Here is a 144,179-nt window from a genome sequence, read left to right as displayed (position 1 = left end):
AAAGATTTCTGGTTCATATTCAAAACAAAAACAGACGTCAGCGTACATCAATTAAAACTATAAGCTTATGTGTAGCTTCCTTCAATGTACGTACACATCTTTTTACATTCTTGGCATACAATGAGTTCCTTCAGCATCTGATCCTGTATCGCACAAAAGTAAAGGATCTAGGTTTGAAAGCTCCACAATGGGAGAAGTCATCATGTCTGAGAGTCGCTTCAATCTGACGCCATTCATGCAGAAAATGTTCGCATTTAAGGTTAATTCCATTCTCAAATTTCAAAAAAAATACCAATTTCTCCATGGCCCAGTGTGCAATTGATTCAGTACCTCCTGACTTCAGTTCATATTCCGTCAGCTTCTATTTTTTTTCTTCCTCAGTACGTTGATCCACTTGTTACAGATTTTCTGATATCACTTCACCTCAAATACCAGGGGCTCAAAAAGACTTTTCTCAGCTTCCAATTCCTTCACACTGGATATCAAAGGTTACTCTCTAATGGTGGTATGGGAGCACCATCACCAGGTGGGCTACGAGACACACTTGATCAAGGGACATCCAGGCATGAGCTTTGAATACCAGGGTCCTTCATATGGGGACATGGGGAGAAAGCGGGAATGGGGGACTACTTTTGGATGATCAGCCATGATCATATTGAATGGCGGTGCTGCCTCAAGGGGCCGAATGTTCCTATGTTTCAGCTGATGAACATTGAGGGGCCAAATCCAGTGGGGACACCCCTCAAACAAGGGAATGGATATCACTCCAGGGAGCCACATGAGTAGCAAGTGCGTTTTGTTTTGTTTAATGATAGGTGTGAACGCTACTGAGTATGAATGCTGTAGACACTGAGGATGTCCCCTCAGCAAATAAAGTACCTCCAACCAGCATTTACAACCTGCAAGACCTAAATTCTGGGGCAGGCTGAGAGCTGGAAAAGAGCATTAACAACACGGGCATCCCAGGCATCATCAACCATCACCAATTAGAGACTCTGATCATCCACATTTGACCTTCAATTGCATTACCATCACTGAGTCTTCTCTGATCAATGCCATGAGGAGGCACCAGAAATGTAGCAGCTCAAAAACCCCATGGTGAGCACCCTGCAGCTCAACACTTGATACCCCAAAGTTTTATCACCATCTACAAGCCTTAAGCCAGTGCGTCTCCATCAGGTCTTGAATGTGTTCAAAACAGAGTCGCCTCTTAATTGACATCCACTACAGCTACCCAAACCTTCATTCCCTTCAGCACTAGAGCACCATGGATGCAATAGGGACCATCTATAAAAATGCATTGCATATACTCACCTTCGACTCTCGAGTACTTCCAAACGCATAGCCCGACCATCAAGATGGACACAGGCAGAAGGCAGAGAGAAACGCCACTCTCTGTAGGATCATTAAAACGTTCTTCCCCAAAACACCTGTAGAAGCTGATACATTAAATATATTTACGATCAAGATGGACAATGGAGTTTTATACTGCAGGGGAATCAAAGATTATGAGGAACAAGAAGAGAATAAGGGCATACTGTAGGTTTAGATCAGATCAGCATGATCTTATTGTCAAGTGGAGCGGTCCCAAGGGGCATTAAGACCAACTCCTGCTCCTGCTCCTGTTTCTCTTGCTAGGCAAATGGAAAATGAGGAAGACAGAGAGGGTGTGATTGCAGCTACTGCTTCTCTCATGGATACATGTCCTGAATGATCCATTGGCAGCAGTGTGGCATCTTTGCACATTGCCTCACCTGAACCCTTTTAAATTGACAATGGCATTGCTATTGGTATTGGTTTATTATTGTCATGTGCATCGAGATACAGTGAGAAACTTTGTTTTGTGTGCTGCCCGGGCAAATTGTCCTGTACAAGAGTACCATACACAAGTACGACAAAGATAAAATAAACAGAGTACAGAATATTGTGTTAAAGCTAGAGGGAAATTGCAGATTATTAAAAGTCAATGGTTACTAATGAGGTAAATTGAGGAATATATTTTGTCTTGTTCAATAGACTGACGACAGCGGGGAAGAAGCCATTCTTGAATCTGCTGTTGCGTGTTTTTAAGCTTTTATATGAAAGGAACGAGTGGGGTGTAATTGGTCCTTGATTATGTTGGCGGATTTCATGAGACATGGTGAAATGTAGTTGGAGTCAATGGTGGGGCGTCTGGCCTGTACGATGCACTGGGCTGCATCTACAACTCACTGCAATTTTTTTGCGGACTTAAGCAGAGCACTTGCCAAACCAAGTTGTGATACTTCCCAATAGGATGCGTTCTATGGCACAACAGCAGAAATTGGTAAAAGTCATTGGAGAAATGCCAAGGTTCTTTAGTCTTCTGAGGAAGCAGAGGTGTTGTTGTGCTTTCTTGGCAATAGCACCAATATGGTTGGACCAGGAGAAATTGTTGGTGATATTTATACCAGGGAACCTGAAGTCAATGACTACCTCCGTCACTTTGTTATCATTGCAGGAAAAAATGTTGGCTTGACACCATGCTCCTAAGCTCCTTATCTCCTGTACTCCATCTCATCATAGTTTGATATACGGGCCACTATATTAGTTTAATCTACAAAATTATAAATGGAGTAAGAATGGAGTTTTGCCCACATGGCCATGATGTTATCCATGGTTCATAGTTGTGGAACATTAATATAGTCTTCTTTCGCATGCATTCCATAACACACTCACCAATGGTCTGTAATGGCAGTGGTATACTTATTTAAGTTAGCCGCAGAGTCTTTGTATATGGACCAGTCATCAAAGCAGTTATGAAGGAGCTCAACTGTTTGGTCTGACCAGCACCGTTCGGCTTACTGTATGGGACCCTCGGTCTTCAGTTTCTTCTTGAAGGCAAGGATTAGAAGCACAACCAGGTGGTCAGTATTTACCATTCGGGAGATGGAGTGCTAAGCATGAACTCTACCCTGCTGCTTAAATAGTCATATGCAAAAAACAACTTGCAATAAACTGATTCAAAGTGGCCAGATAGATCAAATGTCGAACCAATGAATGGATTAAAGAAATGTGCAGCACCAGATTTAAGTAGTCATTCCAATTGTTGCATGGTAATAATCTACATTCCTTTAACAAAACCTAATGCATGTACGCTGATGACATTTTAAGGGTGTGTGCATGCTTTATGCTAAATGCATTTCAAAAAATTGCCTTATCTACTTAAGGGTTATAACAAATATTCCGGTCTGCTTTGTGTTGTTAAGGAGGATTTCTGGATGATTAAAGCAAAAGGCATGTGTCCATGTTCCATTCCACAGAAGGCCAGAAGGTTCATTATAACCATATAAAGGCTTCAGTTGTGAAAGTCCTCAATTGATTTCTACTCTCTAGAACTTCTAATATAAATATCTGAAATTCTTAATTGAAAGTGATTGTGGAAAAATATAGTGCATATTTTTCATTGTTGTTGCTCAAATTAATATCTATAAAATCCACCATTATGACGTGGGTTATAATTACTATTTTGAATAAGATCTTCACATACTACCTCCAGTAACATGAGTATAGTTGTACTAAAAGTTCAAGTAAGTTGTTTTACCACAATGTTTTTTCATTGCACAAGTAATTCACATTGTATTTTGATTATCCATAGAATGTCTATTCTGAGCCTAAGTGATAAGGGGGAGGTGATATTTTGTGGGAGTGAATTTGGATTAGTGCAAAGACTTAAAGAGTCTGAATGGCTTTTTATCATTTATAATATGCTTTGGCTGATATGTAGTTCCATTACAGTTAAAGGAACTAAATGTAAGGCCAAGCACTTAATGGGTGACTGTTGAGAAGCCCCTTGTTTTGCAACACCACTTATGTTTATTTTTACACTCGAGCTGATATAACATATTTTGACTGCTCTTTATGTATTTGTGAATGCATTTTGGTAGATGGAATAATAGCTGTGTTAAATTAAGACACAGAGCAATATTAAATAGAGCTCTTAAGGATAGCGGATAGAGCTAGATAGAGCTCTTAAGGATAGCGGAGTCAGGGGGTATGGGGAGAAGGCAGGAACGGGGTACTGATTGAGAATGATCAGCCATGATCACATTGAATGGCGGTGCTGGCTCGAAGGGCCGAATGGCCTCCTCCTGCACCTATTGTCTATTGTCTATTAAGCGAGCATACCAACAGATGTAGCCAATGCATTTAACAATTGCTGCTCAATCTCTAAAAAGCTGGTTCTGATATGTTAATTTTTTATCCTTCAGTAACACTTCAGTTGCAATATATCAAAACGAAATCCATATTAATTTCCTCGTTACTTGTTGTAATTCATTAGTAAGTCTGCGGAACTTGTTGCTGCCAACTACCCTTGATGATAACGCCGTAAACGGAAGGCAGCGTCGCTTCCACTTTCTCTGTCATTCTACTTAAGCCAATGGTGGGAAAACACTTTTGACACAAAGCAGGCGGCATGCTGCACAGGCCGTCAAAAAGTTGTATTGACTAACTGATAACTTGAGAGTAAGGTTAAGACTATAATTAAATCCTGATTTAGTTGGGGCCTTTTTTGTTCACTACCCAAAGCTTTGAAGACGGGTTGACTTGACACTTGCCCAGTCAATAAACTGGTTTACAAACACTGTGCACTGTGCGGATGCAGAAACAATTTGTGGTCTTGAAGGCAGTAGTCTGTTGAAAGTTCTTGCTATGTTTGCAGAGAATTGGCAGCGATGTAGTGGAAGTAATTAGAGACTGACCCCCAGAGCCCAGATTCCAACTACGTTGCGCTTCCCATTAGTCCAATGTAGTCGTCAACTGTTTACAGAATCTTCATTAACTAAGCGGGTTGCGAGATAAGGGAAACTCAAGCGCGGTATCAATGGCCAAGATAAGACAGTCCATCTGAGCGATGATGTTGGTGGGAAGAGAGCAGAGCATAACGCGTAAGGCAGGCAGAACCGATGTGTTGAAGAGGTCCCCGCTCGCCTCCATTCCCCTTCAGTTCACGGCCAGATATTAACACAGGAACCGTGAGGAGCAGAAGCGATGACTTGTGCTACCTGTCTCGCAGTCACGTTCCTACTTCAAGTAGCGACGTGCAAGCCGCTGAGCGGCTGGGACCCGGCAACCCATGGGGATGGGCTGGAGCATTACGAGGATGAATTCTTCCCAGAGGACGACTCTGGCTTTGGTTTCGACGTGTTCTTGGAAAGCTTGAAGGACGAGTTCTTCCCGAGTGTCAACGTGTCCGAGATCCCGCTGGAAGAGGAACCCCCGCAGTTTATGATCGACCTGTACAACAAGTTCGCCAGCGACAGTTCTTCCATGCCTTCCTCCAACATTATCAGGAGCTTCAGAAACGAAGGTAAATAGGTCTCATGTCCATGTCTCCGACAGGCATCTTGTGTCCATCTTCGGTTTACACCAGCATCTACAGTTCCTTTCTACACATCTTGCGTCTGGTTCTTCGTTCTTCGCTTTTACTGTTACAATTACAGTTCAGTTTATTGTCACGTGTACCGAGGTACAGTGAAAAAGCTTTTGTTGCCTGCTATCCACTCAGCAGAAAAACAATGCATGATTACAATCGAACCATCCACAGTGTACATAGACATGGTAAAGGAACAACGTTTGTTGCAAGGTGACGCCAGTAAAGTTTTATAGAAACACACAAACATAGAAAATAGGTGCAGGAGGACGCCATTTGGCCCTTCGAGCCAGCACGCCATCCATTGTGATCATGGCTCATCATCCACAATCAGTAACCTGTGCCTGCCTTCTCCCCATATCCCTTGATTCCACTACCCCCTAGAGCTCTATCTAACTCTCTTTTAAATTCATCCAGTGAATTGGCCTCCAATGCCTTCTGTGGCAGAGAAATCCACAAATTCACAACTCTCTGGGTGAAAAAGTTTCTTCTCACCTCAGTTTTAAATGGCCTCCCCTTTATCCTTAGACTGGCCCCTGGTCAAGTCCGATCAAGGATAGTCTGAGAGTCACCGATGAGGTGGATGGTGGTTCAGCATAGCTCTCGGGTTGTGGTGGGATGATTCCTTTGCCTGATAACAGCTGGGAAGAAACCCTAACAGATTTTGGTCGATTCTATCTCTGAAATGTGCACCCAAATGTTTAAATGTCATGGTTCCATCGGGAGAGACGCTAAGGCGAACCAGCAAGTTGAAGGAACAAAGGGGATTGGTTGAATTAACTATTTTGCTTGTAAACTCTTCATAACAAGAGGAGTTGAGTATAGGAGCAAAGAGGTCTTTCTACAGTTGTACAGGGCCCTAGTGAGACCGCACCTGGAGTACTGTGTGCAGTTTTGGTCTCCAAATTTGAGGAAGGATATTCTTGCTATTGAGGGCGTGCAACGTAGGTTTACTAGGTTAATTCCCGGAATGGTGGGACTATCATATGTTGAAAGACTGGAGCGACTAGGCTTGTATACACTGGAATTTAGAAGGATGAGAGGAGATCTTATCGAAACGTATAAGATTATGAAGGGGTTGGACACGTTAGAGGCAGGAAACATGTTCCCAATGTTGGGGGAGTCCAGAACAAGGGGCCACAGTTTAAGAATAAGGGGTAGGCCATTTAGAACTGAGATGAGGAAAAACTTTTTCAGTCAGAGAGTTGTGAATCTGTGGAATTCTCTGCCTCAGAAGGCAGTGGAGGCCAATTCTCTGAATGCATTCAAGAGAGAGCTAGATAGAGCTCTTAAGGATAGCGGAGTCAGGGGGTATGGGGAGAAGGCAGGAACGGGGTACTGATTGAGAATGATCAGCCATGATCACATTGAATGGCGGTGCTGGCTCGAAGGGCCGAATGGCCTCCTCCTGCACCTATTGTCTATTGTCTATTGTCTAAACTTTGTTCAAAATCTGCATTCACCTGCGCCAACCCCTTACTCCCGAGAATATCTGAACAAACACTGCATGTGGGTGGAAAGACTTTGAATGTATCTGATGTTGATGGGTGCGGTGTGACTTTTAATTGAGGGGGGGGGCGGTTTTGAGATACAACAATATATCTAACAGTTGCTAGACACAATATTCTGGAGTAACTCAGGGAGACAGGCAGCATCTCTGGAGAAAAGGAATAGGTGGCGTTTCGTGTCCAGTGTCTTCTTAAGACTGATAGTCAGGGGAGAGGGAAACGAGAGATACAGAAGGCACTAAATGAATGAGAGACGTGCAAAAAACAACGATGGTCAAGGAAAGGTAGAGCCCACAGTGGTCTATTGTTGGCTGTGGGTTAGGTGACAATGAATTACGCAGACAGTGAAACTCAACAGGACGACAGTGAAACTAGTGCGACGACTAGAGTGGGGGAGGGAAGGAGAGAGAGGGGTTGAATTTAGAGAAACCAATATTCATGCCGCTGAGTTGTAACTAACAGTTGCTCTCTCTGTCTGTCAAACCCAGATACAACAACGGGGCTCCCGGTGGGAGAACACGGGGCGAGGAGACACATTCTAGTCTTCAACATGACCATCCCTCGGCATGAAGCGATCGTGGCGGCCGAGTTGAGACTCTACGCCTTCGTTGACAGGGACAGGGGGGTGTTCGGAGGGGTGAACAGGATAGTCCGCATTCATGACTTGGAGGAGCCGGGAGAGAACTCGCGGGAGCTTTCCATGTCTCTACTGGTCTCCAAGCAGATTGTTGGCGAGGACAGCGGTTGGGAAACCTTTGATGTGACCGACGCCGTCAGACGGTGGGTGAAATCCAACCGGACGACCCACAGGCTTGAAGTTGACATGGAAAGTGCCGAGGAGGGCGAGCCCGGCTGGGAGAGCAGGGAGGTGCCGTTACTGGTGGTGTTTTCCGACGACCAGAAGAGACGCAGCCAGGGGGACCAGGTGAAGGAAATGCTGGTGCACGAACGGGAGATCGCGGCCGTGGAGCTGGAGGGGAGGCCGGGGCACGACTTGTCCCAAGCGCAGACCGCTCTCCCACTGGACGCCGCGTCCAGGAGCCGCCGGAGCGCCAAGGGGAATTACTGCAAGCGCTCCCCACTCCACGTGGACTTCACCGAGATCGGCTGGGACTCGTGGATCGTCGCCCCCAAGGACTACGAGGCTTACGAGTGCAGGGGGGTGTGCTACATCCCGCTCACCGACCACGTCACCCCAACAAACCACGCCAGGATCCAGACCTTGGTCAACCACTGGAACCCCGAGAAAGCTGCCAAGGCTTGCTGTGTGCCCACCAAGCTCGACCCCATCTCCATGCTGTACAAGAACAGCGCCGGCGTCACCACCTACAAGTATAAATACGAGGGGATGGTGGTGGCGGAATGTGGTTGTAGATAGTGAGACGTGGACACACTGACATTACACACGCCAAGCCTGCACAACACATATACAGATGCTCCCCGACTTACGATGCTTTCTGTTTCCGATGCGTAAGTTCTCGGAACGTAAGTTGAGGAGCACCTGTCCACCACACAACCAAATATACACACAACTTGCACGCAATACGTACACACCACGCTACACGCACCACACATATAGATACCAACCACACTCAGATACCGTATGCACAACATGTGTACACACAATACAAATATACACTCAACACACGCAGACACCATTTGCCCAACATGTGTACGCACACCACAAGCATAACGCCTGCACAACATTGTGCAACTACACGTACACACCATGAATATCACACATTCACAAGGACTGTGCAACCTACACAAGTACACTACAAACATCACACATACACTACCACGTACACACAACATACACAATACATACACCACACTCTACATACACACTGGACATACAACACCACACGCCCAACACATGTACACAGCCATACATACACAACACATATACACAGAACACACACACACACCATATACACACTGCATATATACAGTGCCCTCCATAATGTTTGGAACAAAGACCCATCATTTATTTATTTGCCTCTGTACTCCATAATGTGAGATTTGTAATAGAAAAAATCACGTGTTGAAAGTGCACATTATCAGATTTCATTAAAGGGTATTTTTATACATTTTGGTTTCACCATGTAGAAATTACAGCTGTGTTTATACATAGTCCCCCCCCCCCCCCCCCCCCCCCCATTTCCGGGCACCATAATGTTTGGGACACATGGCTTCACAGGTGTTTGTAATTGCTCAGGTGTGTTTAATTGCCTCCTTCATGCAGGTATAAGAAAGCTCTCAGCAGCTAGTCTTTCCCCCAGTCATTCCATCACCTTTGGAAACTTTTATGCTGTTTATCAACATGAGGACCAAAGTTGTGCCAATGAAAGTCAAAGAAGCCATTATGAGACTGAGAAACAAGAATAAAACTGTTAGAGACATCAGCCAAACCTCCGGCTTACCAAAATCAACTGTTTGGAACATCATTAAGACGAAAGAGAGCACTGGTGAGCTTACTAATCGCAAACTGGCAGGCCAACGAAGACCTCTACAGCTGATGACAGAAGAATTCTCTCTATAATAAAGAAAAATCCCAAAACACCTGTCCGGCAGATCAGAAACACTCTTCAGGAGTCAGGTGTGGATTTGTCAATGACTGCTGTCCGCAGAAGGCTTCATGAACAGAAATACAGAGGCTCTACTACAAGATGCAAACCACTGGTTAACCATAAAATAGGATGGCCAGGTTACAGTTTGCCAAGAAGTACTTAAAAGAGCAACCACAGTTCTAGAAAAAGGTCTTGTGGACAGATGAGATGAAGATTAACATATCAGAGTGATGGCACGAGCAAAGTATGGAGGAGAGAAGGAACTGTCCAAGATCCAAAGCATACCACCTCATCTGTGAAACACGGTGGTGGGGTAGTTATGGCCTGGGCATGTATGGCTGCTGAAGGTACTGGCTCACTTATCTTCATTGATGATATAACTGCTGATGGTAGTAGCATAATGAATTCTGAAGTGTACAGACACATCCTATCTGCTCAAGTTCAAACAAATGCCACAAAACTCATTGGCCGGCGGTTCATTCTACAGCAAGACAATGATCCCAAACGTACTGCCAAAGCAACAAAGGAGTTTTTCAAAGCTAAAAAATTGTCAATTCTTCAGTGGCCAAGTCAATCACCCGATCAGAACCCAATTGAGCATGCCTTTCATACGCTGAAGAGAAAACTGAAGGGGACTAGCCCCCAAAACAAGCATAAGCTAATGATGGCAGCAATACAGGCCTGGCAGAGCATCACCAGAGAGACACCCAGCAACTGGTGATGTCCATGAATCGCACACTTCAAGCAGTCATTGCATGCAAAGGATATGCAACAAAATACTAAACATGACTACTTTCATTTACATGACATTGCTGTGTCCCAAACATGTTGGTGCCCTGAAATGGGGTGGGGGGGGGGGGGATAGGATGTATAAACACTGCTGGAACTTCTACATGGTGAAACCAAAATGGATTTAAAATGGCCTTTGTTAAAATCTGACAATGTACACTTTAAGCACATGTGATTTTTTTCTATTACAAATCTCAAATTGTGGAGTACAGAGGCAAATAAATAAATGATGGGTCTTTGTCCCAAACATTATGGAGGGCACTGTATACACACATCACACCCAAATACCGGCCAGCATACACAACAGAGAAGGTATTTATTCACAAAATGCTGGAGTAACTCAGCAGGTCAGGCAGCATCTCGGGAGAGAAGGAATGGGTGACGTTTCGGGTCGAGACCCTTCTTCAGACTGAAGAAGGGTCTCGACCCGAAACGCCACCCATTCCTTCTCTCTCGAGATGCTGCCTGACCTGCTGAGTTACTCCAGCATTTTGTGAATAAATACCTTGGATTTGTACCAGCATCTGCAGTTATTTTCTTATACACAACAGAGATGCTGCCTGGCCCGCTGAGTTACTCCAGCACTTTGTGTCTCCCTTCGATTTAAACCAACATCCACAGTTCTTTCCTACACAACATACACAACATACCAAAGCCTATTTTTTTTTGTAAATCTGTACATTTGGGATGCAAATTTATATATTTGTTTATTTAATGACAAGATATGTTCAACGCACCTCTTAACAGTAGAACTTTTCATTGTAAATACTTTCACGGTTCATGAATGTGATCCGACTGTAATCCCGCCATCTATCTATAGTCTATAGACTAAAACTCTCGTTTGTTTGTTTATTTGTGATCGAACTACAGCCAAAACGGTACCTGATAGCGTGACAATTTTAGGCCCACCTTACTCACCGTCTCGCTTTAATGGTAAAGCAAGTAGTTTTATTGAAATCGGTGTTATATTTTTTAAGTTATTCACATTTTAAAGTTTAAATCTATCTCCTAGGGAGGTAGGAGGGAGGGGGAGGGAGGAGGGGGGAGGGGGAGGGAGGTGGGGGGAGGGGGGAGGAGGGTGGATAATGGGGGTTGGGGGGTGGAGAGTGGAGGGAGGTGGGTTTAAGTTAAAGTTAAAGTTTAAATCAGTCTCGTTAAAGTTTAAATCTATCTCCTAGGGAGGGGGAGGGAGGGAGGGGGGAGGAGCGTGGATAAGGGGGGTTGGGGGGATGGAGAGTGGGGAGGGCGGGGAGGGGGAGGGGAGGGAGAGAGGAGGGAGGGGGGAAGTGGGGGAGGAGAGGGTGCTACACCAATGCAGGAGAGGTTTGGGCCCAACGAGTCCACTTGGTCTAGTGCTCGTGTTCTCCAAACTCCACGTTCTCCTTTGAATTCACGATTATAACTTAAACATGCATTCGTCAGGAACCAGTTTATTTATATTGCCTGAAGAAGGGTCTCGACCCGAAACGTCATCAATTCCTTTTCTCCAGAGATGCTGTCTGACCCGCTGAGTTACCCCAGCTTTTTGTGTCTATCGCCGCTTTAAACCATCATCTGCAGTTCCTTCCTACACATTATTTAGATTGCTCTTATGTATTGCTGATGCTGTATGTGACAATGGGTCGCATGGCCGGCCTATCTGATCTCCAGGTTGCCAAACACTTTAATTTCCCTTTTCATTCCCGCGCTGACCTTTCTGTCTTAGGCCTCCTCCATTGTCCGAGTGAGGCCAAATGCAAAGTGTTGCCAACAGCACCTCATATTTGGGCAGCTTACAACCCAGCTGTGTGAATACTGATTTCTCTAACTACGATTAACCCTTGCATCCCCTCTCTCTTCGTCCCTCCCCAACCAAGTCGTTATTTACTTCAAAGTCGTCTTGTTGAGTCTCATTGTCTGTAACTCGTTTTCGCCTAGCTCACAGCTAACAATGGCCTCTTTCCTTCATCGTCGTAACTTTTTTTTGCATATCTTTCAATCATTTGTTCTATATCCCTCTACACCACAGTCGATATCTCTCGTTTCCCTCTCCCACGACTCTCAAGAAGCGTCTCGACCCGAAACGTCGCCTATTCCTTTTCTCCAGAGATGCTGTCTGGCCCGCTGAGTTACTCCAGCCTTTTGTGTCTAACAGATCTCTCTCTCTCTCTCTCTCTCTCTCTCTCTCTCTCTCTCCCTCTCTCTCTCTCTCTCTCTCTCTCTCTCTCTCTCTCTCTCTCTCCCTCTCTCTCCCTCTCTCTCTCCCTCTGTCCACTTCTGCATCGTAAGCTGAGCAGATAAACTTCAGTCGGCTGAACAGACCCGCGGACAATCACATCCTGCGAGCGAATAAATAGTTTATCAAAGAACAGAGAGATAAACTGCCTTGTTCCAGTACACGCTGGCTGTGAGCAAAGAGAGGAATCGTGGGGTCAGAACACAACAGGGCAACGAAATCTCGGCCAAGGACAGTTTGTTGTGTGGGATCTTTACCCGCCGCTGGGCCCCAGCGTTAGACCGACTCACAGATGTGTGTGTAAATGATGCCCCGTAGAAAAGACATCTCTTGTTGTGGGCGCGTTGGTAACATGTTAATCAGTAGACCCGGTTGGCTAATAATAGGATCGCCATGGCAGAATGAATGAATAATCACTTCCACGTTAGTAGAAACAAGGAATTGCAGATGCTGTTTAATACCCAAAAAGACACAAAGTGCTGGAGTAACTCAGCCGGTCAGCAGCATCTCTGGAGATAGACACAAAGTGCTGGAGTAACTCAGCAGGACTGGCAGCATCTCTGGAGAGAGACACAAAATTCTGGAGTAACTCAGCAGGACTGGTAGCATCTCCGGAGAGAAGGAATAGGCGACGTTTGCGGTCGAGACCCTTCTTCAGACTGAGTCAGGGGAAGGGGAAACGAGATATATTGACGGTGATATAGAGCGTAACATGATGCCAGGTTAAATAACGAGAGGTGGATCATTATAACTAACTAATCTGAACATTTGGGTTGTAAGCGTCACTTCAAATTCAATCAAAGAGCGAATAGTCATCTATCAAAGAAGTGTGCGGCAGGTCAACAAGCCCTTCGGCCCATCGTGTCCATGTACTCTCAAATGGTCAGTACTGCTGTTGCAGATAAACTGGACCCCCGGCTCCAGAAGCCCCAGACTAAACACACAGTTAATGTACATAAGTTCCCGCTTGAACAAGGGGAATAAAGGACATTTTCAAGTATAGTCCTGAACTTATATATTATCCGGAGAATGTCACGCTTGGCAAAGTTCTTGTAGTTAAGAACGTGATGTTAAGAACAGAGCGAACGTGTCCTGGCGTGAACTGCCGCGGAGGTGAGGTGGGGTGGGGTGGAGTGGGGTAGGGTGGGGTGAGGTGGGGTGGGGTGGGGTGGGGTGGGGTAGGGTGGGGTGGGGTGGGGTGGGGTAGGGTGGGGTGGGGTGGGGTAGGGTGGGGTGAGGTGGGGTGGGGTGGGGTGGGGTGGGGTGGGGTAGGGTGGGGTGGGGTGAGGTGAGGTGAGGTGAGGTGGGGTGGGGTGAGATGGGGTGAGGTGGGGTGGGGTGGGGTGAGGTGGGGTGAGGTGGGGTGGGGTGGGGTGGGGTGGGGTGGGGTGGGGTGGGGTGGGGTGAGGTGGGGTGAGGTGAGGTGAGGTGGGGTGGGGTGAGATGGGGTGAGGTGGGGTGAGGTGAGGTGAGGTGGGGTGGGGTGGGGTAGGTTGAGGTGAGGTGGGGTGGGGTGGGGTAGGGTGAGGTGAGGTGGAGTGGGGTGGGGTGGGGTGGGGTGAGGTGAGGTAGGGTGAGGTGGGGTGAGATGAGGTGAGGTGAGGTGAGGTGGGGTGAGGTGAGGTGAAGTGAGGTGGGGTGAGGTGAGGTGGGGTGAGGGGAGGTGAGGTGAGGTGGGGTGAGGTGAGGTGAGGTGAGGTGAGGTGGGGTGGGGTGGGGTGAGGTGAGGTGAGGTGAGGTGAGGTGAGGTGGGGTGGGGTGAGGTGAGGTGAGGTGAGGTGAGGTGAGGTGGGGTGAGGTGAGGTGAGGTGAGGTGGGGTGGGGTGAGGTGGGGTGAGGTGGGGTGGGGTGAGGGGAGGGGAGGGGAGGTGAGGTGAGGTGGGATGAGGTGAGGTGAGGTGGGGTGGGGTGAGGTGAGGTGAGGTGAGGTGAGGTGAGGTGAGGTGAGGTGAGGTGAGGTGAGGTGAGGTGAGGTGAGGTGGGGTGAGGTGAGGTGAGGTGGGGTGGGGTGAGGTGAGGTGGGGTGAGACCGTGTCCTATCACGTGTGCTAGATGCCAACTGCCCATTCATTACTCACAGTGAGTCGGGGTGGGGAGGGGATGGGGGTGAGGAGGGGGTGGGAGGTAGGGTCGCGAATGATGCCCTAGTCTGGTGGAAATATCGCCGGGTGCGAGAAGATGACGTGCGTTTGCCAAGAACTCTCGTCGCTGCAAGGGCCCGGGCAGCCGGACAACATCTGATTGAAGTGTGCACAAGTGTGACCACTGCGGCCGCTCGATGCACCTGTTGTCCCATCTCCTGCTCGGTTCTCGGCTGACCAGAATGGTGGAGAACTCCCTGCCTGGCTTTTAATGGGCCTCCTTGATTTTAAATGCTCACCTGCATAGAATAATCTAACAGTGGAGCCTCGAACCACTGGTGCTATTTGTTGTTAAATTCTATGATCAATTCCATCAGTAAAGTGTAACAGTAAGTGTTTGATGAACTCAGCGTGCCAGGCAGAACCCGCTGGGAGGATGGACAGACGACGTTTCGGGCCTGGGCCCTTCACCAGCTGAGTTCCTCCAGCACTTTGTATTTTGCTCAAGACACTAGCACCTGCAGTTCTTCTTGGCCCGATGAAACAAGTTGCGGCCCATCTGGTATTGATGCCTATGGGCAGTTTGGCAGCGTAATGTGTGTGGCACTGATTACACCGGAACCAGGTTGGGGAAGACTTAAAGAAACTCCAACATGGATGTAAGCTTGGAAGGAAACTGTCCCGGGACAATAACACTTGGGGAAAGAGGTGGGGCAAATGATGGCTCGATGTGAGGGCGGGTAATTGGCAGAGTAGTCAGATGGACAGGGATGGGTAGAGGTGGTAACCAAGGCTGGCAGTGGAGTGGTGAAGGCAAAAGGGTGCAGATGTGGAATCTGATAAGGAAGAAAGTTGCCTCTGGTTCAACATTTCACTCTCCATCTTCCGTCCTTATTAAGTTCCACATCTGCACCCTTTAGCCTTCTCCATTTTACCTCCAACCTTAGTTAGTAACTCAGCCCATCTCTCATCCACCTAACTCATCTTGCAATCAACCCGTCCTCACCTAAATCCACTTATCCCTTGCCAATTCTTGTGCCACCCCTCCACCTCGCCTTGCTCTACCAGCTATCTCCATCAGTCTGAAGAAGGGTTCTGATCTGACCCACCGTGTTCACTTCCCTCCACATGTGCTGCTTGATCCACTGTTTACTTCAATGGCCTAGTGCCCCCAGCACTTCTGAGAACACTCAACAGCACAATTTGCTTTGGTTGTAACCTGGAGAATAAATAGTGACTTCAGTCCTTTCCCACTGAGTTGAACCAAGGACCATTACTACAACAAACATCATTGCAAGGCAAAAACAGACACAAGATTCTGCAGCTAATAGTGTATTTGTGGGTAGTAAACACTGTGGTAATATGCCAGACAATCTTTGTAGAGCAAATCAGAGGAGGCATGTTAGGTAAGTGTTGGGTGAATTAAAATGAGGATGTTGATTAACAGAAGAGTCAGGGGGAGAGATTGGTGGGTCACAAATAGAAGTGTGATACCTGCAATGTGGTAAGATAGCCTTATTGTTTCTGTAATGTTGATTGAGAGGCTAAATACCAGCATGAACGCAAGGATAATTTCTCAGCTTATTTTATCATTCTCTAAAACATTCATACCTAAAACCAAATCAGTGAGTAGATGGGAGCTCAATCCATTATCACTGCTAGAAGTCCACACATTGGTCTTTTGCTATTGTATACTCCAGTAGCATGCGCATCCATACATAAGTAAAATACTTGGAATGAGTGATGTTTCGGGTCAAGACCCTTCTTCAGGCAGTCTGAAGAAGGTTCTCGACCCAAAAGGTTGCCTATTCCTTCTCTCCAGAGATGCTGCCTGTCCCGCTAAGTAACTCCAGCATTTTGTGTCAAACCTTTCCATTTGTTAGTTTCTCCAGCTTTTGCTTTGTTTCTGCTTTCCCCCATAGCAGGATTAGCTGCTGCACATTATTAAGAATTACCTTTTTAAGAACTTGGAGTTCATATCTTATTCTATTGATTATTTCCTTAAACTGACATTCCCTTAAATAGTTTGACTACGATTTTAATATTCAATCATAATCTGAATGCAGACAACATTGAATATAAAACTGCAAGTCCTGGCACACTCAATGACTGGTCAACCTTGTTTTGCAACCATTTGATGCTAATTTGATATTGCTGAAGTCTAAAAAGTAATGTAGCCATGGGCCTCCTAATGGGGCATCACTAGGGGGAATCTCAAACAGAAGAAACTCCTCTGCGGGTATTTTTTGTGATGTCCGAGAATGATTTTTATCCCAGGTAACAAGTGTTAATTGCAGCAGCTACTGAAAGACAAGAGGCTGTAATAATTTTCGCAACAAATTTACAGCATTCCTTTCAATTTTATCATTTGACCTGTCGATGCATGTGATCTATTCTTGATTCTATTCATTAAAATAATACATGTTAAAGCTTTTCATCGATTGTTAAGCTTTTTTCATTTATCAGGAAATAGAAATAGTTTTTTAAAAATTTTAATGGAATATTTGCTGTACGGAATTAGTTTTTAATTGTTTTCAAATTCCAACATTGTTAATATTACATTGTTAATATTAGACATTGCGAACATTGTTAACATTAGATGCGGGAAGATTGTTCCCAATGTTGGGGAAGTCCAGAACCAGGGGCCACAGCTTAAGGATAAGGGGGAAGTCTTTTAGGACCGAGATGAGAAAACATTTCTTCACACAGTGAGTGGTGAGTCTGTGGAATTCTCTGCCACAGAAGGTAGTTGAGGCCAGTTCATTGGCTATATTTAAGAGGGGGTTAGATGTGGCCCTTGTGGCTAAAGGGATCAGGGGGTATGGAGAGAAGGCAGGTACAGGTTACTGAGCTGGATGATCAGCCATGATCATATTGAATGGCGGTGCAGGCTCGAAGGGCCGAATGGTCCTGCAACTATTTTCTATGTTTCTATGTTTCTATTAAAAAGCAATAGAGTTAATGGTAAAAGAATTAGAGGGGCTGGATTTCATTTTCCAATCCAATAAGAGTTCCACTAGATCAATCATTGGAGCGGGATTTGTATCACCTCGTCCTGTGATGGTCTTGATTAGCCTTCTGAAAACCAGCCGCTCATTTGCAGGCTTTGTTCAGTGGGGTTGGTAATCTTTCTACTACAATTGGACTTCACAGCATGAGTGGATCAATGTCTTAGTCACAGCTGACTGACATATTTTTAAATATAAAAAATACATTTCATTTGTAATAAAATTTAACTTAATTAATTTAGGATGTAGAGTGGTGCAGCTGGTAGAGCTGCTGCCTCACACCAGGGTTCCATCCTGACCTCGGCTGCTGTCTATGTGGAGCTTGCATGGTCTCCCTGGGACTGCTTGAGTTAGCTCCGGGTGCTCCAGGTTCCTCCCACATCCCACAGGTGTGTGGTAATTCCTCGTGCGGTGGGTTAATTGGCCTCTGTAAAATAGCCCCTGGTGTGCAGGGAGTGGATGAGAACGGGGAATAACATCGAACTAGATTGAATGGGTGTTCGATGGTTGGTGTGGACTCAATGGGCCGAATGGCCTGTTTCCCTGCTATGTTTCTCAACTAAAACTTAACCAAAGTACAACATGCAAAATTGAACAATGTTTTGTGTTGAATGGTACTATCTGCTAGTATCCTTTCATACATTTGAAATTCCATACCTATTGTTTCCTAATGATTTTTGACTATGTTCTTACAGTTTGGGTATAACACTGCATTCCACTGTATCATGCAAATATCAAGCTATTTATATATAATTTCATTTTTAGGCACTTTAAATAAATCCAGACACCAATTAGATGCCTGTTTTAGGCTTCCAGCGACCAGAACAGAATAACAACACACAATGTGAATAATATTTATATAAATGAGACCAGTTTATTTTTGACTCTTTAACTTTGACATTTTAGAGTGTTACTGAATTTCCTTGAAAAATGCATGGAATGAGTGAGTATAAAATGAGACTAATGTTTGTTTAAACAGATTATTGAATATTGCTAAATCTACAAATAGCCAGTTCAATAACCACAATACTAAAAATAAGTCCTGCAGATTTCCAAAATGAATCCTGGAAAATTATATAAAATGCTGGAAGTTACATCAAAGTAAAAGGAGGTTCAGAAATGTCCGCTTTAATAATTTCCTTTTAATGATTGACATGTTAAATGTCTGATGTCCAGTATGTACACGGTTGCAAAATCTCGGGTCTGTACTCTAAATGACTTTGCTCAGGAGAGTTGCTACTGTTTGCCTTTGCACTCCTGTGCTAATGATGGGGGAGAAACTGGACAAAGATCTTATTCATGGGTCCTATCCAATGGCAGTGCTCAAAAGTGCATTTCTATGTGGATTTGAAGAAGCCAGAGGTGTGAAATTGTGAAATGCTTAAATAGCCCGTCAGTAACCATGACCTTGGCCAGTCCCCTAATGAAGGCCCAGCCCCTGTGTAATAAAAGCCCAGATCATGAAGAAAATGTTGACCATAGTCATAGAGTCAATACGCCCACACCGGCCAACAATGTCCCAGCTACCCTAGTCCCACTTGCCTGCGCTTGGTCCATAACCTTCCAAACCTGTCCTATCCATGTACCTGTCCAGCCGTTTCTTAAATGATGGGATAGTCCCAGCCTCAACCATCTCCTCTGCAACTTGTTCCATACACCCACCACCCTCTGTGTGTAAAGGTTACCCCTTGGATCCCTATTAAATATTTTCCCTTTCACCTTGAACCTATGTCCTCTGTTATTTCCAGACTAGTACACTGTAGGTTTAAGATATTAATCAATTTTCCTGAAATTCCAAGTCCTTACAACTTCACAAATGCAGGGAATGTAGTGGTATTGGAATAAATTACTGAGATAGTATCCAAGGCACTAGACTACTGATCTGGATATAATTCCATATCTCACGCAAATTCACTGTATGCAGTTCTGGTTGCCACATTAGTGGAGATATGTGGCTGCATTAGAGAGGATGTGGAAGAGATTCACCAGCATGTCATGTAGGAAGGAACTGCAGATGCTGGTTGATACCCAAGACAGACTTTAAAGTGCTGGAGTAACTCAACAGGTCAGCCAGCATCTCTGGAGAAAAGGAATAGGTGATGTTTCGGGTCGGAACTCTTCAAGTTGTTGTCTGGTTTGGAGAAGTTTAGTTATGGGGAGAGATTGGATGGGCTAAACTTGTTTTTCCTCGAGTGAAAACTGCTGAGTTGTGAAATAATGGTATGAATATTATCAGAGTCATAGATATGGCAGATAGTTAGATCTTTTTCACATGGTAGAGGTACCAAAAGCAGGAGGCCATCGGTTTAAGATGAGGAGTTTAAAAGGCGATTTAAGTAGTGTGTTTTTTACATGGAATATGGTTGGTATCTGGAACTCAATGCCAAAGGACATGTTAGAATAGATACAATTTCTATATTTAAGTGACATTTAGGGTACGCTGTTGGAATTGGTTTAGAAGGCTCCTAGACAATTCCAACTCAAATTCTGGCTTCTCAAGAGGAGAAAGTTCAGAGAGAAGTGGAGATAAGGCAGACAAGGGAAGAGCCAGAAAATGGAAATAAAGAATCACTGACTGTAAATTATTAACTACAGAAATAGCAGAAGCCTCAATATACTTTAAAATGAATCAATGTGGTCGCTGTGGTGGGTGTGGTAAATATAATCACCTACCAGTACATTGCAAAGTCTCATGCAGTAGGAATGAAGGTGACCAGTGCATCTGATTTCCATTCATGCTGTAATGGGGTGCGGTGGGGAAATGTTGACCCAAATATTAAGCTCACTGCCCTGCTCCTCTTTGATTACTTATAGCAAGTCATTTATACCGATCTGAGGAGATGGATCACCATCTGAATGCAGCCATTTCCGACAGTTCAGAAGTGCACTGAACTGTTGGTCTAAATAACATGTTCTATTCTCCAGAGTGTGTGTTTAAAGCAACAACATAGACCATTACTGCTAGTTCAAGCCTGTTTTTTTAAATATAATATGACTGTGTAGGGACATAGGGATTGGCTGGAAGAGCTCGAACCCTCGGATTGGCTAGCGATGTCAAAAGGTGTGCCAGCGTGGGAGAGATAAGCAGTCTAGCGTTGAACTCTGTTAGGTAAGACGTTAGGTAGTTGTCTAGAGTTTGAGTGTTGCGATTGTCACGGAGTTTTTAGAACCATGCAATAAACTTCGTCTGCAACATCCATCCGCTATCAGACTCGCTACAACTGACTTGTTCTGCTTACTTTTAGTTCAGTTTAGTTTAGTTTAGAGATACAGCACTGAAACAGGCCCTTCAGCCTACCGAATCTGCACCGACCAGCGATCCCCACACACTAACACAGTCTTACACATACTAGGGACAATTTACATTTATACCAAGCCAATTAACTTACATACCGGTATGTAATGTAATGTAAGTATGTAAGTTAATTGGCTTGGTATAAATGTAAATTGAGAAAACCCACGTGGTCATGGGGAGAACGTACTAACTCTGTACAGACAGCACCCGTAGTCAGGATCGAACCGGGTCTCTGGCGCTGCAAGCGTTGTAAGGCAGCAACTCTACCACTGCTCCACTGTGCCGCCCCTAATACCTTAATACTTGGCCCCATATACTGGAGACAACGATCAACACCAGACATATCTCTGTGTGGATTAATAATGCCACCTCATTAAACTTTGCCACAAATAGTATTGCATGAATACCGACTCTAACATCAACCATAACATTACTCCGAGACCAATTAGTCCTTTGGGTGAATGGCTCTTCCAATTGAAGCTGCCTTTGGGCTCAGGGGCAGGATACAATACCATGAAGTTAGTCCTCAGCATGCTAAATGCGACTATTGTGTAGAATTTTTTTATTTTTTTATTTTTTTTAATCAAAAAATACTTTATTCAAATAATAAATATCATTCACAAAACATATTTTTAAACAAGCCCATCCGACATTTCCGGAGGTTACATTTGATACAGACATTCCCTTAGACATTTACTTACATTTAGACATTTACCCAGTATCCCTTGTTTGGAGGGGCATCTCTCTCCACCACACCCTGCCCCCCATGTCCAGCAGCGGAAGGACCCTAGACTGTGGTAAGGCCCCACAGGGCCTTAGCGTTGGCTGCACCGAGCTTCAGTGCGTCCCTCAGCACGTACTCCTGCAGTCTGCAGTGGGCCAGTCGGCAACATTCCTTGACGGACAGCTCGCTCCGCTGGGAGGTCAACAAGGATCGGGCAGACCAAAGAGCGTCTTTCACCGAGTTGATGACCTTCCAGCAGCACTCGATGTCAGTCTCGGAATGCGTCCCTGGGAACAGTCCGTAGAGCACAGAGTCCTCTGTGACGGAGCTGCTCGGAATGAATCGTGACAGGGACCCCTGCAGACCTCTCCAGACTCTCTTGGCAAATCCACACTCTGTGAAGAGGTGGGCCACCGTCTCCTCTCCATAGCAGCCGTCCCGAGGGCAGCGTGCGCTGGTAGTGAGGTTCCGGCGGTGCAGGAAGGATCTGACTGAGAGGGCTCCCCTCACCGCCAGCCAAGCCAGATCTTGGTGCTTGTTGGTGAGTTCTGGCGATGAGGCATTTTGCCAGACAAGCTGGGCGGTCTGCTCTGGGAACCACGCCACAGGATCCATGGAGTCATTCCCCTGCAGTGCCTGCAGGACGTTCCATGCTGACCACTGCCCGATGGACTTGTGGTCAAAGGTGTTGGTCCGGAAGAACCTGTCCACAAACGACAGATGGTTCGGCAATGTCCAGCTGACTGGCACATTGCGTGGCATCTGCGCCAGGCCCATCCTTCGCAACACCGGGAACAGGTAGAACCTCAGCAGGTAGTGGCATTTGGTGCCCACGTGCCTTGGCTCTATGCTCCGCCTGATGCAGCCACACACGAAGGTGGCCATCAGGATGAGGGCGACGTTGGGCACTCTTTTACCCCCGTTGTCTGCCGACTTGTGCATTGTGGCTCGTCGCACCCGGTCCATCGCCGACCCCCAGATGAAACGGAAGACGGCCCGGGTGATCCCCGTGGCGTGGGAGAGAGGGACGGGCCACACTTGCGCCAAGTACAGCAGCCCCGAGAGCACCTCACACCTGATGACCAGGTTTCTCCCCGTGATGGAGAGGGAGCGCTGCTTCCACAGCTCCAGCTTCTTCCCCACCTTGGCTATCCGCTCCAGCCAATTCTTGTTACATGCCTCAGCCTTCCCGAACCAGATCCCCAGCACCTTCAGGTAGAAATTGCACAATGTATTCTTCTTGGAATCTCATGGGATTAATGGCGACAAAACTGACACAGGTCTCCTGTCTCAGTAAACACACATTTGAGACAAATTATGTGAACACTTTCATGATCCATTGTAATCTACTATGAAAGCTGCCTCCATACTAGGGACATTTTACACTTATACCAAGCCAATTAACCTACATACCTGTACGTCTTTGGAGTACACCAAAGATGATTCATATCTGGCCATTCAATCACTGAAAATTTCCATAAGAGCAAAAGGAAAAAGGACATGAAAATTTCCATAAGAGCAAAAGGAAAAAGGACATGCGTTGGTCATAAGCAGCCCCTTTCATCATTTCATTATCTACTCTTGGGCCCCAACTCCATTTTCTTGCCTGATCATTTATTTCTGAATTCTCCTCCAGTACAAGAGTTTCTCTGTATCAACCTTGGATGTAGACTTCAAAGTTTGGACTTTAGACTTCAGAGAGACAGCATGGAAATGTTGGCCCACCGAGCCCATACTGACCAATGATCACCCCCTGCACTGACACCATCCTACACACAAGGGACAATTTATAATTTTACCAAAGCCAATTAACGTACAAACCTGTACATCTTTGGAGTGTGGGGGGAAACTGGAGCACCCAAAGAAAACATAGGTGGTCATAGGAGAACAAACAAACTTTGTACAAACAGCACCCGTAGCCAGGATCGAACCCGGGTCTTTGGTGCTTTAAGGCAGCAGATCTACTGCTGTGCCACCGTACTGCCCTAATGATACATTTTAATGATTCACCATCTAGAGGTCTCTGAGGTAGAGAACTCCAAATCTCCACCTTCCACTGAGAGAAGAAATTCGGCCCTCAAATAGCTGATTGTTTAACTTGAGGTTGCGTCCTTAATTCTAGACTACCCCACAAGTTACACATAATGATCAGAGTGTGAGTGTCTATGTGTGTGTGTGTGTGTGTGTGTGTGTGTGTGTGTGTGTGTGTGTGTGTGTGTGTGTGTGTGTGTGTGTGTGTGTGTGTGTGTGTGTGTCTATGTGTGTGTGTGTGTGTGTGTGTGTGTGTGTGTGTGTGTGTGTGTGTGTGTGTGTGTGTGTGTGTGTGTGTGTGTGTGTGTGTGTGTGTCTATGTATGTGTGTGCGTGTGTGTGTGTATGTGTGTGTGTGTCTATGTGTGTGTGTGTCTATGTGTGTGTGTGTCTATGTGTGTGCGTGCGTGCGTGCGTACGTGTGTGTGTGTGCGCGTGTGTGTGTGTGTGTGTGTGGAGAGAGGGAGGGAGATGCATGTGGTGGTGCAGAGGATGCAGTGGTTTCTTTTCTTGACTATGATTCAACGACGTTTGAAACTAAACGTAGAATCACATTGTTATGTCTGTTTTTAACTTCAAATATCTCTTTCCATGTAAAGAACAACTATATTTGGTTTATTACAACTTGTTTAATAAAATTTATCTTCTGTTGCCTTAGGAACAGCAATCTCATGATGCTCTGTCACAAAATTTGGTCAATTCCTATCTCATCCCAATATCCCTGTGATATGGAAAATGATTCAGAATTTAAAACTAAATGTAATCAGATGAGCAGATTGCAATAAACTTGGTCTGGTCTAAAGAAGTGAGTCTGAAGAAGGGTCTCGACCCAAAACGTAATCAATTCCTTTTCTCCAAAGATGCTGCCTGACCCATTGCGTTACATAGAAACATAGAAACATAGAAAATAGGTTCAGGAGGAGGCCATTCGGCTCTTCGAGCCAGCACCGCCATTTATTGTGATCATAGCTGATCATCCACAATCAGTAGCCTGTGCCCAACTTCTCCCCATATACCTTGATTATACTAGCCCCCAGATCTCTATCTAACTCTCTTTTAAATTCATCCAATGATTTGGCCTCCACTGCCCTCTGTGGCTGAGAATTCCACAAATTCACAACTCTCTGGGTGAAAAAGTTCCTTCTCACCTCAGTTTTAAATGTCCTCCCCTTTATTCTCAGGCTGTGGCCCCTGGTTCTGGACTCCCCCAACATTGGAAACATTTTTCCTGCATCTACCTTGACCAGTCCTTTTATAATTTTATACGTCTCTATAAGATCCCCTCTCATCCTTCTAAACTCCAGTGAATACAATCCTAGTCTTTTCAATCTTCCCTCATAGGACAGTCTCGCCATCCCAGGGTTCAAACTCGTGAACCTCTAGTTACTCTAGTCTTTTGTGTCTGCCTACCAGCAGACGTTCTAAATTCAGCATGGACATCCTTGGTTCCATCACCAACATGGACATCCTTGGTTCTACATTCAGCATGGACATCCTTGGTTCCACCACCAACATGGACATCCTTGGTTCAACATTCAGCATGGACATCCTTGGTTCCATCACCAACATGGACATCCTTGGTTCTACATTCAGCATGGACATCCTTGGTTCCAATACCAACATGGACATCCTTGGTTCTACATTCAGCATGGACATCCTCGGTTCCATCACCAACATGGACATCCTCGGTTCCATCACCAACACGGACATCCTTGGTTCTACATTCAGCATGGACATCCTTGGTTCCATTACCAACATGGACATCCTTGGTTCTACATTCAGCATGTACATCCTCGGTTCCATCACCAACATGGACATCCTTGGTTCTACATTCAGCATGGACATCCTTGGTTCCATCACCAGCATGGACATCCTTGGTTCTACATTCAGCATGGACATGCTTTGTTCTACATTCAGCCTGGACATCCTTGGTTCCATTACCAACATGGACATCCTTGGTTCTACATTCAGCATGGACATGCTTTGTTCTACATTCAGCATGGACATCCTTGGTTCCATCACCAACATGGACATCCTTGGTTCTTCATTCAGCATCGTTATCCTTCCCGGATGCTCAATTGAAGGCCTGGAACAAAACACCTTGACCATGGACCTCTTCAGGAAAATGTCGAACCTCAACATTCTCATGGGCAAACAATTTCTGGTCCGGAAGTCATCAGTTCGAGACAAATTGGATGGGTTAGGATGCAGCACAATCTCAAAATCACATAATTTAACTATTTTTAATAGGTTTAAATGTGCAACGCCAACCTTGTGTAAACTTCACATATAAGCCGAGGCTTCCCCAAGCCTGTCTCTGGTCCATTGTGTCTCCATTCCGGACACGAGCTTTTCGGGTGTACTAAAGGGACTCCAGGCTTCGATCATCCATAATATTTACAGTTTTGCAAACTGACCAAAAAAACCCCAACATTGAGCTTGTGTTAAAATTAAGGGGAAAATGGGTTCAGGGATGCAAGGAAATTGGGAACATGGCCCATTGTTTCCATATATAGGGGAGAAATTGCCATTAATTTAGTTTAGAGCAAAGAAATGCATCCACTATGAGTCCCTGCAACGAATGACTCGTTAGTGCTGGCACAACGTGCTGGCTCGAAGGGCCGAATGGCCTACTCCTGCACCTATTGTCTATTGTTAGAACTATGCATTAGCCTACATTAGGAATGTAAATGGGGTTTTTTTTGGTAATCGGTTACCACTTTCATTGAGCACCAGTCAAACATAATTGCTATTTTAGAGCATGCCATTTGACTTCGATGCTGCGTTTTGTGGTGGCATGGCAGTGTTGGAATGTTTCCTCTGTACGTGGATTTAAGATGTAAAAGACAATAGACAATAGACAATAGGTGAAGGAGGAGTCCATTCTGCCCTTCGAGCCAGCACCGCCATTCAATGTGATCATGGCTGATCATTTTCAATCAGTACCCCGTTCCTGCCCCATACCCCCTGACTCCGCTATCCTTAAGAGCTCTATCTAGCTCTCTCTTGAATGCATTCAGAGAATTGGCCTCCACAGCCTTCTGAGGCAGAGAATTCCACAGATTCACAACTCTCTGACTGAAAAAGTTTCGGTCAAGAACCAAGGGTCTCGCTGCTGGGTGGTGCAATTGCAGTTAAAGTCCCGCTCTCTCACTTCAATCGCGTACGCATTGTGCGGAGGCCATTTGATACCTTTGTGGGAGGCCGGGGGGATGTGACTGGAGAGAGTAGATATTGGTGACACGTCCAGTGATCTCGGAGCACCCTCTGGAGGAGATGAGGTGGGAGTGTGGCTGGTGATCCAGGGATGGCAGGGAATCTACACCCCAGGTCCCTGACCAACTGCAGAGTGACGGGATTATACAGGGACTGGTATAAGAAGATAACTGCAGATGCTGGTACAAATCGAAGGTATTTATTCACAAAATGCTGGAGTAACTCAGCGGGTCAGGCAGCATCTCAGGAGAGAAGGAATGGGTGACGTTTCGGGTCGAGACCCTTCTTCAGACTGATCTACAGGGACTGGTGGCTGGGCCCTTGTGTTCTTCTTGGACAGTCCCTCGGGATAGATTATGGCATCTTCACCTTTGTGGACACCTGGGTGGCCATCGTGGGGACCGCAACCTCTTCCCAGAAGGAACAAGGCGTGCCTCAGGGGAAGGTGTAGGAAGGAACTGCAGATGCCGGTTTACACCGAAGGTGGACACAATATGCTTCATCTGAAACAAGAAACAGTAATGTTGGAGAATCTCTCTCCTTCTCTCCAGAGATGCCGCCTGTCCCGCTGAGTTACTCCAGCATTTTGTGTCTATCTTTAAAGGGGGGGAGGGTGGATGGTTTATGAGGCTGTGCGCTCCCCTCACCCATTTATGCCGCGATTCCCTGTGCTCCCGATGCTTAGGCTCGATCTTCTCATTGCCATCCCAAATGCTCATTGTCTACTTTGAGGCATTGGAGGCACTGAACGCCCGCTGGGCATTCTCAATTGTCACCGGGTGTTCTGCATTGCTCCAGTGTGGTTTTGAGTTCACCCTTTAATCTTTTTCTCTGACCGTCGAGTGATATTTACCCATAGCACATGGAGAGGATGTTTCCACTAGTGGGAGAGTCTAGGACTGGAGATCACAGCCTCAGAATTAAAGAGGACGTTCCTTTACGAAGGAGATGAGAAGCAATTAATTTTGTCAGAGGGTGGTGAATTTGTGGATTTTTTTGCCACTGAGGAGGCCGTCAATTAATATATTTAAGGCAAAAATAGATAGATTCTTAATTTGTACGGGTGTCAGGGGTTATGGGGAAAAGGCATGAGAATGGAGTTAGGAGAGAGAGATCGATCAGCCATGATCGATTGGCGGGTTAGACTTGATGGACCGAATGGCTTAATACTGCTCCTGTCACTTTTGACCTGTCCATTCCCTCCCCAGGTGCTGCCTGACCCGCTGAATTTCCCCGGCACTTTCTGTCTTACACCATGCTAAGTTTGGACTAACTGGGGTTTTGTTTTTTCATTAATGTCCATGTCATGCAATCTGTAAGCTTCCGACAGCAGCCATAATTGTGCTTCTCTAACGTGGTCTATTTGTAAGGGGAAATTTGCGAAAGATTTCTCGAAATCAAGGCTTTTGCCATCCCCGTTGTCAGATAATATTTAGATGTTCTTCAGAAATCGTTGACATGAAATCTCTCCTGCACGCACTTACGTCTCTCCTAGCCTTACCCCGATTTTAAAGACAATTGAGATATGTGATTAATTGCATCTGTAATTACATTGCTACATTATAACTGCGGTCAAATAATCTCCCTGCCAGTTATAGGCTTGAGTGGTGGTCCTGAAATGGTGTGTGTGTGTGTGTGTGTGTGTGTGTGTGAGCGCTTGAGGCGTCTGACGGGCACTAGTGGCCATTAGAACCGGTTCGTGTGTAGATGAGATGTTAACGATTTTACTAACGCATATAAATAATGTGTGATAAAGGCATGCGAAAATGTCCTCGAGTTTAATTGATAGACAATTTACGAGGGTGTCGCCGGGACTCGAGGAGGACCTGAGCTACAGGGAGAGGTGGGACAGTCTAGGACTCTTTTCAGAAGAGCGCGGGGAAAATGATCTTACAGAGGTGTATAAGATCATGAGGGGAATAGATAAGGTGAATGCACAAAGTCTTACCCAGGATAGAAACAATAAACAGAGCACATTGGTTGAAGCCGCGAGGGACAAGAAGGGGCAGGATCTGAAAGGGACAACTTTTTCACTCAGAGGGTGGCTGGAAGCAGCTGCAAGAGGAGGGAGTCGTGGCAGGTATTGTGGCAGTATTTAAAAGCCACTTGGATAGGTACGTCGACTTGAAAGGCTGAGAGGGATATGGGCCAAACATCGCCAAATGGGAGCTTAGATGGACGTGCTTGGCCAAAGGCTCTGTTTCCATGCTGTGTGACTCTATAACAAACACATAGAGAAACTAGGTCAAACCGAGAACCGAGACAACCCTGGTTCCAGGTGAAATAGTTTAATTAAAGGCAAAAGGAAAATAATATCAGGTGAAGTTATACATATGTGACTAGAACATTTTGTGATTACAACGTTAAATAACTCCCAGGATCTAGTGCATAAAAAAAGCGAAGTGAAGTTGATGTGGAATTAATAATAATAATAATAATAATAAGCCTTTATTGTCATTGTACTTAGAGATACAACGAAATTAGGAGAGCTACTCCTGATCAGTGCATTGCGAAATATGTGACTGTATGCACTAATAATACACAATCGATGCAGTGTTTAGATATTTTTAATTGCGATTTCGATCTAACAGGCAAAGCCATTAAGTGGGTTGCCGGAGAAGGTCCTTGTTTCTGGTTTGGGTGCGAAATCACTCAGAGCGGTGCAAAAGCAGCGGCGCCACCGCCACCTAGTGGTGATCGGGAGAGACGCGACTGAGACACAATGAACTGCAGATGCTGCAATCTTGCCCAGAATACGAAGTGCTGGAGTAACCGTGTATTGTGTGGAGGACATGGACAGGCGACGTTTTGGATCGGGACACTTCTTCAGGCTGGACCGAGACAGGTCGAACAATTTCCAACGCAAAAAAAAAAAAAATGTTGGAGTAACTCAGCAGGTCAGGCAGCATCTCTGAAGAACATGGATAGGTAACGTTTCTGGCACTGACCCTTCTTTAGAAAAAAATTACAGTTCAATCTGATTTCAAACAAATTGTATTTGTGCAATTACAATGAACGGTATTTACCGCTGCACCATAGAGAGCATCCTAACACATGGCATCCCTGTGTGGTATCTCAGCTGCACGGAGGCAGAGAGGAAAGCTCTTCAGAGGGTAGTCCATAGAGCTCAGAGGACCATCGGAACACAGCTACCAGCCTTGGAGGGCATCAACAGCACACGATGCCTCAGAAAAGCCACCAGCATCCACAAAGACTCTTCACACCCCTGCAACAGTCTGTTCAAACTTCTACCATCGGGCAGACGATACGTGGCCTTCTACGCCCGCACCCCCAGACTCAGGAACAGCTTCATCCCCAGGGCCATAGCTGCTATGAACCGGTCCTGCTGAGCCGGATGGTCACATCGCACAGTGATCCGGCACAGATCTACTTGCACTTTATTCTGTCTTAAAACTGTTACAATTTGTTTCATTGGGCTGTTTAAATGAATACTGACTAGCTAATTAATTTATTGCATCGTATGGGAGGCGCATTCCCAATCTCGTTGTACCCTGTACAATGACAATAAAGATATATTGTATTGTATTGTATTGTATTGTATTGTAAAACTAGGATTGACGATCCATCCAAATACACGCATATAAACATCAATTTCACTACCACGAAAAATGTCATACTTTAAATTTAGGAAATATATATCTGTTGATATAACTCGCTTTGGCTTTTTGCTGTAAATGAATCCAACCAGGACCCAAATAAAATAACACATATGTTGTAAAAAGGAACTGCAGATGCTGGTTTAAACCGAAGATAGACACAAAATGCTGGAGTAACTCAGCGGGACAGGCAGCATCTCGGGATTGAAGGAATGGGTGACGTTTCGGGTCGAGACCCTTCTTCAGACTGAATCGGGGGAGAGGGAGATACAGAGATAAGGAAATGCAAGTTGTGAAAACGAGACAAAGGGGATGAAGGTCAAGGAAAATGTAGAATGGATTATTGTTATCAAGGAGAAGATAACGACAAAGCAAGCAGAGATAAAATGTCAAACTACGAGAGTCAGACTGGTCGGAGAACTGGGAAGGGGGGAGGGATGGAGAGAGAGGGAAAGCAAGGGTTACTTGAAGTTAGAGAAGTCAATATTAATACCGCTGGGGTGTAAGCTGCCCAAGCGAAATATGAGGTGTTGTTCCTCCAATTTTGGCTGGACCTCACGTTGACAATGGAGGAGGCCCAGGACAGAAAGGGCAGTGTGGGAATGGGAGGGGGAGTTGAAGTGTTTAACAACCGGGTGATCAGGTAGGTTTAGGCGGACCTACCTTGGTGTTCAGCGAAACGATCGCCGACCCTGTTTTATTTCGGATTAGAAAGTTTATAAATTCATAAGTGATTGGAGCAGAGTTAGGCCATTCGACCCATCAAGTCTACTACGCCATTCGATCATGGCTGATCTCCCGTTCCCTATTCACCCCCTACTCCTGCCTTCTCCCGATAACCCCTGGCACCCGTACAAGAATCTGTCCATCTCTGCCTTAAAAATATCCATTGACTTGGTCTCCCCAGACTTCTGTAACCTATGCAACCGTTTCCTGCACATTGAGTAAGAAGGAACTACAGATGCTGTATTAACCCGAAAATAGGCACAAAATGCTGAACTCGGCGGGACAGGCAGCATCTCTGGAGAGAAGGAATGGGTGAAGTTTCGGGTCGAGACCCTTCTTCCTGGCTTAGGTACCGTCAGAATATCAAAATATTCGAAAAACTGCAGCGAGCGTCAAGGCAAAGGCACAATAGCTGCTGAAGAAGGGTCTCGACCCGAAACGTCACCCATTCCTTCTCTCCCGAGATGCTGCCTGACCTGCTGAGTTACTCCAGCATTTTGTGAATAAATCGATTTGTACCAGCATCTGCAGTTATTTTCTTATAGCTGCTGACGTCCTTCCTGAACACACTGAGCCGAAGCGAGGGCAGCTGAACTGATAAGCAGTTTCGGTACCCGTGACACAAGGACTTCCATTGGTTGAGGCAGGTGGTCAGATAAGGCCATATGTTACGCGGCGGTGTTAAAAAGTTAATCGCCTATTGCTCGGGGATTAGTGTCACAGCGGATTCCATTTACGTAATGCAGTGGGAAACATGGGCCGCTTCAATTCCGCGCTCACAAATGGCACCAGTCCTAGTAGTAGAGCCAGACGCGTTCTGATTAGGCAACCCTATTTAGATCTCTTCAAAACAGAGAGTAGCATAGAAGCAAAATTAATATCAGAATAGCAAGAACGTCGATGTTATTTATTGATCACAAATTAGCATTCAGTTATTGCTGCCTTGAAAATGTGTGGTGTAGATATATATCATAAATATAGGTCATACATATATCATAAATGCTGGTCTATGTATATTTGAAATAGTAGGTTCATCGTCTCAGTTCCGATAGAAATTATATATATGTAATATATATAATATATATAATATATATATGTCTGAAGAAGGGTCTCGACCCGAAAAGTCACCCATTCCTTCTCTCCAGAAATGCTGCCTGACCCGTTGAGTTACTCCAGTATTTTGTGTCTACCTTCGATTTAAACCAGCATTTGCGGATTTCTTTCCTATGTGTGTGTGTGTGTGTGTGTGTGTGTGTGTGTGTGTGTGTGTGTGGAAACGAGTGTGTTTGTGTGTATATGTACGAGTGTGCATGTGTATACAGTATTTGTGTGTGTGTGTGTGTGTGTGTGTGTGTGTGTGTGCGTGTGTGTGTGTGTGTGTGCGTGTGTGCGTGTGTGTGTGTGTGTGCGTGTGTGTGTGTGTGTAGGAAAGAACTGCAGATGCTAGTTTAAATTGAAGGTCGACACAAAATGCTGGAGTAACTCAGCGGGTCAGGAGAGAAGGTAACTGGAGAGAAGGAATGGGTGATGTTCTGGGCCTCCTCCATTTTCAGAATGAGGCCCAGCGCAAATTGGAGGAACAGCACCTCATATTTCGCTTGGGTAGCTTACACCCCAGCGGTATGAACATTGACTTATCTAACTTCAGATAGCCCTTGCTTTCCCTCTCTCTCTCCACCCCTCCCCCTTCCCAATTCTCCCACCAGTCTTACCGTCTCCGACTACATTCTATCTCTGTCCTGCCCACTCCCCTGATATCAGTCTGAAGAAGGGTCTCGAACCTAAACGTCACCCATTCCTTCTCTCCAGAGATGCTGCCTGTCCCGCTGAGTTACTCCAGCATTTTGTGTCTACCATATACAGTATATACTGTAAACAGTGTATATGTACACACAGACAGACATATAGTGTGCGTGTGTGCGTGTGTGCGTGTGCGCGTACGTGTGTGTGTGCGTGTGTGTTTGTGTGTGTGTATGTATGTGTGTGTGTGTGTGTTTGTTTGTGTGTGTGTGTGTGTTTGTATTTGTGTGTGTCTGTGTATGTGTGTGTGTTTTTGTATTTGTGTGTGTGTGCGTGTGTGTTTGTGTATGTGTGTGCGTGTGTGTTTGTATTTGTGTGTGTGTGTGTGTGTGTGTGTGTGTGTGTGTGTGTGTGTGTGTGTGTGTGTGTGTGTGTGTGTGTGTATGTGTGTGATATATACATAAACATATATAAAAATAACATTCATAATATATATATATATCCATAAATGTATTATATATACTCTGGATGAACTTCGACCATGGATCCTGTGCCGGTCTGAGATTCGTGCATAATTTAACCCGCCAGATGTATTTAGGTAGAGCGCTAATTTGTATTATTTATGGACAATGGTCCGGGTTACTGAGCTCAAACTAATGAGATTACCCGCTCAACATAAATGAAAGCTTAAATCTATCTCACGCGGAGCATCCCAATTTTAGACAGACAGTGTTCATTTCAGACTGGGTTGTTTCAGTGGAGCTGTGTGAATTATGGCTGGGACTGTGTTCATCGGCCTGGCGTTTTTGCTGCTCCAACGTGTGTCCATCGGAGAAATGTTCCAGTCCTCGCTGATGTTGGACATGGCCAAGATCCTGTTGGACAAGTACTGTTTCCCAGAAAATTTGGTTGGGATGAAAGAGGCCATCGGGCAGGTGAACCAGAGCGGCGACATCCTGCGAGTGACCGACCCTCAAACCCTGGCCGCAATGCTGACCTCGGGTGTCCAGGGAGCTCTGAACGACCCCCGGCTACTGGTCTCGTACGAACCGGGATCTTCTGACCCTGAACCAATCGACCTGCCTCCGCCCAGTCGCGAGATGATCATTGCCTTGGTCCAAAATGCTATCCAATTTAAGATTTTGGATAATAACGTGGGTTACTTGAGACTTGACCACATCATTGAAGAGGACATCGTCAAAGTGGTTGGCCCGATTCTAGTAGACACAGTTTGGAAATACATGGTGACCACCAACGCCATGGTTCTGGACCTCCGCTACTGCACCGGCGGGGGGGTCTCTGGTATTCCTTTCATTATATCTTACTTCTGCGAGGCAAACCCGCCGATTCACGTCGAGTCCATCTACGACCGCCCGTCCAACGCCACAAAGGAGATCTGGACCCAGCCTGCTCTGCTGGGGGAGCGCTACGGCAAGGACAAGGATGTCCTGGTGCTAGTGAGCAGGAACACCCGTGGCGTGGCCGAGGATCTGGCGTACATCCTGAAACACCTAGACCGCGGACTCTTGGTCGGGGAGCAGACAGCCGGGGGGTCCCTCGAGGTCCAGAAGTTCCGCATCGGCCCGTCCGACCTGTTCATCACCGTTCCCGTGTCAAGGTCGATCAGCCCCATCACCGGCCAGAGCTGGGAGGTGAACGGTGTGTTCCCGTGCGTGGCGGTGAACGCTGAGGTCGCCCTTGAGAAAGCGACCTCCATCCTGGCCGTGAGGAAGGAGGTGCCCCGTGTCATCCGGAAGGTCACTGAGCTGTTGGACGACTACTATGCCTTCGTGGACCATGTGCCTTCTCTGGCCAGTCGGGTTGCCCAGGTCGCTGGCTCGTCCGTGACTTCAGAGCAAGACCTGGCGGAAAAGCTAAACTACGAGCTGCAGGCCATCTCTGAAGATCCCCGCCTGGTGGTCAGTGTAAGGTCGGGACCCCCGGTCACCACAGACCAGAGTCCACCCGAGGAACTCCCAGATGATGTTAGGTACCTCCAGCAGATCGTGGCGGCCGTGTTTCATGTGGACATGTTACCGGGCAACATTGGCTACTTGAGATTCGATATGTTTCCCACCGAGTCGGCGCTGACAAAACTGAGGCCCTACATAGTTGAGAAGGTTTGGGGGCCAATTAAGGACACTGCCAATTTAATTCTAGATCTCAGGCACAACGTGGGTGGCACGTCGGCCGCTCTGCCGATGTTGCTGTCCTACTTCCAAGACCCAAGCCCGCCCGTTCGCTTGTACACCGTATTTAACCGGCTGAACAACTCCACCAAAGAATTTGTCACCCTTCGTGGCTTGGACGGGAGCTCGTATGGACCGAGGAAGGGCGTGTACGTGCTGACCAGTCACCACACAGCCACGGCGGCCGAGGAGCTGGCCTACCTGATGCAGTCGCTGTGCAGAGCCACCGTGATTGGGGAGATCACATCCGGCGTCCTTCTCCACTCGCGATCATTTCACATCCAAAACACCAACTTGGTGGTCACCATTCCCTTCATCAACTTTATGGACAACACCGGGGAGAGTTGGCTGGGCGGCGGCGTGGTGCCCGACGCCATTGTGTTGGCCGAAGAGGCGCTGGACAAGGCGAGGGATGTTATAAAGTTCCACGCTGAGGTCTCTCGGCTGGTGGAGTACACTGGAGCCCTACTAAATGCGCACTACGCCATCCCAGAGGCGGCCGCCAAGGTCAGCTCTCTGCTCCGTTCAAAGTGGCTGGGTGGTTTATACCGCCCTGTCGTGGACTACGAGTCTCTGACAGCTCAGCTCACCTCGGACCTGAAGGAGGCCTCTGGCGACCACCGGTTTCACGTTTTCTACAGCGAGAGCGCTCCTAAAGTCCCGGAGGAGCAGGTGGGTTCAATACCAACCCCGGAGGAACTCGATCACATCATCCAAGCCCTTTTCAAAATTGAAGTGTTACCAAATAACATTGGGTACCTCCGTTTCGACATGATGGCCGACGCAAAAATCATCAACCTTGTTGCTCCACAATTACTAGACCAAGTGTGGAACAAACTGGTCGATACGGACGTCTTGATCCTTGATATGAGATACAACGTTGGTGGATATTCAAACGCCATTCCAGTTTTATGCTCTTATTTCTTCGACGCCGAGCCCGCCCGTCATCTTTATTCTGTGTTCAACCGCTCCTCCTCGTCCACTTTGGAAGTATGGACGCTGCCAAAAGTTCTTGGCCAAAGGTATGGCCCCGATAAGGATGTTTACATCCTCACCAGTCACATCACGGGCTCCGCCGCCGAGGTGTTCACCCGGGCAATGAAAGACATGAACAGGGCGACGGTGATCGGGGAGCCAACCATCGGAGGTGCCTTGTCGCTCGCCATTTACAGGATAGAAAACAGCAACCTCTATGTATCCATCCCCAATCTAGTCGCCCTGAGCGCCGTCACCGGGAAGGTTTGGAGCGTCTGTGGCGCTGAGCCGCATGTTATGGTCAAGGCCAATGAAGCCATGAACGTGGCGCTTGGCATCATAGAGCTTCGGGCCAAGGTGCCTGGGATTGTGCGAACGGCCGGGAAGTTGGTGGGTGACAATTACGCGTTCGCTGAAACCGGCGCCAAGGTAGCGGGGCAGATTGCCGACTTGGTTCAAGAGGGGAGGTACAATGTCATTAATTCCGAGATGGAGCTTGCACAGAAGTTATCCGAGGACCTGCAGAAACTGTCCGGTGATAAACATCTCAAGGTAGCGCATATCCCCGAAAATCCAAAGGACCATATCCTCAGTGTGGTTCCCATGCCGGTAAGTTTACAGAAAATAAGTTTACAGGAACGAATCCCGATGCTCTATCAGGCCGCATTTTGAGTATTCAAGGATGAAGGGGGATCTGATTGAAACTTGCCGAATAGTGAAAGGCCTGGATAGAGTGGATGTGGAGAGGATGTTTCCACTAGTGGGAGAGTCTAGGACTAGAGGTCATAGCCTCAGAATTAAAGAACGTTCCCTTCGGAAGGAGATGAGGAGGATTTTCTTTAGTCAGGTGATGGTGAATCTGTGGAATTCATTGCCACAGAAGGCTGTGGAGGCTAAGCCAATTGATATTTTTTTAAGGCAGAGATTGATAGATTCTTGATTAGTACGGGTGTCAGGGGTTATGGGGAGAAGGCAGGAGAATTGGGTTAAGTGAGAAAGATAGATTAGCTATGATCGAATGGCGTAGTAGACGATGGGCGTAATTCTGCTCCTATCACCTATGAACGTTCTAATCCGAAATAAAACATATTTCAATTTCAGGACATTGAACAAGCAATCTATTAACTCCTACCATGTGCTTTTCCTAGATGCCACCTCCTGATATGTTCGAAGACTTAATTAAATTTGCCTTCCAAACGAAAGTGTTTGACAATGCAGTCGGCTACCTCCGGTTCGACATGTTCGCTGACATTGACTTGATCACCCAAGTGTCAGATCTAATGGAGAAACATATATGGAGTAAACTTGCACACACCGTTGCACTGATTGTGGATCTCAGGTAATGTACGCCGCAATGTTGACTATCCGTTCATAGTGATGCTCAGTGTTACTTTCAATCGCTGGAATTTAGAAGATTGAGGGGGGATCTTATAGAAACTTACAAAATTCTTAAGGGGTTGGACAGGCTAGATGCAGGAAGATTGTTCCCGATGTTGGGGAAGTCCAGAACAAGGGGTCACAGTTTAAGGATAAAGGGGAAGTCTTTTAGGACCGAGATGAGAAGGGTTTTTTTCACACAGAGATTGGTGAATCTGTGGAATTCTCTGCCACAGAAGGTAGTTGAGGCCAGTTCATTGGCTATATTTAAGAGGGAGTTAGATGTGGCCCTTGTGGCTAAAGGGATCAGGGGGTATGGAGAGAAGGCAGGTACAGGATACTGAGTTGGATGATCAGCCATGATCATATTGAATGGCGGTGCAGGCTCGAAGGGCCGAATGGCCTACTCCTGCACCTATTTTCTATGTTTTTCTATGTTTCTATGTTTCAATCCATTTCCGAAACTATAAAATATGCGCAAATCTCGCCCTGATTCGTGTTGTCAATGAGTCATTCAACAGGGAGACCCGCCGAGGTTCAAATTCCCATTTACGGCAATCCTACATTAACCCTATATCATTCTACCCACATTCCTAAATTCTACCACGCACCGATAAACTGGAGGCAATTTACAGTGGCCAATTAACCAACCAAACATCTCCATGTGGATCAGTGTTGAGATCACCTTCATCTGTTGGCTATGCTAGGTATTCAAAATTAGGAGTACGGCAAATGGAAACAATCGCTGTACGGGAGTGTCAAGTCAAGTCAAGTTTATTTGTCACATACACATACAAGACGTGCAGTGAAATGAAAGGTCGCCCACAGTCCAGCAATAGAGCAATAAAAATGAACAATTTAAAAATAAACAATTTCACACACAATCACAACCAACACAAAACAATAAAAGAAACATCCATCACAGTGAGTCTCCTCCAGTCACCTCCTCGCTGTGATGGAAGGCCAGAATGTCTTTTCTCTTCCCCTGCCGTCATCTCCCGGTGTGACATGTGATACACGCTCTGATCAATTGCTGGGTGCCCAAAATACTTCAAACTAAGCAAATTTCTTGAAAAGAAATTAAACAGGCTCTTCGGCGCACCGAGTCCACGCCGACCAGTAATCACGCCGTACAGTAGCACTATCCTACGCACGAGGCACAATTTCACACTTTTTACCGAGGCCAATTAACCTACAAACCTGTACGTCTCTGGAGTATGGTAGGAAACCATCCTTTAGAAGGATGAGAGGGGATCTTATCGAATCGTATAAGATTATTAAGGGGTTGGACACGTTAGAGGCAGAAAACATGTTCCCAATGTTGGGGGAGTCCAGAACAAGGGGCCACAGTTTAAGAATAAGGGGTAGGCCATTTAGAACTGAGATGAGGAAAAACTTTTTCAGTCAGAGAGTTGTGAATCTGTGGAATTCTCTGCCTCAGAAGGCAGTGGAGGCCAATTCTCTGAATGCATCCAAGAGAGAGCTAGATAGAGCTCTTAAGGATAGCGGAGTCAGGGGGTATGGGGAGAAGGCAGGAACGGGGTACTGATTGAGAATGATCAGCCATGATCACATTGAATGGCGGTGCTGGCTCGAAGGGCCGAATGGCCTCCTCCTGCACCTATTGTCTATTGTCTATTGAAACCGGACTCCACGCGGTCAAGGGGAGAGCGTACAAACTCCGTACTGCCAGCACCCAGTGGTCAGGGTCAACCCCGAGTCTCTGGCGCTGATAGGCAGCAACTCTACTGCTGCGCCATCTCCTTCCTGTGAAGGGCACGGCGACCTTCTCCAGACTGAAGAAGTCCCGACTCGTAACAACGTTTGGCTGTTGCCTCCACAGATGCTACCAGACTCGCTGAGTTCCTCCAGCGCTTTGTGTGTTTTGCTCAAGGTTCCAGCCCCTGTGTCAATGTGTTTCTTGTGTCGATCAAAAGTCGGCGTGTAGCTTTAGGTTCGTTAATGTCTGGTGTATCCAAGGTTTGTCCCAAGTCCAACTGGTAGGATTAACACCGGACTAGTTAAGTACGCCCATCAAAGAGATTACATGCCTAAAACGGATCTCACTGCGTTGTATGAGTCTCTGGCCCAGTCATGAACATGACTCAGATAAAATGGTTCGCAGACTGAAACCCAGCAGACACCGACCATCTCGCTAAGATTCACTCTAATAGGGCGTGCAGCGTAGGTTTACTAGGTTAATTCCCGGAATGGCGGGACTGTCATATGTTGAAAGACTGGAGCGACCAGGCTTGTTTACACTGGAATTTAGAAGGATGGGAGGGGATCTTATCGAAACGTATAAGATTATTAAGGGGTTGGACACGTTAGAGGCAGGAAACATGTTCCCAATTTTTGGGGAGTCCAGAACAAGGGGCCACAGTTTAAGAATATGGGGTAGGCCATTTAGAACGGAGATGAAGAAAATCCTTTTCAGTCAGAGAATTGTGAATCTGTGGAATTCTCTGCCTCAGAAGGCAGTGGAGGCCAATTCTCTGAATGCATTCAAGAGAGAGCTAGATAGAGCTCTTGAGTATAGCGGAGTCAGGGGGTATGGGGAGAAGGCAGGAACGGGGCACTGATTGAGAATGATCAGCCATGATCACATAGAATGGCGGTGCTGGCTCGAAGGGCCGAATGGCACCTATTGTCTATTGTCTATTGTCACCACTGCACACTAAATTTTGTCATTTTTGTAAACCAGTATCTGTAGTTCCTTGCATCCACATTAAGTGTGCTAGGTCGGTAGATAGCTAACGATATGACATCAACCAGGGAACCCCAGCAATGGCAGACATAAGTAGGGATACTCGATTAACATAATGTATCATTCGTCCTGATATTCAGCTTCAATAATCATATGGAAACTGGACGATAACTACATAGCAATGGCCGATCAAGGTGGATCGGTCCGTCCCAGGGCGCCGGTTGACGTAGGGTTGCGAAACAGTTGTCCGTCCAAACCGGCTAACTTGCCTAAGAAGGGTCTCGACCACCCATTCCTTCTATCCAGTGATGCTGCCTGTCCAGATAAATTACTCCAGCGTTTATGTATCTAACTTGGATGAAAGCTTTGCTGTTGGCTGGCTGTAATTAACCAACATAAATTGGGTTTGGGTCCGTCACCATCTTTCCTGGATCAGGCACAATGAATATCTTTTGACATTAATTTGGTAACACTATGCAGGATTGCCGAAGATTGGCCAATATAAGGAACGACAAATAGCAATGCCGCTTGTGGGCAATAGAGGGCGGTGGTGAGATTGGGATGGTTTAAAACGTAAAGAGATTCTCACCAACTGTGCTGGTACATGAATGTGGGTTTATGTGCAATACCAGGACTTGTCACATCCTTTGTAAGCAGCGTGCATCGCCTCGATCGGGCAGGTGCTTGAGGGAACTGAGAAAGCATTCAGTGTATGGATAGACACAAAATGCTGGAGTAACTCAGCAGGTTAGGAGGCATCTCTGGAGTAAAGGAATAGGTGACGTTTCGGGTCGAGACCTTTCTTCAGACTGAGAGTCTCGACTCGAAACGTCACCCATTCCTTTTCTCCAGAGATGCTGCCTGACCCGCTGAGTTACTCCAGCATTTTGTGTCTATCGGTGGAAATCAGTATTTGCAGTCCCATCCGACACATTCAGTATATGGCGCCTGGACAATCAAATGTAGAGCGGCTGATTATAATAAACCACACGTCATTGTAGATTTTCTAGGTTTTGTCTTACCAATTTAAATATTTCAGATTTCCAAACCGGACAAAGTTACCTTATTGAAAGCTCATAATTGTATAAGAAGATAACTGCAGATGCTGATACAAATCGAAGGTTTTTATTCACAAAATGCTGGAGTAACTCAGCAGGTCAGGCAGCATCTCGGGAGAGAAGGAATGGGTGACGTTTCGGGTCGAGACCCTTCTTCTTCAGTCTGAAGAAGGGTCTCGACCCAAAACGTCACCCATTCCTTCTCTCCCGAGATGCTGCCTGACCTGCTGAGTTACTCCAGCATTTTGTGAATGAAAGCTCATAATTTACTGTTGATGTTTAAGAGTTATACTGATGTTTGGCGATAGGGAAATATTTCCATGAATTTAGTCCTAAATCCATAAATGATTTTTTTTTCTATTGTAAAGATAAATCCAGAAGTTTGATGAACAAGATAGTGTTATCAAATTTTAGCAAGTGAACTTAGCATGAGCGTGGATAATGTTTCGGTCTGTCTATATAAATGATATGAAGAAACCCGTTTGCTTCCATGTGCGGATTTCACCAGTCCCGGTTCATCCCCTTTATGCAACTTTCGTAATTACGAGATTGCGTGTTAAAGGCAAACTTGTGACTTGTTAGTTGTGCTATCTTGAGATATGAAAATCAAATGAGATTTTTAAAACTGTTTCCTTGTGATCATGGAGTCCTAGACGCACGCACGGAAACAGTCCCGTCGGCCCAACTCGTCCATGTCGACCAAGTTGTCGAACTAAGCTAGTTGCATTTACCTTTCCCCTGGCCTGTCTCGCTCCACGCTTTTCCGATCCTTGTAGCTGTGTCCTTTAAAATGTCTTAATTGTACCGGCCTTTGTCACATCCTGTGGCTTGTTTCAATTGAGCAGTACCCTCTGCATGAAATAATAGCCTTCAGATACCCTTTTGATATCTCTCTTAAAAGGTCAGTATGGGAATGGGGAGGGGAGTTAAAACGGTTCGCACCCGGGAGATCAGGTAGAGCCTTGGCCTACTGTGCAGGTGTTCGGCAAAACGGTGGTCGAGTCTACACATGGTCTCGCTGTACAGGAGACCACATTGTAAATACCGGATGCAGTAGATGGGGTTAGAGGGGTTGCACAGGAACCTCTGTCTCACCTGGTAGGACCCTGGATGGAGGTGAGGGGTGAGGTGCAGGGGCAGGTGTTGCATCTCCTGCGGTTGCAGGGGAAAGTACCTGGGGAGAGCTTGGGGTGCCAGGAGTCAACAAAAGAGTGGTCGGAGGAAACGGTGTGAGGATAAGGTATGCCCCACCATGAGACCGAGGACATAGGGGCGCCAGGTTTGTAGTCAATCATTTAATGCACCACACAATTGATTCTTCATGGGGATGGTGAATTAAAGAGAGCTTTGCATGTATGTAACGCAAGTAACAAAGCCTCGGATGACCACGTTTGGATGGTATGTATTAATCAGACAACAACCCAATTCTTTGTGTCTGGTGTTTACATTAATTCTGAATCTTGCTTAATTTACCCCTCCCCCTTCCCCTATCCCCCCTCCCCCCCCCCCCCCCCCCCCCCCACCACCACCACCACCCCTCCCCTCTACTCCACCAATGCATTGTTGCTTACAAGTGCAAATAATGTACTACCCTGTGGATGACGCAGGTACAACGGGGGAGGAACCGCCTCGTCTATTCCAGCACTCTGCTCCTATTTCTTTGACGGTGGCGACCCTGTGCTCCTGGATACCGTGTACAATAGACCCGAGGACACAACCTCCGAAATATGGACCATTCCATGGCTGTCCGGTAAGTATATAAAAGACAGCAAATGTTTCAATGTTCGCTCTCAACCACATTCCTCATAATTACAATTTAGTTTAGTTTAGAGATACAACGTGGAAAAACAGGCCCTTCGGCTCACCGAGTTCGCGCTGACCAGCGATCCCCGCACACTAACACTATCCTACACCAGGGGCAATTTTTCAAGTAATACCAAGCTAATTAACCTACTAACTTGTACGTCTTTGGAGTGTGGGAGGGAACAGAAGTTCTCGGAGAAACCCACGCGGTCATGGGGAGAACGTACAAACTCCGTACAGACAGCACCCGTAGTCAGGATCGAACCAGGGCCGTTTTTACAGCATTATGGGCCCCCGGGCAAAGCAGTGTACTGGGGCCCCTACCGTTACTCTCCCCCACCCCCCTTTCCCTACCAGCCCCCCCTGTCGTGCCGGCGAAAAGCACTTACCGAAAAGCACTTAGCGATGGACTTAGGGTGCTACATTATTGCGAAAAGCACTTACCGATCGCTGTGAGAAGCACTTAGTGACCGAAAATGTTGCGAAAATAGCACTTATTGAACCTACATTTTAAAAGTAGTATTTATTTATTGCAAGTCACTTAACATACACAGATCAGCATGGGGCCCCTATGCTCGTGGGGCCCGGGTAAGTGCCCATCAGGCCCATGCGTTAAGACGGCCCTGGATCGAACACGTGTCTAAGGCAGCAACTCTACCGCTGCCGCCCTACATTGTTGTTAGTTTTGCGTTTGTTTTTTTTTTGTCAAGGGGAGCGTTATGGATCTAAACGGGAGCTGATTCTCCTCACCAGCAACCTCACCTCGGGAGCAGCCGAGCAATTCGTCTCGGTGATGAAGAGACTGGGAAGAGCATACGTCGTAGGTGAAGTGACGAGCGGCGTTTGTCACCCTCCTCAGACCTACCACGTAGACGGCACCCACCTTTACCTGACCGTGCCGACCCTCAGGTCGTCCAGTCCGGACGGGAGATCCCTGGAGGGAGTCGGTGTCGTGCCTCACATCGAGGTCCTCGCTGCCACCGCCCTGGAGACAGCCAAGGAGGTTCTGAAGAGGACCTTGCACGGACGTTCCTAACTCACTCCTCTTTAGATTCAACGACCAGCTACGTCGCTGGTTGAGTTTTTTTGGATAGATTTACTAGTGTTGGGGTCATACGATGAAAAGACAACGTTGAGTTTTCTGAATAAAATTACTAGTGTTGGGATCAGAGGGTGGAAAAGCAGCGTTGAGATTACAAGCACACTTTAGATGTGATGGTCTTGTCGTTTCGCACCTGATGTCGCCCACGGTGAATTAATGAACCACCATTGACTATCTAATGCCTCGATAGGAGGATCTCTCTAGGACATTTTGGCACCATTGGTTGCCCTCATTTTGCTTGCCTTGTGTGCATTTGGTTGAGATAATTATTTTTCTTGTATTTGAGATGATTGTTTTTAGGTTAATCATTAGACACAACGAACTGCAGATGCTGCTTTACAAAAGAGGACAGAAGGCATTGGAGTAACTCAGTGGGTTGGGCAGCATCAGTGGCGCACGTGTACCTGGAGTCCTTCTCCAAGAAGAACCAAAACGTTGCCTAGCCATGTCCTCCCGAGATGCTGCCAAGGAAATTCGCCAGCATTACTCCAGCAAAGGAAGGACACCGTGCTGGACTAACGCATCACGGGAGAACAAGGATAGGCGACGTTTTGGGTCGGGACCCTTCTTCAGACCCATCCATGCTCTCCAGGGATGCTGCCTCCAGGGATTCTCCAGGGATGCAAGAGTTACTCCAGCACTTTGTGTCTTTTTTTTTTAGATTACACACTATTTGTTTCTTATAGTTTGTATGATTGTTCCAACTTCCATTGTCAGGTTATAGAGCAATGCTTCCGAGAAAGTAGCAATTGCACCAGTGGCACTCTGCAAACGCTTTAAATTAAGAAGAATGTTTACGGAAACCATCGCTCTGCGAAGAATGTCGGAGAAGCAGTTATCACAATTTGTTTTGTTCCTCTCAATACAAAATCGATAGTTTTTCAAATATCCACGATCGATTGTATTATTAATATATACTTATAAATCAGTTATAAAACCAGCTATAAATCGAGATCCCAGCATTTACAGTTTCTTGTGGTTCCATGTATCTAGCAATTCAGTATTTAACAATGTAAAACACATTTTAGATCTATATCTAATGAAAAAGACGGTACACAGTTCACACAACTGCAGGCACGGGAGGGATGAGACAAAATCGCTCTGTTAAAGGTTAATTGGCTGGGTAAATGTAAATGTAAAAATTGTCCCTAGTGGGTGTAGGATAGTGTTAATGTACGGGGATCACTGGGCGGCACGGACTTGGAGGGCCGAAAAAGGCCTGTTTCCGGCTGTATATATATGATATGATATGATATGATAATTTATCCCTTTGTGGGATGTATTGGAGAACTCCCTGCGGTCTGCAGAAAGTTTAATCTCATTGTTTCATGGGAAAACAGGTAAAAATACATTTGGTTTGGGAATGATTAAGTCCAGTGGTAGTCTAACATTACACTGCATCTGATACCAACTGAAACTGACAATGTCTAGACCCCCGAGACACGAGAGAACTGACGTCTCAAGTCTTCGCTGTGGCGTGGAGTGAACAAGTCAGTTGTAACTAAAGATTGCTATTTTCAGATCCTTGCATGTGACTGTGCTAAAGTGACGCGGTATTTTTCCAGGAAGAATCCCAAATAAAATCTTTAATGTCCCACTGATTTTCAAAACGATGCGTAAAATTGGGAGTTTTTAGAGGGTTAGCAGGACACGTTATTGATGTTCTCGGTGAGCGGAATGTCAAAAGGGATCCTTATTTTCAAAAAGATTTTGAATAGAAGGGATAGTCCAATTTAACATCCAATTTGCGTTTATTGAATGACAATTTCTAACATTATATCAAGCGAAGCGGCCCTGCCAACGTCTGTCACCCAACCTGCATGCGTCCAGGTTCGTAAGAAGGGTCCCAACCCGAAAAGTCACGTACCCTTTTTCTCCAGGGGTGTTGCCTGACCCGCTGAGTTACTCCAGCACTTTATGTCAGGAGTCAAGAATGTTTTATTGTCATATGTCCCAGATAGAACAATTAAATGCTTACTTGCAGCAGCACAACTGGATACATAAACATGAATGCATGAATGTCTATAAATGATCCTCTGTGCAGGATGCGGCCTGAACCCGTGAATTTTTTTAATGATTCTTTAATCAATAAAACTGTTTGGATGAACTGAAACTTCCCCTGCCCATTCTCTCCACAGATAGTACCGGACCCGCTGAGTTACTCCAGCACTTTGTGTCTGTCTTTGGTATAAACCAGCATCTGCAATTCTTTGCTTCTACAATTCCATCACTCGTCCTTTAAGTCTTGGAGATGCGAGAAGGACTTTGAGAAGTCAAGAGGTTACCCGTCCATTCGCCTGCCTCCGATCCGATCGTGTGGCTACAGCATCACTTTAGACGACCAGAGAAGTTTCTGGCTAAATGTGACCCCCTGGGGTCCTAATGGTGGGAAACCCAGTGGTGGAAGGCCGCAGGGAAGAGATTAGATTCTCTTGTTGGTATTGGTCACGATGTGGAATGTGGATGTTAAATGTCTGTGGGTGGAACATTCAATATAATGGTATCCAAACGGATGCACCGGTAAATCTCGAATTCAAGGGTGTTGGCCTGAAAGCACTGTCGTGATTAATTGTTACCCTGACAGCGAATGCAATCAAATCAGCCGTGGCTTTATTAAAAGCAGGAACAGGCCAGAAGGGCCGAGTGGACCACTCATGCCCCTACTTCATATGATCGGGTGTGATATACACTGCCCGCGTGTTTAACGCTGTGATTCCATCGCATTTGACTCCATCGCATTTGACGTTATGAAAACAAAGCTGTAATTCTGCCGTGTCGGATGCTGGTTTACACCGAAGATAGACACGGAATGCTGGAGTAACTCAGCGAAACATGCAACATCTGCGAATAGAAGGGATGGGTGATGTTTCGGGGGAGAGGGAGACTATTGTTTCTTGATAAACCTCTCAGTAATTGTCGTTTAAATTAAAATTGCTCCACAAATTACTACACAAAATAATGTATAACCGTGAGACCTGACAGACTAATGATCACAACAAACCATCTAAAACCTGGAATGCCGAGGCCAATATATCGCATTATTATCTGAATGGTGTCAAGGTAAGAAAAGGGGACGTACAGCGAGATCTGGGTGTCCTAGTGCATCAGTCACTGAAAGGAAGCATGCAGGTACAGCAGGCAGTGAAGAAAGCCAATGGAATGTTGGCCTTCATAACAAGAGGAGTTGAGTATCGGAGCAAATAGGTCCTTCTGCAGTTGTACATGGCCCTAATGAGACCGCACCTGGAGTACTGTGTGCAGTTTTGGTCTCTAAATTTGAGGAAGGATATTCTTGCTGTTGAGGGCGTGCAACGTAGGTTTACTAGGTTAATTCCCGGAATGGCGGGACTGTCGTATGTTGAAAGACTGGAGCGACTAGGCTAGTATACACTGGAATTTAGAAGGACGAGAGGGGATCTTATCGAAACATATAAGATTATTAAGGGGTTGGACACGTTAGAGGCAGGAAACATGTTTCCAATGTTGGGGGAGTCCAGAACCAGGGTCACAGTTTAAGAATAAGGGGTAGGCCATTTAGAACGGAGATGAGGAAAAACTTTTTCCGTCAGAGAGTTATAAATCTGTGGAATTCTCTGCCTCAGAAGGCAGTGGAGGCCAATTATCTGAATGCATTCAAGAGAGAGCTGGATAGAGCTCTTAAGGATAGCGGAGTCAGGGGGTATGGGGAGAAGGCAGAAACGGGGTACTGATTGAGAATAATCAGCCATGATCACATTGAATGGTGGTGCTGGCTCGAAGGGCCGAATGGCCTACTCCTGCACCTATTGTCTATTGTCTATTGTCTATTCTGAAATAGTTGCTAAAACTTCAAAGCCGTAATTCGGTCAATCCTGTTAACATCCAGGGAGTCTCAAGGCAAACAAAACAATCTTAGTTCCGTGTGGGTATCCTAATAATTGGTATGCGGAATGAGTAAATAAGGAACCAATGAAGGAGAATACTCGGACTTTCATTCCTTATCTTAATTGAACTTGCTTGCAGGGCTAATACCCTAAAAATCATTTAACTTAGGCGGCGTCCACAAAACGTCTTCCAACTCCTCTCCAATACCATCCCTATAAATGGGCCCATACATCGCCGTTGGGTATGTGTGACTGATATTGTCTTGTGTTGAATGAATGTATGGACAGGTCTCGGCCGCCTGCCCCATCACGAATGCTTTCATCGTACATTCGGACTCTGATGCATTGGCACCCTGGACAAACCTCCTTCTCCCCTCTCCCATCGGGTATAGAGGTATGAAAACGCACTCCTCCAGATTCAGGGACAGTTCTTCCCAGCTGTTATCAGACAACTCGACCATCCAACCATCAACTAGAGAGAACAGTCCTGAACTACTATCTACCTCATTGGAGACCCTTGGACTATCTTTGATCGGACTTTACCGGACTTTATCTTGCACTAAACGTCACTCACGTTATTCCCTTTATCATGTGTCTGTACACTGTGGAGGGTTCGATTGTAATCATGTATTGTCTTTCCGCGGACTCCGCATCTTAACTCAGACAAATAGATAGCAGACCTCCATAGGGCAGGCATTGTACCAGCAACCCCATACATTTTGTTTTACTCGGCGGCACAGAAAACTGCAGGAACTAGACGATGTTCGAGAGTAAACAGGTCGTGTTTATCAGGTAATTTAAAAGCAATTATGACATCCATTCAAATTGAAGAACAGTTGGGTGCGGCCATTGACTTTTGTACCCTCTCCGTTTTGTACTTGTGCAAGTTTACACCCTACAACACAAGAATCAAAATATGTATTGTGGCAATTAAAGGTGAGGGCCGGTACAGGTATTCTGCAAAGTTAATTCTCCAAACTGAAATAACTATACATTGAATGTCGCTTTATCAACTGCAGAATCGATTACTGTTACTCTAAGTTAACAAAAATTCAAAAAGCAGAAACCTATTACACAGATGTTCCATGCGGTATACATTTATTCCATTGCCAAATCAAACCAATTATCCTACAGCTTTGATATCATTGGCACTTTTTTTGTAACTAATTTCTTTTATTAGTCTAAATAAATTGAAATTTTGCGTTTTTTTAATATTTAAGACTGTTTCTCCCGACTTTTGTAACACTGTTCCAAGCTTGGGAGACCAGTTCACCCTCAAATGAAGTGACGTCAGTTTCTTAAAGAAGGCACCCTCTGGTACCTTGTGATCAGACTGTCAGGGAGCCCATAAAAGCCCTTCAGTTTTAATTCACACCTCAATTGTGAGATGTCATGTGTCGCGATAGATGGTGGCGCTCCCTAAAAAATTCATTACATATCGGGCACGTCAACTTGTCCTCCCTCCTTCTCTTGTTCAGGTACTCAGTTGCGAATTCCTTTTTATGGTGGGATCTCATGTGAAACACCAGGTCCGAAGTCATTCGAAAGGACGCGTTGCATTTGGCACACCAGTTCTGGGCCGAAACCCCAAATGACGTGTAGGACGGTGGCAGCAGGGTCAGCGAGGACGTAGATTGGAGTTGTACGCCGACTGGTTTAGGCCACATGTCAGTGCTGTATAAACGTGGGCTGTTGTTTGTAACACTCGGGTGCAGTATGTGTGAATTGCCCAGATCAGTGCTGAGAGACTTGGAGCCCAGCAGATTGGCGGGGCCCAGGAGATGACTGGTGGCGATAGAATCTGATAAATCCCCCGGGCTTTCGGCAGCGGCAGGCAGTGCATGAGCAAGAAGCAGAGGTGGCCCTTCCCCGCTTCGTCTGCTCGGCTGACAGAACGCACTCTTCTGATCCTCTCTGACACCAGATGGCAAAACCGAAGAGAAGGCGCTCCCAGTGGAGCTGAGCACCAGCTCTGTCCTTGCCTTCCTGATCAGATCAGGGGCTCCGTCTTTAACATTTCCCTCTGATTTGTCAGCTTTGGCCCTTTCACGCGGTCGACGGACCTCGGTGAATGCACTTGTTTTATGTTCCGACGAATCCCTCTTCAATAGAAACTTGTCGGAATTAAGTTTCCAAACGGAAACTGCGAAAGCGGGGAAAACACTTGGTTCGTCTTTAGAAACGCCTCCCTGGACGCACACCAGGTTATTAGTTTTCTCCAACAAGACTGTGTTCCTACTTCTGCTCTCCTCTGCACCGTCCTGTTTCCGCTTGCTGGGGTGTTTCTCCGAGGAAGGTCGCCCCTCGTCCTGCGCCGCAGGTTTCTTCTTGGAGTGCTCCAGATCATGGGCAATCCTGTGGAAGTTGGTCACTCTGCTCTTATCTCTGACCTCTACGCTCCTGGGAAGCTCTTTCCAAAGGCTATCGTGACCAAACCCCAGGGCCCGAAAATCTCGCCAGAGATGATCATTCCTCTTCGCGCATAAGAATCGAACATGGGCCAGATATGGATTTTCATACTTCAGTTCCTGATCACAGTCGGCGCATCTGAAGGCTACCGCAAACAATAAAATATAATTAACATCTCGTTCTCGCTGCAGCAATGTACATTTGCCGGAGACGTAAAATGGTGCATCTATATTTCGCATTTTTACCCCCCCCCCCCCAACCATGATGAAGCATTTCACGGCTAATGTTGAAGTGTGTGTGGGGCATCGTTGTAATGTGAGAATCTGTGCAAGGCAATATTCCACCAATAGCAATGGGGAAATGGACAGACTCCGGAACATTTTAGTAATGTTGGCTCATGAATATACATCGGGACTCCTCCAAGAAGAACACTCTTCTTAAAAAAATATAATGCCCATTTTATTGTTAATGGTGAGCTCAGATCCAAAGGCCCACCCTCCTTGAAAACTGCACGAGATTCTTACTCCAAGTAACTGTGACAAACTTTCGGTCTTCGGGCTGAAAAGACCAATGAATTCAATAAAATCTGAGATTTTTTGTTTCGAGAGCTATTTCTCAATTATACTGTTAAAGACAATCGGTTCTATCAAAACTGGTGGCGGTTGCTGTGTGTTCAGTTGGTATATTTGAGATCCAAAACATTTATAACACTGGGGCTTTTTTAACTATAGCACAACTGGCGTGCACAAAAGGACACACAGTGCTGGAGTAACTCATCGGCTCTGCATCTCTGGAGAACGTGGATGGGTGACATTTCGTGTCTGAAGAAGGGTCTCGACCGAAACGTCATCTATCCATGTGACCCGTCTTGCAGAGTTACTCCAGTGCTTTATGTACTTTCTTTTACTGTTGGCACCTAATTTCAAAAGCAATTAAGTAAAAGCATTACACAGTGGGGATGGTAACACAGACATTCAAGCGCGGTTTCACTCTGAGCTATACAGGATGTGCACTCCCTGCCAACCCTTGCACACCAAAGTGCATTTATAAAAGGATATGGCGCAGTTCAAATGGAACTTAAATTATGTTGTAGACACCGGGCTATCCCGGAGCACCGTGTGTGCCGCGAGGTGGGAGAGAGTAGAGCACTTATAATTAACCACATTTAAAATCAATGCCTCTTCAAGTCATAGAGTCATAGAGTCATACAGCGTGAAAACAGGCCTTTCGTTCCAACTTACCCACGCCGACCAAAATGTCCCATTTACACTAGTCCCAACTACCTGCGTTTGCCCCCATATCGCTCCAAACGTATCCTATTGGTGCACCTGTCCAAATGTTTCTTAAAAGTTGTCAAAGTACCTGCTCCAACTGCCTTCTCCGGCAGCTTGTTCTATATACCCACCACTCTCCTCGGATGGTCAGACCGTCGTGTTTACCAATGTGATCCAAACATACTAATTTATGAATGAAAAGTCTCATTACATAAAAAAAGGATACTAAAGATGAAAAGATGTGAAAACACCTTGAAATATGGCGAGGTGTTGCCCAATTACGGTTTAGCCTAAGGGCAAGAGAGCCATGATGGTGACGCATCTCTTCTCACCTTCCTACCCATGGTCTCCCATCCCAAAGGTCAGGCCATCTAACACGACAGGAACGCGATATTTTTTAAATATATCTCCTCATGTGGGGTGTGCAGAAAGGAACTGCAGATATTGGTTTAAACCGAAGATAGACACAAAATGCTAGAGTAACTCAGCGGGACAGGCAGCATCTCTGGACAGAAGGAATGGGTAACGTTTCGAGTCGAGATACTTGTTCAGAGAGTGTCTACCCTCAGATGAGGTGATGGACATGACTGGGCATCGATTATGGGCGGTTTAATTTCGCTTTTTTATTTTGTGCATATATTTTTTGATCAATGAGTACTATATTGTGTTGGAAGGAATTGCAGACGCTGGTTTGCACCGGAGATATACATAAAATGCTGGAGTAACTCGGCGGGACAGGCAGCGTCTCTGGGTAGAAGGAATGGGTGACGTTACGAGTCGAGACATGTTTTCAGACTGTGAGTCAAGGAAAAGGGGAAACGAGAGATATGGAAGGGTAAGGTGGGAAAACGAGAAATGAAAGGGGACGCAAATCAAGGAAACCTGTAGAATAGATCATTGTTAGCGTGGGGAAGGTGACAACGATTCTTACAAAGTACAATTTCGTCAGGAGGACCCGTCAGATTGGTCGGGGAATTAGGATTGGGGGAAGGGTGGAGAGAGAGAGGGAAAACAAGGGTTACTTGAAGTTTGAAATGTCAATATTCATGAAGGATGCTGGTTTAAACCAAAGATCGACACAAAATGCTGGAGCACCTTATCGGGGCAGGCAGCATCTCTGGAGAGAAACCCATTCCTTCTCTCCAGAGATGTTGCCTGTCCCGCTGAATTACTCCAGCATTTTGTGTCTATCTGAAGTCAATATTCATTACCGCTATTTGTACAATTTTGTGATAAATTAACTTATTTTGGGGCTTCGCAGAACTCAGACACGTTTAAGGGGCTGGCGGTGTATACTGCATTGCGTTTTCTTTCATTTTTGACTAGCGGTGTCCTAAAGTTTTGGGTGGTGTCAAAGTTACTCACTGTTCGAGCCAGTGCGGGGTTTGATGTCGGTGAAGCCGAGGAGCGTGGACAGTTCCTTGTCGTACCACACGAAGAGTTCCTCATCCCTCCCGATTCTCCGTGTGGAGCGATAGTACAGTTGTCCGTTCTTCAAGTAAGCCTCCAGGTTTTGCTCCTTGTTATTGTTGGCCGATTGCACCAGTCGCAACCAGGACAATCCATCCGTCGAGCTATTCAACGCAGCCGCATCCACCTGCACACAATATATATTTTTTAATTTAACCCTTGGAGCCTATGAAGAGTTCAAATTTTTTCCGACCCAAATCTCATGAAGCTGTGAAATTAATTCAAATTTGATTCTTAATTGTCTCCGACACATCCAATATTCAACCCGATCTTCAACGGGAGACACCCATTATAATTATAGCCTTTCTTAAAACAAAACTGATTTGATCTTATCAACTTCAAAGAAATAATTTAAATCTTACTTTTTGGAAGAAATGTTAATTCGTCTAGTTGGGTTGTGGTTTGACGGTTCTTCACGTGTCGTAATCAACGAGCTCGCAAATGGAAACGTTTAAGACTACTATGGTCGAAGGTGAGAGGGTTCTTACCCGAAACACGTAGGGCACACTTCGCCGGTCTGAAGATTTCAAGGCAATGAAAGCGATAGTGTCGTAAAATGTGTTCTGGAGGATGCAGGGGCCGAAGACTGCGTCTTCAGGGACCTCCCGGATAATGTGCACACTTGTTAATATGTCAGTGAAGTGGTGATGCAGAAATCTGTTGTCACCTGCCCATAATCCCTTAGAAAACGGGAAATATTCCATAATTCATCTGCGATGTACAAGATAAAATAGGTTAATTCCTCGGATTTCGTGGGGGTGCAAGTGAAATTATACATTAGAGATGTTAATGTGGGTGAAAGTTGGGTAATATACATCGTACACTTGTTCGCATCGAATTATTAATTAGAACGAGTATCCATTCCAAACGCCACATCCATGCGTTTTATTATGCAATTAATTTTACAACAAATCAGCACAGTTATTACAATCTGCAAAGGGGCAGGAGGGTTCATATATTAGTCTTGGCCCAGAAACAAATTTATACAATCATTCAAGCTATATGGTAGCTTAACTCCGAGTTTCCCAGAAATATATTAATATTATATTTCCTATTAATAACGCGTTGGGTTGCCGCGATTTCTACTTCATCCTGATTTAATTTATTCTCCACCCAACTTCCACCAATCGTCACCTCAGAAATGTAACCTTATGTGAATCGTGACTGCAAAAAAAAATGTGTTCAAATTGTGGACTGCAGAATTTTAACCAAAAAAACCCCATGACATATAAAATGGACTCAAGTCTTCTGCAAATCATCCCGCGTGATTCTGATGCATCAAAATATAAAGCAATATTTTAAATAGAGGTGAAGACTAATGTAAATGATGTGCACGCTTGTTGGATCTTCTTAAAATTAAAAATCTGTTAATTTCAGGAATTGGGATTAGCCATAAGAGAAAGGTCAACGTCTGATTGGTTTTAACGCTACGTTGACAAGATAAATGTAAAATGCAATTGAAAATACATTATTTAATCGCGCCAGAATGTTAAGCATTTGCATCCTGCAAAACAAAACGATCGTTGCATTTATTGAACTACTTTGTACTTCTGATAATGTATCTGAAATGCTGCCTGCAGAAAGAGGGGGCCCCAGTGCTGAGCAAGCATAATAAAGTTATCAATCATTTTCATTCTTGTTACTGTAATGGCAGACGATATGATTTTACCTAATCTTCCTTGGAATTGCTACTATTATGCTCATCAGGCGAGGCGATGTTGATAATTTGTGACAATTCTGAGCGACCCTTTTATTATGTGGAACGTTTTCTAGATTTTAAAAAAAATCATCAGTATTGCATTGGAGCCGAGACCTAAATTAAATGCGTAAACTAATGAACTGAGAGATCGTGCTGGATGGATACCTCCATAGCATTCGTCAAAGCGAGTGGCATAGTTTAGCGAAGATATAATAGATATATAAAATATAAAATAAAACAAAGAGCGTATATCATCCCGAGCGTATAATTATTTTTTATCGGGATTGCCACATCGTCTTGGTCGTCGCTTCAGTCAGGAAGCTAACCGACTGTGCTGTTACCGTTCTTCACTCCTGATTCCCAACAGTACAACAGTACAACGGGTCTATTGAATTCGGATCTCACCTCTGTTCTTGATGCTCAGTGTGAAAAAAAAAACTTCTCGGCTCTCACTGAGCGTAGTGACACTTGGAAGCATGATACCGTATTTTACTGCTCATTCAACCCTCTCCTTTCCTCCCAGCGTGCCTTTTATTTCACAATACCAAGTGACACGCGTGCAAAATCAATTTGACACGAAGATGCACGCATCAACATAATTGTTTTTAGTATACATCCGAGGATACTTCAGACTGTTGGAAGCAATCTAAATATAAATATTTCCCACTGAATAGCCGCTGCTTTCAAAGCCAACTGTAGAGATGAGAACTTATTGCTAAGTTATTAGGTTGTTTTCAGCATTTAAGCCGTGTTGTGGTTGGCACTGTTTGGTGCCTCTTCACGGTGATCTGATTGAAACTGGCAAAGCGACTGGTCTAAACGCTGACAAAAGTCGAAGCGATCTGGGTGAATGCGTTTCTCTCTCCCTTTATTTCCACCTCTCTCTCTCTCTCTCTCTCTCTCTCTCTCTCTCTCTCTCTCTCTCTCTCTCTCTCTCTCTCTCTCTCTCTCTCTCTCTCTCTCCCCCTCTTTCTCTCCCTCTCTCTCTCTCTCTCTCGTCTATTGTGTTCGAGAGGAAAGTCAAGGGATTGTTCATTTGATACATTTCAGCTCAGTGAGACTGATCCCCATTGTCTGTCCATCTGCCTGCCTGTTAGTTCCGGCCTTTCTTTTCCACCATCACCAGTAATGATCATGTTTAGAATCGCCACGTTGCGCGTAATCAACGGCGATCATTAGTCACCGCTCGGATTGTTTGGAGTAATTTAAATATAGATATTTTAAAATGAATTTATATTCAAGATCAATGTAGCTCTTAATTGTGGCTCAATAATCGCGACTTAACCATATCAAACTCTACATTATTATAATGGTAGCTGGTGTATTGAATATATTTAATTAAATAAACAAGCCAGCGACTAAAAGAAGCATCTAAACATTTTTGATAGTTTGCTATCCTTAACATTATTTAGTTTAATCTTAAAACATGACTGTTGATCAGAACGGAAAGGTTTATCAGAATAATTCAGCAATGTACAGTCATATAAGATACCGAGAGACAGCCGGAATCTACAGCACGCTTTTCATTTACCAATGCCAGTCGATGGTCCTTTGGAATCGATTTCTTCAATTTCCCCTTCAGGTAAAAGCTTCTTTGGTTGCAGCGATTTCTATTGATTCCTGAAAGTGAGTGACGCTGGTGAGCGCTGCGTTGAAATGACAGTTTGCTCCGCTGTAAAAGACACTTTCCCTTTGCAAGATCATTTGTTCAGTGAAGCGTGCCAAGCAATCCCTGGGCTCTTCCGCTTGCATGCATCCTCAATTGGCACTTTCATTGGTGGTTTATATGGAGCAACCCTATTAATGAAAGCATGGTAACCAACAATTGCAGTGCATTAAAGCAATATTCAATAGCTTTATGCACAATATTTTCTGTAATACATGGAATCTGTTTGCATATCATTTACAACGACTGAATATGATAATATCTATTTGGGTCGCTTAAAGCACCCGATGGAAGGTCAGATGTTAAATGTTACATATTTATGGCAAATCCTTGTCTTGAGCTAAATGTTATGATGCTTTAAACGATGGTAGCGATTACGAGTCAGGAATAATAACTTTATCTTAGTTGATTCATTTGAGGTCGAAGAAACGAAGCGGGTAGAGCGTTTTGCTGCACAAAGTGCATTAAAAGTAACATTTGAAATTAGTCCGAAATAATCGTGTTCCTATATAGATTCCGATTTTCTTCGCGTAGTAAAATATGCTTTCTGAACATTTATATTATTTTATTGTTTTCGACAACTTAATCTTAAATCTATTGGTCAATGAAAGAGACGCGTTTTCAAAACTCACTGAATTCGAAAGTTAGTAAGATAACCGTACTCATCATTATGCATATAGAAGTCTTATTTGTATCATTGGTTTTAGTGGGTGGTTATCGGACAAAGCTGAATTCAATTTTACAACATGCATTTTGAGAAGCGATAAACAATTTTGGAGTCTGTTTTGCTCATTTTTAACAAGTGATGTTTGTGGGATGATTCACGAGCATTTCCTTCTGTACTAATATATATATATGTATATGCATGTGTGTGTATATATATATATATATATAAAATAGCGGGTTGTTACGTTGACAATGATTAATATTACCAGATAAAAGCGCTCACCTAATTTAATGTTCATCGTAAAATGCTGGGGCTGTTTGACATTCACAAGAATTTTCTAAACAGGAGATTTAATAAGAACATTCGTTGAACAAGATACAACTCCCCCTAGCGCGCTGATCACATTGGAAAACAACACCACGTGTTTGAGGGAAACGTTTATATTTTAAAATTGCTTTAAAATTATTTATTGTTCGCACAATTGCAACAATTCTCGTCCAAACAAGCTCAGGACGAATTGAAGTTCCCGAAATAGGTTACATTTGTCACCGCGTTTATGTGTAATGTAGTAGGCTAATTTTGTCAAAATCGCACAATCTGCCGGAAAGCTGTCGTATCAATTAAAGGGACATTTTTCCTATCAACATTTTATGTAATCGGGCACGCCAGAAACTCCCATCTTCACACTTTCGCGATGATTTACAAAAAAAAGATTATCGTTCAACTCACCTGAAATCAAAATGTCACAGTGAACATTTTCTCGACTGTTAAACGATTCACTCACTGCAGGTAAGGTCTAACATTCGTTAAAATGTTACTAATATGTTCCTTAAAGTGATCGTTAATGCAATTGGCCATTAGGATAAACTACATTCTTGGTTCCTTCTTTCCAAGAATCGTTCATTTAATATTGCATTAAAAACTAATTTGATTGTACTTAATTGGTACAAACTCGAAATAGCTACTCCGCGACAAACAGCTCTGGACGACTGTCTAACTTGTTCCATATAAAGATCAACTGCGACATGCTTATGTAAAAAGCTTCCATAATGGCCAAATATCTTGTCACAATCAAATATGCCTACAGTTCAAAGAGCAACATCACTTTTGAAAGATGTCGTTCCAAATAAAGGCGTGTCAACGCCTGACAGAAAATTCCTATGTACATTTTGACATCTGAACTAGCCAGCCCTTTTGATTAATGTTTATGGGGTGGTTGTACGGCGGCGATGAAAACGTACTCCATCGCTGCAAGAATGTTTGTTTATCTGACCAGCAATCCAATTGTATAAGGTGTGCCGGAAAGAACTGCAGATGCTGGTTTAAATCGAAGGTAGACATAAAATGTTGGAGTAACTCAGCGGGACAGGCATCATCTCTGGAGAGAAGGAATGGGGTGACATTTCGGGTCGAGACCCTTCTTCAGACTGAAGAAGGGTCTCGACCCGAAACGTCACCCATTCCTTCTCTCCAGAGATGCTGCCTGTCCCGCTGAGTTACTCCGGCATTTTGTGTCTAATCTAATTGTATAAGATGCGTTACATTTAAAAGCTAAACTGCGGCGAAATACTGCGTTAATGCCGCTTAAAAAATGAACACGTTGGCAACGGCAAAGTAAATCAGATCTCCTTTGGCTTAGGAATTTCAATGCACTGATCATAAGATGACGGTTGCGAACACATCGAAAGAACAGAATGCTTCTTAACAAAATACTACAGGTTGTAAGTTCAGTCTCGCATTTCACTACAATAGACACAAAAAGCTGGAGTAACTCAACGGGTCAGAGCTGATTTTCAGTCTCTTGTGCGCAAGTGTGATTTTATGTACACATTTCATAATTGCCTTGTCCTTCAGCAAGATCGCTGATATGATTTTGTTTGTTATTACGACGAATTGGATGCATCCGTGGTGTTTTAACATATTTGTAGAATGATCACAAAACACACATGTTGCGTTTCAAATTAAAGATATGCCTAAAATCCATTCTGACAATTATCCTGGATAATACAACTAACAGTTGTTCATTTGTATTACAATGTAAATTCTGATCGGTTTCTTCTAAATTAAAATGACAGAGTAATTAGCGTTTCAACGTTCAAACTTTTCAGGCGTCCGTTATGCCTGGCAATGTACGAATTTACTTGTGGTTGAAAATGCTGAAAGTTTGATTTAGGTTATCCCATTTTTGGAAACAATATCTTGATAATGTTTCAGTTGGAAACCGAGGCAACAGACTGAATGGGACTGCATTTAATCTGCTCAATGCTAAGATGCAGCGATACTTTAGATTTGGCGTGAGCCATAGCAAACGTTTCAAAAGTAACACATCGTTTCCTCCTGAGATGCTGCCTGACCTGCTGAGTTACTCCAGTAGTTTATGAGTCTGTAGCTGTAACCCGTTGATATAATTCTATTTTGCATGAATTATCGTCAATGCACCGGGAAGGGGCTGATCTGATCGCGTTTTGAAAATCTACTCGGTACTCGAGTACACAAATATAAATTAAAATTCAGCTTTAAAGCGGTGCAGGGGGCGGGGGATATATTTGTGTATCACCTTATGGATATACCATGTCTATGTTTTTCAGACTGATGCAAAGATAACTATTTTTATTAGGCGTAATTGAAAACAATAATATTTTTTCACGATAACATTTCCTATCGCTATCTCTCACTAACGAGTATTCTGCATAATTTTGGAAATATAGTAGCGTCATTCAACCTGGCGACTTAAGGTCAGAAAACCAGCCTCATGATTGATCATTAATTATTATATTCACAACCCTGCCTTATGTATTAAAAAAAACACGCGTTCTACTCAATTAATGAAAGTGAAGATTAAAGATGATAACTTTGTGAAAATTTATGTGATTGATGAAAGACTAAGGAGGGTTAGTAAAGTGCAAGCTTGCTAAAAATAGACGGAATTGTTACAAATCTTACCGTGATATGAGACTAAAATAAAGTATAGGCAAGGTAAAACAATTGAAGGGACCTTCAAGGTAGAACAATTGAAGGGAATGATCAGCCATGATCACATTGAATGGCGGTGCTGGCTCGAAGGGCCGAATGGCCTTCTCCTGCACCTATTTTCTATTGTCTATTGTACACTGGGTGTACGAAAACACTCGGCACCGAAGATCATTCGGCCCATTATGACTGTGTTTCCCTGTGAAAGACATTCATTTTACTTCATCTCCGCCTTTCAACATTTTCCGACCCCAATTACCTATTGAACTCGCTTTGAAAATTATTATCGATTCCAGAAAGCTGTCCTGCCCCTTGCACTGACAACGTTTAAGACATTGTCACAACGTTTACGAAAACGGGAAAAGGATCGGATAAGTTTCGAAAAATGTGGGCCAAACGCAGGCAGGTGGGACTTGTATAGATGGGGCATGTTGGCCGGAGTGGGCAAGTTGGGCCGAGCAGCGCTGTATGACTCTATAGACAGTGTAATACTGCCTGTGTAGATTATAGATTATATCCGTTCTTTGGATGCCAGTGCAAGGAACCGACGCAGACTGGTCCCAAGCTGCAACGAGCAATCCACTGGTTCTACTGCAGCCTTTAGTCAGCAGAAGGGGGTGGTCCCAGGGTACAATCCACTGGTTGCCATCGCAGAGAAGGGGTGAGGGACGGGTGGGGGAGTCGCAGACGGACCCCGGGCTGCAATGCATTGCTTGGCCAGTGCAGGGAATGAACGAACGCGGATCGCAGGCGAAACTGCAACGAGTTGGTCATACAACACCGAAATAGTCCCTTCGGCCCAACTCGTCCATGCCGACCAACATACCCCATCTTTGCTAGTCCCATTTGCCTGCGTTTGGCACATATCCCTCTAAACCTATCCTATCCATTTACCTGTTAAATCATGATATAGTACCTGCCTCAACGACGTCCTCTGGCAGCACATTCCATATACCCATCACCCTCTGTGTGAAAATGTTGCCCTTTAGATTGCTATTAAATCTTTCTTCTCCCACCTTAAACCCATGTGCTCCAGTTCATGAACCTGCTACTTTGGGTAATGACTCTGTGCATTCACCCAATCTATTCCACTCGTGATCTTGTAAGATCATCCCTCAGCTTCCTGCGCTCCAAGAAATAATGTCCTAGTCTGCCCAACCTCCACCTACAGATCAGGCCCTCGAATCTTGGCACCATCCTCGTAAATGGCAACACCCTTGTAAAAATTGTCATGAAAGGAAGGGGACAAGGGTGTCCCCAGATCAGACGGTTGAGTTTGCGAGTGGAGGAAGCTGAGTGGGCTGGTCCCATGCTGGAGAACCTTGATTGGCAGCGCAAGCAATTGAATGGGCTGATCCCACGCAGGGGTGCACTGGTTCCCAGTGTTGGGAACTGACAGGTCTGATTCCAGGCTGAAACACACTTGGCGCCAATGCAAAGAATGGGCGGGTGTTGAGCCTAGGTGGAATGCACTGGGAGCCAGTGTAGGAAGCCGATGGCAGACTGGGGTGCACTGGCTGCCAGTGAGGGCTCTGATCCTAGGCTGGAGTGCATTGGCTACCAGTGCAGGGAGCCGAGGCCAGACTGGGGTGCACTGTCTCCCAGTACAGAGAGCAGATCCCAGGCTGGAGTGCACTGGCCGCCAATATGGGGAGCTGACCTCAAGGTGGAGTATACTGGCTGCCAGTGCAGGGAGCTGATCCCAGACTGGAATGCACTGTCTTCCAGTGCAGGGAGTTGATCCCAGGCTGGAGTGCACTGCCTTCCAGTGCAGGGAGCTGATCCCAGGCTGGAGAGCACTGTCTTCCAGTGCAGGGAGCTGATCCCAGGCTGGAGTGTAGTGTTGGCCAGTGCAGGGCGCTGATCCCAGGCTGGAGAGCACTGTCTTCCAGTGCAGGGCGCTGATCCCAGGCTGGAGTGCACTGTCTTCCAGTGCAGGGAGCTGATCCCAGGCTGGAATGCACTGTCTCCCAGTGCAGGGCGCTGATCCCAGGCTGGAGTGCACTGTCTCCCAGTGCAGGGAGCTGATCCCAGGCTGGAGTGCACTGTCTTCCAGTGCAGGGAGCTGATCCCAGGCTGGAGTGCACTGTCTTCCAGTGCAGGGAGCTGATCCCAGGCTGGAATGCACTGTCTCCCAGTGCAGGAAGCTGATCCCAGACTGGAGTGCACTGTCTCCCAGTGCAGGGAGCTGATCCCAGGCTGGAGTGCAGTGTTGGCCAGTGCAGTGCAGAGAGCTGATCCCAGGCTGGAGTGCAGTGTTGGCCAGTGCAGTGCAGAGAGCTGATCCCAGGCTGGAGTGCAGTGTTGGCCAGTGCAGTGCAGAGAGCTGATCCCAGGCTGGAGTGCAGTGTTGGCCAGTGCAGTGCAGTGCAGAGAGCTGATCCCAGGCTACAGCGAGCAGCTGGCGCCTCTGCAATGGGCTGAGCAAACGTCAGTCTGACCGCAGGGCAATCTCGGGCTGACGCGCTGCTTCGCAAAACGCCAATTTTAAGGGGAGGGGGGAGCAAAGTCATTCGTTGGGATTTTGTTTTTGCAGCAAGCAGCAGAAAAGCCGTGGGCTGCAACTGCGAGGGGAGCTGCAGATCGGCCGCGCGGGGGGTGCTGGCGGGGGGGGAGAGAGAGACCAGGTGCGGAAAATGGCGAGGTGCGGAGCGTTGCTGTTGCTGCTGCTGCTGCTGTTGTTGCTGCTGGCGGCGGGCGCCGTCCACTGTTCCCCCACCGCCGGCCCCGGGGACGGAGCCGTGGAGCAGCCGTCCTGTCACGGGGCGTTCGACCTGTACTTTGTGTTGGACAAGTAAGTACGGGGCGGGGATGGGGACGGAGCGGCCGCGCTTTGTGCTCCGTGCCGCCCGGCGGCTGCGTGTGTGTGTGTGTGTGGGGGGGGGGGGGGGAGCAACAAGTGCTGGCGCCCGTCGGCAGCTCCCGGCGCCAACTGCCCTCCCCCTCCCCCGCACCAACGGTAACTCCCCGCCGCGCGGACCCAATGCTCCCCCCCCCCCCCCCCCCCCCCGCGCTCAACAGCCAACGGCCGCTGCACGCGCGCGAGCACGAGCGCCCCTCCCCCCCCCCCGCCCGCCCGAGCGGGTGGGCTCGCGGAGCGGCCGTTGGCCGTTGAACGGGAGGCGGGTTGGGGGGGGGGGGGTGGTGCAACTGGCTCTTCGCGCGGCGGGCGCTGGCTGTCTAATAACGGCACTGGGCATGAAACACTGGCACTGGGTATGAAACACTGGCACTGGGTATGAAACACTGGCACTGGGTATTAAACACTGGCACTGGGTATGAAAGACTGGCACTGGGTATGAAACTGGCGCTTGGCATGGAACACTGGCACTGGGTGTGAAAGACTGGCACTGGGTATGAAACTGGCGCTTGGCATGGAACACTGGCACTGGGTGTGAAAGACTGGCACTGGGTATGAAACTGGCGCTTGGCATGGAACACTGGCACTGGGTGTGAAAGACTGGCACTGGGTATGATTCTGGCACTTGGCATGGAACACTGGCACTGGGTGTGAAAGACTGGCACTGGGTATGAAACTGGCGCTTGGCATGGAACACTGGCACTGGGTGTGAAAGACTGGCACTGGGTATGAAACTGGCGCTTGGCATGGAACACTGGCACTGGGTGTGAAAGACTGGCACTGGGTATGAAACTGGCGCTTGGCATGGAACACTGGCACTGGGTGTGAAACACTGGCACTGGGTGTGAAACACTGGCACTGAGCACCAGGCATGAAATGCTGGCACTGAGCACAGTGTATGAAACACCGGCGCTTGGCATGGAACACTGGCACTGGGTGTGAAGCACTGAGCACTGGGTATGGAACACTGGCACTGGGTGTGAAACACTGGCACTGGGTATCAAACACTGGCACTGAGCACCGGGCATGAAACACTGGTGTTTGGCATGAAACACTGACACTGGGCATGAAACACTGACGCTGGGTATTAAACACTGGCACTGAGCACTGGGTATGAAACACTGGCACTGAGCACCGGGCATGAAACACTGGCATTTGGCATGGAACACTGACACTGGGCATGAAACACTGGCGTTGGGTATTAAACACTGGCACTGTGCATTGGGTATGAAACCCTAGCAATGAGAGAGACACTGGCACTGAGTGTGAAACGCTGAATGGGTGTGAAATACTGGTATTGGGTGTGAAACACTGGCACTGGGTGTGAAGTACATGTTCATTGTGAAATACTGACATTGGGTGTGAAGCACGCACTGGGTGTGAAACATGGCCACTGGATGAGAAGCGCACACTGGGTGTGAATTACTGGCAGTGGCCACTGGGTTTGAGACTGGCACCAGGTTTGAGCTACTGGCACTGGGTGTGAAACACTGATGCTGGGTGTGAAACACTGATACTGGGTGTGAAACACTAGCACCAGGTGAGAAACACTTACACCAGGTTTGATACACTGGCACTGGGCATGAAACATAATCACTGGGTGTGAAACAGCAACTGGGTGTGGAACAATGGCACTGGGTGTTAGGCACTGGGTATGAAACACTGGCACCGAGTAATAATCACTGCTGCTGGGCATGAAGCGCTGGCATTGGGTGAAATACACTGGTGCTGAGTGAGATACACTGGCACTGAACAAGAGTCACATGTGCTGGGTGATGAGCTTTGGGATTCGGTGAAAACAAGGTATTTGGTATGAAACAAATGCAGAGAGTAGGAAGCATGGGCACTGGTGGAAGTACCGGCACTGGGTGATGAATGCTGGCATTGAGCAAGAATCACTTCCACTGGATGGGAAACACTAGCATAGGGTGAGAATCTCTGGCATTGGATGAAAACCACTGGCACTGACTGAGAATATCTGTCACTGGATGAGACACTGGCACTGGGTGAGAATCTCTGTCACTGGGTGAGAAGCAGTTCACATACTGACGGGTTAAAAAGACCATTAATGAAGAGTTATTGACAGTGGGTGAGCAAAACAACCAGTGATACTTGTGCTGAGTGAGGAATAGATCCAGTTCCTAAGCTGTTGCCACGAGATGAGAACCACTAACAAACGTAGAGAGAGCACCATTGAGAAAGGCATTATCAACAGGGTTACGATAGCGGCTTAATGAGAATGTTATCAAAGCATGAGAGGTACTGAATCTGTGTGAAAAACATGGGCAGAGACTGAGATTGTGGCAACGTGAGAAAAATATCACCAGTTCTGAGAGTTACTGACAGTGCATAAGAAAAAACATGAGCAATTGAGATACTGGCACCAGCTGAAAACTTTACCAGTGACTGAGATATACTGGCACTTTGTGAAACATCTTCAGTAACTGAGGCATGCATTGGGTGAACAGGACCACTAGTAGCTAAAATATAAACTTTGAGTGAATGAGGAACACTGCTAGAGGCTCTGAAGCTGTCACTGAGTGAGAAGCAATGTTAGTGAATGAAACTCTGACAATATAAAAGAGGCACCACTAATGGCTGAGAAATACAGGGTGAGAAAGATCATTTGCACAAGACAAATCCACTGGCACAAGACCAGCAACAGGGCGTCAATTATGATTACATTAAACTTTTATTTTTATACCAGTGCCTCTATCATCCACTGGCAATTTTTCTCATCCACTCCCAGTGTCTCTCAATGCTGACGTGACACTCACTCACTGGTGTTATTCTTCATTATAATATCTCTCAGCCATTGCTGTTTCTCACTCCCAAAGTTAGTATCTTTCATTCCACTGGAAATGTTTCACATTCAGTACTAGTATCTCTTCTCTATTGATGGATTTTCTAAACCATCCAAACATCTCAGTCACTGGCAATAAGAAACACTGGCAGTGCATGAGAAATATTACACTGGGTGAGAAAAGACACTTTTGGATAAGAGATACATGGACACCGGGTGAATGGTACTTTGAGGAGATAGACACAAAATGCTGGAGTAACTTGGTTAATTGTAGGTTAATTGGCTGGGTAAATGTAAAAATTGTCCCTAGTGGGTGTAGGATAGTGTTAATGTACGGGGATCGCTGGGCGGCACGGACTTGGTGGGCCGAAAAGGCCTGTTTCCGGCTGTATATATGATATGATATGATATGATAACTCAGCAGGACAGGAAGCACCTCCGGAGAGAGAGAAGGAATGGATGACGTTTCGGGTCATCACCCATTCCTCCTCTCCAGAGATGCTGCCTGTCCTGCTGAGATAATCCAGCATTTTGTGTCTATCTTTGGTTTAAACCAGCATCTGCAGTTCCTTCATACACGGTACTTTGAGGAGTATTGTCAATGAGTGAGACATCACCACAATGGGGACGCTCGGCATGGTAGGAGAGACCATCACTACAGGGCAATTACTGAGCAGTGAGATGCCATCACAGGATAAAGGATGTACTGGTACTTAAGTTAAAAATCCTGGCTTGGAAAAAGAACTATCATTGCTGAAGAGTAGAGGCACAGTTTCTGAGGAGAAAAGGAATGACATTTGATGCCAAAGCTACTGCAAATGAAGAAGAACCACTTTGGCAATAGTTGAGAGATGAGCTTTCATTAATGCAAGTTTCAGGTGTTGGATGAAGAAAACCTCAATGAGATTGACAATGGTAGGTGATAAGATTAAACCTGATATGAAAACCTGGGTCAATGTAGGCAATGCCAATGATTTAAAGAGGACTAGATGAAGAACAGTTAAGTATTAATTGGTTCAGAATGTCTTACTGAGGGTGAAATGCATTCGGATTGGAGCCACTGAGATATGGTGAAAGGTTGTCATAAATGAGAGATACGCAGAAGGAGAGTGGCACTGATTGTGATCTCCTGGTACAGAGTGATGGATTGTCCAGTTATGAGTGAGGAGCATTGACACTGGAAAAAAATCATTGGCACGGATACAAGAGCCAGAATTTCTGGAAGTCAATAAAAGTTCCAATAATCCAAGGCAATAAATGTTTCGGTAATCCAAGGCTGAAAACCTAGCACTGAATATGTCACATCGGGACAGATCTTCTGAAGTTATACCTGTAGTTAATTTACAGCACTTACTCATTTCTCTGTTCAGAAAGTCGGTAATCAGGTTTTGACATGCACCTAAACTAGAGTGGTAATCTTCCAATTCACTGCTGGCTTATCCCCAGAGTGTTTGTACTGGCACAATAAGCTCTCCCCAGAGCTCAGCATTCCAGCACTCACTTCCCTACCCCTGCATTGTTACAAGCAACCATCCCCCACCTCATAAATCCTACCAGTACTTACAATGCACCTGGAGTGCTGGAAGGTAGACAGATGCCTTGTTCCTCTGCAGCATCTATCAAATTTACACACAGATTTTTGATGTGGAGTAGGGTCTGAAGGAAAGTATTTTTTCCCTTTGATCACATTTTACCACTCATCTAACCAAGCCCAGTCTTGTCCTAATCTAACATCTGAATAAGCAAACTTGTAGCATGGGCTGCTGAAAACTATTCAGGTGCGGGTAACCTCACTAAAATCATTGAAAAACAGAGCACTTCCTTGTCTGCTTGTCTACCTACCTGATGTACTGAGAAGTTAATCAGTACAACATTTGTATTGCTTTTATGGCTTACCACCTGTCATTTGTTTTCTACTGCTTCATTCATTTCTTCTATAGGATAATTTTTCCCTCCGTTGCAGGATACAAATCATTATTCCAGCATGTGTTAAGTCTCTGGGTTTCTTAGGGACATACAATACAATTACAGGTACAGTTACAGTACTATGTTAAATTAAAATAACTTCACACTATTCTGTGATACTGTTGACTACTGGAAAATTTTGGCAGTAATGAGGCTGAGGGCAGACCATCACCAACTGCTTAAGTAATTGATGGGGCAAATTTGGCCACATGATCAGAAAATCACTACACTGTGCTGTGTTTTGCCAGTCAGCTGAGAGCTGACCTCTTATCTAATCAACTGAGATCTGAACTCCCATAGAAGACTGTGATTGGGACCACATTGGAAGAAACAACATTGTCCAAAGATATACCATGAGCAAACACAAGTAGTTCATCCAATAATAAAACAAAGCAATTGCTTTACATTGAGAGTAAGTGTATTTTTTGTCTTTATAGAATAGAATAGAATTTGAGTTTCACTGTACCTCAATTGCAACACGTGACAAGAAATTGACATTTGAACCTTTGAATAACAAGAACAATGAGAGGCCTACATTTAACAAGAGAGGCATTAGCACAAAGGCAACAGACTGGCACTCAATGAAAGACTCAGGAATATGTTGCTATTTTTCATTATCAAATAGATCCAAAAACAGTGAGAGAGGCACGACTGTGAGAGGTACCAGCATTAAATAGTGGCATTGAAGACGAGTACCAAGGCAGTGACTAAGTAAGATGTTAGCAAAGCATAGGATATGTTTCACTTGTACCGAGTGAAAGATGCTGGAATAATAATTGCTACTGTTATTTGGTAAGAAATCTAATTACGCAAGGACAAACTCATTGACCTGAGGAAAGAGAATCTCAATGCTGGATGAAAGATATTAGATTTTGGTGACATTGAAAGCATAGTGATATAAAATCAGTGAATGTTTCTCACTCAAATGGACTTTCTGAATAAGAAAATTATAGTGTGAAAAATTCAGACACTGTTACTGAATCAGCAACTGTGCCATGAGCACAGGATGAAGAATATTCGTACTAACATTGAGCAGGAGAGGCATAAACATTGAGTAAGATGGTCACTTGTCTAAGTGAGAAAGGCAGTAAGTGCATGGTCCAACCATGACTATGAATGTGTATCTTGTATATCTCTTTATGTGAGCAGGAAAAAGTGGCCCCAATTATTTGGCAGCACCACACAAACCCATAACCTCTGACAACTGGGAAAACAGTCAGAACCACAAGCTCATCAGAATGCCACTATACTCATCTTAAAGTCAAGCATGATTCCAACTTTGCTTTTATTCTTTGCTGAGTCTAAATACTTAAATTCCCTGTCCAGTAGCATTTTGAGAATACCATAATCAGCAAGAATGTAGTTGTTAAAGAAGTGCTTCACCACCACCTCCTCCTTGGAAGCATATATGGATAAAGACAGTAGATTTGCCAGTGATCTTCATGTAAACTAATTTTTTTTTAAACTGACTGAGAAAAGCTACATGGGTGAAACCCCAAGTTAGTAAACTAATAATGAATGATTGAATTTAATATCAGGTAGGAGACAACATGGACTTGGGGAAAGATACTGAGTGGGGAGACCCTTTGTATCTGAGTGATATCAGTTGTGAGAGAAAGTGAGTGAAAATCCCTCTCTCTATCCCTCCCCTATCCTAGTCGTCCTGCTAGTTCCACTGTTTGCGTTCATACATCCCTTCCTTTTCACCTTTTCCACAGCCAACAATGGACCATTTCCTTGGTCATTGGTGTCAGCTCTGATTTGTTCAGTACCTTTTCATTCCTCTAGATTCCCTCTCCCTTGACTCTCAGTCTGAAGAAGGGTCTCGACCCGAAACATCACCTATTCCATTTATCCAGAGATGCTGCCTGACCCGCTGAGTTACTCCAGCATTTTGTGTCCATCTTATTTGGAGAATCATGGTACTGAAAAGATAAATGACATGAATTTAAATTGCATATTATCACACCTTTCAGAAACATCTCAAAATGCTTTGTGTTTGTGAAATAGTCGGTCTCAGCTAGCAAATAGAAAAAGTGAAATAAAATCCAATGCTTGTTCGGATTTCATCAAGGCAATTTGACATGCGCCTGAACTATTAGATTGGGGCGAGCCTTAAAATGTGTTCCACAGGCTTAACTTTTGGCAACACGCAGTGTTGCCCTGAGACGTTGCTGCGATTATGCATTCTCATTCTGGGGTGGATTCAGATCCCCTGCATAGCTATGAGGTATCGTTCACGTTCACAAGTTATAGTAGTAGAATTATGCCATTCGGCCCATCGAGTCTACTCCGCCATTCAATCATGGCTGATTCTGCCTTTTCCCCTTAACCCTTGGCACCCATTCTAATCAAGAATTTGTCTATCTCTGCCTTAAAAACATCAACTGACGGCATCCACAGCCCTCTGTTGCAATGAGTTCCTCAGATTAACTACCCTCTGACTAAAGAAGTTCCTCCTCATCTCCTTTCTAAAAGAGCGCCATTTAATTCTGAGGCTATGACCTCTGGTCCTAGACTCTCCCACCAGTGGAAACATCATTTCCACATCCACTCTATCTATGCCTTTCATTATTCTGTAAGTTTTGTTGGCATAGGGAGAGCTGCAATAACATTCAGTGAATGTATGAAACAGTGAAAGAGTTGACAATGAGACTGACTCTGGTATTGTATGTATCCACAAGGAACAATCCCTGGCATTTGCACAGTGTGAGAGAAGGTGAAACTTCATGTTAAGAAAGGGGGCCTGATAATATATGAGAGGCACATTCTGCTACTGGAACTGGCGTTAAGAACGATTGATACCCCCAATAAGAGTATAATATTGTATGAAATGAGCCTGGTACTGAGTGGTAGAGAAACAAACATTGTGAACGGTCAAAATGCCAGAGAGACACTAAAACAGCTTAGCTTATCTGGATCTCAAATTTAATTCTTAAAATTAAAAATAAATCAAAACAAAAATATTATAATTTTCAATTTTGTAGAGGACAATTGATGAAGTGAAGAAAGTACAGGCAAATGCCTGTTGTGTATAAAGTGATTCTCGACCCGAAACATCGCCCATTCCTTCTCTCCAGAGATGCTGCCTTTCCAGCTGAGTTACTCCAACATTTAGGGTATATTTACGGTAATTTATGAAACGAATAGAATTTGATTTTGTTGACATAGTTTGTCTGAAACATTAACGGTTCCCTTTTTTCCCCGAAATTAACAACTTGCTATGCTTTCCAGCGGTTTTTGTTTGTGGAATTATATATACCAGATTGTTTACTAGAATATGGCATAATCAAGCCCAGCATGTTGAAACATTTTATGTACATTTATGGCAGAGTTAATGAATCCCCTAGGAGAAAGTAGGTTGAGTTCAGCAACAGGCTATGAAAAACTGGCCACTTTGAACCCGTGCTTCTTGGAAACTGCCAGGCAGTAAATACAAAGAAAGGATTCACTGAACTCACATCCATTTCCCCTGCCTGGCCATTTTGTCTAGTTGTATCCTGCTTGGTTGGTGGATATTTTAGAAATATCAGAAGTTTTAATTTAAATCAAAGAACTTAGCTGTTTCACTTTTAAACATACATAACATTGATATTCATTGAATAATGAGTCAGTACATGATTTTATGACAAGTTTCACTTGTTAGATTAGAAGGGCAAAGTGTTTTGGGTGTTCAGCTCGTCTCCCAGTAAAGAGACTAATGGAAACTCCCTGAACACCAGGGAGGAGCAGTTCCACCAGCTTCCCGCTGCTTTCAGCAATTATTAAGTGGCAGAGTTCCTGTCCACGTTTTAGAAGGCAACTGCCACTGGGGAACGGAGCCTGTCGTTATTATTTGCTTCAGTGAAAACTGCTAAAGTGGCTCAGTTGTAACCAGCCAGACCTGTGGAAGACAGCATGCATAGGGGTGTTGCACTGTAGACTCTACATGGCTCAATGTGGCCTACAGTTGTGACTACTGTGTGGGGTGATCGCTGGTTGGTGCGGACAGTGGGCCAAAGGGCCTGTTTCCACGCAGTATCTCTAAAGTCTAAAGAATGCAACATTACAAGGACAATGTGCCATATTGGCCTTAGTCCCCCCCAGGCAAAAAGACGCCAAAGTTAGATATATAATTGCTGAAGAGTAACCCCTATTAGAATGTGAGAGGGGTGAATTTCTGCAATTTTGCAGCAGCAGATCAAGACAAGTCCAGAGGAAATTCACTCCCATATTTCTAAATGTTACGAATGAATGAAATCAGACATTTATAGTGGTTGCTTTTAGTTAGTTGTCTTACTAATTGTAAATTTAGAGCATTACCATAACCCTGTTACGGGTCGGAATGTACTTTAGCTTGCAGAGAAGGAAATCAGTAGAAATTGAATATTTCTGCAAACATGGCAAACCTTGCCGATTCTGAAGTTCTGAAGCCTGTTGTGACCATTTATTATTTAACTAATTTGACAATATTTGATTTTTTTTGTGTAAATATATAAAATAACAAAAAGAACTCAATGGAATTTATTAAATCAATGATAATATATTTGTCAACGCTTGTCATGACGAGGTAGTAAACCTTCAAACCTTTTACTGCTAAAAAAGTCCATTCATAAAGAGGGAGCATTTTACGGTCAAAATAATTATGGGCCTAGTTTGTGGGTAAATTACACAGACGATAGTGAATGCATAGTTCAGTGCAAAAGCCTGGGAGAAGTCTAAGCATGGAAATGTAAAAATAAGGGAAACTTGTTTACTCTCTGTATGATTCTTATTTAGTACCTCTTTCCCCATCTGCGTCTATTTTGTAGCACAAATATTTTTTTCTGTTGATTTAAAAAAAAATATTCATGTTCCGTCTGGTTTTTAGCTCTTTCAGACATAAAACTTCAGTTCTTAGACTTCTTTTGTAAGCATGGGTCACATTCAGCAAGACCAGCTACACAAAGTTAACCTTTGTTAGATATTTTCAGGAAGGAAAGGCTTTACATGTATGTGCTTAGGCTGAGAAATGCAAAGATATAGGCATATAGTAGTCGATAGCTAAGAATTGGACATTTAGCTGCTGATGGTTTTGGAGTTCATATGAACTGAATTTGTGAACTTCTCTGGAAAACCTTGGTTCTGTGATAAAGAAGATCACAAGGATTCAAGCCCATACCCCGAATCGGTTTGATCAAAATTGCACTTTGACCTCAAGCACATTCCTGCCTAATCACCATAACCTCAGAATCGTTTAATGTCCAAAAACCTATTAATCTCAGCGTTGAATATAAGCATTACATTCACAGCCCTCTGAGATGGAGAATTGCAGTTACTGTAAAAATAAAGTTCTCCTCCACTTGACCCTAAATGACATCCTCTATCTGGAGGCAATAGTCCTTAGTTATAGACTCTTCCACTGGACAGCCTCTCATCATTTAATCTCTCCAAGGATATAAAATGTCTCAATAAGACAGAAAAATACGTGAATACATTTCACATGTGATTTCTTTATGGCTGCGTTTAATCATTTTCTTGTCCACTTTTCAACTCTTTTACAGGTCTTATTATTAAGTGCTTGGCTTAGTGGACAGCTCAAAGTAATCTAATCTGAAGAAGGGTCTCAACCCATAATGTTACCCATTCTCTCCAGAGATGTTGCCTGTCCCGCTCAGTTACTCCAGCACTTTGTGTGTATCTTCGGTTTAAACCAGCATCTGCAGTTCCTTCCCTCATAGTAATCTTGCTATTGAGGTCGTGCAGCGTAGGTTTACTAGGTTAATTCCCGGAATGGCGGGACTTTCATATGTTGAAAGACTGGAGCGACTAGGCTTGTATACACTGGAATTTAGAAGGATGAGAGGAGATCTTATCGAAACATATAAGATTATTAAGTGGTTGGACACGTTAGAGGCAGGAAACATGTTCCCAATGTTGGGGGAGTCCAGAACAAGGGGCCACAGTTTAAGTATAAGGGGTAGGCCATTTAGAACTGAGATGAGGAAAAACTTTTTCAGTCAGAGAGTTGTGAATCTGTGGAATTCTCTGCCTCAGAAAGCAGTGGAGGCCAATTCTCTGAATGCATTCAAGAGAGAGCTGGATAGAGCTCTTAAGGTTAGCGGAGTCAGGGGATATGGGGAAAAGGCAGGAACGGGGTACTGATTAAGAATGATCAGCCATGATCACATTGACTGGCGGTGCTGGCTCGAAGGGCCGAATGGCCTCCTCCTGCACCTCTTGTCTATTGTCTAATTGAAAACATTTCTGTGAAACGAATAAAACCATCCAAAGACGTACAGGTATGTAGGTTAATTGGCTGGGTAAATGTAAAAATTGTCCCTAATGTGTGTAGGATAGTGTTAATGTGCGGGGATCGCTGGGCGGCGCGGACTCGGTGGGCCGAAGGGCCTGTTTCCGCGCTGTATCTCTAAAAATCTTTTTTTTTTTAATTTAAAATCGGTAATATGGTGAGCTGAAGTATGGTGATTTTGTGAAGAGGCTTGTGTGGAGCACAAATAGTGGTTTGGACCTCACAATAACATATAATGGAACCAGGCCCCTTACCTGCTGCCTGTGCTGATTATTGAGCACCTATCATGTGAAGCTTGATTTACAAGCTACTTTATTCGTCCTGCAGAAACAGATTCACTCCGTATCTTACCCCTGCTTTCACTTTTTCAATTTTTTATTATTTCAGATTGGAAAGTATTGCTATATTATTTTACTGCTCCTTATTGATTTCAAATATAAAATTGTGCAGATGTGCTTATAATTTTCAAAAAGAAAAGAAACAATTTTGAAGCATTGTTGACTGACAAGATTTATGCATTGAATTATTTTCTGCATTGAGCGTTTCTCTTTCTCTTGTTGAGAAGAGTGATATATATTTTCTTGCATAAATGATACAAAGTATGTTCTTTGATGTTTAAGCTGCCACCTGTATAAAATAAAAATGAACATTTATTCTCTGCCAATGGTTTAGAATCAAGTAAAGGTACAAAGGAAAGAAAATCTGAAATCCATGCATAAGCCAAACAGAAAATGGTAGAAATATTACTAAAATAATAATGGATAGTGGTATGGAACAACAAACAGATGCTCAAGCTTGCAGGTCAAGACACTCATTTGCTATCAGTGAGGTCATCAATGAAGGATTGCTTCATTATCAATCTTTTGCATTGTGAACCTGCTTTTCTCGAAAGTGTAGGAATTGTGGCTTCACAAAGATAATGTCATGGCTAGTTGCTAACTAATCTATGGATCTGTAGAATAATATTTCTGCACGTTTATTATGGATAAATGTGTCATTTGTATGTAAACCATGAAGTTGAAATGAAGGGTCAAGATCCTTCTTGATCCATTTCATATGTGGCTCCTTGCTCCAAGAGTTCTCCATTACCAACAAGAGGATATGTAATTCACCCACCGTCACTTTGACAGGAAAATGACCAAACCTGTAACTCTTACAAAAATAACAATTATCACTTCACTGATATATGTAGACACCATGAATTACTTCATCTGATTGGAATTCTTTGGACATGTTCAGAAGGATATGGAAACTTGATATTACAGTGATCTGAAATTCTGTGCAAAGGTTATAACATATAACATATAACATATAACAACTACAGCATGGAAACAGGCCTGTCCGGCCCTACCAGTCCACGCCGACCATTCTCCCTGACCTAGTCTCATCTACCTGCACTCAGACCATAACCCTCCAATCCCCTCCTATCCATATACCTATCCAATTTACTCTTAAATAATAAAATCGAGCCAGCCTCCACCACTTCCACCGGAAGCCCATTCCATACAGCCACAACCCTCTGAGTAAAGAAGTTCCCCCTCATGTTACCCCTAAACCTTTGTCCCTCAATTCTGAAGCTATGTCCCCTTGTTGGAATCTTCCCCACTCTCAAAGGGAAAAGCCTACCCACGTCAACTCTGTCCGTCCCTCTCAAAATTTTAAAAACCTCTATCAAGTCCCCCCTCAACCTTCTACGCTCCAAAGAATAAAGACCCAACCTGTTCAACCTCTCTCTGTAGCCTAAGTGCTGAAACCCAGGCAACATTCTAGTAAATCTCCTCTGTACCCTCTCCATTTTGTCGACATCCTTCCTATAATTTGGCGACCAGAACTGCACACCATACTCCAGATTTGGCCTCACCAATGCCCTGTACAATTTCAACATTACATCCCAACTTCTATACTCGATGCTCTGATTTATAAAGGCAAGCATACCAAACGCCTTCTTCACCACCCTATCCACATGAGATTCCACCTTCAGGGAACAATGCACAGTTATTCCCAGATCCCTCTGTTCCACTGCATTCCTCAATTCCCTACCATTTACCCTGTACGTCCTATTTTGATTTGTCCTACCAAAATGCAGCACCTCACACTTATCAGCATTAAACTCCATCTGCCATCTTTCAGCCCACCCTTCCAAAAGGCCCAAGTCTCTCTGTAGACTTTGAAAATCTACCTCACTATCAACTACTCCACCTATCTTAGTATCATCTGCATATTTACTAATCCAATTTGCCACACCATCATCCAGATCATTAATGTAAATGACAAACAACAGTGGACCCAACACAGATCCTTGGGGCACTCCACTAGACACTGGCCTCCAACCTGACATACAATTGTCAACCGTTACCCTCTGGTATCTCCCATTCAGCCATTGTTGAATCCATCTTGCAACCTCACTATTAATACCCAACGATTTAACCTTCTTAATCAACCTTCCATGTGGAACCTTGTCAAATGCCTTACTGAAGTCCATATAGACAACATCCACAGCCTTGCCCTTATCAATTTCCCTGGTAACCTCTTCAAAAAATTCAAGAAGATTAGTCAAACATGACCTTCCAGGCACAAATCCATCCTTCCAGGCACAAATCCATTATGTCTGGTTCTTGAGTATGTGTATCATTGGGAAGCTGTTTGCACAACTCTGATATGTCTAGCAGGGGGCTGAGGTTATAATCCAAACATATAAATATAAACATACCCCCCTGCCTTGTTTATCTAATAATTCTCATCTTAAAATATCTCAAAACTGCATTTGCACCAGTCTTTGTGGAAGAAAGCGGTGTGCGGCACGGTGGCGCAGCGGTAGAGTTGCTGCCTTACAGCGAATGCAGCGCCGGAGACTCAGGTTCGATCCTGACTACGGGTGCCGTCTGTATGGAGTTTGTACTTTCTCCCCGTGACCTGCGTGGGTTTTCTCCGAGATCTTCGGTTTCCTCCCACATTCCAAAGACATACAGGTATTAATAGTGGGCAAATGTAAAAAAAAAAAAATTGTCCCTAGTGTGTGTAGGATAGTTAGTGTACGGGGATCGCTGGGCGGCGCGGATCCGGTGGGCTGAAGGGCCTGTTTCCGCGCTGTATCTCTAAATCTAAAAAAAAAATCATTAAAAACTCACAAAGCTCTAAGAAAAATGTCAATGGGCACTGATTTACTTTTAAACGATATCCCATATTTCTAGATTCTCTAACAAGAAGAAACATCCTCTATATATAAACTCTGTCAAGAGTCCTCTGGAACTTTTTTGCTTCAATCAAAACTGCTTCACTTTCCTAAAGGCTGTCCAGTTTTTCCTAATATATTTACTGATAACATGGAAATAAATGAGAGGGCATGCTGTGATGATGACAGTTGGATTGTACAACACAATATAGACAGGTTGAGTGACTGGGCATAAGCCTGGAAAATAAAGTTATTGCAGTAATGTGTGAATTCAGTATTTTGCTAGGAGGAATCAAAAGATAGACTGTTATCTAAATGAAGAAAAACTGCAAATTAATCGCATTGCGAGAGATTATGGAGTTTTTGTGTGCATTAAACATCAATGGTAACTCTTAATTAAGAAGGCAAATAAATGACATTGTGGCCTTTATTACTCCTGGACTTGTGTAAAATGCAAGGTACTATATTTTGTTATATTTAGTCAGATTTCGTCAGTAGTTACTTTAACCAGCAGATGGAGATGATTCTGAGACCAGCTGGATAGTAGGCATGACAATATTCTAAAACTTGTTTTATAAAAACACGCTCAGTGTGCTTCAGGCTCCAGGAAAAATATCCCCAATTTTTTAAACCACATCAGCAGAATCCAAATCTTTTCATAATCAAAGACTCCAAAGTATAATCATGCAGATCTCCTGCAGGGTAGGATTAGAATACTTCTTGTTTTATGTTAAGTGAATTAGAATATGCCTGCAAGGCCAGTGTTTTGAGGACAAAACTAATATAACTTATGTTGGAAATACTTCTCGTTCAAAATGTACCACATGACCACATTTTCTTGTATATTGTAAACTATCGTTTCAATTGTTGTTACAGCGCCAATTTTCCTAGGCTGCCTATGAATTCTGGTAGTTATGTGTTCAGGGTTACCAGGTCATATGTTCCCTCGCATCTTCTTTTCTAAATTTTCTCTGAATGAGCCAGTGTACCTACAGGTCTGTGAGATCAGCACCTTAAAGATTTAGACATTTGACCCCATGTAGATAACCCATGTTTGGATAAAACTCGGTCCAAACCTTGTCCCTTGCATTGACCCAAACTGTTTGACTATATTTACAGATTCCCAACATCTGATCACAATTTTGGAATAGTTTGCTGTTTTCATTATAAATCAAGAATATTTATGATAATGGTGCAGCAAGGAACTGCAGATGCTGGTTTCCACCAAAGATAGACACAAAATGTTGGAGTAATTCTGCAGCATCTCTGGAGAGAAGGAATGGGTGACATTTTGCGTCAAGACCCTTCTTCAGTCTGAAGAAGGGTCTTGACCCAGAGCACTGAAACTAACTGCTGGAGAAATAGTCAACCCAGATACAACGCCACAACCTTAAATGTTGACCATCCTATTACCTCCACAGATTTTGCTTGATGCGTTGAGTTCCTCCAGCTATTTTTTTTCTATTGAATCTGGAGTTCTTTTCCAGATATGAATCCTATAAGTCCATGGGAAGAACTTAGGGTTGGGTCGAGACCCCTCTTCAGTCTGACGAAGGGTCTTGACCCGTCGCGTCACCCATTCATTCTCTCCAGAGATGCTGCCTGTCCCGCTGAGCTACTCCGGCATTTTATGTCTATCTTCTATTTAGGATAACTTCTATTTTTAGTTATTTGTAAAGTGTGTTCTCTTTGAGCATTGGTTTTTGACACATATGCAAAACGTATACCAAGGAAGGATGGAAATCCTTTGGGTATTCAGTCATGCTGCATGATTTATTCCACATAAATATTGTGGTTCACATGTGGAGCCCTGATGGCAAAACAGGTGCGGCCAACATCCTATTAATCCTTAAAATTCAGTCAGTCTGAAAAGATTTTAAGGAATCATTCAGCATTCTAGGAAAATTCTTTGCTCTTCTTTGAAAATAATCAGATTAGAATAAACAGATTAAAGATTGAAATAAATGTAAAAAAAGAATTGGAACAATAGACAATAGACAATAGGTGCAGGAGTAGGCCATTCAGCCCTTCGAGCCAGCACCGCCATTCAATGCGATCATGGCTGATCACTCTCAATCAGTACCCCGTTCCTGCCTTCTCCCCATACCTCCTCACTCCGCTATTCTTAAGAGCTCTATCCAGCTCTCTCTTGAAAGCATCCAACGAACTGGCCTCCACTGCCTTCTGAGGCAGAGAATTCCACACCTTCACCACTCTCTGACTGAAAAAGTTCTTCCTCATCTCCGTTCTAAATGGCCTACCCCTTATTCTTAAACTGTGGCCCCTTGTTCTGGACTCCCCCAACATTGGGAACATGTTTCCTGCCTCTAATGTGTCCAATCCCCTAATTATCTTATATGTTTCAATAAGATCCCCCCTCATCCTTCTAAATTCCAGTGTATACAAGCCCAATCGCTCCAGCCATTCCGGGAATTAACCTAGTGAACCTACGCTGCACGCCCTCCATAGCAAGAATATCCTTCCTCAAATTTGGAGACCAAAACTGCACACAGTACTCCAGGTGCGGTCTCACCAGGGCCCGGTAAAACTGTAGAAGGACCTCTTTGCTCCTATACTCAACTCCTCTTGTTACGAAGGCCAACATTCCATTGGCTTTCTTCACTGCCTGCTGTACCTGCATGCTTCCTTTCATTGACTGATGCACTAGGACACCCAGATCTCGTTGAACTCCCCCTCCTCCTAACTTGACACCATTCAGATAATAATCTGCCTTTCTATTCTTACTTCCAAAGTGAATAACCTCACACTTATCTACTTTAAACTGCATCTGCCATGTATCCGCCCACTCACACAACCTGTCCAAGTCACCCTGCAGCCTTATTGCATCTTCCTCACAATTCACACTACCCCCCAGCTTAGTATCATCTGCAAATTTGCTAATGGTACTTTTAATCCCTTCGTCTAAGTCGTTAATGTATATCGTAAATAGCTGGGGTCCCAGCACCGAACCTTGCGGTACCCCACTGGTCACTGCCTGCCATTCCGAAAGGGACCCATTTATCCCCACTCTTTGCTTTCTGTCTGTCAACCAATTTTCTATCCATGTCAGGACCCTACCCCCAATACCATGTGCCCTAATTTTGCCCACTAATCTCCTATGTGGGACCTTGTCGAAGGCTTTCTGAAAGTCGAGGTACACCACATCCACTGACTCTCCCCTGTCAATTTTCCTAGTTACATCCTCAAAAAATTCCAGTAGATTTGTCAAGCAGGATTTCCCCTTCGTAAATCCATGCTGACTCGGAATGATCCTGTTACTGCTATCCAAATGCTCAGCAATTTCGTCTTTTATAATTGACTCCAGCATCTTCCCCACCACTGATGTCAGACTAACTGGTCTATAATTACCCGTTTTCTCTCTCCCTCCTTTCTTAAAAGGTGGGATAACATTTGCTATCCTCCAATCCACAGGAACTGATCCTGAATCTATAGAACATTGAAAAATGATCTCCAATGCTTCCACTATTTCTAGAGCCACCTCCTTAAGTACCCTGGGATGCAGACCATCAGGCCCTGGGGATTTATCAGCCTTCAGTCCCATCAGTCTACCCAAAACCATTTCCTGCCTAATGTGGATTTCCTTCAGTTCCTCCATCACCCTAGGTTCTCCGGCCCCTAGAACATTTGGGAGATTGTGTGTATCTTCCTCAGTGAAGACAGATCCAAAGTAACGGTTTAACTCGTCTGCCATTTCTTTGTTCCCCATAATAAATTCCCCTGCTTCTGTCTTCAAGGGACCCACATTTGCCTTGACTATTTTTTTCCTCTTCACGTACCTAAAAAAACTTTTGCTATCCTCCTTTATATTATTGGCTAGTTTACCCTCGTACCTCATCTTTTCTCCCCGTATTGCCTTTTTAGTTAACTTTTGTTGCTCTTTAAAAGAGTCCCAATCCTCTGTCTTCCCACTCATCTTTGCTGTGTTATACTTCCTCTCCTTAATTTTTATGCTGTCCCTGACTTCCCTCGTCAGCCACAGGTGTCTCTTACTCCCCTTAGAGTCTTTCCGCCTCTTTGGGATAAATTGTTCCTGAAACCTCTGCATTATTCCCAGGAATACCTGCCATTGCTGTTCTACCGTCTTCCCTGCTAGGGCCTCCTTCCAGTCAATTTTGGCCAGCTCCTGCCTCATGCCTCTGTAATCCCCTTTGCTTTACTGTAATACCGACGCTTCCGATTTTCCCTTCTGCCTTTCCATTTGCAGAGTAAAACTTATCATGTTGTGATCACTGCCTCCTAATGGCTCTTTTACCTCTAGTCCCCTTATCAGATCAGGATCATTACACAACACTAAATCCAGAATTGCCTTCTCCCTGGTGGGCTCCAGTACAAGCTGTTCTAAGAATCCATCTCGAAGGCACTCTACAAACTCTCTTTCCTGGGGTCCATTTCCAACCTGATTTTCCCAGTCTACCTGCATGTTGAAATCTCCCATAACCACCGTAGCATTACATTTTTGACACGCCAATTTTATCTCCTGATTCAACTTGCACCCTATGTCGAGGCTACTGTTTGGGGGCCTATAGATAACTCCCATTAGGGTCTTTTTACCCTTACAATTTCTCATTTCTATCCATACTGATTCAACATCTCCTGATTCTATGTCACCCCTTGCAAGGGAATGAATATCATTCCTTACCATAAGAGCAACCCCACCCCCTCTGCCCACCTGTCTGTCTTTTCTATACGTTGTGTACCCCTGAATATTCAGTTCCCAGCCCTGGTCCTCTTGTAGCCATGTCTCAGTGATCCCTACAACATCATACTTGCCCATGACTAACTGAGCCTCAAGCTCATCCACTTTATTTTTTATACTACGCGCATTTAAGTACAACACTTTAACTTCTGTATTTACCTCCCCTCTCACATCGGTCACAATTGGCCCTGCCCTTAATTTCTTTTCCCCTCTAGAACTTCTGTTCCCATTCTTCCGAGAGTCTTTTGCAATATCTCCTGTATTCCCTTTTACCTCATCTTCATATTCACAATTTGTTAACCCCTCCCCCCCACTACTTAGTTTAAAGCCACAGGTGTTCTACTAGCAAACCTGCCTGCCAGAATGTTTGTCCCCCTGCTGTTAAGATGTAACCCGTCCCTTTTGTACAAGTCACCCCTAGCCCAGAAGAGATCCCAGTGGTCCAGAAATCTAAATCCCTGCTCTCTGCACCAGCCCCTCAGCCATAAATTCATACCCTCTATCTCTCTGTTCCTGGCCTCACCAGCACGAGGTACCGGTAGCAGTCCAGAGATAACCACCTTCGACGTCCTACTTCTCAGTGTTTTTCCCAACTCTCTAAACCCCCGCTGTAGCACCTCCTTCCTCTTCCGCCCGACGTCATTCGTGCCCACGTGCACAACGACTTCAGGTTGATCGCCTTCCCTCACTAGGATTTTCTGAAGCCGGTCCGTGATGTGTTGAACCCTGGCACCAGGGAGGCAACAGACCATCCTCAAGTCCCTCCTGCTGCCACAGAATCTTCTGTCCGTCCCTCGGACTATGGAGTCACCGACCACTACGGCTCTTCCTGACTTCGGTCTCCCCTGTCGAGTATCCTTGCCAACACGTCCGCCACTCGGACTGGACACGTCTTCTGCCCCGACAGTTCCCAAGAGGGTATACCTATTTGCAATAGGCACAGCCACTGGGGTCTCCTGTAGTCCTCGTCCACTCCCCCCTGAAACAGTCTCCCACCTTCGCTTGACCTGGACCCTTGGCGTGACAGCCTCACAATAGGTCCTGTCGAGGAAACTCTCGCATTCCCGGATGGCCCTGAGGTCACCCAACTGCCTCTCCAACTCCACCACACAGTTCTTGCAGGTGTAGCTCCGAGAAGCTCCAGCGACGTCCCTGTCTTCCCACATCCTGCAGGAAACACACTGCCCATAATCTTATGCACACATTACAAATTGTCCAAAACTTTCACAATGCCTTCCTTCCATCTGAGGCCCAGAGTGCATTCAGAGTTACAGACATTAATTTCTATCGTTTAAAATTCTCCACATAAAAGATTCACTATTTTGTTGCATCTTTGGGCATTTAGACTATGTGGAGGACCTAATTTCCAGTTCTGTATTTGGGCATGTTACATTTTCCTTTCTTCCAAAAAAGCTTTCAGCAAATTCTCATGGCAGTGGATTATTTTCCCAATAGCTATAAACTGCTTTAGTTCCCAGTATTTGATTGACTCTTCCCTAAACTACCATGCCTCTTTGCAGGATTCCTCGCTAACAATGGATTAATTTTGACATTTCAAACATTCTCTCATCCCTAGTTTTGATTTCTTCCTGGATCTTCAAATCACTCAGTATCTCATCCCAAATACTGTCACCTAAAACTATTTTGTAGATTACTGTAAATTTCAGCATCTCTTGCTGCTGCCCATTCTGGTTTTTTTCCCAAGTGCTCCAAGACCACAGATCTGTCAAAAGGTTTAAATTATAGGATCATAAGCCATTTGTGCTGCCTCTGAGTCTTCAATCTCTAGGACTAATCATAGTTCTAGTTTCCTTCTTATACTAAACCTCAGGCATTACACCTGATACTGTAATGAACAAAACTATACTTCTACAGACAACTCAGTGGTCTAAGTTCTCCCCATGGACTTGTAGGATTCATATCTGGAAAAGAACTCCAGATTCAATAGGAAAAAACAAATAGCTGGAGGAACTCAACGCATCAAGCAACATCTGTGGAGGTAATAAGATGGTCAACAATTAAGGATGTGGCCTGCATCAGGGTGCACCATTCCTCCAGCAATTTGTTTCTTGCTCCAGATTCCAACACGTGCAGTCTTATGTATCTCCAGATTCAAGACGTCTGGAAGTATGCTCTTCCAGACTCCAACACCATCATGTGTGGCACCGCACAGCTGTTCATCCATTCCTTTCCTCATCCCATTACCTATTTTCCACTTCCTTTGTGATAAGTAGTTATGAAACAAAAAATTAACTCATGCAGCTTTATCTTATTACTTGAAAATCTCTCCAGGTGGTTCACATATGATGAATTATTTTGAAATCCAGTGGCCTGGTATGTAAACGGGTTTGGTAGTTTTTGAGAGATACAGCATGGAGACAGGCCCTACAGCCGACTTGAGTCCATGCCGACCATCGATCACACTTGTGTACACTTTTATTTCACAAAATGCTGGAGTAACTCAGCAGGTCAGGCAGCATCTCAGGAGAGAAGGAATGGGTGACGTTTCGGGTCGAGACCCTTCTTCAGACTGAAGACTTTTATGTAATCCCACTTTTGCATACTATACACTAAGGGCAATTTACAGAAGCCAATTAACCTACACACCTGCACTTCTTAGGAATGTATGAGGAAACCAGAACACCCAGAGTAAACCCACGTGGTTACAGGAAGAACGTACAAAAACTCTGCACAGACAGCACCCCTAGTCAGGATCGAACCCGAGTCTCTGGTGCTGTGAGGCAGCAGCTCTATCTCGGTGCCACCCTATATAATGCCCTATATAAGTTATATTGGGCATTGCAAAATCTTAATGGAGCAACAAACAACTAATTTATATTTGGTGGTATTTACAGTAGGGATATTGCTCATCGTACTAGGAGAGGTTCGTTCTCTTCTTCATATCGGTAGTGTGTATTTGTGATCTGTGATAAAATAACCATACACAGATTTTACATGTGGATTTTTTTTGAAATAATAGCTTTTGCTATTGTGAGAAGTCATTCATTTGGATAATAAATCATTGAGCAATTTTCTGAGCTGTTTTCGCTCATTGGTGTTTTCCCACTTTATATAGGAAAAAAGATTTGAACAGTAAGTGAAAATCAATAAACTGCAGATGGTACATATCAGGCAGAATCTATGGAAGGAAACAGTTCATGTTTCAGGTCCTTCATCAAAGGATTTTACACATTCTTAATATCCATTGTATTCCCGGTGTCAGTACTCACAGTTAATGAAATGAGAAATATAATCACTGTTATAATACAGGAAGCATGTACTTGACCCTATTCTCCCTAGAACACCTGTTGAACATTCATCGGTCCTTGATCACATGGGTAGGATTAACAGCCTGCATCCTGTCCCGCATTTGAGTAGATCAAATGCTATTTCTAATTTATCAGTACAACCCTCAATGTCATAGAGGTCTTGCATATTTCTGTTGTGGAATTGAACATTCTGCAATCATCAATGAATATTACCATTTCTAACCAGTGATGGTAGTGATTGGGCGGCACGGTAGCGCAGCGGTAGAGTTGCTGTTTTACAGCGAATGCAGCGCCGGAGACTCAGGTTCGATCCTGACTACGGGTGCTGCACTGTAAGGAGTTTGTACGTTCTCCCCGTGACCTGCGTGGGTTTTCTCCGAGATCTTCGGTTTCCTCCCACACTCCAAAGACGTACAGGTATGTAGGTTAATTGGCTGGGTAAATGTAAAAATTGTCCCTAGTGGGTGTAGGATAGTGTTAATGTACGGGGATCGCTGGGCAGCACGGACTATGATATGATATGATGGAGTGAAGACCAATTTAAGTTAGTTACCATAAGGAACTCCTCCAGCGATGGCAGGCGTTGAATTGATTGGCCTCCAAACACCACAACCATCTTCCTTTGAGCTCTAAATGAGTGTAACTGTGGGCAGCTTTTCTTAATTCCCATTAATTTCAATTTCACTAGGTGTTCTTAAAGTAAAATTCTGTTAGTACTAGCTTGATGTCAAAGTTGGCACCCTAAATGTATTCTGAAATTCAGCTCTTTAGTTTTGTTTGGGTGAAGACATTAAGGTTTAGGTTTGGATTATTATTCCCACATGTACCAAAGTATAGGAAAAAGCTTTATTTTGCATGCTCTCCGATCAGATCAGATGATACTACATAATACATAACCACAATCAAGTCAAACCGAAGTGCAATAGGTAGAGTGAAGGGAAAGATACAGTGTGCAGAATATTGATCTCAGCATTGTAGTGCAATGAAGTGTACCAGGTGCGTGAGTGGTCCTGGCACTTAGTGAGCAGTTTATTAGGATCTGCTGATATTATTCTTCCACGTCTTCTATAAAGCAACAGCTTTTATGATTTTTTTGATAATTGAGAGATTTTTGGACTACTAAATAGTCGCTTGAACTGCCGCTTGATTTTGTCTTTTAGGAGGTGAGGGCATGCAAGCCCAGCCACAGCTGCCGAATGTCCATCTCATCCTCCAATTTAGAGTAAACTTTCCTTTTAGCATTTTTAATGGCCTTAATGAAGTTAAACGTAGTCTCTGTGTATGAATCTACTTCGCCAGATTTAAATACCCAAAATCTGGTCCTCAAAAAATGTGGACCTCCTGGTGCATCCAAGGCTAAGGGAACACTTAGATGGGAGCAGTTGGATGGTTTTGGTGTCAACACACTTCACCACACATTTACTTGTGAAGTCATCAACAACCATCACAAATATTTGTTCAGGTCCCTTGCTGAGTCCCTGAACATCACCTGGTCTACTGATTCCAATATTCACTTACTCCACCACCAGCATAATGTAGTACAACAAATACCATCTACAGTGTAGGAAAATAACTGCAGATGCTGGTACAAATCGAAGGTATCACAAAATGCTGGAGTAACTCAGCAGGTCAGGCAGCATCTAGGAGAGAGGGAATGGGTGACGTTTCGGGTCGAGACCCTTCTACAGTGTGCACCTTAAGAACTTGCCAATGCTTTTTCAATAGCATCTCCAAACTGTGACTTCTGTTGTCTAGAAGAATAATGGGGAAAAACAGTTGTGAACCTTACCACACAAAGTGTCCTTTTAAAATTCCACACCATCCTGAATTGGAAATTTATCACCATATTTTGTCTGTCAAAATCTTGGTACTTAATCAGCAATTATGAATACCTGTCTCATAATATAAGAAAATAACTGCAGATGCTGGTACAAATTGATTTATTCACAAAATGCTGGAGTAACTCAGCAGGTCAGGCAGCATCTCGGGAGAGAAGGAATGGGTGACGTTTCGGGTTGAGACCCTTCTTCAATACCTGTCTCATTTGCTACGTCCATATACTATGTCTGAATAAAAGTTAAATTAAATGAAACATTGAACCCAAGTGGTGTACAGCCAAGTAAAATGATAATGACCAGATCCTGAGGTCGAAATTGATTTAGTTCATCAGTGCTAACATGTGCTTTGTTATTTGCTGCTGGTTTTGCTGATTCCTATGTACCCCATTCCTTTTTTGATAACCAAGTCAAACTCAGTTGACATTAACAACAATCACCTGTCAATACTTGTGCATATCTGAGATACTATATACAATTAAGGAGTCAGGAGATTTAAGAACTTAAAGGACAGTTATTCAAGTTGTATAAAACTCCCCGGTATTTGTGGGAATAATTGTTAATTGTATTTTTTCTCAGGTCCGGAAGTGTTACAAACCATTGGAGAGAAATATATTCTTTTGTCGAACATCTTGCTGAAAAATTTTTAAGGTATCAATAAATCACTTTAACATTATTGCTGTTAAATATATTAGCTAAATACATTACTTAACTTACATTTAACTTCTTTCAGTCCTCAGCTACGAATGTCTTTTATCGTTTTCTCTTTAACAAGTACAACCTTGATGAGTCTGACTGCTGATAGGTAAATATTGGAATAGAGTATGTAACATAATAAGTACAGATTTGATAAGATGGACGATTGTGCATGCTTATGCCCAATTACTAGTCACGTTATTTTTTCTAAACTCTTCCTTTCTAATCTTGTGAAATAAAATCCAAAGGAATATCTAGCCAAACAACTGCTTTGACCAGATATCAATATAAAAACTGGGTCAAATGTTAAAAGAAATGCTGAAAACACAGTAGGTCAGACAGAATCTATGAAAAGAGAAATGGAATAAATATTTCTGGTGGAACACCCTTTGTTCAGAGCTCAAGAGAAAGCAAGTCAGTTTTAACCTGCAGAGAAGATGAGAAAGAAATGACAGGGACAAAACAAATGTGTGGATGGAGCAAACTAGAGTTTCCCTGGTGATAAAATGTTTGTGAAGTCGTTTGGTTGCTGTGTTGCAGCAAGCGCTGACAGGAGATGAGGTGATTGTCATTTTAATTCTACATCACTCTCCCACGACCTATCTGTCTGTGGCCTCAGTCATTGTACTAATAAGGCTAAACATAGGTTTGAGGAATGACATCACATCTTCTCTCTGGGCATTTTGTAGGTAATATTAATTTCAATGATTTCAGGTAACTTGCTATCTCTGTATCATAACTGGTTAGTTCTGTTGTATATTATCCATTTATATTATTAATTCAGTTCCTTTCTAGTCACTGACCTGCTGGGCATTTCCTACACCCCTGATCTGCATTTCACATCGTTTCCATGTTGCTTTGTTTATTTTTGCATGCTCTATCTTCCCTGCATATGCTATCAACTGCTTACTGCAGTACCAATCCAGGGCTTGTTTTATCAGAGAGCTCCCCTTTGAACTATGTATTCTTTCCCCACCATTTTTCCAAATTAAAATGTAACTTATGTTCTCTTTTTCACTTCTGATCAAGAGTTTTTGACCTGAAACGTATTTTTGGGTTCTCTATCCACACACGCTGTTTGACTTACTGCGTATTTTCAGCATTTTCTTATCTTGTTTTAGATTTCCAACATCTGCAATTTTTTGATTTTCATTTAGGATGAAATGATATATATATTACTTGATTTTGTGTTTCTTTGCATAAGCCTCTGCGTAAGATATAGTGATAGTTTGCTATATTAAAAGTCTATGTAAGATGCTGCTAAATAATTGTGTATCAATTAAAGGGAAACTATCCGCAGAGGTCTTCAAACCCTACGAAATGAATTGCCTGGAGGGGATACATTTATGCACAAGGGCTTCAGGAAGGTACAATTTATACATCAAGTTCTGTTCTTTATCATTTAATACAAGCCCATCACTTCTGTCATGAGAACACATTGTTAATAATGAATAGTTTGCTTTCATTTTATACAGTTGTTCTCTTTCGTTTTACTGCAGGCAACTGAACAGATTTACCATGAACACTACTCAGGTAATCAGTAACCTTCTTTCTTTGTGACCATATCTGATCCACATAGATGTGTTTAAATCCCATCTGAGGTGAGAAGGAACTTTTTCACCCAAAGAGTTGTGAATTTGTGGAATTCTCTGCCACAGAAGGCAGTGGAGGCCAAATTACTGGATGGATTTAAGAGATAGATAGAGCTCTAGGGGCTAGCGGAATCAAGGGATATGGGGAGAAGGCAGGCGCTGGTTATTGATTGGGGATGATCAGCCATGATCACAATGAATGGCGGTGCTGGCTCAAAGGCCTGAATGGCCTTCTCCTGCACCTATTTTCTATGTTTCTATCATAGCATTCTTAATTTTGTACCTTCCTCTGCTTCAATCCTGACCCTCCCACCCACATCGTCTATTCTGAATTAGGCCTCATGTTCATTCTTCCTCACTCATCACGAGGAGCTACCTGAATCTTTTTCCTCCATTCAGCCAATTCTTAAAATCCATCAACAACAAATTTTGATCACCATCTGTAACTCAAAAAATACCTTTATTTCCTTAATACAACTTTAAGAGTGCAATTTAAGTGCAAATTGTCGATGCTCTTCTGACTGATATTTTCAACCTGCTTTTGTTATACTTGTTAAGGACTTGTTAGGTGCAGCATACCGTCATCTGTCATTCACACAAGGATCTTATTCTGTGCCTTTTCTATTTAGAAAGGAATTTTTCTGACTTTGCGTTACACGTACACTAATATTAATGCCATTCCCTGTCTCTTTTCCATGGTTTAGTAGACCATCAGACATGGCCAATAAAGTAAACAAATGGATGGTTCCCAGATCTCTGCCAATATTTTGCAGATGCCAGAAGGCATGGAGATACATTGTTGACAGTGCATTATGTGTTTTCTACTCCTACTCTTTTGACAACAGGTTTATGGGATTTATTTGAGACTTTCTAAATGATACAATTCAAGTTGGTAAATCTCAAAAGCATGGAAAGTGATCAGATGTGCAGATTACTATGTAGGCTGCAAGAAATCTTTGGCATTATTTGAAGTTTGACATCTGCACATCTGATGCAGTAAGGTGTTATTGGGACTTGCCAATGTTGTATCTGGACACTGGGCCTGTATTCGTTGACCTTATAGATAGTAATATGTTCCATTAGTTGGAGTTAAACCAATGGAGGACAAGCAAAAAACTGAACATTTATATCTGTACTTCTGATATTGTGCTTAGAATGCTCTGACTTTGAGGTCTATACATTCTTTGTCAACGTACAACACGATATGCAACCACAGTATTAGAAATGACTGTCGTATGTGTATTCACAAGCAATACACCCAATCATGGCCCATTGCCTAACAAAGCCAACCACAACTGTGGTACCTAGAATCTAAATGTAACTTCTGATTGTCTGGCAATTCTATCTGGATTTTTAATAATCCCGGTTGGCAGCCTTCTTCTTTCTAATACGTGGAGTTTTTTTTAATACTGTCCAACTTCGGAACCATCGACCTTACGTAGAATTTGCTTTGTTTCAAGAAAATATTCCGATTTACATTGTACGGCCTAATTAAAATAATTTAATTTTCAGTCTCCCACTACACGATCACTTTAGTGCGCAGCAGTGGCAGCGCATGAAAAAGTCAGTACATATTAAAATCACATTTTATGCTTCTTGTAATATCACCCATAAGTCACTGCAGCTCCCCAGAGAGCGGGAAATTTGATTTTAATGCGCGTTGACTTTTATACACGATGCTGCCACTGCACATTAACACAACTGGAGACCAAAAAACCAGCACCGGAAATTATTCTATTTTAAATTATAGAAGGGAAATCAGAAACTTTTCTGCCATCAAAGTGCTTCATGAATATAAGAAAGGTCTCAGAGCCAACATTTTAAAGATCTTTGATGATTAGCAAGGCATCAATACCTAAATATCGTTTTTGAGAGATGAGGAATAAAACAGAGTCTGACGGGGGGATCATCAGACATAGAACTGGAGAGATAGGACCTTTGCAACTGGTAATAATGTTGACCCATATCTTGTATGTGGGTCATTGTTTTTTGGTATCTTTGGGCTGGTAATGAGTGGAGAATATCAATCCCTGTATGGATAGCCTTACACAAAGTATTAACAGAAGTAAGTAAAGTCTGATTTTGCAACAGAAGAGATAAAAAGATGAAATATATACAAGGAGATTCTCCCTATTTAAACTCCTTCAAACATCCCTTTATGATTTTCAGTTCACCCTATTTTGTTCACATACTGGTCACTTTCCAAGTAAATTAATATTAGTTCAGTAATTAGATTGCTAAGAAAGTCTCTTACTTTATCAAAGTTGACAAAGTAATTTTCAATTACAATTTCTGATCTCTTATTTAACAAATGGAAAAGCATACAGAAAATCTGTTGGATTTATTCATGTTAATTTGCCTTAACTTAGTTGGTCTAAACTATAGGGTGGCACAGTGGCATAGCGATAGAGGAGCTGCTTTACAACGCCAGAGACATGGGTTCGATGCTGACTACAGGTGCTGTCAGTATGGAGTTTGTACGTTTGCCCTCTGACACCGTGGGTTTTCTCCAGTTTCCTCCCACACTCCAAAGACATACAGATTTGAAGGTTAATTGGCTTCGGGAAAATCGTAAATTCTCCCTAATGTGTAGGACAATGTTAGTGTACTGGTCAGCGCAGTCTCGGTGGGCCGAAGGGATGTCTCTGTGCTGCATCTATAAGTCTGAAAGTGATTTTGAGATTTTGAATTGCAAGGATAGCGGGAACAGAGGAAGGTGAGTTATTACCTGCCATTAAAAAAGTACATATTAGAAAAAGTATTAATTGTGATTCTACAACCACAGGACTTCGAGCTGCTAGTGTCATCATTGCATTGACAGATGGGGAATTAATTGCCGACGTGTATGACCGCACACAAGCAGAAGTAAGTACTCTTAGCTATTAAACAAAGAAAGTCTTAGTTTATCTCTAGTACCAGCAAAATTTAACAAATTTCTTTTTGCATAGGCTGAAAGAGCGAGAAGTTTTGGAGCTACAATTTATTGTGTTGGTGTGAAAGATTTCAATGAAACTCAGGTACAATGTACATTATTTTGATTTTTATTTATCTAAAATAAAATTTACGTTATGCTTTCCAAAGATCACAAATGGCACACCCATGGCAAGGATCACGTGGTGACAGGTAGAGAGTAATGTTGATCGTTAACCGTGTTTTCTCTGCTCTTTCCCTCTATTGTGCTTTAGCCACTATATTCCTGTTTTTGCAACCTTCATAAGTCAAGACCTAATGTAGGATTATTGCTGCAGTAACCTTTCTCAGTGGCTGCATTGAGAGAGTTAATGCGTACTTTGAGCAATCACTGAAGATATTGCAAAAGGACAAACAGCCAGAGATCATTTCTATTTTGCAGGAATGATGCTGCAAAGTTTGTGTATTCTTTTCCACATTGGTAGTTATGCAAAAACCATAAATTAACATTGTATCATCCAGATCTTCTGGATGCTGCAAAAAAATAAGTATACATTTTTTAAAATCATCTTTCTAGATGGTTTGAAGGGCATGATAATGTGCTAATGGACTCTAGTAAGTATTGGCATTGGTCTTGGCAGTGCTCTTAGCAGTGCAGTGCCAATGGGCCAAGAAATGACATGTCATGAAATCCTACTTGCAACATATTTTGTTTGGACCTTTGTGCATGGACGTAGTTTAAAAATATATGCATATTATTTGTATGTTTTGTTTCAAGTGTTCATTGTAATCTCCATTGAATAATGGGGAATGAACTGCCAGTGTGCCTCAATTTAATTATTATCTAACCAAAGACTTTCTTTTCTAGTTAGCCAGAATTGCTGACAGCATCAATCATGTGTTCCCAGTAACGGGTGGATTTCAAGCATTAGAAAGCATCATTGATTCGGTAGGTCCAAAGCTTTTTCTACAGTGGTGCTGATGAGATGATAAAGAAAATATTTTTCTTCAGTTCATTCAGAAAAAATGAATAAGTAAAAAGACTGTTTTTTTAAATCTCTCTGTTGTTCAAATCACAAATAAGCATCAAAATATTTTCATACTTACTGTCTTAACAGATTCTTAAGAAATCTTGCATTGAAATTCTATCAGTTGAACCATCAAGTGTCTGTGCAGGGGGTAGGTATTAATTTCTGATAAAAGTCAAAGCCTCATTAAATGATTTGATTGAAAAAACATTAATTCAAAAATGTTGATTTTACTGTAAAATCTGTTAACAAGCTTTGCATCATTCTTATGATGACATTTTAAAACGGAGTTCTTAACTGATATTGTCAAGAAACTGTTCCAACACTTTTATCTTTGGATCAATCCCAACCATGCTTAACTATTCAACACACGGTTCCTGATAATTTTAGCAACCTGTTTATCCTTCTGAGCTTTCAGTTCTAAATGTAAAATATGAAACACATAAGTTGGCTTGTGTTTGAAGAGTGCAACAGATTTCATGAAACGCACAACTGTGGGTTGCAAGGGATGTGGAATGAGGGATGTGGGGTTAAGGGGCAAAGGCAGGAGAATGGGGTTGAGAGGGGTAAGATAGATCAGCTATGGTTGAATGGTGGAGTTGACTTGATAGGCCGAATGGCCGAATCCTGCTCCTAGAATTTATGAAATGTATCTAGATAAAATATTTATAGCAAGTATGTGATCTTTCCTCTCAATGCATAAATAGTGTTTGGATGAATAAAGATTTCAACTTTTGCTGCATACCTTGTTTGCGATTAGGTTTATGTTCTTATCCTCTGAAAAACTACAATATTTCCTAATTAGCTTTGAGTAGCAACATCAGGGTTATTTGACTTTTCAAAGGGTTATAAGATTACTTTTATGATCATCATACCTAATATAAAAAACTATAAACAAGTAAGAGATATAGACTTAGCTATCAGAGGAAAAAATCCATAAAATGGGGTTCGGCTGATCTGTTCACAGCCAATAATTTTATTAAAGTAGTACATGTTAACAGCTGCTTTTGAGTTGGTTCCTGTAAATATTTCAGTATGGTTTACTTCAAGTGCTAACATAAGTTTTAATTTGTAGTTTATCATTAAATTGACAGCAAGTTAAATCTTAAACACTCATGCACAGCAGTCAAACTAATGTGTGCTATAATTTATGTTGGAAGCTTTTTTAACTTAGCTATTGCCTGAGTTGTTAGTCACAAATGTCAATATGTATGGCCATAAAGTATGATCTCCACAAAACTGATTTAAACTATCAATCTCATTGTTTAGTTTCCCCAATCTGAGGTTTATTTTGAGCATTTAATGGATGATAGCAAATCATGTGGTTACGAAATGATGATCATTTGCTTTATGAAATTAAACCATATAAGTTTTAACATTTATTCCACCTAACTCATTTGAGACAAAGTCCTGAAATATTTCCCTTTCTCCTTCCAAAGTAAGTAATTGAAAATTCATAAAGGGTAGCGCAGCGGTAGAGTTGCTGCTTTACAGCGAATGCAGCGCCGGATACGGGTGCTGCACTGTAAGGAGTTTGTACGTTCTCCCCGTGACCTGCGTGGGTTTTCTCCGAGATCTTCGGTTTCCTCCCACACTCCAAAGACGTACAGGTATGTAGGTTAATTGGCTGGGTAAATGTAAAAATTGTCCCTAAATTGTGTAGGATAGTGTTGATGTACGGGGATCGCTGGGCGGCACAGACTTGGAGGGCCGAAAAGGCCTGTTTCCGGCTGTATTATATATGATATATGATATGATAAAGAAGATAACACAAAAAGTTGGAGTAACTCAGTGGGTCAGACAGCTTCTCTGGAGAAAATGAACAGGTGATGTTTTGGGTCAAGACTCTTCTGACTCAAAGCTTTCCATAGCATGAAACCAACAATTTATTGTATTCCTGTTTATTTCCTTCCTATCTAGTACTGAGCAGATATTTATTCCCTTATATCAATGGGAAAAAGCTTCATCAATAATTGTCTGAAAATAATCCTGAATGTCCATTTAAATTGATGGTTTGATTGCCTAATTAAGAATAATTGGATTAAAATAAAACAGAAATTGCTTATAGGCATTTACTCTAAATAAAATATAAAATATGAAAAAATAGTTTTGGTAACTTAAATCTTACAATAATTATATCATATATCATATCATATATATACAGCGCGGAAACAGGCCTTTTTTCGGCCCACCAAATGCAAATGATGTATCGACAAAATGTAGTTTATGTGCCTACTTAAATTATGTCATTAAATAAATAATGGTGATAACTATTTAGGGCTAATTTTAACCCAGCCCATTGAGTTGGGAAATTGACAATATTGAAAAAAACAATGGTTTTAATCTCCACCCTGTTTCTCCTCATTTATTGATTAGCATTCCAACTGTTCGCTTTGGTTAAAATGACTAGGTATAATCAATAACATTTAAGACTCCAATCATTCAAATAATTTCAGTCACTGCAGGAAAAGGTTTTTTCCATAAAACCTTTCAGCAGTTGCCAGGACATGTTTTCCATGTTCGTGGAATATCTATACTGCTTATTCTAATAATTTCAAGGCTATGAACTCTAATACAAATGGTCATTCCTGAATTGTGACAGGCATGTGTGAAGATATCACTGGTTTCCTTACATGCCATTTCATGATTCCTGCCTCTACACTGATGGATTCATGGTCAACATTTGCATCCTGCAGTTCCTGATATAGAGTAACATGCTGATATCTTGGTAATAAGGCTGATTTAAAATGACCAGGACGTGCAGCCTGCAAACAGGCCATCAATTTGGAGTTGGAGGAGCATTGGATATAAGCTGACAGCATCATTGCTTTGATTATATTCATGGTACATAGACATGATTGAAAGGTTTTGCTGGATGTGGCATCTTACTGGCCACGTCAACTATCAGGTGTGGATGCAAACAGTCAGCTTCTCATCAGAGTAACAAAAGCAAAGCCGACAGCACAGCCAGCGCGCACCAGCTTCAACCCACCATCTCGCTGCCAGCGCTGCCTGATTATTTCAGAGTTGACCTTTTTCCCTTCGCTATCTTGTCAAAATCGACAAATGTACAATCTGACAGTAACTAAGGAAGAAAAGGACTCGGTCACAGTCAGAAACTGAAATTAAATAGAATTAGCCATTTCGGCATTCATCTTTCATAATAATCACATGCAGCTGGGCACGAGTAAGAATTTGATTTGTAAGCTGGTCTATAAGTTTGAACAAGAGAAGAAATTAATGTAAAATTAAACTGGAATACTTTATTGTAATGACTTGTTATTCAAGATTTGAGCTGGTTGCTAGCTGACAGAATGGAGGTTTTGCGTTATATCTCGGCTGACATGGCAAGTGAGACATCAGAAGAGCAATAGATGTAAGCTATAATGACGTGATTAAACCCTACGACATTAACAAGAGGGCAATTCACAGTTTTTTATATTCATAGCTTTATTTGTCTTGTGCCAACCATTTTTTAATTTGTTTTCCTGAGATTGTTAAATTTTCATTATGAACATTAACATCTATATTTATTAATATTTCTTAAATATTCTAAATAAGAATTTCAATCTACTGCCATTAATCGTAATCATCTTTTAATGTAAGACAACACAGTTTTAATTATGGACCAAAACCGATTCAATTGGTCCATTGTGAGAACTATTAAGGTTAATACTATAAAATGTGGAACATTATAGCAAGCTCAATTTTTTAAATAATCATTTTTTTGTCAGGAAATAAAACTGCTCTGGTACTTGGAGGCTAAAATATAATTTAAAGCTACACAAGCATGTGACCTATGGGATGTAACTCAATTAAAGTGACTATGACTCTATAGGTGGCACCAAAGAAAGTATTTAACACAATATAGAGTCTCCCAAACAGCTAATGAAAAATAACTGAAATTGGGCTTCCATTTGTCAATCTTCACATATATACCCTTAACATTACACTAATTGTAGAATGAAAGAAACATAATATGTACAAAATAAATCTTTGATCTGTGAATTCATTAAGCTAGAGGGAAGATATACAAATTAATGATGTACAATTAGTTAAAATCTGCCTATAACAAGTTGGATTTGACAATCAAGATGGAAAATAAGTACATGGGGAATGGAAGAAACATGAGGTCATTTGGCCTTTGTGTCTGACCCACTATTCAATATGATCACGTCTAAACTTTTAACTCTGTGTCACTTTCCTGTGCTGACCCCTCATCCCCTGTTTCTTTGAATATCTAGAAATCTATCATCGGAACCATTGATATTGATTGTGAACAGTTAGGGACCCAACACCGATCCCGCTGGTCATAACCTCCCACTACAAAGCTCGTCTCTTTATTACTACTTTCGTTTTCTGTCTGTTAACCAGCCATCAATCAAGAGCAGTATTTTGTCTCAACACCCTGCACTTGATTTTTAAAAATAATTTCTTGCATGGCTTCATATTGAAAGCTTGCTGATGGTCACCACATCATCTGGATCATTCTGACTTATTTTCCTAGGATAGGAATGAGTGATCATAATAAGTTATCCGTTTCACAATTCCTTTTAAATTTGATCCAATCCTGGATCGATTATTTTCCAAGTCCCATGTTACTTCATCCTTAAGATGAAGACGTACAGGTATGTAGGTTAATTGGCTGGGCAAATGTAAAAAAAAAAAATTGTCCCTAGTGGGTGTAGGATAGTATTAATGTGCGGGGATCGCTGGGCGGTGCTGACCCGGTGGGCTGAAGGGCCTGTTTCTGCGCTGTATCTCTAAATCTAAAAATCTAAATATCCGATCACTATATTTTCCCGAAGATGGACACTAAATGCTGGAGTAACTCAGCGGGACAGGCAGCGTCTCTGGAGAGAAGGAATGGGTGATGTTTTGGGTCAAAACTCTTCTTCAGACTGATGAACCTGATGACCAGGTTCCCCCCTATATTTTCCCTACTACTTGTTTTAGGTTAGGTGGTCTACGGTTCCTATTTTCTCTAAGTAATCTTTTTTAGATTGTAAGATTACATTTGTCACCTTGCAATCTGTTAACAATTCTGAAATCTGTTGGATTTTGGAAGATGACAAACAGAGCATCCACCTTTTCAATAACCCCCTCCTCTGAAACCTTAGGAATCTTTAGTCATCAGTTCTGGGGATTTATTATCTTAAAATTCCTTTAATTTCTCCAGTACTTGTTTTTTTTTTCCAATATTAATTTATTTTATATTCTATATTCTCACCTATAGTTCCCAACACACCCTCGGAAGTTTTTGGTGTCCTTTCCCAGGAAGACAGGCACACAGTATTTGTTTGCAAATACTGAAATATTGTTTGGATGTCTGAAGAAAGGTTTTGACCCGAATCGTCAGAGATGCTGTCTGTCCCGCTGAGTGACTCCAGCATTTTGTGTCTATCTTCAGTATTTATTTACTTGCTTTCTCGTATCCTTATTCTCCTGCCCCAGTCAGTAAAAGCCCACGTCCACTTTAGTTCTTCTTTGCTTTTAATGAGAAGATAGCTAAAACTCCTTTTGACGTATTGACATGCTGAATCACTGTATGAAGCAGGCTACACAATATGCTTTGTGTCTTATTTTGATAGAAAACATGATCCATATAAAAAATAAACTGAAGTGACAGACTGTACTCAGACTTTTACAACTCTAGTTTGGCTTCTCAAATATTTAAACGGTGTTGTGACTAATGTATTTTATTGGTAGGATTTATTACATCTATATACTGCTTTTGTTCAAGGGAAAAGAGATACCAGACCTAGTCTCAATCATCTCAACAAGCAGTGGTACTCTTACCTTTGAGTCAAATTATTATATCACTCTGGTGGAATACTAATGGAGTCCTGCATTATTTGAGGTGCAATATTTTAGAAAAAATATTAAATTAATCTCCCTATAACACCCCAGGTATTTCTAATGATCTCTTGGCACTAGTTTGAAAAACTAAGGGGTTGTCCCCATGTCTTGGGCAATATTGCTTAATATCATCAAAAAGATAATTTGATCTTGCATGTGGAATTTGTAGAATCTGACTACAATTTTGGATTTTTTTGTATGTTACAACGTGATTACTCATTATATCATTGGATATAATAATACATAATAATACATTCTTTTATATAGCGCTTTTCTGGAAACTCAAAGACACTTTACAGAGTAAACAAAACATTAAAATAAATAAACAAACAAAAGATTTATCCAGACGGAGAAGCGGCGAACAAACAGCGCCAGCGTCCGCTCACGTCAGGGTCCGGTAAATGGTTGACAATAAACAATAAACAGTAAATGGTTGACAGTAAACAATAAAGAACACAAGACACACAATTACAGTTTAACACAGACAACCATCACAGTGATTCCTCCAGGCACACCCTCACTGTGATGGAAGGCAAAGAAAAGTCTTATCTCCTCCTCATTCTTCTCCCGCGGTCAGGCAGTCAAACTTCCAAACAAGGTATTTGGAATCACATAAATCAAGAACAGTGCGGCAGAAATCCCAAACTTTATTTTACTTTTTCATGTAATTCCCTTTTCCAGACATATTTAACTAAATTCAATCTACAATGATGAACAGCTTTGGTCATCCAAATTTCAAGAAACATAAATTGAACACGTAAACTCCAAAAGTATTGACATTTAATTAAATCAGTTAAAATTTGTACTTGATTTATGTTTCAAATAAATAACACAACTTCTGAAATTAATGCAGTGCTGAAATCAAAGATTATTGAATAAGTGCCATGACAAGCTCATATTAAAAAGATATTTCCTTATAACAAGAAATACAAGTGTGCTGAGTATGTGCGAAAAATGGAAGGAATTGGTCACATTAACCTGCTTGCTTAAAACATTCAGAATTAAAGTTATTTTGGAAATGGTGCATAAATTCAAATTGTGTTGACACAACATAAAGAAACACGACGAAGCTCCATCAGTCGATGTTAGGAACGCATTGAATTCTCAGCTGCATTCACTGGATATTGATAGAGAATCCATTACTACATGGTGTGGTCAAGCCTGGGTTTGTGTTTTTTTTATGACTCCATTGTTAATCTTCACATGTAATGCAATTCTCAAACAAGTCTCATACAAATATCCGCATTTTAAATATTTAATGAATTTTTGCTTCAGTGTTGATAGACAGTTCTAATATTTATGTTATTTTGCTATTGTTACAGAATCGTATCAGGTTGTGGTAAGAGGCAATGGATTTTCTCATGCACGGAGCATTGATCAAGTTCTTTGCAGCTTCAAGATAAATGACACAGAGGTGATAAGTGAGTACAGTTCTAAATTTATAACCTACCATTTTCAGTCTCGAGATTTCTTAAACAATAACTCTACTGTATTCGGTCTGATGATTCACACTTGATTATTGCTAAAATTAGGACCAAGTCATCTTGCTTTAATCTATTCAGACAGGATGGCAAATATGTTTTGTAATCGGGCAGTAAGCAGCAATTGACATTTCCGATTTCACAAAGATATATTTCTTAATACCTAATTTATAATTGGATAACCAAAGATAATTAGATCTAATATCAGATTATAATTAATTATCATGATCATGTTTGCTTTTACATTTACGTAAAACAAAATTTTCCCTGCCACACCGTGCAATTTATAAATGGACATTTGGAATGCATTAATTTTTTTTAAATATATTGAAAATTCCAGTTTATTGTTGCAATTTTAAGCATAACTAACCAGTTTTTTCAATATCTGCTATAATGGACAATTACTATTTTTCTACTTTCATTCTCGATTCAGTAACCTCCATGTCATTCTGAAGATTATTGATTTGATCACAGAATGATCTCAGACTATATCACCAAGATTCATTCAGTTTGAGAGCTTCCGTTCAAAGCCCAGCTTTATCCTACTATTCCACGAAGGAATCCTCCAGAAGCTAAGTTTGCTAGTCTTGGCAAAGTCATTTGAGGGTAGGAGGGAAATTTCTCAAGAGACTTCCTTTCAACTACTCAAGCTTACCTTCTGGCAAGTCAGCTGAAGAGTTGCATTCATGTAACAAATGGAAATACTTTGTTGGATGAACCTTTCCTTGCCTTTCAGTGAGCAGAACATGAATGAACAAGGAAAGATAAAGCAGTCAGAAAATGCTCATTTTTGACAATCTATTTTTCACATTTTTTTTGTAATTTTATCAGATTTTATGTTACTATTTGTAGGGGATTCAACATCAAAGCTCATATTTCTGCAGCTATAAAATTTTAATATGTACTTGAAACTTAAGCATGTTTGCAGGTAGTTTGGGTTTGGGGTCTACAAACAAGAATAATAAATTACTGAAATTTTATATTGTTTGAAGTTGTAAAAGAAGAAAAAGGGTCATATCAGTGGAAAAAAGGGCACAGGAAAAGGGCACAGGAAAAGGGCATTTATCCTCTCACATCAATGGTCAATGGTACTTTAATCAGTGTCAACTTAACAAGTTGTCCATTTCCCCAGATGTGCTCGCATAGTGAGTGTGTACATTTTTTCACTAAAGTATTAATCTAATTCTCTTTTGAAAATTATTTTTGATTCTGCTTACACTATCATTTTAGTAAATGCTATATAGATTACCACAAGATTGCAGGACAAATATCACCTCGCATCTTCTATATATATTTTGTCAATTACCTTAAACATGCATCCTTTGATTGCCAACCTGACTTCCACCGGTTAATCAAAGAATAATTTCAAACTGAGTGCACTGCAGTGAATGGTAAGTGCTTTTTCCTTTCACTGCTGAGGTACTTGTTCAACAGACATCTCAGTGGATTACCATTGCTATGGCCATGAGTGACCACCTAGTGTGGCCAAGTGGACTGAGGCAAAGACATGCTCATCAGTGAAGAGCCTCTAGCTGCAGAATCTTCAGAGGTACCACATCCAAACTGGCCCTCTTTGATGAGGATATTCAAAGTCTCTGTTTTTTCCAATGCTGTCATCACCGAGATATATGACATTCTCCAGGAGGACTTCAATCACGGTCTTGTGACTGGACTGCCTTTTCTGTGAAGATTAAGGTTACATAGATTCTCAACTTCCTCACCACTAGATTCTCAATTTCATTTTGCATTTCCAAGCAGAATTGTATTCATTTTTCAGGATCTGGATGTGGTTGGCATGGACAGCTATTACTGCCCATTCCTAATTCCCATTTTGAAGATAGTTTTGAACCACCATTTTGAGATGCTGAACTTCTCACAATAAAAGCAGCTCAAAAGGAGTTGAGTGATGAGTTCCAGAACTTGGACCCGGCTGTGGTAAATTTCCAGCTCAGTTTGAGGAGCAAATTGGGAACCCTCAGGTGATGGCATTGCCATCTGTCTACTGCCTTTGTCCTTCTTGGTTGTGTAGGTTAGAGGTTTGGGAGGTGCTGCCAAAGTAGCAGTTTCAAACTATACCATATTAAAAAGATTCATGGATGAGACAAATAAATATAAGGGGGGGGGGGGGTATTTTGTGCACCTTAAAATTAGAAAAATAAAATCCATTTTAATTACTAAGAAGGTGAGAAATGATGTGGTAACTGAGGAACTATGTGGGTTTATGAAATACAAGAAGTGAACAGAAAAATATAACAAGCAATTGGGAGGATAAGTGGTATTTTGGGCTTTATTACATCTGGTTTGGAGTAGAATGACAATAAAAAAAATTCCGAGGTTTTAGGGCACTCAGGTAGAGTATCATGTGCACCTGCAGCCACCATGACGAGAACAGAAATGACCTCTAGTCAATAGCCCTAAAACCCGTAATAGTATTGGCAACACCTCTATGACACCAAAATTCATAAACTAATGAATGGTGACGATAACTTGATTTTTCTTTGTGCACCACCCAAAATATTTTATTGATGAGGCAATAGTAACTACTGCCTTTAACTCAGTAAAATATCCCAAGATTATTCACATTAAATAAAAATTTACACCAGAACATACTATATTATTCTGAGTACATTTGATTGCTTTTTGACATATTCACAATTAATAAAGTTTCATGCACTGACAAATATTTATCATTTTTAGCTGAGAAACCTCTTGTTGTGGAGGATAATTATTTACTCTGCACTGCTCCAGTGATAGATGAAGTTGGAATGTGAGTAATGCATTATGATTTTTGTATCATGTGAAATGCTTTCAATTAAGTGTAATTCTTACTAGGACAAATTCCGAGTTATAAGAATAATACAATGATTCCTGTTCAGCAATCCTGGTCAGAATTATCATATACAGTCATTGATTCTGCTCATCACTATTGACTGAAAATAACTTGAGACCATTAAACCCATTGGGTGCATGCCAGTTCTTTACACATTAGTGTCTACAGCAGTAATAGGAGCAATCAAAATTTACACTGTAGCTGTTTGATCTTCCACTGCAACTGTTAGACATCGGGTGTCTGTCCCTTCTGATGAGGCAAATGGTAAAGATTGTAGAAGCGTATAAAACAATAATTAAGAAGGGATGAGCTAAAGGAGAATTAGATGCCTGGAGGATAAAAGTTTTGAGAATGGTATTGAGTGTTCAGGATAGGTCATTCACACAATATTCTTTCTCATGACTGAGTAGAACACATGACATGTGACTGACAATCATTCATTTTCCACTTCGGCCAGCGTTACATTCTACTTTGTTAATAAATATTTACTGTTTTTTTACAAATTTCAGAAAGAATAAGGTTGTACTTCAGTTACATAATTTGACAAAATGTGCTGTATTAATAGAAAACTGTTTGATAGCAAGAAATAAGGTTATGATGAATTGAGTTATCAGGCATACAATAGTTACTGAGTTAATTTTAAAGATATATTGATAATTTAGAAATGAAAAGGAAGAAATTTTGAAATATACCTCAAAAAAAGATGGTTGACAAACAACAAAGAAGACAATTACAAAAATAATCTCCAAGATTTTGAAATGTTAATAGAATAGACAGGCAGATGCAAGAAATTAAATACTACTAAATAAAACCAGGAATGGAAGAACAAACTCCCCATCAGATGCTAAATACAAGAAAACATAGAAGTCCAATTATACAATGTCAATAAACTGTGAATGAAGATAGGTGATGTAATATTTAGATTGCTTAATGATTAATAAACCAGCCAGGATACATTTAAAGTATGAAGTAAGTTTCGGAGTCATTATTGAAAATGCATTGAAACTCTGAAAAATACACAGTTTAAAAGGGCAAGAAATAATGAAATTTAAAATTGTAGTTACTTCTACCAAACTAAAGAATATTACATATAAAAGATAATCATGAAAGATTTTAACAGGATATCAATAGGATGAATGGCGAAAGAACATTTCCTTAAGAGTCAGTAATGAAAGAGCAGCACTTTTAAAATGTCATCAAGTGGATGATAAAATAACTTAGAAGTGTTTTTATATGGAAATTTGTTGGAGAAATATGTTTGGCACAGGTAACATGAGGTGAGCTTCACAGTGGCCTTAAATGGAAGAGCATAAAATAAATTGAGAAAATAACATGCAAGATTGTGAGAAAAGAATAATGCTGTAGGTTTAGTGGCAGAGGCTCATCAGGATAAATGTTGATGTCGATGTTTCAGATTCATTCTTAAACAGAAGTTAAAGTTTTGGCCAATGTACTGTCCGCTAAAGCTGTAAAATTCTCATTCATGAACAAGTTCAAGCGATCAAAACCAGATGCAGTTCCACGTGACAGTATTAATCCAAAATTGAATTATGAAAAAAATGCTTGCAGTGAACGAAATATCACAGTGAAGACAGTAAAAAATGAGGCGAACTCAGTCTTTGGTTAACCAGATATCTAAATTAGTGCTTAACTGGAAATTCCGCACAGAGTGGAATTGTGGTTTCCTGTAGATGTGTTTGTTGAGACTGGATATTAACCCAAATCATTTTAATGTTTCCTTTGCTGCATCTCTAGTAACGGGAATAAATGTTATAGTTTTCTGTAGTAATGGAGAAACTTATATCTTTACAGTTAAAGAATTTCAAACAATAGTCTTGAGGTCCTTAAAATAGAATATACTGCCTCCTCATCTGTTGTATTGCCTGAATGAGAGGCTGCAGCAGTGGAAAGGCATTGTTTTCCAACCATCCAGAGCTGCACAGTTAGCATCCTGAGAATAGTATCTTACTTCCTATAACGACTTAATACATTCAGCCCATTCGGCCTATACTAGCTCTTAACAAAGCAATCCTCATCAGTCCCATACCCCCTTCATACATTTCCCTGCAGCTCATTCTTATTCATATGGCTATCAATTATTTGTCACCTGCCTAAACTAAGGGATGACTTACACTGGCCAATTAACCTACTGGCAGACCTTTTGGGTTGTGGAAAGGAACTGGGGCTCAAGGCAGAAACCTACGAGGTTTTGAAGAACATGGAAAATCTTGATACACAGAACCTCATTCCCATCAAATGTAATGGTATAGAAATTCCATTGCAACACTTCCACTTCACTGTACTGTTTATATACTGCATTAGAACAATGTTCAGTACAAATTGAATTGGATTTCTACCTGGTGAATTGAGAGATTGAAATCATTATTGATGTTTTTCTTTTAGGGTGGTTTACCTGCAAGTGAGCATGAACCAGGGGTTAACATTCATCTCGAGTTCTGTCAGCATCACCAGTACACATTGTGTAAGTACGCATTAGGTCGTGTAAGTGAAAAGAAAATTATTTAAGTTGTCAACTAAGTAATTTGGAAAGGAAATAATATACCCAGTTGCACATGAAGTCAAAATTTGCCAGTTATTTCTTGAACAGCAACTTGCACATGTTTTAAATCTCATGAGGAAATAATGATCTCAGATCTACTGGAAAAAGACTGAACAAAATACAAACGTGTAACTCTAATGATTCTACTTTCCATAAGAGGAATCTTGAGAACTTCTCAAGGTTTGGTTTGGGACTGAGGAGGGGATTATTAGTGGAGCTGAGAGAAATAATTGTTTCCAATATGAAAATAATGAAAGCAAAGTAAGATCCAATGCTAAATGAACAGAAACACAAGGAACTGCAGGTGCTGATGTACAAAAAGGATACAAAGTGCTCAGGCAGCATATCTGGAGAGCATGGACAGGTGATACCCTTCTTCAGACTGATTGTGGTGTGGGAGGAGAAAGCTGGAAGAGAGGTCGGAGCAGGACCTCTCTTAACAAATAGGAGGTGTGCAAAGAACATCTGGAAATAAGCCGCTGAGCTTTGGGTTACTGGGAAACATCTGGGGCAGACTCTCAAGGAACATCTGGATAGAGGTCACAAACATCAGGGCACAAACAGAAGCAGCTGCAAACATCTGGATGTTGGCAGGAATCAGCTGTCGGCTTGGAGGGTTGGGATGGCAGAACATCTGGTGAGCTGCCTGGCAAGTGATAGTTGGATACAGGTGAGATTGGGGGGGTGGGGGGGGTGTTGTTTGGTAGGTAGATGGATGGACAAAGGCCAAAGATAATGAGACAAAAAGTGTGAGAGAAGGATAAAAGAGTACGAATTGTGAAGACAGAGGAAGACGTGACCAAAAAGGATGATGAGGGCAGAGCTGTAGATGTTGTGTACATGGACTTCAGTAAGGCGTTCAACAAGGTTCCACATGGTAGGCTGCCGTGGAAAGTTAGATCGCATGGGATCCAAGGAGAGATAGCTGAATGGATAGCAAATTGGCTCCATGGAAGGAAGCAGAGGGTAATGGTGGAAGATTGCTTCTCAGACTGGATGCCTGTGACTACTGTGCCTCAAGGTTCGGTGCTGGGCCCGTTACTGTTTGTCATCTACATCAATGATTTGGATGAGAACATGTGGGGCAAGATTAGAAAATTTACTGATGATACAAAAGTTAGTGGTTTTGCAGACAGTGAAAATGGTTGTGAACGATTGCAGCAGAATCTGGATCGACTGGCCAGGTGGGCGGAGGAATGGTTGATAGAATTTAATACAGAAAAGTGTGAGGTGTTGCATTTTGGGACGTCAAACATGGGCAGGACCTACACAGTAAATGGTAGGCCTCTGGGTAGTGTTGTAGAGCAGAGGGATCTAGGAATACAGGTTCATGGTTCCTTGAATGTCAAGTTGCAGATAGATAAGGTGGTCAAAAAGGCTTTTGGCACTTTGGCCTTCATCAGTCAGAGTATTGAGTATAGAAGTTGGGAGGTCATGTTGCAGTTGTATAAGACGTTGGTGAGACTACATTTAGAATATTGTGTTCAGTTCTGGGCACCATGTTTTAGGAAAGATATTGTCAAGCTTGAAAGGGTTCAGAAAAGATTTACGACGATGTTGCCAGGACTAGAGGGCGTGAGCGATAGGGAGAGGTTGAGTAGGTTGGGTTTCTATTCCATGGAGCGCAGGATGAGGGGAGATCTTATAGAGGTATACAAAATCATGAGACGAATAGATCCAGTAGATGCACAGAGTCTTTTGCCCAGAGTAGGGAAATCGAGGACCATAGGTTCAAGGTGAAGGGGAAAAGATTTAATAGGAATCCGAGGGGTAACTTTTTCACACAAAGGGTGGTGGAGTATGGAACAAGCTGCCAGAGGAGGTAGTTGAGGCCGGAAACAGTTAGACAGGTACATGGATAGGTCAGGTTTGGAAGGATATGGACCAAGCGCAGGCAAGTGGGACTAGTGTAGCTGGGACATTGTTGGCTAGTGTGGGCGAGTTGGGCCGAACGGCCTGTTTCCACACTGCATCACTCTATGACACTCTAAATGAGTGAATCCGATGTTCCTGATTGGCCTTCTTTATATCAGCTATATAAAGAATTGACTATGCCACCATTTTGCCAAACTCAGTCCATCAAGGCTGCTAGATCTCTTGGTTGCTAATTATTTTAACTCCCCTTCTGACTACTATCCTGGGCCCCTACCATTGCCAGAGTGAAGCCACATGCAAACTGGAGGAACAGCACCACTTATTCCACTTGAGTACCTCACAACCTAATGGTATAAACATTGAATTCTCCAATTTCAGGCAGCTAATCTACTAACAAACCTGACCTGCTAAATGAACAAAGGCAGATTATTGGGACATAAACGTGAAGAGTAGACTTAGAAATTGGTATAATGCACATTGAAAGAATTTGAAAGGGGTAAGACTTGAAAATTAATTCTGGGAGGCATGGGGACCTATAAGATCTTGGCATTTTCAGGGTGTAAGCCTTTGGAATAAGAATGTGTTCATGCCATTTTGGATGAATTGTAGTTTCAGATTTAAAATTAATGACGAGGGAAATCATGCTTCAAAAAAATGAAGGTGTGAATAATTATTTTTCATTACAATGCTGATGTTATAATTTATTTTTCTAATAAGATCATTGTTGATAGCTCTTGCATTCCCCATAAAAATATTAACAGAAGGTAAATGAATGTTGATAATGGTAGAATAAAGAAAAACTAATGAGTCACAATGAAATATAATTGGTGATGTCCCTCTGCTTTCTGTTACTGCCCAAAATTAAACTAATTTTAATGAAAAACAGAAAATGTAAGGGATACTTAGCAGGTACTTAGCAAGTACCTGCGACATGGTTGCGCAGCGGTAGAGTTGCTGCCTTACAGTGAATGCAGCGCCGGAGACTCAGGTTCGATCCTGACTACGGGCGCCGTCTGTACGGAGTTTGTACGTTCTCCCCGTGACCGTGGGTTTTCTCCGAGATCTTCGGTTTCCTCCCAAAGACGTGCAGGTATGTAGGTTAATTGGCTGGGTAAATGCAAAAATTATTCTGTTTTTTTTCTAAATTTCAGATTTCTAGCATCTCAGGAACTTTGCTCTTTGTTTAAAACTATTTTACTTATCTCTTCTGTCATTTGTTTAAGGCGAGGTATTTTTCTCGATCTTATTTCTGCCTTTGTTTTCTTTAATCTTTTTAGCTCGAAGACATCCTTGCTCACCTTACAAAACAATTTGCACTTCTCTGAGGCATCTTCAACTATTTTCTCTCATTAGCTTCCTTTTATAGAGTAAGTTTCTTTACCTCTTCCCAGCCACATGGAGCAATCGCATATTGCTATATTTTCACCATTTATTCTGAACACCAAGTATTGTAAATTATTTCACCATGTTGTATAAGTTTTGTTACATTGCAATCAATAGTGTATTTTACTTCATTACATCTCTAGTAAAAAAAAATCCTTTATTTTCATTTTCAGTCTGATGGAACAATTCTTCTAATTGCACTGTTAGTTTTGTTCCTTCTGTTGGCATTGATCCTGATGTGGTGGTTTTGGCCATTATGCTGCACAATTGTAAGTTCCCAATCAGTTCCTAAATCCTTAAGTAGTACTGCTAATGACATTACACAATGATTGCAGATTATTTTGAAAATGGGAAATTTATCCCATAATGATGTTTTGAATTTTAAATATTATGTTTCTTCCATAAATATTGCATTGACAAGGCATTCGACAAGGTTCTGCATGGTATGCTGCTCTGGAAGGTTAGATCCCATGGGATCCAAGGAGAGATACCTCAATGGATGGAAAATTGGCTTCATGGAAGGACACAGAGAGTGATGGTCAAAGGTTGCTTTTCACACTAGATACATGTGACTAGTGGTGTGCTTCAGGGTTCGATGCTGGGTCCATTGCTGGCTATCATCTGTATTAATGATTTGGGTGAGAATGTACATGGCGTGATTAGCAAGTTTGCAGATGACACAAATGTGGGTGGTATTGTAGATAATGAAGATGATTGTTAAAAATTGCAGGATCTTGATGGGCTGGGCAGTTAGGCTGAGGAGAGGTTGAGGGAATTTAATACAGAGAAATGTGAGGTGTTGCATTTTGGGAAGACTAACATGGGCAGGACCTACACAGTGAATGGTAGGGCTCTGGGGAGTGTTGTAGAGCAGAGGGATCTAGGAGTGCAGGTATATAGTTTGTTAAAAGTGGCATCACAGGTAGATAGTGTGGTCAATAAGGTGTTTGGCACATTGGCCTTCATCAGCCAGAGTATTGAGTAGAGAAGTTGGGAGGTCATGTTGCAGTTATGTAAGATGTTGGTGAGGCCACATTTACAATATTGTGTTCAGTTCTGGACACCATGTTATAGGAAATATATTGTCAAGCTGGAAAGGGTGCAGAGAAGATTTACAAGGGCTGGAGGGCCTGAACTATAGGGAGAGATTGTGCAGGCTAGGACTCTATTCCTTGGAGCGCAGGAAGATGAGGAGTGATAGGAGTTAGGCATTATAGAGGTGTACAAAATCATGAGAGGAATAGATCGGGTAGATGCGCAGTATCTTGTCCAGAGTGGGGGAATCGAGAACCAGAGGACATAGCTTTAAGGTGAGAGGAAAACTATTTAATAGGAACCTGAGGGGTAACTTTTGCACACAAAGGTTGGTGGGTGTATGGAACAAGCTGCCGGTGGAAGTAGTCGAGGCAGGTACTATCGCAACTTTTAAGAAATATTTAGACAGGTACATGGATAGGACAGATTTAGAGTGATATGGGCCAAACACAGGCAGGTAGGACTAGTGTAGATGGAACATGTTGGTCGGTTTGGGCAAGTTGGGCCGAAGGACCTGTTTTTATGCTATATAACTCTATGACTATCAATTTAGATATTATTCGAACAGCAGTTAGTGACTCCATGGGAGATTTAATCCTCACCACATTAATATTAGAAATGCCATTAAAAGATAGGTGTCAGCTCATGTTGGACATTTCCCCTTGACACAGCTAGGGAAATTGGTCCATATGGAGGCGCACTCTACCCTTTCTTAGTCTAGAAACAAGGAACAGCAGATGCTGGTTTACAAAAGAAGACATAAAATGCTGCAGTAACCCAATGGGTTACGCAACATCTCTGGAGAACATGCATAGGTGATGTTTTGGGTTGGGACCCTTTTACAGACTTAGACAATAGACAATAGGTGCAGGAGTAGGCCATACGGCCCTTCGAGCCAGCACCACCATTCAATGTGATCATGGCTGATCATTCTCAATCAGTACCCCGTTCCTGCCTTCTCCCCATACCCCCTGACTCCGCTATCCTTAAGAGCTCTATCTAGCTCTCTCTTGAATGCATTCAGAGACTTGGCCTCCACTGCCTTCTGAGGCAGTGAATTCCACACTTCTGAAGGACCTGACCCACTGAGTTACTCCAGCATTTTGTGTCTTCTATACACTTTCTTTTTTGGTTCTCCTCAAAGTGATGATAATTACCACAGAGAAACAATTCACCTCATCTCATTAGTAACCATTCCAAAATACAGCCAGGGTGGTAAATGCATAATGTCGCATATAACATAGCTGCAGGCATTGTACTCTCCCTCCTTATGGAAGTGACTTTGGGCGGCTATTGCAATACACTGCTGCCACTGTATAACAAATTACCATGCCAGTCGCAGTGGGCATCCTTTTGAGTTAGATAGTTGAACCCACAAGTTGAAGACCCATTCTGTTAATTATCTAAAAATGGCACAATACTATGTGTGATTCAACTGAACAGCTTTACCATGCCCATACGTCTTGGACAGTTAAAATAATGAGAAAACTGTTTATGTCAGTATTTTTGATGAAGCACATTTGACATTATAATTTGAAAACACTTGCCATTTGAAAAGAGAGGTAGGTATGTTTTATCTGCAAGGGAATACGATGTTTCATGACAGAAGTTTTCAAACAAAATAATTGCTATTCAACTTTACAAGTGTACTAAATTAAGAATGGTATTTTGTTTTGTAAATAGTCTTTCTTTCTAAATAGGTGATTAAAGAGCCACCACCTCCACCAATCTATGAAGAAGTAAGTTACACAATCTTCAGTTAGTTTATTTGATAATTTGTTTAACACCAGTCATTCTAATTCTATATTTTTGGGAATATTTATTTTTACTGACAACTGGTGATACCTGAAATTATATATATATATACATTCTACTCTGAGCACTCTACCACACAAGGATACCTTTGACATAAGAAGTGCACATATACTTTTTGCAGTCATAATAACTAATGTTGGTCTTCAATTTGGTCAGTAATGTATAATTAAATCCGTAAAGTGCAACAAAATAGCATGCCTTAGTTTCAGGACAGCTGGGACAGTAAGAGTTCAAGTAAAATTGAAAAAAAATAGCATCTTCTTGTGCTAACTGGATTATTAAAAGTCAAGGGTCAAAGATTTTAACTCTGAATTTGCAAAAGATCTTTGTCACAGTGCAGCTGAAGTGTACCTCTGTGTGTCATTGCAAAGCTTTTGGATTGAAGAGCAAAAACGCTCACAGTTACAGGGAGGTCTGTGTTTCAGTGTCGATTTCATTGAGATACAGTAGACAGAAGTATAGTATAGCATTTGTCCCCATATAATGACACTTGGCACGATTTATCAGAATTTGTTGCCCTGTATTTGTATGTGAATAGAACATGAATCAATGCTGATGTTAAATGCCAAGTATTAGCTTTTTTCTTGAATTACAAAGTTCCAAACAGAACAGAGGATTTCTTTGTTTTACTTTGATAAGAGCATGTATTTAGTTTATAGCTAAGGGTGATGCAACGTAGATTTTAAATCGAAGAACACTCGGTGTTTCATATTTACTTAAATTCATTCAGTGTTTTGCAGAATATCCAATGATATTTTCCACCATCTGGCAACTGTCTTTTGTTCTTTGCAGGACTCTGATGATGAAGCAATGGCAAGGAAAAAATGGCCAACAGTTGATGCATCATACTATGGAGGAAGAGGAGTGGGTGGCATTAAAAGGATGGAGGTTCTTACCTTGCTTCTTACTGTTAACAAGTTTGAAACATTAACACAATATTACCATTGGAAAGATAACAAGTAGTTCATAACAATATTTTCTTATGTGTGCTATAAGTACATCTATAATGTATTTGTTGCCTTATTGTGCGACTTGTAAATTGGGTCTTAATGCCTTCTTCAGGACACAGCAAGCCCTGAGATTTTCCCATACTATTTTGTGCTTTGGCACAGTCAAGCATAATGTAGGAATGATGATGGACAAGGTTCTTGGCCTTTTCATTTATCAGAATTAAAACATCCTAATAGACAATAGACAATAGGTGCAGGAGGAGGCAATTCGGCCCTTCGAGCCAGCACCGCCATTCAATGTGATCATGGCTGATCATTCTCAATCAGTACTCCGTTCCTGCCTTCTCCCCTTACCCCCTGACTCCGCTATCCTTAAGAGCTCTATCTAGCTCTCTCTTGAATGCATTCAGAGAATTGGCCGCCACTGCCTTCTGAGGCAGAGAATTCCACCTAATGAGAAAACAGACCTTGCGATCTCCTGCCCTCTGATCTCCTATGCTCAAGGAATATTGGTGGTTCGAAAGATTTTGCATTTGATCAACTAGTGGGGTCGGTCTGTGATCGATCAGTGCTGGTGGTGGCAGGGTGGGGGAGCTCGTTATATGCAATGGCACTGGATAGGGCCTGGTAAAGATTGGGAGAGATGTCATCTGAATGTGAGATCAGGAGCCCCAAGAATACCACTGACCTGTTTGACTCCACACCAGCATATTGTGTACTGATTGGTTCCCTGAAAAAAACCGCGTCAAAGCTCTTAACTCTAGTTAACATGTCCCTTGGTTTCTTTAAATGCAGATAAGAATTTTATAAAAGTGATCCTAAAAAGTGCATCGCTTTTAACTCAAAAACCTCCGTACATGTGCATGTCGGAGAAACAGAGGATCTGGGCAGAATTTGTGGAATTGGTACATGAACATGCAGAATATAATGGCATTTAATAACCAGATTTCAACATTCCTCTTATTATTTCAATTTGGAGATGGTCCAGTTGACAGACTCCCAAATCATAGCTTGGTGAACTCTACTACCTTCCCTTTCCTTTGTGTATTTTGTAGTCTGTTCATGGGTAGTATCTGCCTGTTTAATGAGGATATCAAGCAGCTCCCCAGTAGCGTAACACTACATCTGGTCAGCTTCAATCTGTTCCCATAAAGCGGACCGCCAACTGATCAACCTGAACACTGAGAAGCAGGAGGATTTCATGTAGCCTCCATCTCCACAGCACTTGAACCCAAGAGGCACTGCGTGACAGGATTGCCCCTGCATAGATGTTTACATAAACTCCAAAGTGGTAGTTGTGGTTGCATGACCCCGTACAACCTCCTGTCGATTTATTCAGGCTCCTTGTCATCTCCTGCATTCAGTCAGTGGTCATGCTAACCTCATTGTGCAACCACTTTGGCCTTGTGATTAATGCCTCTTAAAGTGTAAAGCACTTTGAATTGCCATTGCTGTGTGAAATGTGCTATATAAATAAACTTGCCTTGCCTTACCTTGCCTTGCCTTAATTATGGTTTTCACCTGAGTCCTTGGGGGCAATACCGATGCCTCACCTCTGGTGAACCCTCCCATTAAGTTGGTGATCCCGTTCAAATGATTGAGCTCATCCTGCATATGACAGCCATGGTGGATGAAAATAAGAAGGGACAAAGTTCGAGGGAGCCCATCAGTGCTCTGTCCCTGGAGTCTGTGCTGTCTAGAAGTGGGGCAGGAGGTCCGATGGTCAAAGATTTGACTTAGACCCATTTCTGACTTACGCTTTTCAATGCACAACCATAAAAGTTGGGAATAAGCTGATCTATCTGTGCTAATACTTGAGGAGACAGACATTCTCTCATTTTTCTTTCATGGGATATTTCTCTCTTGAATGATTTTATAATTTTATTATTTCTCTCTGACATCAACATTTGTTTTTTTATGGTCAGGTGCGCTGGGGCGATAAGGGTTCGACAGAAGAGGGTGCAAAACTAGAAAAACCAAAAAATGCAGTCATCAAAATGCCAGATCAAGAGTTCGAAATATTGGATTCTAGGCATTATAAATCCCGGTCTTACAAACCACCACAACAGAGGAAATGGTATACACCAGTCAAGGTATTTATTTCACCTCGGGGTTTTATTATAACTAATCACCAAATAATTTAATGATATATTTTCACTTAAATGCCATTGGTCTCAACAGCTAAGCAGATTCGGGTCTGGATCAAAGACAACCAAGGAGTATCTGTAGAGGAGTTAGGGACCACTAGGTTATTCTCCCAATAATCACACAATAGACAATAGGTGCAGGAGGAGGCCATTCAGCCCTTCGGCCCTTCGAGCCAGCACCGCCATTCAATGTGATCATGGCTGATCATTCTCAATCAGTACCCCGTTCCTGCCTTCTCCCCATACCCCCTGACTCCGCTATCCTTAAGAGCTCTATCTAGCTCTCTCTTGAATGCATTCAGAGAATTGGCCTCCACTGCCTTCTGAGGCAGAGAATTCCACAGATTCAATCTAACTTCTAAAATGCCCCAGTTGCCAAAATGACTTTGGGATTGACTTTGATTATAACTTTTTAATCACCCAAATAGTGGGGGCACATGCATTTTGCTGGCCTTATCACAGATTGTTATTAATATTTGATACATAGGAAAATACATGAAATAATTGTAAACAAACCTACAATAGAAAGCATCATGGTTACCAGGGACATCAAGCTGACAATTCATGTCTGGCCATTGATCAGAAAGTATGTTATCATTAGGAACAGTTATGTCTCTGAGAATCTAATAAAATAATAAGCTGGTAAAACACTACAGATGCTATATATTAATGTACGAATTCAATCATTCTTAATTAATTTATTTTTTTAATATCAGAATTTTCATATTGGTCTGTTTCTTTCCAATCTGCATAACTTTGAAAGTACCTGACATGCAACAAAACTAATGAATCGTTTTCTGCATTTTGAAGTGTATGTTTTCAAATCTTTCAATTCATTTCTGTACTTAGTTTCCATTTAATTTGTTTTGGACCCATTATGGCATTTAGCTCTTATACTGACCATGAAACACATGAGCTACCAGTAAGAAGGCACAACCAGAAAGTGCCAAATTGATCAATGCCGTATAAGATTAATATGGACTGCCTTTAAGTTGAGAGGACTTTTTAAATTTTGGGTCCAACTTTAAGAATGGACAACCTGCTACTGTTTTTTTGCCAGCTTTGTAAATCACAACTTCCTTCTCCTCTGACCCCACCCATCCCCCATTGTCTCTAAAGCGTTAGAAAAATAGCTTGTTGATAAACAATGGAAAATCAACTAACATTGTGATCATTTATCCAGGGAAAATTGGATGCCCTGTGGGCTCTCTTTCGCAGAGGATATGACCAGGTATCTCTGATGAGGCCACAACCTGGAGACAAGGTAAAAGATCAGCTGTAAAAGTACCTAAAGTACCATTACTGTGAGAATTCTAACTTAATTCTCATTTGGACAAACATACATATGAATTTTTGTACACTGCATCCCAATCAAATAACTGTAGAAGCATGTATTTGCACTTGTGAATTCTGAACATTGTGACAACGTCATTGTGTTTCTTCAGCCCATTTAAAATTACTTGCTGGCAATGTCATTTTTTAAATGGTAAGTTATCTTAAAAAGTAGCAGATGGTGTACCACTTAATACCCACAAAGCCATCAAAGCTGTAATCAGGATCATTGCTGTGCACAGCAACTGCGCAACTACTTGATATTGCATGTCGAGACATTATCTACCTAAACACTGTAATACCATTTAGTTTCAGAACTTAAGAATAGGCCATGTAGGAACTTGCAAGTTACTTTTAAGGCTACAAACACTCTTAGCCTTCAAACTTTGCTGATGAAAGACGAGCATTTTCTGTGTAGTAGTTTCAATGAAAGTACTTCACAAAATGCTGGAGTAACTCAGCAGGTCAGGCAGCATCTCAGGAGAGAAGAAATGGGTGACGTTTCGGGTCGAGACCCTTCTTCAGACTGAAGAAGGGTCTCGACCTGAAACATCACCCATTCCTTCTCTTCTGAAATGCTGACCTGCTGAGTTACTCCAGCATTTTGTGAAATAAATACCTTCGATTTGTACCAGCTTCTGCAGTTATTTTCTTACACTCAATGAATGTACTGATTGTTGCTGTCGCCATTTTACAGATCATTGTATTTGCTACCTATAATACTATTATCCACCAGTACTGGTGGCCATGAAACTCCCACATAATCATGAATACCTATCTGTCTCACAAATGCCCTTTAGCAAAGGAAATTTGTCATTCTTACCCGATCTGGCCTTTGTGTAATACCAGACCCATAAAGATGCGATTTACTTTTAATTGCCTTCCAAAATATTCAAAGAAGTCATTCAATTTAATCTCAGATCCAAGCCTTTGTTCTGTTGCTAATCAATATGTACATACAATGACTGCTTATTTATATTGCATCTTTATCATAGTAAAGGGATTCTCATAATTATGAAATCAAACAAGATTTAACACCATGTGCAGGAAGGAACTGCAGATGCTGGAAACGAAGGTAGACACAAAATGCAGGAGTAACTCAGCGGGACAGGCAACATCTCTGGAGAGAAAGAATGGGTGACATCCTCGTCTGAAGAAGGGTCTCGACCCAAAACGTCACACATTCCTTCTCTCCAGAGATGCTGCCTGTCCCACTGAATTACACCAGCATTTTGTGTCTGTCTAAGATTTAACACTAATCGACCCAAGGAAATATTGGAGTAGATAAACAAATGCATACTCAGAAAGCAAGGTTTAAAAAAACATTGTATTAAAAGATAGTAGAAAGGTGGAGATATTTAGAGATGAAAGTCTGAAGTTGAAGACTTTGGCATCTGAGGGAATTGTCTCCTTGGTGTTGTAAAGCAATTAATTTTGATGACACTGCAAATAAGCATCAGTATTCCAGAGTATTGTAAAAGAGTGATTTAAAAACCCCACAATGTTCAAAATTCAAGAGATGTTTATCTGGGAGGCCATATAGTTCAGTTAGCACATGGGTGATGAATCAATGTGGCTTGGTGGAGTTTAGAAAACAAGCAGCGGAAATGGTCAGATTTTCTAATGGTTGTCAAGTGTGCTAGCAATAAGCATACCATGTGAATTAAGAGATTGGTTTGCAGTTACTATTTGTAATACAAATCCTTTTTCCTGGAATTTGAGTGACTTGTAAGGAGGAAAACTATATCTGTACATTGCTACTAATTACACAGTCGTTTTCCGTGAAAGAAAATATTTCCTGATTTCATTCTGCTGTTGCATAATGTATGGATATGCTTCTTCCTCCTGGAAATGAAGCTGCATTGAGCTTTCTGAATAGGCATTACACACCAGCTGTATCCTGCAATGTACATCCTGTCAGACACACAAATTCCTGTTAATAAGCCCACTTATTTCTCATGCCAGCTTCTCACAATGAATACAATGAATATATTAGGGTTTCTATTTGGACATAACCTGCTTAAATATTCACGGAAACAGCACTGAAGAAAAGCAGTTTCAATCAAATTAGAACGCTCTTTGATGGCAGAGAATTGTATTTATCCAAATAGAAAATAAAGCATCAAATGTTCTAATAAGTAACTGTCAAGAAGCTGCAAAAAGAATATCTAGATGTAAAAAAAATATTCCTTTGCTTGATGTCCAGCTCTGAGGTTATGTATCGTCTTTGATTTTCAGGGATATGGCAGTAAACCAATATTTACAAAATGGTTACCAAAAAAACTACATGCGTTTAAAATAATACATGATGTCAGTGATTCAAAAGAATCCTTAAGGATCAAAAGTGGACAGTTTCCTGTCATGAAATAAGTGATTCAGCTGGCATGGCATAGTAAGTCTATGATGTGGTTGGCCATGTAGTTCGGCATGCCACTCAGTGTAAATGAAGTTCATTTTCCAAGCTTTTCCCATGTAGTTTTGCTGAGTCTCTCAAGGGGAAGGAGTATAAAAATAGATGACTTCCGGTTTTTTTCCAATTGCAAACTTAAAAAGTAACTAACTTTCCACTGGAACATACCAAGACTAATGTCATGTAAGCAGGATGTGTGACTGTGTCATCAGGAGCTGGCATATGGTTTCAATCATGAAGGAATGCTAACTGTGTAAAAAAAAACTCCACAAAACCTGACTAACAAGACAGAAAATCTTTTTTTTAATAAAAATAGGAAATCTTAATATATTTCTGTCCTAATTAATCTAACAGTAAAATCCTTGGCTTTCATATTTCATATTTCAGATACAGCGCGGAAACAGGCCTTTTCGGCCCACCAAGTCCGCACCGCCCAGCGATCCCCGCACATTAACACTATCCTACACACTTTGTTTGAATAAAATGACTTGATTGGCATAAAGTAAAGTAAAAGGGCAGCACAGTGGAGCAGCTGCTAGACCTGCTACCTCACAGAGCCAGAGACCCAGATTCAATCCTGATCTCAGGTGGCGTCTCTGTGGAGTTTGCACGCGTTCTCCCTGAGGCAACGTGGGTTTCTCCGGGTGCTCCACTTACCTCCCATATCCCAAGACATATGGGTTTCTTGGATAGTTGGCCTGTGTCAATCACCTTAGTGTGTGATTTTTTAGATTTAGAGATACAGCGCAGAAACAGCCCCTTCGTCCCACCGGGTCCGCACCGCCCAGCGATCCCCGCACATTAACACTATCCTACACCCATTAGGGACAATTTTTACATTTGCCCAGCCAATTAACCTACAAACCTGTACGTCTTTGGAGTGTGGGAGGAAACCAAAGATCTCGGAGAAAACCCACGCAGGTCACGGGGAGAACGTACAAACTCCGTACAGTACAGCACCCGTAGTCAGGATCGAACCTGAGTCTCCGGTGCTGCATTCGCTGTAAGGCTGCAACTCTACCGCTGCGCCACCGTGCCGCCCCGTGTGGGAATGGATGAGATAATAGGATAACATAGAACTAGTGCAAACAGGTAATCGATGGTTGGCATGGAGGGCCTATTTCCATGCTGCACCTTTCAATCAATTAATCAATCATTCCTATTACCCCAGTAATTCATTTTCTGATCACTTGCTAGCTGTCAATGTTTTTTAAGAGTTTTTAAATATCTCTGATTGCACATTAAAAATCTATTTATGTTGATAGATATATTAAAAATGAAATGCAAATAATTTGAATATTCAAAGTATTAAAAAAAACTTAATTGAAAATAATAAATGCGCCACGAAACAAAGAATATTAAAGTGAAATAAAATGAGGAAACCCAAGTCTATTGAGTAGGGTTACCATTCGTATACCACTGCTTTCTGATGTAAAGCTGAGGGATAGATGTAAAGTACATCTGAATCTACTCCTCAGCAAGTCAACAAATGATGAGTCCAATAGTGGAACAGTAGTCAAATGTGTCAGCGTTAACAGTGGTATTGTGTGTGTGGCTTGGAAGGAAACTTGTCCCATGATGTTGTAACTTTTAACAAAGGACATTTTAGGGTTGAGAGGGAATATCACCGTAAGCTTGGTGAGTTGGTGTAGTGCATACCAGAGGCAGTACACGTTGGAGTCATTTTGAAAATAGATGTGTTGATTATCCTTGAGAGGCTAGGCATGTGGTAGAAAAGAAATGGCTGTAGGGTCCATTTACAGAGATGCCAATCAAGTGCATTGTTCTATCTTGGATGATATGTTATTTGGCTCTATCCATCCAGTAAAGCATGCCCCCTGTGATTTGAGCTTCTGCAGATGAAAGGGGAATGGCGAGTGGTCAGAAGCTAATAGAAGCATCATTGAGTGCTAATTCTCTGCTCGGTTTTCTACCTATCATGATGAAATACGTGAAACGATTTTTAAAAACAGCAGATGCCGAATTAAAAACAAAACACTGGAAGTGCTCAACATGTAAGGCAGCATCTGTGAGGAGAAAACAGTTAATGGTCCTTCATCAGAACTGGAGAAGTGAGAAAACAAATGTGTTTTAAGTTGCAGAGAGGAATGAAGAGAAGAACGAGAATCTCTGTGATTGGATAGGAAGGAAAAAAAACCTGCAGATGCTGGTTTACATTGAAGGTAGACACAAAATGCTGGAGTAACTCAGCGGGTCAGGCAGCATCTCAGGAGAGAAGGAATGGGTGACAATTGACAATAGCCAACAGTTGCAGGAGTGGGCCATTCGGCCCTTCGAGCCAGCATCGTTTCAGTCTGAAGAAGGGTCTCGACCCGAAACGTCACCCATTCCTTCTCTCCTGAGATGTTGCCTGACCCGCTGAGTTACTGCAGCATTTTTTGTGTCTACCTCTGTGATTGGATGTTAGAATCAGTTCTAGTTAAGTTTCTATTCAGTGAAATCATGAGACAATGGTAGATATTCATGTAATTGTAATTTTAAAAAAAATCATAGAATGTACCAAATTCACCGATGAACAAGAATTTAATTTAAGCAGCATATGCCCTATCTTTTTCATCCTCAATATATGCAAAGACTTAGTTAATTTATGTTTTATTTAATTCCAAGTGCCAGCTCATTGGCACTGTTTAGCATTAAAGTTAATCTTACATTACATGTAAATAAGGCAGTTTCAAAGGAACAATGCTCAGAAACAACAAAAAAGCACTAATTTAACTTTTTTTCTCTCATCGGTTTTTTTCTCCCTCATTCATACTTTGCTTTGTTTCTGCTCAGCTGAGTCCTAACTCTTCTAATCCTTATTGTCTCTCTTCATAAATAAGTAAACTATGGAAATTGTCTTCCTGTCAAAGATTATGTCAGAAGAGTTCCAATGTTCATAATTTCTCATCGTTTGAGGCTATTAAAAAGGAATACATTTTATTTGGGTTCAATTTAACTTCTCTGCTTTTGTATTTGATATGTCTGATTATGAATCCTGGGATCCCTTACAATTTAAGGACTTCTGCGTATGTAACCCTGGTCCATATGTTCCTTCTCACCCTCTTCAGCTGTGTAATTTACTCTACATTTTTTCTTATTCTTTTACCAAACTGTATCACTTCATACTTTTCAGGACTAAATACAAGCTTTTGCCATTCTCAAATTTGAACGTTTTATCCTGCTTTTGACAGCCACTATTTTATTACTTCATTAGAATGTTAGAACAGGCAAACATGCAAGAGATTAGCTAAATGAAAATAAAATAAAAAGACGGGGGGGTTAGTTTAGGTAGAGCTCGGAAACAAGCCCTTCGGACCACTGAGTCTGCATCCACCAGCAATCCCTGCACATTAACACTACCCTACACACAATAGGGACTTTAAAAAACCCATTTATACCAAGCCAATTAACCTACAGTTGTGTTAGCCCTTGAATCCTGTAGCCACACTTTGGCAAGTCATGGAGCCTCAAGTTTCTTGAGTCGAGCACGAGTACTGCAAAACATAAACTTTATAAACTCCAAAGAAGTCAAGAGTCAAGAGAGCTTTTTGTCATGTGTCCCAGATAGAACAATGACATTCTTACTTGCAGCAGCACAACAGAATATGTAACATAGTGCACTGTAAACAATATAATAAACAAGAAAAAGGTTCAGAGTGCGTATATGTACACATAGTCACATATATACAGATCAAATATATGCACACACACATACGTACACATAAAAAACCAAGAAGCACCAAGCACCACTTAAACACTCCATAGCAACAATAACCCTACGAGTAACTAATAATATTTTATGCCAATGGAGTCCTTCTTATCTTTCCCTGGACAGTGAATGTGCAATGTTAGTTATATCACTGTAGGCCTGCTTAGGTAATGTTGCCATTAATTTAACATTGCATGCTGAACGACAACATGATCCACTTAACAGATGAAAGTGGCACACCTGTGCAGTGCCCTTCCTCATTTGACAATTAGTATAACTGTATGAACACGCATTTGTACAGCATTGTACTATTAATTTGTTATAGATCATCACCCATGATGTGCATGTATTGCTGGCTTACTATTGCAGCCTTGTAGGCAGATACCTGAGATAATCTTACACAGCTTTAAGGGACTGCTTGTTGTAAGAAGATTAAATTCAGATAACTAGTTTAAATAAAATCATAAGAACAAGGAACATTCAAACTAATAAATGGTCAATTTAAGACTCAAATTGGAAAATAGAAAGCTTGTCATGCAAAGAGTGATTAGTACTTGGAACAAACTCCTGAATAGAGCAATGAAAGTGAGACTCAATATTATGTTGCAATGTTGAATATTTAGAATAGAAGAACCAAGATATATCAAAGAGTCACCTTCATTTGTTAGTACCTTTTGATTTTGTGTTTGAGATTTTTTTTCTTTGAAAGCCTCATTACAATTGTTCTGTTTTTCCATACCACAGTCATAGTTACGAATTATTTGTTGACATGTTTGCCTCTGGGTTTGATGAAAAACATAAAAACAAATCCTGCACTCTCCAGATAAAATTGTGTCATTGGTTATCAACAAATTAAGCTGTGATATACAGTGCTCACTTCTCACCCATCCCTTCTCTCCAGAGATGCTGCCTGTCCCACTGAGTTACTCCAGTATTTTGTGTCTATCTTCCATTAAAACCAGCATCCTACACATCCTTTCCTACACATATACAGCTCTCAAAGCAGATCAATTTTTAAAAAAAATTTGTGGAAATGATTTCCATTTGAATCTTGACGTTTGTTACATTCAGATTTCTGTCTGTGACATTTCGTAGTATATTCTCTGGTGGAATGTTTGACAAAAACAAGGCAAAATGACAGTATCGAACCAAACGCAGAAAATGTCATGGCGGTAAACTCTGAGTATGCATTAACCTTTTTATTTTAGCACTGCGGAGTGAAATGGCTTCATGTATTGTTACCAGAGGTCGCTTTGAGATGGAGCTAGAGGTAATTTACCATACAAGTTAGCATCTAGGTGGTCTAATGAAATGAATACTTCAATAGATAGACCTAAAGGGACATGAGGCCATTCACAAGATGATAATTAGGGGCTGGCATTCAAGCGTGATGTCCTTAGGAAAGGACTAAACAAATTGCCGTGATTGATTGGGTTTAAGTCAGGGTGAAGGTAACGCCTGCTGCCTTAGCACTTGGGCAGAGAAAAGGCAATTTGCTGAGCAGTACGGCCAACAGCCAAACACAAGGATGAACATATGGGTAAGAACAGAATGGTGCAGCATGAATACTGCACAGATGTGAGTGGAGGTAAGGGAGTCGTTCCATATGGTGCCTTACTGGTCTTCAGTTGGTCATGAATTGCAACAAGCTTCAGTTCAAGACAGCACAGAGATTTACTGTCAGAGCTAATGACGGAAGCACGGAGAGCAGAATGTTAGCAGACTGATAAGCTGCTTCGTAGGGGCGACAGGCTGAGCTACTAACTGCAGACTGGGAAATGGACAGCTGTCATGGATAGGATCATTAGTCCAGGCTCCAACAATGCATCTTTGACACCTTGGCGTAAACACGCAATGCATACCAGGCAGCAAAAGAACAATATGCCAGGGGTATTGCATTAGAGTAATCATTATTCGTCATACCTAATTAATCTGTTTACAGAATCAGGGTGGGGGAAGGGGATAAGGGGCACGGTGGCGCAGCAGTAGAGTTGCTGCCTTACAGCGAATGCAGCGCCTGAGACTCAGGTTCGATCCTGACTATGGGCGCCGTCTGTACGGAGTTTGTACGTTCTCCTCGTGACCTGCGTGGGTTTTCTCCGAGATCTTCGGTTTCCTCCCACACTCCAAAGACGTACAGGTATGTAGGTTAATTTGACTGGGTAAAATGTAAAAAATCGTCCCTAGTGTGTGTAGGATTGAGTTAGTGTGCGGGGATCGCTGGGCAGCACGGACTCGGTGGGCCTGTTTTCGCACTGTATCTCTAAATAATCATTTAGTTGATTCAATTGTCAATTAAGTTATATAGTTAAACTAAATCCAGAACAAAAGCATAAATCAATGACTCCATCCGAAAACTCTTTAGGAAAGGAACACTTTAAACAAACAGTTGTCTTTCAGAAAATACAATAAGCAGGTTATATCGTGCCATGACTTTTCATAACCATAATTCCAACCAATAAGAGACAATTATGTATAATATATTCCTACTGAATTAACAGATTTAATTATTTGGTCTTTTGTGCAATTTAGTTTATAAGGGTACTTGCAACATGGAGAGAGGCCATTAAGTAATAGGCGTGTTTTGAACATTGAACTAAATAATTAAAACTAATTTATGCTGGAAATAATTACCATTTGAATCATGATATGTGATATGTTAAGTTTTCTGGCTGCACTCAAAAGTCCATTGAGAAATACAACATTTAAGCAAATGTTTGCAGATACCTATATTTTTGTTTAACATACCTTGCACAAGTTGAATCTGTTATTAAAATGTGAAATTTATCATGTGATACCAGGAAAGATCTGCTAAGGGTATATTCACTAAAACAGATTGTAGTCATCTTGGCTTGCTGGGCATAGATTAGCCTGATATATTCCATCTCAAATGCAATGTGGCTACCTCATTTAAGTTTCACAATAGGTTATTGAACCACATTACAATACATTCAGACATTGTTGAGCAACAGAGGGCAGATCTCATGCTGACAAAGCATTCACTTACATGCATTGCTTTCAGCCCATCACTTTTGAAACTCACAAGGAAACTGCAATCTTGCGATTCCTAACGTGTTCTTTGTCACCTAATTATGCGCCTTTCAGCCACGGGCTAAGAATTGACGACTTGAGCAGAGCAAACTTTTTTAAAGCTCCCGAAGCTGTTTTTTTGCTTAAATAAAGTTGTAAATTAGATTTTTAATTTGTTTTTTTTAACAGCTAGAAATATTCAAACCTAAATTAGATGGAAGAGCTTAATTGTATTTCAGTCAAAGCACGACACTTCTGATGAAGGCAATGATCTGACTTAAAACAGTTTAATGTGAGAGAAAATATACTCTCAGAGAAACTTGGAAAATAATAAAAGTTGTTATTAGCCATGTTGAACCACAAATCCTATTCTAGTCAGTTAGTGTGCTGGAATATTTCACAGTGCATAGGCATGATACAACTTGTTTTAGTGCAGCAGCAGCAGCAAAACTGTTGATTGTGGTTGAAGCAGAAAGGCATTCCTCTTTCCCATTTGCAAAGACCTAAGAGTGTGCCGAACAAAGAAGGGAATCTTTTCTGTCACAATATGGCTCGTGGCCTTTAAACTCTCCATCTGTTTGTCTGACAAGTCATCAAAGTGTGTGGCAGAAACTGGCAGCACTTTGACGGCCCTTCTCACTTTAAGTGAAGTGAGAGTAATTTGAACAGATTCATGGTTTCTTATTTGATTGTATACCAGCGACGAGTTAGCCATGATTTTTTTTACTACGGAGTATTTTTGTGTTTGATTAACATGGCATGAAATGAGCACAGACACTTTAGAATGTGGCTATATTCTTTAATCAGCGGATGGCCCAAAGGAACATTTAACCTGCTACGGTTGTTTTTAACAGTGATTTTAATTAATGCATAAACAATGTGAGGTTCAATTATTGAAATTAAACTCTTGCTGAGTGACTCTCTGTTCCATATGTAGCCAAACACAAGTATTTATATGGTTGTATTTCCATTCAGATTGGAACTGGCCAAGCGTGACCATGCTTCATTTGGCAATGTGTACTTCCTCAGATGTTTTGTTTGTGTCATAACCTTGCAACGAAATTGTGGTTGCAGTTAATAATGTTGATGCACTCTGCCATGCTCCCATATCAAAAACCAATATACATAATGATAACAACCCGTCCCTGACCAAACTTCCACGTTTGTTTTTAAAGACATAATGCAAAAGCATTTCATTCATTACAGTTCCTACAATTAAACCACTACACATCAACCTAATATAGGAAAATAGATGTAAGTGCTGCACAGCCAAAGTTTGGACTTGCACACCAGGTCAGTCAGCTTCTACAGAAAGACAACAATGTATGTTCATAAGTAAACAACCGCAACAGGGCGGCACGGTGGTGCAGCGGTTGAATGCTGCCTCACAGCGCCGGGTTCGATCACGGCGACTGGTGTTGTCTGTACGGAGTTTGTATGTTCTCCCTGTGACCGCGTGAGTTTTCTCTGAGATCTTCAGTTTCCTCCCACACTACAAAGACGTACAGGTTTGTAGGTTAGTTGGCTTGTTATAAATGTAAATTTCCCTACTGTGTGTAGGATGGTGTTAATGTGCGGTGATCGCTGGTCGGTGCGGACTCGGTGGGCAGAAGGTCCCGTTTCCGCGCTTTATCTCTAAACTCTAAACACTAAACCTTTGTTCCCTTTTTACAAAGGCTCACAATTCTTTTTCCAACATTTTCTTTTTTTAATTTCACATTATCTTAATGTAAGAAATAATTAATATCAGATGATATGCCCAAACTGTGCATTTTGTAAAATTGACAGCATCTTGCATCCTTGTTTCTACAAGTTGCAATGTAATAATTTCCTGGCAATTCAAGGTCGGGACAAAGAGTAAATCACTATTAAGTTAGCACGATGTTAACTGAGTACAACTTATTTAACAAGCTGAATAGTTCTAAGCTCCAGATAATTATCAGGTGGCTGCAGATAGAATGTGTTGAATTTTGAAGAATGCTCTTTGCTGCCAAGTGCTTTATTTATGTAGAATATGTATAAACAAGGACTCTGAAGAGTTGATTCAGATCTTTAAAAAAGATAGAGATTATTTTGTAAAATTCAACAAACCTCATATCGTAAAAGAAAATCAAAAATTAAAAATTCCAAAATCGGAAAAAATTAGCATTCCCAGTTCAAATGAAGCTGAAGTTTTAACTTTTTCTCATACTCGATGCATCCTGACCTGCTGAATGTTTCCAGCATTTTCTGGTTTTATTTGTAACTCATACTGTGATTGTACTCTGCCAGCTAATATACTTTTCATGATGCAGTTTAATTCAAATGAGCACATAAGTGGAAAATTCTCTTCCGGGAGTGAAAATGTTCTTCATCGTTTTGTACAATCGGCATTTTATTTCTGCTTGGCAGACTCGATTATTGTGCAGCAGCTGCTGTTGATAACTTGAGTTAGGTCAGAGGTGCTGAGCTTTTCTTGAACTAGCTCCTCCATACCAACATGCATTTATCCATTGAAGTAGCAGGGAGAAATAATGTGGTCATTCTGCACTCATCATGACAAGTGATCTTTCATGCTGTGCCACTACAAGTATCATCCCCGTGATTTGTAACACTTCTGAGAAAGAATATAGATGGTTAGACACTCACATAACTCACAGATGCCATCAGGTTCACTGTGCCAGCTCCCATCAGGAAGAGTGTACAAGTTCTTTGCCAAAACAAGGTATGGTTGCATCAATCTGCAGATGGGGGTGTGACTATTAGAGGAAACTAATATTCTTATTGAGGGAGGACAGTACACCTCTCATCTTAACTTGCCTTTAATCCTGCCCTACATAATTTTCCACAGATAGGCATTACCGATGGTATCGTTGGCAGCAAAATGCAAAAAAAAAGTCACGTGGGCATCCTTTAGAAATATGACCGGCACCCTTCCCAAAATAAAAGCAACACACAATGCCCCTGCCATTGATTATTTAACGAAAGCATCAGACAGTTTGACCACGCTCCAAAAGACCGCTTTGTGGTGCAAGCTGAACAAAGTTACGTGGCTGGGAGAAGGGGGGGAATGGACCATTCAAACCATTTCAGCAGCTGCAGAGGGCACCAGTCCGTGGCAAATAGAAGCACGTAAATCTGAGGGGAAATGGAATGATAGCTTTCTCCTTTCATGGTTATTGGTCCCATTGTATATGCAAAGTTAAGCTCACGGAGCACCTCTTCAGTTTTTGTTTGCACTGAAGGAACAAAAGATGAGCTGAAACATAAATATTCTCGCACAAGATATATTTATTAGAAGTGGTGAACTGAGTACAGCTTCAACATTTTAACCTCTGTTCAAACCCTAGTTATAAACAATTAGAGCTTTGCTTTGTAATTTGTTACCTTACCCAAATTATTAAATTGAACTAACACATCATGTCATTCTTTTATATTGATCGTGTTGAAATGTTTTTTTTTAAAAATTCTAGAGAAATAGTCAAAAATGTAGTACTACAAAATACCAAATGAGCAAAACTGTGCTAATGGAGAGCTTATACATAATGATAAATAATCATGTAAGATGCTCTTTAACAGTAATTGCAACATTAATTTTGCTGGTAGAAAATGTGGTGTCAATTCTTTCACTGATTTTTCCATATTTAACTTGTAAAAGAAGATACAGATTGAACTGTTGTGCAACATTTTCATCTGAATTGTAGGAGTGAATACAAGTGGATTGTAATTATGTTGTGCTTCTTTTCCACTTAGGGCCGCTGCATTAACTTCACCAGAGTAAAAGAACACGAACCCCCCTTTTCATGCAATACTGCAACTGCTCACGTGCCACCTCCTCACAATGAATATACTCCCTTAACCCCTGAGCCTCCCGGCTCTCCTGTGACATCGGCCAGGTCATCTGTGAGGAGCCCACCACCTGGACCACCACCATCTCGTGCGCCTCCTCCTTCACGACCTCCCCCTCGCCCTGCAGTGAGAGAATGACCTCGCAACGATTTATGCTGGCAAAAAGAGCAATGGTGAGACAGAAAGCCATGGCTAAAATGGATGAATACTACTGGACTTCAGGTCAATATTTATTACATTTATGGGCTTCTTTGAGAAAGTTAAATCTGTTGCTGTGCAGCAAGTTTCCATCTGGAGAACCCTATTGTGTAAAACATCTCTCTGGAGTTGAAGATTATATTGCGTTCGTCATTTAATTGAATCAATGGATTCCTGAATTTTTATAAAATTCATTCAACTTTAATAATGTCCTGCATTTTTGCCATCTGAAATTTTTTATACTCAAGCAGATCTCGATTGAACACTGAAGATCTGCAATTAAAAAAACCCAATACTAACTATTAATTTATGAATCTGATGTTCAGGTATGCATTTTCTTGAATTCTGTTAGTGAACATAATTACAATCCGCTGGAAAATTACATTCCCACAGAGACAGGCCCAGAATATTGATATATGGCGAAATATCAGAAAATCTGGAAAAAACATCCAAAACTATGACAATTTCTGCATGAAACTAATCTTCAAATGGTGCACTTGACAAAACAAAAAATGGCTCTAAATTAATACAAACATTACATCCAGGCAGCACATTTGACTAGAATGTAATGAAGAGCTTTCAATTAAGGGATTGTTTCAGTTCGTAATATCTCTGATTTTAGTTCCATAATGATATGTTCAAGAAACAAGAATATTTTTTAAAAGCTCAAGAACTTGCAAGAGCTGCTCCCTAACCATAACCAAAATAAATCCTCTGAATGCAGAGAATTATGTTGTGAGTTTTTGTAGCTTGCAAGCGGGACTATTGTTATATGTATAGGAATCAATAACTAATCGTTAAAGATGGAGTAATTCTGGGGGGTTACAGATTGCGTGAATAATTCGGCTTAACCCACATTTCCACAATCTTTCAGGGTGTGTATTGGCATCATGCCCTCATTATTGCAAGTTTCTGGGTTCGAGCAGAAAAACCTGGCTATTTCAGACTTATTTAGTGAGGTGATATGATTAAGAGTTTGTCACATTTACTTAAGTGTGTAAAATCGTGGTCAATCAACATCAGGTAACTCGGTCCTTATTTATCACATGTTTAAAGATAAATGTTCTGAGAAAGTAAAGCCAGGGCAAATGAAAAGGTTCTCATACTTAATTAATGTAATGCAAGCCATAGGTTAGTTGACCAGTAGAATGACTCTAACGTTGCTTGTTGATGCAATATAACAAAGATTGACCCCATAACTGATTAATTCACTGAACTCTCAACTGCAATTTAAGTTATACTTGACTTCTTTTGTACATGGTTAGTGACCCTAAACTGTGCTCTATCCAAACAATGGTCTGAATCTAGAGAGTATTCTTGCTGTCCTTGAATTTAAAATGTTGCAGATGGACGAAGAAGAGATATACACAGGTTGTGACCCACGGTATTCCTTTCTTCACATGTGTAAAGTTGAACATGCCCTTCTCATAGAACTTATTAACGAGCGACCAGATAACAGGATTGTTTTGTGACAAGATCTGCCTAGCACTATTAACTGTGGGCAATAGCTCACAGAAAGCATTCAAAAATATAATTAGGATTTTGGAACCGCTTATCTGCTGGATGCTAAGCACTTTATTGTTATTTCAATGTAAATCTGAGGGCCCAGATCCATTTTCAGACTACATCTAATTATACAATTCTAATTACTTATCCCCTTCCTTACAAACTACATTATACCATTTTCTTCAGGACGCAGCTACATTTTGGCACACGTATATAACAATGTCTATTATTGTGTTTTATAACAAACAGATGAGATACATAAATCCCATTCTGGTAAAGGAAATATTGTAAGCTTTTGTGCTAATAGAGAAAAAAAAATACTGCAGGACAGTTAAATGTATTAATTTACTAAACTATGGTCTAGGTGTAGGTACTTAAATCTAAGTAAAGTTGGCCACTAAATCCTCAAGATGCTAGATGCATGCAATAGTTAATAGAGCAAGCTTAAGTGAGCTTGAGTAGGACATGAATATTTTGCTTTAACATTTAGTACATAAACTTTGTTCATTCTTTCTTTTTAACCATGGCTTGTAATCATGTTTGAACTTGGGTTATTTCATAGAACATATCTGGTGAGCACATGAACAGGTTATGCAGTCATAAATTGAATAACATCTCCAGAAAGGCAAACTGAAATGCATTCATGTTTCTGTGGCACAGTTGCTCAATTTAATAGAATCAACAAGGAAAACAGTGATTCACTAATCATGTTTGGATCTGGGCAACTTGTGCGACATTGAGCAAAGGGACCAAAATAACCTTACACTAGTAGTGTGCCATGCAGACCATTACTTAGTTACACACAATTTAAACTCACAAAACATATTAAATACCCATGCTACTTCAAAGGAGCATTGTATAAAGATCCACAGGGCTCAGGAAATTTTATGTAAGATAGCTAGTAGCATTTTGCTAGACTGGCAACTTCATACTGAAAACAGATTAAAAGCAATTTTAAAGTGTTGATAGTGATTTGCATTCTTTAGTATTAACCCGAATGGATGACAATATTTTAAAGATGTAAAGATTCCATTAACAGTTGCTTTCAAAAACATATCTCTCCAAGAACAAATATTAAATAGAGTCTTTTGTACGGTTTTAGAGTTTGTAATTAATTTGAACACAACCATTTTTTAGCAGTTTTATGAAATTAGTTTCGATTCCTAATGTTTTTTAATTTTTTTAAATTGTTTTCTTAATGATGCCAGAATCGCAACTTTGGAATCAGTACTCAAGAAACTAAGCTGTTCCATGTTGTGTTTTATTATTTTTAAATAACAATGTGTATATTTTAGAAGCAAAATGATAAAATTATTGGGAACAGAACTTCAGTGGGAGAAGGTTGGAAGCAGGACAGATGTGTGAATATTTTGAGTGGACCTTCAATATCTGATCTGTTGTGTATTTTAAACATTTGCTGATTTTGGAAAGAAAATCATTTTGCTATAAAATTCAACAGCTGATCGGTTTAGCAATGTGTTAATTGGTCACATTTAAGATATTGAATATTTTAAAGTGTAAGGAACATGTAAATGCAAACATGACAGAAAACACCCAATTTTCAATTTCTGCCACATGTGGGAATCCTCATAAATAAAGGAATGTATTTTGTCTATTGCATCAACGGAATACATAATTTGACACGATACAAATAGATTTTTGAAATATTGAAACAGTTAAATTGTGTTTCACATTTGTATTGGCATCAATCTGTTTTAAATGTACATCTGATAAGTTTGTACCTTTCCAGTTTGTCTGTACTATCTGTAATCATTAATAAACTGCAAATCTTTTACGTAATCTGACACGTTTTTTGTTTGATGAAGGGGGTAGAACATAGAATAGAGCATAAGTCCAGGCCATTCGGCCCACAAGGTGCCGAACATGATGCCAAGACTGTCACTTATCTAGTTGCACATAACCCATATCCTTCCTTCCATTCCCTCCCTATCCACATGCTTCCATATCCAAAGGTCTTTTAAATGCCACCAACATATCCGTTTCTTCAGGTGGGTCTGTAACGCCACTCACCATCAACAACAACATAGTCACAACTGTGGAGTCATTTAAGTTCCTTGGAACCATCATCTCCAGGGACCTTAAATGGGGAGCCACCATCGACTCCACAGTCAAAAAGGACCAACAGAGGATGTACTTCCTGCGGCAACTGAAGAAACACAATCTGCCACAGGCAATGATGGTCCAATTCTATACTCCTATCATTGAGTCCGTCCTCACCTTCTCCATCATGGTCTGGTTTGGCTCAGCCACCAAGCACGACATCCGTTGGCTGCAACGGATCGTTCGCACAGCTGAGAAGGTTGTTGGCTGCAACCTTCCCTCCATTGACGAACTGTACACTGCAAGGGCCAGGAAGCGAGCGGGCAAGATCATCTCTGACCCCTCTCACCCTGGCCACAAACTCTTCGAAGCACTTCCCTCTGGAAGGCAACTCCGGACTGTCAAAGCAGCCACAGCCAGACATAAAAACAGCTTTTTTCCACGAGTGATAGTTCTACTCAATAACCAAAGTCTGTAGTCTTTTTTTTGCTCTGGTTTATTTTCACCCACATGTTTAGACCGTAATGGTGTATCCTTATTGTTTTGATGTGTTTATGCTTTATTCTTAATTGTTAACTGTATGTTTGTGTTGTCATTTGTGAGCGGAGCACCGAGGCACATTCCTTGTATATGCATACTTGGCCAATAAACTTATTCATTCATTCATTCATTCACCTGTTCATTTCCATCCGCAATGCTGCCTGAACCACTGAGTTCCTCCAGCCCCTTCTTTTTAATTTCCTATCTATCTTTGCATCATCATCAAAATAACCAAATATTTGGTATTTTCATCAAAATCATTTTTGTTGTTTAATGCCGAGGCCCCAGAACTGATCCATGTGGCACACCATTCATTACATCTTGCCAACAAGAAAAAGATACATTTTAGCACATTTCTGTTTCCTTTAGCAGGTGCCCAGAATCCATGCCAAAACACTGTGAGCTTTTACTTTTCTGCAATATTCTTTGATGAGGCACCTTATCAAATGACTTCTAGAAATCTTAGCAGGTCAGCCCACACCTTTATCTGAAGTACAATTACTTCTTCAAAGACAAATGTTCAAACAATCATCTCATATTATCATAGTATGTGGGTTTCTTAAATGCAAACAAAATGAGGCCAAATCATAAATATATGAAAATGAACAATATCTTACATTTTAATTCTGCTTTGTTATCCTATCCACAAACACTTTTCCTTTTTATCTCCTCATTTTTAACATTATATCTTCTTTAAAATTTAAAATCAGCTTAAAACACCATACATGTGTTATTTCTATTGTGTAGGGGTGAACAATATCTAAAATACTAGTTTGCACTACGGGAAATGCCTTTTAACTGCCCAGGTGGCTAAGTTGACCCCGATTTGCTTCACTCATTAAAATCAGGAAACAATATTGTAATTTGATAATATTATGTAAAAGTGTATCTCCCTGGTTATGTGGGTGGAGCAGCGGACTTGTGCGACTTGCAGTTTGATTCTTAAAGTATAACATTTGGAGAAAGTTGTAAAGTATTCCTCTTCTTGGTTCAACTGAAAATTCAAACATCTGGGCTTGCAGGACAAGCTCAGTATCATTGCTCACACTTGCATGTTTCAGTCACGTCAGTCAATTCATTACGCTGCATAAACAACCTCCAGGCAGACTGGTTGCACAATTCACCTTGATTTGGTTTTGTGAACCGTTATGGATCCTCTTGATGTGCTGTTTGGCGTTGTCCCAAATAAGCAAGTGATGCTGATAGTGGCTCTGTACATCAGTTCTTCAATGCACATTACTCCCAGGTTCTGCAAAAACTAAAATCACCAGAGGCCATTTAATGGATCACGGAAACGTTATTGCACAGAAGGATGCCATTTGGCCCATCGCACCCATGCCAGTAAAAGGGAACAAGTGAACCTAATTACAGCATCCACCATTAGGCCCACAGCCCGAAAGATCCCAGTTCATTACCAACACATCCTCTCTTGCAGTGTGTTCCAATTTCCAGCAATCGCTGGAGGAAGAAAATGTTCACCTTCCCGTGAAGCCTTCAACAAATTACTTTGAATCTTTGCCTCTTGGATTTGATCCCTCGACTAAGAGAAGTAGGCCCTTCCAATTGTACTCTATTTAACCCTAGCAATTTCATGTAAAATAGGGAAAACTCAATTAAGCCTTCTCTAGTCCAAAGATGACAACCCAAGGTTGTCCAATCTTTACTCAAAGCTGCAATTTTCCAGTCCCAAATCATTCCTTTGGAAAGCAAGCGGATTTTGATACCCAATAAATTAAATACATTAAATACCCAATGATGTTTCGGATGTAACTGTATGAGCTGACAAAATATGTAATTTTTAGGGATAACATGTCTAATTGTAATCTGATAATATTATGTAAAATTGTATCTCCCTGGTTATGTGGGTGGAGCAGCGGACTTGTGTGACTTGCAGTTTGTAATATGTAATATTTTGTCAAAGCCTTTCAGTTGCTGGAGATTCCTCAGCAGACAAGGAATAGCATGTGGCCCACCTGAACGTTGTTTCTTGGTTGAGTCGCTCGGAGTTGTACAGGCAGTTGCTCGTCATGCTGCCACATGTTTACAACTGCAACTACAGAGCCACTGATACCCCACTGAGGACATGATTGAAGTTCCATCTATCAGGTGGATTTCAATTCTACTCTTAAAAGATAAAGTTACATATGGATTGAGGGAGAAATGGAACAGATAGATTCAACTCTCCTGATTGATGAAAACAATGATCATGTTGGAATCATTTGTGTTTTATTGAGTAATTTTTCAAGTCAAGCCAGATTTAATGTCATACTATACCAAGTAGACCCGTTGGGCCCAAACCTCTCTTTCATTGGTGCAGCACCCTCTCCTCCCCCCCTACCCCTCCCCCCCTACCTCCTCCCCCCCCTACCCCTACCTCCTCCCTACCCCTCCCCCACCCCCCTTCCCCTCCCCCCCACCATTCCCCTGAACCCCCCTTATCCTCCTCCCTGCCTCCCCCTCCCTTCCTCCCCCTCCCTTCCTCCACCCCCACCCTCCCTCCCTAGGAGATAGATTTAAACTTTAAAATGTGAATAACTTTAAAAATATAACACCGATTTCAATGAATTTTCTTACATTAGCACCAAAGAGACGACGGTGATTAAGGTGGGCCTAAAATTGTTGCGCTATCGTGTACCGTTTTGGCTGTAGTTCAATTACAAACAAACAAACAAACAAACGAGAGTTTTAGTATATAGATGTGTAAGCACAATGAGGCACAGGTACAAGGGCAATCTAGCTTGCAGCTGCATCACAGGCACACAGGTCAGACAAGCACACAGAACATAAATTATATATACATTACACTTAAAAATTCTACAAGACAGTAAAAAGAAGTCTGTAAGGAAAAACAAGACATTAGCCCAAAACATTTTTCTTGTTGAAGTCCAAGGTAGTGCAAGAGGTTGTCCATCGTGTTCCATAGTTGAGGTAAGATTAGGGATGGGTGGATTAGTTCAAGAACCTGATTGCTTTAGGAAAGTAATTGTTTCTGAACCCTCTGGTGTGTGACTTCAGGCTTCTGTACTCCTGCCTAATGGTGGCAGTCAGTGGAGGGCATAATCTTGATGATAAATGCCTCCTTCTGTAGGCAGCACTTCACGTCGATGCTTTCAATGGTGTCCCTGATGGACTGGGCCGGGTCCACCACTCTCTGCTGTCTCTTGCGTTCATGTGCATTGGAATTGCCATACCAAGCCATGATGCAACCAGTCAGGATACTCTCTATAGTACATCAGTAAAAGTGACATATCAAATCTCTTTAACCTATTCAAGGAAGTAGAGGTGCTGATGCATCTTCTTTGGGGCTATATTTATGTTCTGGGCTCAGGATTGGTCATCTATGATGTTAATGCCCATGAATATGAAGCTACTAACTTCACGGCTGACCCACTAATGACAGCATTGGTGCCAGAAAGCTATGACGCCAAAATAAGGCGACTTGTGCATGTGTAAGCGTTGCAAAAATAATTTCACTGTGCAGTGGATACATGACTATAAAGAACCATTGAACCATTGGCACATGATCTATAGACTTCCCCTTTCAACTATTAGTCAACCATTAGTCCCTCATTGTTGCTGATGAGTGAGTTCTCTAGAGATGCTGCCTGGCCCGCTGAGTTACTCCAGCACTTTGTGTCGTTCTTTATTGCCAAATCAACTCATCAATAATAGTGGTGTTGGTGGAGAATTTGTGTAGGTTTGTTTTATGAGGAGATATTAATCAGACTGATCTTACATACCCTGGAAAGAAAAAGACGTGATCCCATTGAAACAATTCATGTTCCTCTGGGGCATGGCAGGGCAAATCTAATGGTGATTGATAATTCCCTTGGTTGTGATGTCAAAAATCAAGGACTACAGTCTTAGAATAAAGGGTTGGATAATCTGGAATGAGCCGAGATGAAATGTCTTCATCAAAAGGCAATGAATGTTTGGAACTCTCTGCCCAAGATGGATGTGGAGGTTCAGTTACTCAGTCTATCTGAGTAAGGGATTGATATATTTTTGTGTTTAAAAGGAATTAAGGGATAAGAGGTGGTGGCAGGAAAGTGGCACTGGGATAAAAGTGTTGAGCAGCATAGGCAAATATTAAGAAACTTGAGGTTCATCTGTTCTTATGTAATGGAAGTAGATTAAAAGTGCTATTTAGAGATGTAAGGCCACAATGACATTGGCTACGAGAGTGCTCTAGGAACTTGCGCTTATCAGCAGCCTCACGTGTAAAGTAAAATACACTTCTTTTCCAATTTTAGCTGTTGCTTTCAATGCTCACTTTTCAATGGATTGCAAGCTGTGTTAAGGAATTTGGTTTTGACCAGGGAGGTTTCCGCTGCTTGCGATTGAACTAATAGTAAAACGGTTGGCATTAACCGTGAAACTACTAGCAACATATGGATGTCTGTGCGTGCTTTAAATGAAGTAGACATCCGTTCAGTGATCCAGCATTCCTCCACAGTCCAGGTTTAATGGCTCCTCCATAGTAATCTGTGATTTGATTAATATTTCAGGTGCGTCTGAACTAGCTCCTCTGTAACATTACCTGAAAACGATACATTTTGTTAGATGTGTGAGTGCAGTTTTAATGGCAGCTGAACCATAAATACTGTTTGTGGTCATTAAAAACAAATTTAATGTGGATTTTAATTCCCTCTCTCAATCTTAAAAATATTTTCTGTTTTAAAACTCACTATATATATAAATGTATATATATGTACATATATATATATATATATATACATATACACACACACATATATACCTATATACTAATACTCTCGTTTGTTTGTTTGTTTGTTCCTGAATTACAGCCAAAACAGTGCACGATAACGTGACAATTTCAGGCCCACCTTACTCACCGTCGTCCCTTTGGTGCTAATGGAAGAAGTTTCATTGAAATCGGTGTTATATTTTTAAAGTTATTCACATTTTAAAGTTTAAATCTAAATCCTAGAGAGGGAGAGGGGAGGGGGGAGGATAAGGGGGGGTTTGAGGGGGATGGAGTGGGGGGGAGGGGAAGGGGGGTGGAGGGAGGGGGACGGGGGAGGGGGGATGGGGGAGGGGAGGGGAGGAGAGGGTGCTGCACCAATGCAGAAGAGGTTTGGGCCCAACGGGTTCACTTGTAAATATATAAATATAAGGGCGGCACGGTGGCGCAGCGGTAGAGTTGCTGCCTTACAGCGAATGCAGCACCGGAGACCCAGGTTCGATCCCGACTACGGGTGCTGTCTGTACGGAGTTTGTACGTTCTCCCCGTGACCTGCGTAGGTTTTCTCCGAGATCTTCAGTTTCGTCCCACTGTATCGCTGTATGTGTAAACTAAACTAAACTATATACACACACACACACACACACACACACACACACACACACACACACACAACCACGCACACACACACACCCACACACACACACCCACACACACACACACGCACACACCCACACACACACACGCACACACACACACCCACACACACACACACACACACACACACAACCACGCACACACACACACCCACACACACACACACACACACACACACACACACACACACACAACCACGCACACACACACACCCACACACACACACACCCACACACACACCCACACACACACACACAACCACGCACACACACCCACCCACACACACACACACAACCACGCACACACACACACCCACACACACACACACACACACACACACCCACACACACACCCACGCACACACACACACACACACACATGCACGCACACCCACACACACACACACACACACACACACACACATATTTAAAACTCACCATATTATATAAATCATATATATTTTTGGGTTTTAAAACTTGTTATAATATATACACAATATAGTGTGTTTTAGAACAAAACTAAAGAAGATTGTTTGTAATATTTTATCTTCTATGTTAATCTTTATTATATTTTTTATTTCATATTCAGTGAAATGATGAATATATTTGCTTAAACGTGAGCTTCCTTCCTCTTGCAGTCTGTGAGACTTATTCAATGAAATTGGTACCTCAGCCAGCTTGTGATTTCACTGACGGTGGACACTGAAGATGCAATGAGGGACATCTGAGAGATGCTGTGCGAGGTTACTGCAGATATTGTTGCTCCACCGCGTTCACCAAATCACAGGCCACTATATATTGTACAAATAACACAAAAGATGCACTGCATGTACGTGGGTGGCACAGTGGCACAACTAGTAGAGCCACTGCCCCACAGTGCCGGTGACCTGGGTTCAATCCTCACCTCCACCACTGAATGTATGGAGTTTGCACTTGCTCACCTATGACTATGTGGGTGAGACCGAGTGCTCCAGTTTCCTCCCGTATCCCAAAGAATTTTGAGCTGGTAGGTTAATTGGCTGCTGTTAATTGCCGCTTGTGCGTAGGGGAATGGTAGAATCTGAGGAGGGGGGGGGGGGAGGAATAATTGATGAGAAAGTGGGGAAAATAATAAGAACTAGATTAATGTTGGATTGATCACTGATGGTCAGCAAAGACCTGGTGGGCCGAAGGGCCTGTTTTGATGCTGTTTCCATGACTCTATTTAAATAAGGAATCATATCGTTAACTTTCAGGTTGAGGAACTAAATAATATATCGGGGCTAAAATCAGAAAACTAATTCATTGGCACAAGGCAAAGTTTCAGGTGAAAGGTTAAGACAATGTTCATAATTTGAAATCATTTAAAGTTTGAGACAATGAAGTTTAGGAGAGATTGCATATTTACATAGCGAAGTTCTAAGGTCAGCACAGCTTAAAGTGCTTGACAGTGAATGAACTCTCTCCAGCGTACTGATTGAGAATGATCAGCCATGATCACATTGAATGGTGGTGCTGGCTCGAAGGGCCGAATGGCCTCCTCCTGCACCTATTGTCTATTGTCTATTGTTTTATTGTCTGTTCTCTCAATATATCAGAGTGGTGGGTATCATCTTCTCAATATCAGTTTGTATTTTAATTAAATATGAATCTGTTTTAAAATGTGTGACTACCCTTAAAAAAGATGAAGATTTTAAGCAATTTACTCTGTAACCATCAAAACTACAAATGTCACAATTAAATTACTATTTTTATTTTGAAAGCTGCTTGCTGTTACAATTTCAGCTGGAAATTTTACTTTCAAGGGCAATTATATGCATTTCATCAGCCAAATATGCCGCAAAGTACTGCTGCACTCTGATTTATCCACATAAAATACTGTTCTGTATGAGCCATAAAACTACAGGAGTCCCTGGAACTATATCAGGCTCCACAACGTATTCCAATGTTACTGTCAGTTGAGTAGCCAGGTTTCACTAGCTTAAAGCAATGCTGATCATTCTGCAGTTACTGACTTAGCCATTATCCCTCGGACAGTCTCCCTGAAGGCTGAAAGGACAAAACATGAATTTAACTCAGGGCATTTACTGTACATGAATCACAGCCATGGAGATAAGAAACAAAATATTGCTTTTGGCACCTAAGACTGCTAGCCATTTTGCTTTGCAAAAAAAAAAAAAAAATCTTGGAACTGTCAACGTTGTGATGTCCTCATCATGGTTACTTCACTTCCAGCAGGAAGGTCGGGCAACTTTTATATCAAAATTACATCGCCGATTAAATGTTTATGTAATTAGTTTATATAAACAGATGTAATCCTGTTTTAAAGCTGACTTTCTCTTGATTGCTGTCTCAAACAGACAGTGGTCCTTGGTTCAAGGTTAATTTTGATGAGGTTGAGCTACTTGTGTGAATTCCAGTGCAGCTCAAATGTTGACCAGCTGCTTGAGTCGATTTGCTTTACGGGATGATGGTGAGGCAGAAACGATATTGTATGACTAAATAAACAAAGAGGAGGAGAGGGAACGCCATTGTCTATGCCCAGAGGATTACAGTCCAGAATGTAGCTGGTGCAGCACTCAAAGGCAAGCTCTCTGTTTCAGGCTTATCATGACGTCAGCCTATATATTTTCCCCCACCAGTCATGAGTTCTATTTCATTTCCATGCTGTGCTTTTAACCTGTGAATTTGCAGTTTGAACACTTCTGAAAAAAACATTTAATGCAAGCCTGAGTCTGAAGAAAAATTCTGACCCCAAACATCACCCATCCACATCCTCCAGGAATGCTGTCTGACCCGAAGATAGTCTGAAGAAGGGTCTCGACCTGAAACGTCACCCATTCCTTCTCTCCAGAGATGCTCCCTGTCCCGAGTTACTCCAGCTGTTTGTGTCTATCTTCGGTTTAAACCAGCATCTACAGTTCCTTCCTACACATGCTGTCTGACCCGCTGAGTTACTCCAGCTGTTTGTGTCTATCTTCGGTTTAAACTAGCATCTGTAAGATAAATTTTTATTGGAGATAGGTACATAACCTGTTTACATCTTTACAGTCATACATTTTTAAATTGATAATATTGTCAATTATTATTATATTGTCTCCAATACCTTTTGCCCCTTTTTTTTTTTTTGAAACTAGATAGAACTAAAGAAATAGATGAAGTAAAGAAAGAAAAGAGAGAGAAGAAAAATAAAAACAAAAACAAATTTAAAAAAAAAAAGATAAGGAAAAAGTTAGTTAAAGAAGAATGGAAAAATTTATTAAAATAACAAAAACTTCATTCGAGATATATTCGTACATTTCAAAGTATAGCATTTCATCCATTCTTTAGTCCGAGTGCTAGTCAGGTTCCTGTGCTGAACTATTCTGACCCTTTAAGTAATCAATAAAAGGAGACCATGTTCCAATGAATAATTCCTGTTTGTCCAACAGGGAAAATCTGATTCTTTCCACGTTTAAGGTCTCCGTCATTTCTATAATCCACATTTTGATTGTGGGGGCCGTAGTGCCTTTCCAAAATTTTAGAATTAATTTTTTTCCTGTTATTAAACTATAATCAATAAAGTTTCTTTGTGTTGTTCTAAATGTTTGATTTAATTCTAATATTCCGAGTATAATTAATTTTGGATCTGGGTCCAATTGTGTGCTGGTTACTTTAGATATTATGCTAAAAATATTTACCCAGAATTTTTTAATTTTTATACAGTTTGCAAACATATGAAATAATGTAGCTTCTAAATGTTGACATTTATCACATTTAGGTGAGATATGTTGGAAAATTTTATGTAGTTTTGTTTTTGAATAGTGTAACCTATGTATTACTTTAAATTGTATTAGAGAATGTCTGGCGTTTAGTGAACACTGATGTATATGTTGCAAACTTTCTTCCCAAGTATCTTTCGTTATTACTTGGTTTAATTCTTTTTCCCATTTTTGTCTGTATAAGTCCGTGGAGGGAATGTCACTGTCTAATAAGATATTATATATATAAGATATTAATTTTTCTGTATTAGGATGTTTGTTCCAACATTCATCAAGAATTTCTGAATTTCTAATTCGAAAATTTTGGGAGTTCGATTTTACATAATCTCTAAGTTGAAGATATCTGAAATAATCATTTCCACGAAGACCATAAGTCTGTTGCAACTCCTGAAATGTCAGAAAGGTGCCTTCCTTATAAAGTTGTCCCATATTTTTAATTCCATAATCCTTCCATTGTGTAAAACCCCCGTCTACCCATGAAGGCTTAAACAAAGGATTATTCACAATTGGAAGAAAAAGTGATAAATTATCTAATTTTAATGTCTTTTTTAATTGTTTCCAAATTCGTATAGCACTAAATATTATAGACCTGAAACGTCACCCATTCCTTCTCTCCAGAGATGCTCCCTGTCCCGAGTTACTCCAGCTGTTTGTGTCTATCTTCGGTTTAAACCAGCATCTACAGTTCCTTCCTACACATGCTGTCTGACCCGCTGAGTTACTCCAGCTGTTTGTGTCTATCTTCGGTTTAAACTAGCATCTACAGTTCCTTCCTACACATGCTGTCTGACCCGCTGAGTTACTCCAGCAGTTTGTGTCCTTTAATGTAAGCCTAGATAAAAATAATGGATTAGGTTAAAGGACTGAACATGTTCCAACCAGTGGTTTTGCTTTAAAGTGGTTATAATGTACCTTGGAGTTAATTGGCTCTGTTAGTGCTGTGCAGTTAGAGATGGGGAAAATGGATATAAATATGAAGACATATTTGTAAACTGAAGATAGACACAAAATGCTGGAGTAACTCAGTGGGGCAGGCAGCATCTCTGGAGAGAAGGAATGGGTGATGTTTCGGGTCGAGACACTTTTGCAGATGGCTTTAGTGGCTGCTTCCCCTGAAACGTCAGGCCATGAATGTGCCTTTGCACACCTGCAGAACAGAAGAGCTCTTGCTTTCCATGGCAATCCCATGGCCAGGTCTTTGAAGCTCCTGCCAGTGCCCATAAAACCCCAGAGAGTGCGAGACAATTTTCACCACAGGCTCCATTCAC

At 42.1% G+C, this 144,179-nt stretch overlaps 4 protein-coding genes across 5 annotated transcripts; 3 read left to right on the top strand and 1 right to left on the bottom strand.

Annotated features, from left to right (window-relative positions):
* Nucleotides 1-5,001: 5,001 nt before the first annotated feature.
* LOC144609928 (bone morphogenetic protein 10-like) lies at nt 5,002-8,278 on the top strand. The gene is made up of 2 exons (XM_078428335.1): nt 5,002-5,329; nt 7,389-8,278. The coding sequence occupies exons 1-2, from the start codon at nt 5,011-5,013 to the stop codon at nt 8,276-8,278; spliced, it is 1,209 nt and encodes a 402-aa protein (XP_078284461.1). The 5' UTR covers nt 5,002-5,010.
* Nucleotides 8,279-33,629: 25,351 nt separating this feature from the next.
* On the top strand, nt 33,630-44,903 carry LOC144609980 (retinol-binding protein 3-like). The gene is made up of 4 exons (XM_078428393.1): nt 33,630-36,684; nt 37,224-37,414; nt 42,825-42,967; nt 43,731-44,903. The coding sequence occupies exons 1-4, from the start codon at nt 33,685-33,687 to the stop codon at nt 44,054-44,056; spliced, it is 3,660 nt and encodes a 1,219-aa protein (XP_078284519.1). The 5' UTR covers nt 33,630-33,684; the 3' UTR covers nt 44,057-44,903.
* Nucleotides 44,904-48,804: 3,901 nt separating this feature from the next.
* On the bottom strand, nt 48,805-56,600 carry znf488 (zinc finger protein 488). 2 transcript variants are annotated; one of them, XM_078428327.1, is made up of 4 exons: nt 56,369-56,600; nt 53,627-53,849; nt 53,034-53,265; nt 48,805-50,539 (listed from the first exon to the last, which is right to left on the bottom strand). In XM_078428327.1, exons 2-4 carry the CDS (start codon nt 53,840-53,842, stop codon nt 49,362-49,364), a joined length of 1,626 nt encoding a protein of 541 aa, XP_078284453.1. In that variant the 5' UTR covers nt 53,843-53,849; nt 56,369-56,600; the 3' UTR covers nt 48,805-49,361. The 2 variants fall into 2 exon arrangements, with proteins under 2 accessions (XP_078284453.1, XP_078284455.1); XM_078428329.1 differs by lacking the exon at nt 56,369-56,600 and adding an exon at nt 55,243-55,652.
* Nucleotides 56,601-62,705: 6,105 nt separating this feature from the next.
* Nucleotides 62,706-132,929, top strand: LOC144609987 (anthrax toxin receptor 1-like). The gene is made up of 18 exons (XM_078428406.1): nt 62,706-62,934; nt 87,612-87,683; nt 87,766-87,837; nt 89,014-89,095; nt 89,228-89,261; nt 92,106-92,185; nt 92,269-92,337; nt 93,099-93,179; nt 93,349-93,409; nt 100,440-100,538; nt 103,296-103,365; nt 105,832-105,910; nt 109,420-109,515; nt 111,982-112,020; nt 112,889-112,984; nt 114,972-115,139; nt 116,377-116,457; nt 129,410-132,929. Exons 1-18 carry the CDS (start codon nt 62,777-62,779, stop codon nt 129,641-129,643), a joined length of 1,671 nt encoding a protein of 556 aa, XP_078284532.1. The 5' UTR covers nt 62,706-62,776; the 3' UTR covers nt 129,644-132,929.
* Nucleotides 132,930-144,179: the final 11,250 nt, after the last annotated feature.

Source organism: Rhinoraja longicauda, chromosome 35, assembly GCF_053455715.1.
Source record: "Rhinoraja longicauda isolate Sanriku21f chromosome 35, sRhiLon1.1, whole genome shotgun sequence".
Taxonomy (NCBI): domain Eukaryota; kingdom Metazoa; phylum Chordata; class Chondrichthyes; order Rajiformes; family Arhynchobatidae; genus Rhinoraja; species Rhinoraja longicauda.
The sequence above is the reverse complement of the archived record's forward strand: the minus strand, read 5'-3'. Positions and strand labels throughout refer to the sequence as shown.

Bases quoted from the DNA above. Each gene is read 5' to 3' on its own strand.
- LOC144609928 (XM_078428335.1), top strand. From the start codon at position 5,011: ATGACTTGTGCTACCTGTCTCGCAGTCACGTTCCTACTTCAAGTAGCG. The intron at 5,330-7,388 runs GTAAATAGGTCT...TGTCAAACCCAG, and splicing joins CAGGAGCTTCAGAAACGAAG to ATACAACAACGGGGCTCCCG.
- LOC144609980 (XM_078428393.1), top strand. From the start codon at position 33,685: ATGGCTGGGACTGTGTTCATCGGCCTGGCGTTTTTGCTGCTCCAACGT. The intron at 37,415-42,824 runs GTAATGTACGCC...TGGATGACGCAG, and splicing joins GCACTGATTGTGGATCTCAG to GTACAACGGGGGAGGAACCG. The intron at 42,968-43,730 runs GTAAGTATATAA...TTTTTTGTCAAG, and splicing joins GACCATTCCATGGCTGTCCG to GGGAGCGTTATGGATCTAAA.
- znf488 (XM_078428327.1), bottom strand. From the start codon at position 53,842: ATGGAATATTTCCCGTTTTCTAAGGGATTATGGGCAGGTGACAACAGA. The intron at 53,266-53,626 runs GTAAGAACCCTC...TATTGTGTGCAG, and splicing joins GTGTGCCCTACGTGTTTCGG to GTGGATGCGGCTGCGTTGAA. The intron at 50,540-53,033 runs GTGAGTAACTTT...TGTTTGCGGTAG, and splicing joins ACCCCGCACTGGCTCGAACA to CCTTCAGATGCGCCGACTGT.
- LOC144609987 (XM_078428406.1), top strand. From the start codon at position 62,777: ATGGCGAGGTGCGGAGCGTTGCTGTTGCTGCTGCTGCTGCTGTTGTTG. The intron at 87,684-87,765 runs GTATCAATAAAT...AACTTCTTTCAG, and splicing joins CTTGCTGAAAAATTTTTAAG to TCCTCAGCTACGAATGTCTT. The intron at 89,262-92,105 runs GTAATCAGTAAC...CTACAACCACAG, and splicing joins TTACCATGAACACTACTCAG to GACTTCGAGCTGCTAGTGTC.